The sequence below is a fragment of the Haliotis cracherodii genome, unplaced genomic scaffold (assembly GCF_022045235.1).
Source record: "Haliotis cracherodii isolate W230 unplaced genomic scaffold, xgHalCrac1.p SCAF_35, whole genome shotgun sequence".
NCBI classification, from domain to species: domain Eukaryota; kingdom Metazoa; phylum Mollusca; class Gastropoda; order Lepetellida; family Haliotidae; genus Haliotis; species Haliotis cracherodii.
Window position 1 is genome coordinate 1,517,097 of NW_027266292.1, and position 118,267 is coordinate 1,635,363.

General features: G+C 41.9%; 9 protein-coding genes across 10 annotated transcripts; 5 read left to right on the forward strand and 4 right to left on the reverse strand.

The window, feature by feature from the left end:
- Window positions 1–2,739: 2,739 nt before the first annotated feature.
- On the reverse strand, window positions 2,740–17,963 carry LOC139477755 (uncharacterized). Its single transcript, XM_071260162.1, has 6 exons — window positions 17,858–17,963; window positions 15,423–15,677; window positions 14,831–14,911; window positions 9,917–10,036; window positions 7,560–7,681; window positions 2,740–5,987 (listed from the first exon to the last, which is right to left on the reverse strand). The coding sequence occupies exons 2-6, from the start codon at window positions 15,675–15,677 to the stop codon at window positions 5,186–5,188; spliced, it is 1,380 nt and encodes a 459-aa protein (XP_071116263.1). The 5' UTR covers window positions 17,858–17,963; the 3' UTR covers window positions 2,740–5,185.
- Window positions 17,964–18,606: 643 nt separating this feature from the next.
- On the reverse strand, window positions 18,607–29,729 carry LOC139477763 (uncharacterized). Its single transcript, XM_071260175.1, has 6 exons — window positions 29,618–29,729; window positions 27,264–27,518; window positions 26,646–26,726; window positions 25,789–25,908; window positions 25,158–25,279; window positions 18,607–23,218 (listed from the first exon to the last, which is right to left on the reverse strand). Exons 2-6 carry the CDS (start codon window positions 27,516–27,518, stop codon window positions 22,420–22,422), a joined length of 1,377 nt encoding a protein of 458 aa, XP_071116276.1. The 5' UTR covers window positions 29,618–29,729; the 3' UTR covers window positions 18,607–22,419.
- Window positions 29,730–34,556: 4,827 nt separating this feature from the next.
- Window positions 34,557–35,201, forward strand: LOC139477720 (uncharacterized). Its single transcript, XM_071260116.1, has one exon. It carries the CDS (start codon window positions 34,557–34,559, stop codon window positions 35,199–35,201), a length of 645 nt encoding a protein of 214 aa, XP_071116217.1.
- A 2,794-nt stretch (window positions 35,202–37,995) lies between these two features.
- On the forward strand, window positions 37,996–40,142 carry LOC139477760 (uncharacterized). Its single transcript, XM_071260169.1, has 3 exons — window positions 37,996–38,053; window positions 39,324–39,410; window positions 39,823–40,142. The coding sequence occupies exons 1-3, from the start codon at window positions 37,996–37,998 to the stop codon at window positions 40,140–40,142; spliced, it is 465 nt and encodes a 154-aa protein (XP_071116270.1).
- A 5,756-nt stretch (window positions 40,143–45,898) lies between these two features.
- Window positions 45,899–51,525, forward strand: LOC139477721 (uncharacterized). Its single transcript, XM_071260117.1, has 3 exons — window positions 45,899–45,992; window positions 46,689–46,808; window positions 51,233–51,525. The coding sequence occupies exons 1-3, from the start codon at window positions 45,899–45,901 to the stop codon at window positions 51,523–51,525; spliced, it is 507 nt and encodes a 168-aa protein (XP_071116218.1).
- Window positions 51,526–57,674: 6,149 nt separating this feature from the next.
- LOC139477744 (troponin C, skeletal muscle-like) lies at window positions 57,675–66,971 on the reverse strand. Its single transcript, XM_071260151.1, has 2 exons — window positions 66,659–66,971; window positions 57,675–58,539 (listed from the first exon to the last, which is right to left on the reverse strand). Exons 1-2 carry the CDS (start codon window positions 66,861–66,863, stop codon window positions 58,481–58,483), a joined length of 264 nt encoding a protein of 87 aa, XP_071116252.1. The 5' UTR covers window positions 66,864–66,971; the 3' UTR covers window positions 57,675–58,480.
- A 6,478-nt stretch (window positions 66,972–73,449) lies between these two features.
- On the forward strand, window positions 73,450–79,588 carry LOC139477749 (uncharacterized). Its single transcript, XM_071260155.1, has 5 exons — window positions 73,450–73,720; window positions 74,346–74,494; window positions 75,631–75,809; window positions 76,459–76,640; window positions 78,141–79,588. Exons 1-5 carry the CDS (start codon window positions 73,450–73,452, stop codon window positions 79,586–79,588), a joined length of 2,229 nt encoding a protein of 742 aa, XP_071116256.1.
- Window positions 79,589–83,877: 4,289 nt separating this feature from the next.
- On the reverse strand, window positions 83,878–102,650 carry LOC139477737 (ATPase family AAA domain-containing protein 3-like). Its single transcript, XM_071260137.1, has 15 exons — window positions 102,424–102,650; window positions 101,329–101,405; window positions 100,726–100,887; window positions 100,290–100,359; window positions 99,536–99,701; window positions 97,554–97,623; window positions 96,595–96,750; window positions 95,560–95,616; window positions 93,639–93,764; window positions 91,290–91,414; window positions 90,167–90,218; window positions 89,708–89,778; window positions 88,702–88,869; window positions 87,874–87,982; window positions 83,878–86,422 (listed from the first exon to the last, which is right to left on the reverse strand). Exons 1-15 carry the CDS (start codon window positions 102,632–102,634, stop codon window positions 86,231–86,233), a joined length of 1,812 nt encoding a protein of 603 aa, XP_071116238.1. The 5' UTR covers window positions 102,635–102,650; the 3' UTR covers window positions 83,878–86,230.
- A 2,205-nt stretch (window positions 102,651–104,855) lies between these two features.
- Window positions 104,856–117,882, forward strand: LOC139477761 (uncharacterized). 2 transcript variants are annotated; one of them, XM_071260170.1, is made up of 10 exons: window positions 104,856–104,946; window positions 106,780–106,986; window positions 108,631–108,802; window positions 109,268–109,361; window positions 109,770–109,905; window positions 111,199–111,355; window positions 113,342–113,512; window positions 114,752–114,880; window positions 115,530–115,643; window positions 117,243–117,882. In XM_071260170.1, exons 2-10 carry the CDS (start codon window positions 106,930–106,932, stop codon window positions 117,545–117,547), a joined length of 1,335 nt encoding a protein of 444 aa, XP_071116271.1. In that variant the 5' UTR covers window positions 104,856–104,946; window positions 106,780–106,929; the 3' UTR covers window positions 117,548–117,882. The 2 variants fall into 2 exon arrangements, with proteins under 2 accessions (XP_071116271.1, XP_071116272.1); XM_071260171.1 differs by having other exon boundaries at window positions 104,869–104,946; window positions 106,783–106,986.
- The last annotated feature ends 385 nt before the right edge of the window (window positions 117,883–118,267 follow it).

Genomic DNA, 118,267 nt, shown 5'->3' on the forward strand with positions numbered 1-118,267 from the left:
CAGTGATTAATATCATGAGCATCGATCCACGCAATTGAGATCAATGACATGCATCAACCAAGTCAGCGAGCCTGATCATCCGATCCCGTTAGTCGCCTTTTACGACAAGCATAGTCAACTTTTACGGCAGGCAGGGGTTGCTGAAGACCTATTCTACCCCGGAATCTTCACGGGTCGAACTTTAGATGAGTGGGATCTAACTATGAAGTCAGCAGCTCGCTAACAATGAGAAAACAAGCGCGAGGGACCGTGTAAAAAAAGAATTTATGACCCATAGGGTTAGAAATAACCGAGTTATAAAAATCGAAGGTGCACAAGAACAATATTGTCACGCGCACCAGTGCATCGTTTACGTCATCCGGACAGCATTGTTGACGTCATTCGAATCTCATTGATGACATACGGTCGGAATAACGCACTAGAAACGTCGCCAGAGCTGAAGATTGTTGACGTCATTCGACAATTGTGGTTTTCTCAGACGGCCGTCGTGATAAGTGTATTTTACTAAAGGGGAGTGAGTGAGTGAGTTGGGTTTAACGCCGCTTTTAACAATATTCCAGTCATATCGCGGCGTGTCAGCTTAATGTGGGAGGAAAGCCCGAAGTGATGCAGGTCTCAGACGTTTACCACTTCGGTGAAACCCACGAGCACGGGTATGGTGCTGACAAACCTAGAAACATAATCGGGGTGAACCGGGATTCGAACCCACAATCATAGGTTTCTGACGTGTCCAAGGGACGCAACTCCGCACAGCGAATCGCGGCGCCTTAGACGACTGGGCCACCCGTGCCCCCTACTAAAGGGGAGCTCAAAAGGATTAACAAAGAATGGGTGATAAAGAAATAATTACACTCGCGTGTGTGCCATACTCATTTTACGAAACCCATGTAAGAATTCACGAATTCACGTATTACCCTTTTATTGCTATCGGTTGGGAAATAAAAGAACTCTGACACTTCAACTTCAAGTCACAATCTGGGAAAGAATCGGCAGTCAGGTGCCTGTGAGCGGTTTTATTTGGCAGTGAACTTGGGTAAATACGACATATGCATACATACCGATATACGGTATCTTTAGTTCAGTTCGTGCTACATTTTACCGCTTAGTCACCTCACTGTCGATCCTCAGAGGGTATATGGTCTCTGCCGTGATCAAGCCTCAATGGTGTTTATCGCTAGCAAAATATTTCTTGCAAAGACCACTTTGCAATTTCTGTCATCACTGTGAGTAATACTGCTTATCGCCCGAATGCCCTGATTTCACTTGATAAGTATTAGTACACATGCAGCTGTCTTAGTTAATTAATCATCTCGTGGTTCCATGTCAATTTGCGATGGCAAAAACTCAAACGTTCATGTCACTCTCAAAACGAGGTCGATCGATTGTCGTGCGTGTTATACGAGATTTATATTGAAAAAAGTTGGTACTTTTGTTGTTCATTGCAGTTTATACTTCACCATGTTAGTAACAGCAGATAAAGTTTGAAATCAGAGGGATTTTCGAAAACAGTCAGACATGTCTTACTTTTGTGTTGATAACCACCTGTAAACAAGGAAAGGGTTATAGTCCAAAGGGCCACACGTCAAAACGGTCACAAACACATTGGTCAAAATTTTGTTTTATCCTTCTGTCTTCATAAAGTTTATTAACAAATGTGTTCAACGGTAGGCAGACATCACTATCAGAGTTCTTAATCTGGTGTCTTCCTCCATGCCCCGTCACGCCGAAGGCCCGGGTTCGATCCCCCACAGGGGTACAATGTGTGAAGCCCATTTTCTGGTAGCCACGGCCGTGATATTGCTGGAATATTGCTGAGGGCGGCGTAAAACCATATTCACTGAATCATTCACCCACTCCATGTCCAACACAAAGGTACAAATTCACCCGAGCACGGGTATGGTGCTGACAAACCTAGAAATATAATCGGGGTGAACCGGGATTCGAACCCACAATCATTGGTTTCTGGCGCGTCCAATGGACCCGTGCCCCCGTACATCCTATTGGATTTATTAAATAAATAGAGCAAACAAATAGAAACTAACACTTTATATGTCCTATTTTTATACTTTTTCATGTGTCCCTTCTGACTTTTTGGCGTGGCCCCTTTGACTTGGGTGTGTGTGACTTGGGTCTACGTGTGACCCCTTGTTCACTTATGAAAGCACCGTTAATATTCCATACATTATATGCGTATTATTTCTCTCTCAGATCGTGATCCAAATCAATTGATTCGCAGGATGCAGTACACACAGTGTTATGTTTTTAATTTGTATATACATGGGTGTCTGGGTGTTATGAAGATCCGGGTTAGAATTAGGTCTCCAGCAACCCATGTTTGTCGTAAGAGGCGACAAACGGGATCGGGTGGTCAGACTCGCTGACTTGGCTGATGCATGCCTTCATATCCCAACTGCGCGGGTCGATGCTCATGATGTCAGTCACTGGATTGTCTGATCCAGACTCGATTATTATAGACCGAAGCCCCGTTAGTCTCCCTGATCCCAACGAAGTGGCCTAGCTTTGGTTGCTGGAGGTCTACAGTTCCAGTTTTAAACAGTTGAAAATAATATTATTATGATAACATATGTTATGTTATTCTACACATAACTTTGTATTCATGACTCAATTGTAAATATGTCAACTTGTTCTCGTTACTATATTGCTGAAATAATGCCGATGCGACTTTAAATTTTAACTCACTATTTACATAAGATAAGAATACAGTTTATTATTGCCACACAACATACCATAATCGATTACATACAGAAATAAATACATGTATGCTTGATTCATTTGAGCAAAGAAGGCGAGTGGTCTAATCTCATTAACATCAGATCTTAGTTTTCGCTACCGCTAAACAAAGATCTGAGGACATCCCATTACGGGTCACGTCAGAACGACCCTTCGCGAATTTTGACCGACCAATGAAATGACTGACAAGAAATCGACATTAGCCAATCAGAAGGCAGCTTTCTCGAGCTTTACGACACTAGTTTCAAACTGGCGACTACGCTTCGAAACATATTTTGACGTATTCTCGATTAAAAAAATTAAAACTGATAAGAACAACACTCTGGAATGGCTTACAGATGGCCTAGATTGTATGGGTATAATCATAAAACCCGCAACTGTCGTTCGGAATACCCTCTGTCAAATATTTCGTGGTTGCATGGTTAGACAAACATTCCGACTGTCACTTTCATGATCTGGTAAGCGACGCTCTGATTGGTTTGATGAAACGTCGTTCTGACGTGACCCTAAATGGGATGTCCTCAGATCTTTGTTTAGCGATAGCGAGAACAAAGATCTGATTTTAATGAGATTTGCGAGTGGTCCGGCCAAAATTGCCCATGAGACACATAAAAGCAAGTAAATACAAAAATATATAAAAATACATTTAATACATTAAAAGCACTAGACGTGTTACAAAAGGAAACAAATGCTTATAGAGCAATGGCTGTGTTGATATTTGACAAAAGAGGTGTGCAGTTATAAGTTGCCTAGTACCAATGTCACGACAATAGGATATGACCTCCACAATAGGGCATGGTTAAGTATTCGTGACACATTATTCCGACGTTTATGCATGTAGGATACAATGGCGGCAAGAGATGGGAAGAGCTTCAACCAAGTCAGTGACCACCCGATCCCGTTAGTCGCCTCTTACGTCAAGTATTTTACGGCAAGCATGGGTTGCTGAAGACCTATTCTTCCCCCGATCTTCACGGGTCAGTTTTAATCAAGGATAACTAAGGACAGTGCCCGATATAATACGCATAAAAAGCAACCTTAGATGATAATTATGGCTGCCGGGAAGAGAAACACAAAAGCCACGTGTAATGTTTTCAAACTGCTGTGAGACGTTAACATGTGTTTGATTGCTCACAAAGCGACCATTGGGCCTGTTCTATTCAATGCAAGTAAACCGGAAAGACGAGTTGTACATCAATCTGAGCTACAAATCATCATCAAAGTTGCATTATTGATTCTGAAGTATTTAATTTGACAATCGAAAATTAAATTTTCTTGATGCATGTCCGAATACAGTAAACTACGGTTATAACGAACTCAAAGGGATTACTAATTTTAGTTCGTTATAACCGTAGTTCGTTATATGTACATAAACAGCATGACTACAGCAAGTAGTCGGGACTAAAAAGTAAGTTCGTTATATCCGTCAGTTCGTTATAAGCGTGTTCGTTATAACCGTAGTTTACTGTACATGTTTACAACAAACACTCAATGTCACGCACCCTGCAGGTTTCACAAAACATACTTTTTCCATCAACAGCCACAAAAGAAATTCATCACCCCATTTTTCTGAAACGTTTATTTTCTACAGTTCGTGTCATACTTACTTTGTTTCTACAACATATCCTTAGCTGAGATTTTAGGCGTGATACCTTCCACGTACGCCACTTGTTGATTTGAGATCGTTCTGCAATGCCAAAAACCCAACAGAAAGGAGCTTGCGTTTTGACTGGTTACATCGACAGGTAGACGTAGTGATTGCGGTAGCTATAGAAATTAATGTGCAAGGTGAACTACGATGAGGAACTGTTTGTACATAACAGGTCTTCAGCAACCCATGTTTGCCGTAAAAGGTGACTATGCTTGTATTAAAAGGCGACTAACGGGATCGGGTGGTCAGGCTCGCTGATTTTATTGATGCATGGCATCGATCCCAATTGCGTGGATCGATGCTCATGATGTCAATCACTGGATTGTCTGGTCTAGACTTGATTATTTACAGAAAGCCGTCTTAGCGCTGGAATATTGCTGAGTGCGGCGTTAAACAACCAACCAATCAACCAACATATTTGTCACGAAAAACATTTTTAAAACTGCAGCTTTTTGTACAATAAACGGTACTAAATGTACTGCAGGCCTATAGGACCGATACAAACTACTGTCGGACCCCTCATCAGACCTTCCTTCCACGGGCCGTAGGCACAATTGTTCAATTAAAAGCTTTGAGCCCCGAAATATACAGAGCAATTCTTTACACTAATACTTTAATACTTTACAAATATTCTTCTAGGTTATTTCTCAATGTAATACTTCTAAAGAAATCCAATTTTGAAACTAGAATGTGTTTTTACTCATAAAAAACAAATGTCTCCCGCATCTATTTCTTGATACATTAGTTCAAGTTGAAACTGTAAATAATTAGAGGCCTTTGTAATCAGAACCTATAATGTCTTTTCCTGTGTCTGGAAATGACTCCCGCATCCTCTAACAGACTCAGGAACCCTTTCGCCTTTGCCTTCAGCTTTTGTGGAATTTCAGGAGCGCTGATGTAGTATTTAAACAATCGGTGATCAGCATCCCTAAGACTGAAACTACTTCCTTCACATCGGAACTTCTGCCACAGAGTCTCGATTTCCTCCACATCGCTGTCAATGCTGACGTTGTAAAGATGGCGGAGGACGGGGTTGACCAATGAGCTGGTGCCGGTAGAAGAAGGTAGCCTTCTCATGAATCTCTTCTCATCATCCGAGATGTATTTACCTGGAGTTGTCTCATTGTATTTGACAATTAGGTCCGTCTTGAGCACCTCATCAAGCCTGTTATTCAGCCTGCGTGCTGCCATGCTTACTTCACCATCAGTGCTGCTCTTTCCGGATCCCAACATTCTGAAGTGTGTTCCCATTGGAACGAAAGAGTCTGCCTTTTCTGTTAAGTCTTGTTCTAGTTCATCCATTTCCTTTTTCAGAATTTGGTTTTTCAGTTTCCTGACAATATCAGGAAACTGTCCTGTGTCTTGGATTCGAATCTGTTTCAAAGCATGAAGGTCATCCTCGCTTGTGATGTCATCCAACTTGACATTACTGGTATATTTCGAGGAAAACTGGCGAAGTATGGTTTTAATGATCGTCATGGTCTCTTCATTTTTGTTGCTTTTTACATTCTCATTCCATCGAAAGTTCAGCTCAAATTCTACTCTTTCTTTAAACTCGTTCCATAACGCCTTCTCGTCAAGAGCCCTGCAAAGCAAAGCACACATGAAAAGTATTACCAGGGCATGTATATGTGCATTAACAACCTCTCGCCTCTTGATCTAAAAGGCAATCCAAAACTTGTCACATTCATGCATTTAACACACGTGCCATTGATTTTCTATCAAAAGTTCGACTAGTTTTGCAATTAGTGTAAGCTAATGGAGTTCCATATCGATACCTGTATTCCAGATGGTGAGATTGAACTGAAATACTGTCAAAGTGGCATTAAATCACCCCATACGGTCGGGTCGCCTAATGGTTAAAGCGTTTGCTCGTCACGCCGAAGACCACGGTTCGATTCCTGACATGGGTACAAGTTTGAAGCCCATTTCTGGTGTCCCCCGCCGTGATATTGTTGGAATATTGCTAAAAGTAGCGTAAAACCATACTCAATGTATGTATGTAGCAAACTAGGAAGTGAGTGACTGAAGGGTGGAATTAATTCTGTATGTTTGAATGTCCGTTTCATCCCGACGTTACAATGTTGGCGGAAGGCCCAACGTGACACAGGTCCCATATGTTTGAAAAGTTTGGTGAAACCCTAGAGAAAAGGCATAGTTTTAAAGTGGTTCCAGTTTTTACAAGAATACCCAGTCTCGATTATCTGCGGAAACAGATTCCATGGGGCATAACAGGAAAAAAAAGGGTGAATATTATTTGAGTGAAATCAGTGATGACACCAGGTGTTCGCGAAACATATACCCTCTGCTGTTTTAATAGCCTAAGCCAAACCTCAGACGAAATCGACCGCCTCCGTGGTCTAGTGGTAGAGCGTCCGCCCGGAGAGCGGAAGGTCCGGGGTTCGATCCCCGGCCGCGTCATACCAAAAGACGTTAAAAGATGGTACTTGTTGTTACCCTGTCTGGCGCTCGGCATTAAGGGGCTAAAACAAGGACTGGTCGGCTCGGAGTCAGTATACTGTGTCTGAGTGGGATATTCATGTTAAACTGCGGCATGGTATCTCAGTGAGCTAGCACTATAAATCGGCATCAGTCCGGACTAATACAAGCAGCCACACAAACACACACACACACGTACATGCACGTCGCTATATAAGTGCAATAATCTTGGACGTGATGTTAAACCCCATTTCACCTCACCTCAGACGAAATCCCTAAAGAAAAGACCTTTAACCATCATGACAACAATGTTATTTGGACCAAACACAATTATGTCAACAGGAAGGCTTTACATATCAACTGAAAGGTGCTGGATTTGCTGTGCAGAGTTGCGTCCTTTAGGCGTGCACATCCGATGACGATGGGTTTTAAATCAAATATTCGCCTTGTTTTACAATTTTTGATGTTCCAGAACCATGCCCGTCCACATCAGTGAGTGTGGTATTGTTTTACGACGCTTTTAGCAATATTCCAGCAGGATCACATGGATCACATGGGGAATCGAACCCGAAACTTCGACGTTACCAGCCAACACTTCAACCACTAGGCTACCCCATCGCCCTGCATATATTTCCTCCTACACGAATGGATAAAACTGCAAAACTGTTCCAAAGGGCTTGAAACCAAACCCACTCACAAAACAAACCATAATACCTACTGCTTCAGCTTGTCATAAACTTCTGGTATCAGAATCCGGACATCTGCACATGCGTAGTCTACCATTTCCGGTGACAATTCTGTTTTTGCCCAATATGCGCCATCTGTCTTGTACCATTTCGCCTGTGTGTTACAAGAATGTAAGATGTAACTGAAACGTTACCAGAATGTTACATTTTGGATATGCATCAACCATAATATATACAATATTACATAAGAAATATTTGTTGTAATATTTACTGTCTCAAAACTAAATTTAATATTAATAACATGAAAGCCATTATGTTTTTTTGCACAACATGCATAAGATTACCATCCATATTTTTAGTACTATCGATATAGTACCTGTAGCTCCTGCTAATGCTGATTTAAGGTTAAAAATACATGTCCGTACTTGAGATACTGCAGAATTTATTTGATTGCATTTATAGGGGGGGGGGGGGGGGGGGGGGGGGGGGGAGACTAAAAACCGATGTGATTTCTCATAAATAAATAACTCAACAATAAGAGTGAGTGAGTTGGGTTTAACGCTGCTTTCAACAGTATTACAGTTATATCACGGCGTGTCAGCTTAATGTGGGAGGAAAGCCCGAAGTGATGCAGGTCTCAGACGTATACCACTTCGGCGAAAGCCACAAATACGGGTATGGTGCTGACAAACCTAGAAACATAATCGGGGCGAACCGAGATTCGAACCCACAATTATAGGTTTCTGACGTGCCCAAGGGCCGCAACTCTGCGCCTTGGACGAGTGGGCCACTCGTGACCCCTCGACAATAAGAACACCCCAGACTCCATATCTAATCATTAACACAAATACTGAAGACATCAACACAACAGTGACGTCGTTCAGCCCAATAACTCAACACAACAGTGGTCAGCTTGTGGACGTAGCCTGATATTTGTTTCTTTTTATGGAATATAAATACATACAAAATGCTCGGTTAGCCAATCAAATACCACCGAATCACCTGCAGTATGAACACATTAGAAAAGGACACTGTGCATCACGTGACACAGTTCAAAAGGCGCAAAAACGATCACTCACAACGTATAACATACCGTATTTCCTCTATTAGACGCCCGGGCTTCTATTTATTTCGGACAAGTCTTTGACCCGGTGTCAATTAGAGGCCCGGCGTCTACTGGAGGCCCGGCTTCTATTAATACCCCCATTTCACAATGACCACGAATGTCCCGGATCATTAATTGTATCAACTGATCGACCCTGCGACTATTAGAGGCCCGGCTTCTATTTTTTGCACTGAACAATTGACCCGGCTTCTATTTGAGGCCGGCGTCTATTAGCGGCTCTAATAGAGGAAATACGGTAATAATATAATTTATTGGGGTATCGAAGTGAGACTGTCAAGTTTACATAACCTTGTAACAATGTATATATTTGCTGAGACTACATGTACCTCAGTAAGTATAAATTTGGATTTGTCCAATCACTAAATACCACGTAATTTTAGACAGATTACCACACGAGTTTGTGCTATTTTCTTAATGATAATTGAGTCTGAAACTCTGTCAAATACAAACGATACCCTTACAGAAATAACAGGATATTCATTATGTATCCAAACCATACACTAGTAATTATTAAAGCGTTCGCTCGTCACGCCGAAGACCCGGGTTCGATTCCCGACATGGGTACAATGTGTGAAGGCCATTTCTGGTGTCCCCCGCCGTGATATTGCTGGAATATTGCTAAAAGCGGCGTAAAACCATACTCACTCACTCACTCACTAGTAATTAGCTGCAGTGCAGAATACAGATACAAACGTTATATTTATAGTAGGACTGGGACGAGTCCAAATTTACTACCCGGGTACCCGCACCCCTATTACCCGACCCTACCCGGGTACCCTCTCTATGTCTCAGGAGATGTCTCAAAATATCCGATTGGGAACTTTTTTAGCATAGCCCTGGCAAAACGTATTTAGATACATATATTAAACAATCTGGTCATGCATACACTGAAGTTGAATTAACTTAAGTTACATCTTTCTTCAAACTCATGACAAATCAGAAGGAATGGGTGCATAGTCAGAAATAAAAGCGAACATTAATGACTTGTATTGTAACCATAGAGTTGCAGATAATTTTAGTCATTAGACAATATATCACGTGACTAACCACGGGTCCGGGTAATCCTGTGGGTACCTGGGTCCTACTCAGTACCCACCCGACCCAGGTACCCGAGTTACCCGCCCAAGCCCTAATTTATAGGCAGCCGTGTTCATATGACGTCAGCAATGACAACCGGTGACAAAAAACTCTGGGCACTTTACGTGAGTGAATAAGTAATCTGTTTCTTATATGATACATATGACATTAACTCATATGACCTACTTGAACTTCGTCTTTCCCCTCTAGCAGTGTGACATCAGTGTACCGACCGCACAGATCCATCAACTTCCGGTAAGATGGGAGTTGTCTCCCTTCAGCTTTTTCAATGATATACTGGGCAGCCTGAAGGGGAACAGACACATACATGAACACCTGAATGGCATAAAAAAACCCGGCAAATACGCCGATCAAAACAGCACTCAAGTGCACACGCCGAAGCTGACCTTATTTTGTGTCACGTGACTATTTAAGCTGGGTAAGGTGTAAGCCCAGCAAACAATTCTACGTTGTGACAACGTTGTGACAACGTTGACTTTTCGTTGCTATAACGTTGTGATGTTACGTTGTCACAACGTAATTCTGTAGACTCCCAGATTGGTTGCTACAACGTTGTGCGTAAACCAAAATACAACCAAATCAAGACGTTGTCACAACGTCCATTTTTTACGTTGCTATAACGTTTAACCAAAACGTCGCGACAACGTAGGTATCGCATACTGTTTACATATGGCGACACTACAGCCATTGCAGCACGTTGTTGCAATGTCCATGTAGATTAACGCCTGTTTTATTCCTCAATAACTCCCAGGCAGCCTGAAAAGTTTGTACCAATCTAGTTAAGACGTCAGGTACCAAGAAATACATTCTGCAAACTGAATTCACTTTAACCCTATCCATGAAACAGCAAGTCAATGAAATGCACTCTCTTTTGGCAGAGTTTGAAATACGGCCAAGATAAAAATCTAAATGTTTTAAATTACATGTACAATTTAGTTATATAATAATTATTTTCCCAAACAATTTTCAAAGCTATGTGCAAATTGTTCACAAATGTTTCAACACAATTAAAAGATATTTGATTTTCCCACGAATTTTCAAATTAAAAACCATCAAACAATAAGCCCTGCACAAATTGAAACATTTAAATTTTCCTGGCCTTACCTCATACATTCAGCATTGAGAGCAACACTTTGACAAACAGAATAGTCTATGCATCTGATGTCCTAAGATCCATTTCCCAGTAAACGAAATGACAATAGAATTCTGGTTGAGGTGACATTTATTTATTTGTTAAATGACAAGTCAGAACTTGGGCTGAGTGGCTGAGGAGCCTTTTCAGTCCTCAAATGAAAAGTCACAGAGATGATCTTCAACTGTATCCTCAGTCTCTCCTTATGCCTTGGTAACTGAATAAAAAATGACACAAATGTTATAAAATGGCAAGGCAAGGGACATATTTCTGACATAACAAAATAATGATTGCATTCCCCAAAATAATGTTTTGATGTCTGATGTCAGTCTTTAAACTGGTAAAAACTGCTGAAAGTGCGAAGGCGCTGACAGTAATACCATGATGCTCTTGGATCTGAATAGGCAGAAAAGCTTTTAGCACTGAATCATTGGTGTAACTTTATACCCCCGCTCTTTTAGGTTATGGGTATAATTAAATAAGAATCATCTAAATTTTAATTCTTGAAGATGTTTGTATATATTATTGCATCAGACATACCTTTCTGTCAGTGATGTACTTTAAACAAATATGCTCCCAAAATACTGTTTTCTCCACCTGATAGAAAAACAGAAACCATAAAGTATCACATTCTTAAATAAACCAGTACTGTATAGATTTACTTAGACTAATAGATTATGATGTAACTGGTGGTAATATTGGCAAATAGTTTTATCAGTCAACAGATCAACTGTAGTTGTTCAAAAGCAGTAACTTTACCTTTCTGCTGTACATCACAAACTAGTGATTCAAGTGAATATCATGGCCAAGTTTCTAAAACCTTATTTGAAAAATATGAAAAATATATATTGCCAAACAAAATAAATAGTTCCCATATTTGAAGCAAGAATGTTGAATATGAATTATGAATTGGCCCACCAATAAGTGATAGAAGTGTTAAAACTTTGGGGTATTTATCCTAATTAAAACTGTGATTATTTTTTTTTATACTTAGATCTACCTTAATATTTTCCATATTAATATGCCAGGATAGTTATGTATGTTCTAACATTTACAAAGATTAGAAACATGGGGAAATTAACAAAATGCAATAGCTTATACAATACCAGACGAAGTTGAAACAGCTCTAAATATTTATTGAAATTTATTTGTAACTACGTTTATCAACATAGATCTAATACAGTTAAATATCTTTAAATATAATTCTGTAGTATGGTAGCCTACGTGGCAACATATGGAGATCGAAAACCGAACGAATATGGTTGCTATCAATTCCATTGTATTTTTCATTGGTGCACATTGGCTACACCCATCTCACCTTAATAATCAACAAACGATGACCAACTCACTGACAATATATGGTGATATTTAACTTTTGACTATCGACTAGCTTATCATCACCAGCGAGAACATTACCGCAAACACCCCGTTATAGCGCGCGACGAGAGACTCGTTTTACTTTTGCTCGTTTTCATTAGAAGTGAGTCGGACATAGATCTAATTATCGGAAAATGATGAATTGATTCTTTTTTGGAAATAATAAAAATACACATGATAAGCGCCTTGCTATTATAAACTTTATCCTGATGATCCACATTTTGGCCTTTTTCAGTCAGTGCTAATTAGGCCTTTTCGGAAACAACAAGTATGTTTCTGTCTCTTCCCGAAAATACCATTTTTTTTCATAACATCATTGAGCGCTTTAGACTAGGGCTATAACTAGCAGCCTACAGAGAGTCGATCTGAAAATACTTCCATTGTTTTGATTCCCTCTCTTCGCTGTATAAGAGAAATCTACTCAACCTTTCCCATGGCCTGAATGAGCCACATTGTTTCACAAAAATCAAAGTCAGAAGATTAGTACATGTAAACTTTAAATAGTAATGATTTCAGAAATAACACGGAAGAAATGGCGATAACTGTCAGTAGGCGATGCATAAGTTAGGCCTATTTACAGACCTACACGCTTACGATCGAAACCCGAACATAATATGAGGGCCACAAAACGCCGCCAAGACTGAATTCTGGTCAAACACATACTGCTTGCCCTTGGTAATTACCCTTGGTATCCATAAAATAATAATATGGAAAAAAGTCTTCACCTCTATCATCATGTTCTGTGTATCACTATCAGAGAAAGTGACCGGCAAACTGCATTCTAAACCCTGCCACTTCTGAATAATACGATACATTTAAATCATTTGACGATCTGCATGTACAGAAACATATCAACAAGCGGAGACTACTTTTGAAAAATTAACTTACCTCGTCCGAATTCACAGATCATCTGTCCAGTTCCAGTTGCTGCACAATCACTTGGTTGTATTATATTATGTCCAGAGTGAGTTCGAGCTAAGATGGCTGGTGACAACAAATCTTCCGCGACAATGTGACGTCATTCTGACGTCACTTCACGAGGGAACAGGCTAAACTTTTCTGCAGTCGCTCTCACGCCGCAAAAAATACGCGCCAATTGTTTTTAACTGTAATATTGCTTGTGACAACATTTAGTAAACAGATTACTTCGTTGATAGATATTTATGTTTAAAAAAAATAACACTAAGAGATGGTAGATCTACAAGTGGTTTACTAAACATCACTTACAAAAAGTGATGTAATGTCCAAAGCACAACGTTATCACAACGTTAATTTGCAACGTTGTTGTAACGTTGTGGACTAACGTTGTCATAGATATACGCAATTACGTTCTGGAAATGTTAGTATTAAGAGATGAAAATTCAAATGCCGAATATATAGAAAGATAATGCATTACTACCTTGGTATTCTGACAAATTCACGTTGATTTTGATAAAGCAGTTCTATTCCTTTATGACTTACGAGAAGCAAACTCAATAACGTTTCACCGACGTTTCAGAAACGTAGTTACAAAACGTTGTGTGATGTCCAATGCACAACGTTTTCACAACGTGGATGTTCAACGTTGTTATAACGTTATGATATAACGTTGCAGGTCGACGTTAAAATAACGTTGTGACAACGTTATATCACGACGTTACCAATCCACAACCTTTCAACAACGTTGTAACAACGTCGTGTGTTAGCTGGGAGATCGCCGGGTCTTTTATCCATACGTCGATCTTAGTGACGGTCTACGAATCAAGAGTAGCCGTGTTAAATGTCTCTCTCTCATGGTTGCAGAAAAAGAATGACATTCCACTAACAGGCTCAGTGCTGGTCCTTATGCAGAGGGACCTTGGGATGGCTTATCTTGAAGACATAAAACGGAGATCATATTACCAAGCCAAAAACACTGTGTAACAAAGTAAATACTTGAATTTAAAAGACACATGCACTGCTTTAGATAACCGCGGGATTCCTCAGCAGAATACACGTCGGTAGGTCATCAGCGCCGTGTGCTTATAAATGGTGGCATTTTGAACCCGAAAGTCAATAGACGGACGAGGTTATGTCTCGCGGATTCCTGTGCTACCTGTGGTATGATCAACCTGTGTTTACAAAAGCAGATACTGACCTGTAGACCCGTAGAGACCGGGGTAGAATAGGTCTTCAGCAACCCATGCTTGCCGTAAACGGCGACTATGCTTGTCGTAGGAGGCGACTAACGGGATCGGGTGGTCAGGCTCGCTGACTTCCTTGATGCATGTAATCGTAATCAAATCGCGGGGATCGATACTCATGATGTCAATCACTGGATTGTCTGGTCCAGAAATAATGCTGAGTGCGGCATAAAACAACAACCAAACCAAACCGTAAAAGGCGACCATGCTTGTCGTAAAAGGCGACTAACGGGATCGGGTGGTGAGGCTCGCTGACTTGGTTGATGCATGTCATCGTATGCCAATTGCGTGGATCGATACTCATGATGTCAATCACTGGATTGTCTGGTCTAGACTCGATTATTTACAAACCGCCGACATATAACTGGAATATTGCTGAGTGCGGCGTTAAACAACAAAAGAACTGACCTGTACATCAAACACATTGACGAGCATGACGTCGTACTGAGTCTTGAGGGCAGCGCTGTCGTTGCTACAGGCATGAAACACCTTAATCAAAAGTTAAACAATTCCAAGATTAAAGTTCAAGTCAAACATCAGCCCAGATCATGTCAAACATCATTCAATGATAATGTCAAATAGCATTCCAGATCATGTCTAACATCGATATTAGATTCGGGGTAGAATAGGTCTTCAGCAACCCATACTTGCCGTAAAAGGCGACTATGCTTGTCGTAAGGGGCGACTAACGGGATCGGGTGGCCAGGATCACTGACTTGGTTGATGCATGTCATCGATCCCAATTGCGTGGATTGATGCTGATATCAATCACTGGATTGTCTGGTCCAGACTCGATTATTTACAGACCGCCGTCATATAGCTGGAATATTGCTGAGTGTGGCATTGAACAAAAAAAACAAAAACAACAACAACAACAAAATAACAACATTGCGGTTCATGTGCAACATCGGCATCAATCATGTCAAACATCTACATTGTTTTTATCTAAGAGTTACATTGTTCATGACACCCCGCGGTGATATTAGTTAACCACTCATACCTTGATGATGTCTTGATTTTCCAAAAAAGACTTCAGTCGGCCCTCAGTGAAGACCTTTGGCTCGGCGAACACATTGAACAGGTAGACGAAGCCGTCGAGTTTGGCAACCTGGAGGAGGGTGAGAGGGCCCTTCTTCCCAAGGTGGATTCCCTCACAGTCCATAGCAACGACAGATTCCTGTAGGAGGTCATCGACGGCCTTGACGCAGTCATCGACGTTATCAATAACCTTGTGACGGACGCCTTGTTCTGCCATCTGGAAATAAAGAAATGGGTATGCTGTGATAGCTTAGGTTGCTTCTTGTTATCAATGATTTAATTAGCATATACAGTATTGCCTTAAAGGGGCTCTGTGACCTACGGTCTGGTGTCCATGTTCTGTTCAGTTCTTAACGTTGTAATTAGGACGTTTTCCCTGTATGATTAAGGAAGGTATTTAGGGGGGCGGTCGGGTAGCCTAGTGGTTAAAGCGTTCGCTCGTCACGCCGAAGACCCGGGTTCGATTCCCCACATGGGTACAATGTGTGAAGCCCATTTCTGGTGTCCCCCGCCGTGATATTGCTGGAATATTGCTTAAAGCGGCGTACAACCATTCTCACTCACTCACTCATTAGACTCCGGAAGAACATGGATGGTCCTGTGGTAAAAGGACCTACACGTTGCTAATGAGTTGCCTTCCACAGCCGTGCCAGGATCCGCTTGTCATCGACCTATAGTCGAAAACGCGCCTTGCATAATAATTGGGATAATTGATTTGTCAACCGGTGGTCGTGTTCCAATGGTTTCAGCTCTATCACTATGGAGTGAGTGAGTGAGTATGGTTTACGCCGCTTTTAGCAATATGCCAGCAATATCACGGCGGGGGACACCTTAAATGGGCTTCACACATTGTACCCATGTCGGGAATCGAACCCGAGTCTTCTGTGTGACAAGCGAACGCTTTCGCCACTTGGTTACCCGACCGCCCCAATCAGTGGATAAATAACATTGAACACTGTTAATAACTTACGCTGAAAGCTTTCCACGACAATCGTAAATACATCACTGTATATTTTGAACCTGAGCCGTTACTTCATGATTTTCTTTATTTAATAATCGTTCCCTCTCAAAATGCTTGAGTCAAATTTGAACATTTGATCAAGCGCATTCCACTGCAAAAGGTCATAGCACAAAGTCATGGGTCAAATGGTTTTAAACGTGTACGATAGTGTTACAAATACCATACTTACTCATATTTACTGAAACACATGTACGGTAGTGTCACAATGACCAGATATACTGATATTTACCGTAACGTGTCCGGTAGTTCACAAATACCAGACATACTCATATTTACCATAACGTGTACGGTAGTGATACAAATACCATACTTGCTGGTATTTACCATAACAAGTCCGGTAGTGCTGCAATGACCAGACATACTGATATTTACCGTAATGTGTCCGGTAGTGCTACAATGACCAGAAATACTGATATTTACCATAACGTGTACGGTAGTGATACAAATACCATACTTGCTGGTATTTACCATAACAAGTCCGGTAGTGCTACAATGACCAGAAATACTGATATTTACCATAACGTGTACGGTAGTGATACAAATACCATACTTGCTGGTATTTACCATAACAAGTGCGGTAGTGCTACAATGACCAGACATACTGATATTTACCGTAACGTGTCCGGTAGTGCTACAATGACCAGAAATACTGATATTTACCATAACGTGTACGGTAGTGCTGCAAACACCAGTCTTACAAATATTCGCCATAACATGTCCGGTCGTGCTACAAATACCAGACATACTGCTATTCACCACAACGGCTGTGCTGCAAATACCAAACGTACTGATATTTACCATAACGTGTACGGTAATGCAACAAATATTATACAGACATTTTTAATAACGTGTACAGTACTGTAACAAATTTTATACATACATAGATTTACTATGACGTGTGATGTTATGTAATCCATATTATAAATATAGATGTTTACCATAACATTGGATGCAATGTAACAAAATATTATACACACATATATTTTCCATAACGTTTACGGTAATGTGCCAATATCCATCTCACTGATATTTACCATAACGTATACGGTAATATAACCACTATAATGCATATAGATATTTACCACAACGTGAACCTCAATGCACAAATATTATAATACAGGCTCCTTACTATAACGCGTGCGGTAGTGATATGTTAGTGTGACCTAACAGACACGAATCTGAGGGCGATGAAACGTTAACTACGATATGTTGTTGACGAACTGCATTATACATCCTGGTCCTCAAAACTCACCGATGTAAATGGGATTTGCGACTGTGTTCATGGTGACAGAATGGTGACTGTCACAGTGACAAGCTATGGGTGATTTGCTGGTCGTTTGTCAGGAGTGTGTTATGTTATTGTTTAAAGCACGTACCTCACTGTGTTATGTTGCAGGGTCAAGATATCAGCTTAAATACTACCACCGCTCTAGATCGACCGGGTTTGTGTGAGGAATGCAAACCGAAACTACGTTCCAGGAAAATTATGTTTTACAAAGGGGGGTAACTCTAAACAATCATTGATTGACTCGTGACTGGTTCTTGGCGATCTTGGGTTACTAACAGCCACATGTTTCCGTACAGTGAGAGTGATGGTGAGGTTAAATGGAATTTCACGTCGCGTTCTAGAATGTTGCATTTATATGGCGACGAGTATGCACGTGTGTGTGGCTGCTTGTTCTAGTCAGGGCTAATGCCGATTTTACTGAGATACCATGCTGCTTAATGCCGAGCGCTAGGCAGGGTAACAACATGGGCAGTTTTGAAGTTAGATATACAATTCCTTATTCACAATGTATTGGTAAAAAACAAGCAATAAGTTTGTCAGACACTTAAATAATTTATTATACTGACCAATAATGTACAACTACATCTATATTGAAATAAATAGCCAAATGTGGCAAGAGTCACAGCCCCAATTCTGTGTACAGTTCTTCACTAAATACCACTGGCATGTGTGAGTTTGGTTTAACTCCGATTTGAGCAATATTTTGTTATATCGTGGCATGCTTACCACATCAATGAAAACCACGAACACATACACGGGTATAAAATGGGTCTAACAAACCTAGAAACACTTTCGGGGCGAACCAGGATTCGAACGCACGATCACGGGTTTCTGGCATATCCAGGAGCACGGGTGTCCCAGTCGTCTAAGGCGCCGCGATTCGCTGTACAGAGTTGCGTCCCTTGGGCACGCCAGAAACCTATGATTGTGGGTTCGAATCTCGGTTTGCCTCGATTATGTTTCTAGGTTTGTCAGCACCATACCCGTGCTCGTGGGTTTCACCGTAGTGTAAACGTCTAAGACCTGCATCACTCTGGGCTTTCCTCCCACATTAAGCTGACACGCCCCGCGATATAACTGGAATATTGTTAAAAGCGGCGTTAAACCCAACTCACTCACTCACTCTGGCATATCCATGGGACGCAACTCGGTGAATTGCGGCTCCTTAGATGACTGGGCCACCGGTGCCCTGCTTGAAATGATCCGTGAACATCCTCCTGAAAGTGACGGTTGTAAACTGGACGGTTATGACGACAATAATAATATTACCTTCCTAATATTTGGCAAAGCAGGCATATTTCTTTTTAACTTATCTGTATTACACAAATACGTACTCAAACTCCACATACACAATTGATTGGCGTATTACTGTTTAAAATTGGACGTGAAAGTTGTTTTTGATTTGTTTAAATTTAATATGACTGCACTGGGAAATTAATGTTTCACATAAAAGAAGTTTTCATGAGTAAAGAACTTGTGTATAGTAGATTGGTTGGTTGGTTGGTTGGTTTGTTGTTTAACGCCGCACTCAGCAATATTCCAGCTATAAGACGGCGGTCTGTAAATAATCGAGTCTGGACCAGACAGTCCGCTGATTAATATCATGAGAACAGATCCACGCAATTGGGATTGATGTCATGCATCAACCAAGTCAGCGAGCCTGACCACCCGATCCCGTTATAGTCGCCTCTAACGACAAGCATAGTCGCCTTTTACAGCAAGCATGGCCGTATAGTAGATAAGTTGTCTTTCATGAAAAATCTATATTTGTTGGAAAACCTTTTAAGATGCATAAAATATAAACTGTATGATTTTGGAACAAAGTATTGTACGCACTGCATAGAATAGAAAGAATACATAGCATACAAAGGAAAAAGTATAAACTTGCTGAATGGACTGAAACAAATACAGGGGCATCAGTGCTTCGGATTGATGATGGTTTAGTGATGGTTTAGTAGTAGATGCCACTTGAACCACCACCACAGTCTGTTAGTAACGTACATCAGTAGTAGATGCCACATGGACCACCATCAAAGTCTGTTAGTAACGTACTTTAGTAGTAGATGCCACATGGACCACCACCAGTCTGTTAGTAACGTACATCATTAGTAGATACCACTTGAACCACCACCAGTCTGTTAGTAACGTACATCAGTAGTAGATGCCACATAGACCACCACCAGTCTGTTAGTAACGTACATCAGTAGTAGATGCCACATGGACCACCACCAAAGTTTGTTAGTAACGTACATCAGTAGATGCCACATGAACCACCACCAGTCTGTTAGTAACGTACATCAGTAGATGCCACATGAACCACCACCAGTCTGTTAGTAACGTACATCAGTAGATGCCACATGAACCACCCCCAGTCTGTTAGTAACGTACATCAGTAGATGCCACATGAACCACCACCAGTCTGTTAGTAACGTACATCAGTAGATGCAACATGGACCACCCCCAGTCTGTTAGTAACGTACATCAGTAGATGCCACGTGAACCACCATCAGTCTGTTAGTAACGTACATCAGTAGATGCCACATGGACCACCATCAAAGTCTGTTAGTAACGTACATCATTAGTAGATACCACTTGAACCACCACCAGTCTGTTAGTCACGTACATCAGTAGTAGATGCCACATGGACCACCACCAGTCTGTTAGTAACGTACATCAGTAGTAGATGCCACATGAACCACCACCAAAGTCTGTTAGTAACGTACATCAGTAGTAGATGCCACATGAACCACCACCAAAGTCTGTTAGTAACGTACATCAGTAGATGCCACATGAACCACCACCAAAGTCTGTTAGTAACGTACATCAGTAGATGCCACATGAACCACCACCAGTCTGTTAGTAACGTACATCAGTAGTAGATGCCACATGAACCACCACCAGTCTGTTAGTAACGTACATCAGTAGTAGATGCAACATGGACCACCACCAGTCTGTTAGTAACATACATCAGTAGATGCCACATGAACCACCATCAGTCTGTTAGTAACGTACATCAGTAGATGCCACATGAACCACCACCAGTCTGTTAGTAACGTACATCAGTAGATGCCACATGGACCACCACCAGTCTGTTAGTAACGTACATCAGTAGTAGATGCCACATGAACCACGACCAGTCTGTTAGTAACGTACATCAGTAGTAGATGCCACATGGACCACCACCAAAGTTTGTTAGTAACGTACATCAGTAGATGCCACATGAACCACCATCAGTCTGTTAGTAACGTACATCAGTAGATGCCACATGAACCACCACCAGTCTGTTAGTAACGTACATCAGTAGATGCCACATGAACCACCACCAGTCTGTTAGTAACGTACATCAGTAGATGCCACATAGACCACCACCAGTCTGTTAGTAACGTACATCAGTAGATGCCACATGAACCACCACCAGTCTGTTAGTAACGTACATCAGTAGATGCCACATAGACCACCACCAGCCTGTTAGTAACGTACATCAGTAGATGCCACATAGACCACCACCAGTCTGTTAGTAACGTACAAACAAAATCATCATCAATATGGACATCTACCAATATAGCGGCAATACAGTAAACTACGGTTACAACGAACACGCTTATAACGAACTAACGTTTTAGTCCCGACTATTTGTTGTAGTTATACTGTATATATGCTTATAACGAATTAAAATTAGTAGTCCTTTTGAGTTCGTTATAACAGTAGTTTACTGATTTTATCAGTATGATGCATCTGTAACAAAAAGCAATCAGTATTGAAACATTTGAAAATAAAGTTTCACATACATGTCGAACTGACTTTACAATAAACCTCAGGGACAGACACATTATAATACCTGCTGTGGCAACTAAATTCATTCTTCACATTAGGGCTGCCCGCGACGGGCACAATGCATCGTCGTTAGGAAGCAGCATTAGTGTATCTTGTTTGTTTGTTTGTTTGTTTGTTGTTTAACGCCGCACTCAGCAATATTCAAACTATATGACGGCGGTCTCTAAATAATCGAGTCTGGACCAGGCAACCCAGTGATTGACATCATGAGCATCGATCCACGCAATTGGGATCGATGACATGCATCAACCAAGTCAGCGAGCCTGACCACCCGATCCCGTTAGTCACCTCTAACGAAAAGCATATTCGCCTTTTATGACAAGCATGGGTTGCTGAAGACCTATTCTACCCCGATTCTTTGGTGTATCTAATGGTATACACAGGACACAAAAAACAATATTCAACGTCAGTTGTTATAGGTAACTGTATACCAATTGGCTTTTCAGAGCAATTCATTTACAGGAGAAATCATCAGGAGAAAAAACAAATAACAGCTGAGATGATAAAAAGTAAATGGAAGCTAAAACATATTTACAGTAAAATAATTTAAAAGAAATGAAAGGGGGCAATCATTTATCATATTTATAGACTGAGCATTTCCGATATAATATCTAACGAGAGGCAAACTACAACATACCAAGATTTTCTGTTAATTAATTACATATACAATAATAAATGTTATTGACCTCGCCAAGAACACAGTGCATTGTGAAAAATGGTCAATACAACTGGAATCGCATTAAATCTTTTCATTAATGCTTGACTTGATATGCATATATTGAATATATACTTTGGTAATAAATTAAAGCCTAATAATTAAAATCGAACAAGCCGCTGCCTCCTTTGGGGCGCTGCCACCAGCCGAGCCTCCTGTAACTCGGTCAGAAAAAGCTTGGCCTTAGTTTTAAGCCTTTTTGGAACTCCAGGAGCGCTGATGTAGTATTTATATAGTCGGAGGTCTGCATCCTTAAGTCTGAAACGACTCCCTTCACGCAAGAACTTTTGCCGCAGAGTCTCGATATCCTCCACATCACTGTCAATGCTGACGTTGTAAAGATGGCGGAGGACGGGGTTGACCACTGGGCTGGTTCCGGTTGAGACAGGAAGGTCGCGTAAAAACCTCCTCTCTTCGTCTTTGAGATGGTCGCTTGGGGTTCGCTCCGTGTATTTGACGGTGAGATCGTTTTTGAGTATATTATTTACTCTCTCCTGCAATCTCCGAGCCGAGTTCTTCAGTTCAACGTTATTGCTTTTCTTTGCGGCATACAACATATGAAGTCCCGTCGCAACAAATGAGTCCCCATTTGAACTCAGTTCTTGTTCTATCGTTTTTAGCTTATGCTTGAGAAATTCGTGTTTCAACTTAATGACAACACCAGGAAACTCGCCAATTTCTGTGATTCGGACTTGTTTGAGAGCTTGAAGGTCATCTTCATCCGAAATATCATCAAACGTGGCATCGCCTGCGTACTTCGATGGAAATTTGCGCAGAACGTTCTTCACGACTGACATGACCTCATCGCTGTCCCCCTTTACTGCTTCGTTCCATCGAAAGTTGAGCTCGTAATGAACCTTTTCCCTAAAACCTCTCCAGAGATCCTTCTCGTCAAGTACACTGCAAACAAGAAGGAAATATTGTACATATAGCAGTCACTGTGACTGGGAATTACGATCACCGTAGCGCGAAGATGGCTTTGTGTAACGCGGCCCAGGTCTGACAGCCCCATACATTCAGTTGCCTCGTACGATACGATAGGGGGACCAAGTCAAGCCCAAGGTGGACCGACTGAGACTCGCGATCTGATAGGACCAAAGTCACATATAAGTGAAATCATAAATGATGTTCACAGTTGCGACCCTAACTTGAAATTCCGTATCAGAAACATACCATTTCTTGTGGGTTTCGGGGCGGTCGGGTAGCCTTGTGGTTAAAGCGTTCGATCGTCACGCCGAAGGCCCGGGTTCGATTCTCGACATGGGTACAATGTGTGAAGGCCATTTCTGGTGTCCCCCGCCTCGATATTGCTGGAATATTGCTAAAAGCGGCTTAAAATCAAACTCACCCACTCACTGTGGAGGTGGATAAAATAGGGTCGAACGTTGCGTTCAAGATTCCGTGTTTATGTGGGTCTGATTGTAATCGCCCTGGTGGCTACATAGTGATTGCCCATTGAGATACCATGCCGCAATTCAACATGGACACCCCACTCAGACACAGAATACCGACTCCGAGCTTACGAGTCCTTGTTTTATGTCCTTTCTGCTTTTCTTCCTTTCGACAGGCAGGGTAACAACAAACCCCATCTACCAACGTGTTTTGATATGACGTAGCCAGGGATCGAATATCAAAGTATTTTAAACTCGGGGAAAAAACAGTAAGCAAAGCTGACCTACTAAGTTTGTAGTGAAACGATTAATCTATATCGAACATTATAGGTACACTGCAACTGTCAATGTGTCAAACGAAAAACATCAATGGAAAGTTCAGCTTTGATAGTTTGGATCGACGTGATACAATAAAACAAACTGACGCACTGATAAATGTTTTTGAATATATGATGCCAACGTCTAGAGACCCGTGAAGATCCGGGGTAGAATAGGTCTTTAACAGCAACCCATGCTTGCCGTAAAAAGCAACTCTGCTTGTCGTAAGAGGCGACTAACGGGATCGGGTGGTCAGGCTCGCTGACTTGGTTGATGCATGTCATTGATCCCAATTGCGTGGATCGATGCTCATGATATTAATCACTTGACCGTCTGGTCCAGACTCGATTATTTACAGACAGCCGTCATATAGCTGGAATATTGCTGGGTGTAGCGTTATACAACAAACCAAGCCAACGTCTAGAATAACCAAAAGCGTAAAAGGCAAGATAGCGGTGAAACATCTAAACAAAACAGACAAACGAGTGATGAAGTTGCGTGCGAAAGGATTCACAGCAAAACACTTTATTTCGCTCTGAATTCAGAGTTACTTTTCAACAACAAATCTACCGTCCCTGAGACATGGCTGCCATTCAAGGACACGTTTGCCCTCGTATCGAATCACTGCAACGCACAGGAATTCGATGATAGCTTGTATAACATAATATATTCGTAAAGAAAAATCAGAAAACCAATGAGAAACGTTTGCCGTGTTCAAGCCCCTGTAACGCCGTAACTTCCGTCCACCTTTTTCTTGTTTACCTCAGAGGCGCAGCATAGAGCTGATATTTGATGGTTGTTTTAAAATAAATACGAGGTAAGGTGACCACAGATGAACACGATTGTGCAGCCTATGGTTTGTTTAGCAAGTTCCAATAGGTTGAAATAAGTGACATTCATATTTCATGCGATATCGAGCTGTGATTCGAACTGAGTGCGAAATCTTGAATAAGAACCAAGATGGCGGGTGTCACTCGTTGTCTACATGAATATAGAGGGGTGTGATTGTTTTCTCTATACGATTATATTATGTTATACACGCTATCCTGTGCTGGAACGGTATGATCGTGGCAGTGTCTTGTAATATTTAAATATCCCTGACAGTTACAACTTTGTCATGTTTGACCTACCTTTTCAGCTTGTCATACACCTCTGGGATCAGAACCTGTACATCTGCACATGCGTAGTCTATCATTTCCGGTGTGAAATCTCTTGTGGCCCAATAGGCAGCATCGTTTTTGTACCATTTTGCCTGAATCAGACAAAGGAAGTTGTCAGCAAGCTTCTTACCCGTGTGGCATTGAGTTGGTACCAAGTAATGTTTGCTTCATTTCTTAAACAAAACACCATGTCCCAGCTTTATGGACTGGACAATCCAGTGATTACCATCATGAACATCGATCAACGCAAATGGATCCCGTTAGTCGCCTCTTCCGACAAGCATGGGTTGCTTATGATCAATTCAAGCCCAGATCTTCACAGGGGGTAGAAAACATGTGAAGAATGGTGAGCGAACTTTGTTTTTATGCCAAAGTCAGCAACATTCCAGTGATATCCGCCAACCAGTGACTAAAATCATGGGCAACGAACCATGGGATAGTCATCGGACATCGGGGTAGTTTGTAAATATCTCTTTGATTATCCCAACATCCCCCCCCCCCCCCCCCCATCCCCCCCCCCCCCCCCCCCCCCCCAGTACAGTATCTAGTGAAGTCAAATGTACACATTAAAGTCTCCTCTCCGCAGTTACGCATGACTTACTATAACATCATCTTTTCCCTCAAGGGAAGTGACGTCAGTGTACCGGCTGCAAACATCCATCAACTTCCGGGGAGTTGGGAGTTGTCTCCCTTCAGATTTTTCAATGATGAAAAGAGCCGTCTGTGGGACATAAGCCATGATGTCATCACGTCATATAACAAACCAATGGACGTTTACCACACCCAGGTACAGCATATAGGAGGACGTTAGATACTCCCTGATAAAACATAAAAAGGGACATTAATTTACCACAGTATATAGATGGTGTGTTTATACAAAGCAGACATATTAGTTGAGTGTTTGTACAAGGTAGACATATTCGTTGAGTGAGTGAGTGAGTATGGTTTTACGCCGCTTTTAGCAATATTCCAACAATATCACGGCGGGGGACACCAGAAATGGGCTTCACACATTGTACCCATGTCGGGAATCGAACCCGGGTCTTCGGCGTGACGAGCGAACACTTTAACCACTAGGCTACCCGACCGCCCCATATTCGTTGAGTGTTTGTACAGTGTATACATATTGGTGGGGTGTAATTATATTGTAGACCTTCGGATTGGGTATGTATATACAGTAGACACATGAATGGGATGTTTGAACACAGTAGCAATACAGGTGGGCTGTCGACACGTGTGTAAGACACATGGTTGACACATGAGTAAACATACAATAGACTAATGGGTAAGATGTTTGTTTACAGCAGTATATGGCTGGGATGTCTGCATGCAGAAGGCATATGGATGGGGTGTTTAAGGACTTTATTCGATAGTTTAAGTCAAAACAGTGAAATGGATAAGATCAAATATGTGCAGTATTTGTAAAGGAGAGAATGTGGGCCTATCATTTCACCTTACCTGCACGTCAAAGACATTGGTCAGCATGACATCAAACTGACACTTCAGGGCAGCGCTGTCATTATTACAGGCGTGAAATACCTGAAAATCACAGAAAAGATTATGATCGACTTCGTGGTGTGATGTGGGTTCACACATTATTTATTTCACGGCGTATCAGTTGAATTTGTGGTGGGGGTAGTTCAATGTTAAACAGGCCGAATACAATGTCTATGTATATATTTACATGTATATATGCATGTATTTACATACGTATATACGTACGTATGAACTCATACATGTCCAGATGACTTGATGTGCGTCCGACTAGAGAATGTACGCGTAAATTACTTAAAAAACCTGCACTAGGCTAACTGAAAAAGATAGTTTTGATGATGGACTGAATGCCTAATCATTGTCACCATTTTATCTCGTCATACATAAAGTGTTTTCCTTTTTAATCATTTGTTGATTTTTCCATCAATAACATATATCTGAAAAGGTATATCAAAAGTCAAATAGAATTCAAATTTGTGAGGCTGAAACTGCAGCCACCCAACGACAGTCTTTGAGGTCATGTTTGAGTGTGTGTGTGTCCATTCAGAGACGTTGATTGCATTAATAACTTGACAAACATACCTTGACGATGTTTCCATTTTCCAAAAACGACTTCAGTCGGCCCTCAGTGAAGACCTTTGGCTCGGCGAACACATTGAACAGGTAGACAAAACCGTCGAGTTTGGCAACCTGGAGGAGGGTGAGAGGGCCCTTCTTTCCGAGATTGATTCCCTCACAGTCAATAGCAACGACAGATTCCCGAAGGAGGTCATCGACGGCCTTGACGCAGTCATCGACGTTTTCCACAACCTTGTGACGGACGCCTTGTTCTGCCATCTGAAATATATGTCATGTGGACAAGGCGTCCGACCTCGGATCAGAAGAGGTGCGTGTGTGTGCGTGCGTGCGTGCGTGCGTGCGTGCGTGTGTGAATTTGGTTAACACCGCGTTGAAGTATTTCGGCATATCACGGCGTATCAGTATGTGGGAGGAAAGCCCGAAGTGATGCAGGTCTTTTTATAACCTTGCTGGAACCACATTCATTGGTTTCTGTCAGACCTAAGGGACGTAACTCTGTAAGGCTAAGTGTGGCTTCGAATTCTTATTCCAGTGTGCTGAATACCCCTCACAACTAACTGCACTATCGACCGATGTGTGATCAAATGAACAGCACCGGGGGCAAATCGTTACATTCAGACCCGAATCATTGAGAATGCGATGCTCTTTTACGACTCCATGATAGTTGATATATATACCTACGGTGTAGGCGCGGTGGGGTAGGCTTGTGGTTAAAGCGTTCGCTCGTCACGCCGAAGGCCCGGGTTCGATTCCCCACATGGGTATAAATAATGTGTAAAGCCAAATACTGGTGTCCCTCGCTGTGATACTTCTATTGCTAAAAATGTCGTTAAACCATTCCCACTCACTTGCAGTGTACCCGCCGTGGCGATCAATGCAAACGGGCAATCCGCCAAATACGCGACACTGAACAGTAAACAGCTTTGTCCACCAGAACACAAACCGAAAGTTGAAACACAAAGAAGAGTGTGTTTGGGTTACACCATGACGACTCGGTTATAACAATCGATAACATTTGTTTGACAACTTACCTCTATGATGCGCCAAGTACAATTGTCGCATGACAGCTGACGTATTCATCTCGTGATATGTGAACCATTGAATCACTGTGTGATCATTACACGCTAGACTGATGATTCAGCGCGACGGAAAATTATAGTGAATAGAACCTCGTTAACCTACAATTATTATTTTTTTAAACTTGGGGTGGTAGTGGGGGTGTGAGAGGCAACCGTTTAATGCGCCGCAATTCGTTGTGCAAAGTTGAATATCTGAGGCGTGTCAGAATCCTCATGGTGGGGTTCGAATTCCAAATTTGCCCAAATTAATTTAAAAGGTTTGTCAGCACCATATCCGTGCTCGTGGGTTTCACTTAAGTGGAAATATGGCCTGAAAGTGTAATTGTTTTGTACTTATATCTAGACATGTAATAAGGGCATTCGATTGAACAACGTTAAAGTAATTTAAATGCAGATATCGTCTAAATACTGGACGACAAATGGCGTTTGTCTTTAAGATAAAATAAAACATTTTTTTTTTAAATTAATCCCCATGTTTTATTTAATTAGTACGTCCGATTTACTATGAGATTTACTAAAGGGGGCTTTTGGGGATAATGACCCCAAAACAAAAAAGGAATAATACTATGACAGTTTTTTCCTTAACACTTTCCTTTCACGTGAAATCCCTTGAGTAAATTTAAACACACGCTGAATGTATTGTATTCAGCAACGTCGACACTGTAGTTCTTTCATGGCAACCCGCCCATGACGACGAGTGACTGAATGCGTGTTGCTACAGACAGGATTACAGACAGTAATAGATCTGGTGATCAACAAACGACCCAGCCGTTGGAGCACCGTGACCTACAACCACCCGAACCTCTGTCGGCTTACAGGACAAGAAAGGTCCCAAGGGACCAGGGCTGGGACGGGTAACTCGGATACCCGGGTCGGGTGGGGACTGAGTAGGACCTGGACCCGTGGTTAGTCACGTCATATATTGTTTTATGACAAAAAATATCTAGAACTCTATCGTAACACTACAAGCCACTAATATTCGCATTTCTTTCTGACTATGCACCAATTCCTCTTGATTTTTCATATGGTTGAATAAATAAACTTAATTTAACTTCATTGTATGAAAGACCAGATTGTTCAATACATCTAAATACGTTTTGCCAGGGCAATGCTAAAAATGTTCCCAATCGGACATTTGGAGATACGCCTGAGACATAGAGAGGGTACCCGGGTAGGGTCGGGTAATAGGGAGGTGGGTACCCGGGTAGTTAATTGTCCCAGCCCTACAAGTGACCCTCCCCACATGTTCAAGGTCTTTCTGTATAAATTAAAACTTACCGGAATCCAGAGCCAACAAACGATGCACGTATATGATCGAGCTTTGTCCAGAGTGAGTACAGCCCTTATCGATCGACATAAACAGTATCTAAATACTGCGAACACTATTCATGCCATATTGTTGAATCAAAACAGAAACTAAATACTCAGAAACTCATTTCCAAGAAGTGTGACCTAGACTAACGCTTTATCTCTGAAAATATATAATTCTTTATAGAAACATATAACTCCATTTCAATTGAAAAGGATCCCCAGTGAGATGGGAGATTCAGAACCTTTGGAAAATCTAGACTTGCTTCATTTTGGACTTTTGCATTACAGTAAGGCTTAGCGAAAGGGAAAATGAAAAGGTTCGGGGACTGTGAGACAGGCTATTGTGTAATCTCACGCTGGTATCTGCGCACGACACACACCCTTCATACACTGAAGAGGGCGACCTAGCTCGCTATCCTAACTTTGTATGTCAACATTTTCCAGGTTGCTATCTAAGTTTATCTATCTGTTGAGTAATCGCCAACAAAACCAAGCGTGTGATCAAGAGACAGACGATCTTGCATGGAGGAAAATGTGCTTACGCCTAGTGTGTGACTTGAAAATACTTCTTTAACATTAATTACTGTTGAGTGAGTGAGTGAGTGAGTTGGGTTTAACGCCGCTTTTAACAGTATTCCAGTTATATCGCGGCGTGTCAGCTGAATATTGAAGGAAAGCCCGAAGTGATGCAGGTCTCAGACGTTTACCACTTCGGTGAAACCCACGAGCACGGGTATGGTGCTGACAAACCTGGAAACATATTCGGGGCGAACCTGGATTCGAACCCACAATCATAGGTTTCTGGCGTGCCAAAGGGACGCAACTCTGCACAGCGATAATTACTGTTGAGGGGGCGGTCATTCGTTATAGAGTGGGTCAGAGAGAATCAGGGGAGGGTCACCCAAAAATATGGAGTGAGTGAGTGAGTATGTTTTTACGCCGCTTTTGGCACTATTATTCCAGCAATATGACGGCGGGGGACACCAGAAATGAGCTTCACACATTGTACCCGTGTCAGGAATCGAACCCGGGTCTTCGGCGTGACGAGCGAACGCTTCATCCACCAGGCTACCTGACCGCCCCCAGTCTCTTGGAGAGTTTCATGAAAAATAACACTTATATAAGGAAAGATTAAGTCTCGTGAAAAAATGAAGAAGGACATAAAAGAATGACAAGTCTTGGTGGAAGGGGTGGGTTGGTATTTTCAGTACATAAGTACCTCAGAAACCTCTGAGACAACCCCACCCCCATCCCACCCCCAAAGCGGTCCCTAATTCTGTTTATATTTGTGTTGTTGTTTTTTTATTTCCCGTTGGTCAAGAATTAAGTCCCGTCTAAATATAATAAATAACTGTTTTCATATCTCCATCCAGTCACTATTCTGACTGTAGCATTCCGCTCTGGAGAAATCAGAATAAATAAAAGCGACAAAATTCATTCCATAATCACAAAAAGAGTCCATTTACGATTCTGACTCTTTCATGAGCATGTGTTTATTAATCACTATCAAACAGTGAGGACACGAGGTGTTCGCGAAAAGGTGAGCGTATCCTGTCCCACCTGTCACAAACACATGCAAACACACGGGAACATTTGGGACATTTTGGATGTCAATATCGGACATCAGTTTCGTTACTGATGCATCACTGAACAAAAAATTAAAATCGTCGCTGTATTTTATCGGCAGGATATTAGAAGAGGAGAGGATACTGCCTCTAGTTTTGTTTATACTGCTTTGTAAGAGCTCAGTTTGTCCACCCTGATAAGGTTTTCAGCAACCAATGCTTGTCGTAGGAGGCGACTAACGGGATCGGATGGTCAGGCTCGCTGACTTGATTGATGCATGTCATCGGTCACAATCACTGGATTGACTGGTCCAGACTCGATTATTTACAGACAGCCGTTACATAGCTGGAATATTGCTGAGCGCGACGTTAAACAACAAACCAACCAACCACCCTTATTAAACACTCAGCACCGACTCAGCAGCCGTTTCGCTGCAAAAACGATACGATATCCGGGCTACAATTGATCCTCAGCAACCCATCTTTTCATAAGGGATGGCAAACGGGATCGGGTGGTCAGGCTTATTAACTTGACTGATGCATGTCATCGTATCCCATAAGCCTAGATCGATGTTCATTATGTTAATCACTGGTTTATCTGGTCCATACTGTATTATTTACAGACCGCCGTCAAATAGCTGAGAGTGATGTTTAAAAGAAAGTGACCTTTAAGAAAAAACAAACAGAGACTGTTTCTTGTCAATTGAAATACATACATTGTGTATAATACCAGGCTATTTCATAACAATATACCCTAATGCCTCAATATCTGCACCATCACAAATTAGTATGTACAGTCCCACTATCACTATACATCATCCCAAGATCAGGATGTAACTCCATCTCACTATGAGTATATACCATATTACTTTCAGTGTATGCAATCTCATTGTTAGTATATGCCACCTCATTGTGAGTACATATCATCTCACTATCAATATATACCGTCTCACTATGAGCATATAACACCACACTTGGGGGCACCGGTGGCCCAGTCGTCTAAGGCGCCGCGATTCGCTGTGCAGAGTTGCGTCCATTTGGCACGCCAGAAACCTATGATTGTGGGTTCGAATCCAGGTTCGCCCCGATTGTGTTTCTAGGTTTGTCAGCACCATACCCGTGCTCGTGGGTTTCACCGAAGTGGTAAACGTCTGAGACCTGCATCACTTCGGGCTTTCCTCCCACATTAAGCTGACACGCAGCGATGTAACTGGAATACTGTTAAAAGCGGCGTTAAACCCAACTCACTCACTCACTAACACCACACTTTGGGTATATACCACCTCACTATGAATATATACTTACTCACTGTCAGTATATACCATATATACCATTACTTCCAGTATATACCATCTAACTTTCAGTATATATCATCTCTCTCTCAGTGTATACCACCTCACTTTCAGTATATACCATCTCATTATAAGTATATATCACCTCACTATCGGTATATACTACCATCTCACTATCAGTATGCACTATCGCACTATCTGTTTATACTATTTCACTATTAGCATATACTACCTTACTATCAGTTGATACCATCTAACTATCAGTATATACTATCTCACTATCAGTAGATACTATCTCACTGTTAGTATATCCTATCTCACTATCACTCTATACTATCTCACTATCAGTATATACTATCCTAGTATCAGCATATACAACCTCACTATCGGTATATACTATCTCACTATAAGTATATACCATCTCACTATCAGTATATAGCACCTCAATATCAGTATCCACCACCTCAATATCAGTTTATACCACCTCAATATCAGTAGATTATATCTCACTATCAGCATATACTATCTCACTATCAGTATATACCATCTTACTATCAGTTTATACAACCTCAATATCAGTAGATTATATCTCACTATCAGTATATACTATCTCACTATCAGTATATACCATCTTACTATGAGTATATACCACCTCAATATCAGTAGACACTATCTCACCATCAGTATACCACCTCAATATCGGTAGACACTATCTCACTATCAGTTTATACCACCTCAATATCAGTAGATTATATCTCACTATCAGTATATACTATCTCACTATCAGTATATTCCATCTTACTATCAGTATATACCACCTCAATATCAGTAGATACTATCTCTCTGTTAGTATATACAACCTCAATATCAGTAGATACTACCTCACCATCATTAAGTACTATCCCTCACCATCAGTATATACTACCTCACTATCAGTTAATTCTACCATCTCCCTAACAGTATACACCCCTTCACTATCAGTATGTACCATCTCCCTATCACTATATACCGCCTCACTATCAGTTTACACTACCTCACTATCAGTTAATACCGCCATCTCACCATCAGTTAATTCTACCATCTCCCTATCAGTATACACCCCTTCACTATCAGTATGTACCACCTCCCTATCACTAGATACCGCCTCACTATCAGTTTATACTACCTCCCTATCAGTATATACCGCTTCACCATCAGTTTATACTACCTCACTATCAGTTTATATAGTTTATTATCTCAATAACGTTGAAGACGATGAAACTGCGACAAACTACGCAACAGAACATCGCTCTCAGGATATCCCGACATATAATGGGACGTTTACAATAAGAGTCTAAAAAAGAAAACAATTTAACGCTTGGAATAAAGTACCAATGCCATGATGATAAACGCAGTGATCATATGCAATTTGTGCATACGATGGAAATATCGTGTACGATATTCTGTGTTGAAAATACCACAAAGAAAAGATTTACAAAGTCCCATGTATAAATGTACAGAAAAATAATTAACACTTGGAATAAAGTACCAATGCCATGATGATAAACGCAGTGATCATATGCGATTTGTGCATACGATGGAAATATCGTGTACGATATTCTGTGTTGAAAATACCACAAAGGAAAGATTTACAAAGTCCCATGTATAAATGTACAGAAAAATAATTAACGCTTGGAATAAAGTACCAATGCCATGATGATAAACGCAGGGCACACATTCAGCGTAACTCAGAAAAGAAAATTGGGTACTGCAAACCCATACGAAACACACGTAAAGTATTAATTGAAGTCGGTAAAAATACGGAAAGCTTTAAGGGCCATATGTTTTTTGTGTTTTTTTTCTTGAAATTTCAAGATACATACAAAGTTGAAATTTCAAGATAATAACTTGAAATTTCAACTGAGTATCTTGAAGTTTCAACTTAGTGTCTTGAAATTTCAACTTAGTATCTTGAAATTTCAAGATAGAATCGAAAAAATATATAAACAAATGCCCCTAAAAGGCTTCCGTATAAAAAAGCACTGTCAGCATGAAAAACGTCATGGCAGAATGGACAAGTATGTGGCAAGGCGGCAGAATGAACAAGTATGTGGGAAGGTGGCAGAATGGACAAGTATGTGTGAAGGTGGCAGAATGAACAAGTATGTGGCAAGGCGGCAGAATGGACAAGTATGTGGGAAGGCGGCAGAATGGACAAGTATGTGGGAAGGTGGCAGATTGGACAAGTATGTGGGAAGGGTGGTAGAATGGACAAGTATGTGGGAAGGTGGCAGAATGGACAAGTATGTGGGAAGGTGGCAGATTGGACAAGTATGTGGGAAGGGTGGTAGAATGGACAAGTATGTGGGAAGGGTGGCAGAATGGACAAGTATGTGGGAAGGGTGGCAGAATGGACAAGTATGTGGGAAGGGTGGCAGAATGGACAAGTATGTGGGAAGGCGGCAGAATGGACAAGTATGTGGGAAGGGTGGCAGAATGGACAAGTATGTGGGAAGGGTGGCAGAATGGACAAGTATGTGGGAAGGGTGGCAGAATGGACAAGTATGTGGGAAGGCGGCAGAATGGACAAGTATGTGGGAAGGGTGGCAGAATGGACAAGTATGTGGGAAGGGTGGCAGAATGGACAAGTATAGGGGAAGGTGGCAGAATGGACAAGTATGTGGGAAGGGTGGCAGAATGGACAAGTATGTGTGAAGGTTGCAGAATGGACAAGTATGTGGGAAGGGTGGCAAAATGGAGAAGTATGTGTGAAGGGTGGCAGAATGGACAAGTATGTGGGAAGGGTGGCAGAATGGACAAGTATAGGGGAAGGTGGCAGAATGGACAAGTATGTGGGAAGGGTGGCAGAATGGACAAGTATGTGTGAAGGTTGCAGAATGGACAAGTATGTGGGAAGGGTGGCAAAATGGAGAAGTATGTGTGAAGGGTGGCAGAATGGACAAGTATGTGGGAAGGCGGCAGAATGGACAAGTATGTGGGAAGGTGGCAGAATGGACAAGTATGTGGGAAGGTAGCAGAATGGACAAGAATGTGGGAAGGGTGGCAGAAGGGACAAGTATGTGGGAAGGTGGCAGAATGGACAAGTATGTAGGAAGGTGGCAGAATGGAGAAGTATGTGGGAAGGTGGCAGAATGGACAAGTATGAAGGAAGGTGGCAGAATGGACAAGTATGTAGGAAGGTGGCAGAATGGACAAGTATAGGGGAAGGGTGGCAAAATGGACAAGTATGTGGGAAGGGTGGCAAAATGGACAAGTATAGGGGAAGGTGGCAGAATGGACAAGTATGTGGGAAGGCGTTTGAATGGACAAGTATGTGGGAAGGTGGCAGAATGGACAAGTATGTGGGAAGGTGGCAGAAGGGACAAGTATGTGGGAAGGTGGCAGAATGGACAAGTATGTGGGAAGGTGGCAGAATGGACAGGTATGTGGGAAGGTGGCAGAATGGACAAGTATGTGGGAAGGTGGCAGAATGGACAAGTATGTGGGAAGGGTGGCAGAATGGACAAGTATGTGGGAAGGGTGGAAGACTGGAAAAAACAACATTTCCGAAAATTGTTTTCGAATAAATATTTTGCTAACAAAATCAAATTCCCGGATCAAACTATCGAAGGAATACTGATGCAGTCGATGTATACACATAATGGAATGTTGTTTGAACTGCATATGACCTTGTCGATTGCATGTTATGCACAATGAGGTGTGCATGGCATGTGCTTTCGCATAACGACAGAACTGAATGAATAACCGTGTGAAAGATTGCAAAAGAATGAGCAGGAAAATGCGAACAATAGAAGAAGGGTGAACAGGGGAGAGTAGCAGCAGAAACCACAAGAGTATCGGAAGACATTTGGGAAGGTTGAAAGAAGAATGGGCAATATATACTATTCAAAAGATGTTAAGAAATCCCGATTCTTTCATATTACAATAGTTAAAATAACATGCCATGTTCGCGAAAAGGTAAGCATTTCCTGCCCCACATGTGCCATGTGCTGTGCACCCCCTAAATAAACACATGGTTCAAGTCAAAATATGGAATTACATCGGACATCATTTTTGTCATTGATGCGTGAACCCGTGAAGATCCGGGATAGAATAGGTCTTCATCAACCCATGCTTGCCGTAAATGGCGACTATGCGTGTCGTAACAAACAACAAACAAACAAACAAACACTGATGCGGGAAATTTGGAAACGCCCTTGACATGTACCATACACCTTTTTCAAAGCAAAGCACGGGCATAGGAGGTAATAAACAGTTGGGTTGGTCGAGGATAAAGTTTCCGATTGGGAAAACATGGCATGCAGTTTCTCATAACGCAAAAGCATAAGATATATATGTTTGTGTGCACAAATGATTAAAGACTTCAGACAGATCGAAACCATGATAAGTCCTCGTGAGAAAGACGCATGTCCTGAAAGTGCTATTTGATTTAAAGGCGCCTGTATGAGTCTACAAAAATATGTTTGGCTTTAATTTTTTAAAGAAAAAGTAGACCCCGCGTTTAGAGGGACCGTCCCAAAAGCTGGTTCACGTAATAGTAAAGATATTGATATCATGGTGAGGCATATACTACTGTTTAAATTCTTGTGAGTAGTATTTGTACGTCGAAGGTTCGAATCCCAGGATGTTTATCCCCCACCCCACCCCAATAGTTTGAGTAGCAATACTAATTTATTTAATTACATGAAACACCCACACTAGACTTTCTTAAAGGGAATGAATTAATAAATGAATCCAACTCAAGTCTAGAATGTTTTGGCAAGTCTAGTTTACATCATCTCTAGGAAATGAAACACTGCTCTATTTGGGTTTGATTTTATATTTTGTAGATACATATTTTTAAATAAGATAACTTTATTTCTGGGACTGATCGACTAATCAAAAAACAGGTTTGAAGAATGTTTGACCAAAACAGCCAATCAAATCGCTGTTCACTTGCGCCGCCAGGTCACCACAGTTCAAGTTTCTGGCCAGGCGATAAGAAATTGCCTGTATGCAGCCCATCTGGGGCGTCCCCACGAACGTCATGCGACGTCATGCGACGTCATGCATGTTGCTATATAAGTGCAATAATCTTGGACGCGACGTAAACCCCATTTCACCTCGCCTGTCCCATCACACGACACCTCTTTGTATTTCTGTGATCTTCTGATGTATTCGAATATCCCCTAACTTGTTTTCAGAGCATATTGTTCAAAGAGGAAGCTCTTAATTATTCCCAACAAGGTCATATTTAAATCAAATTATAAAACAAAATTAAAAATAACTTTAAAAAAAACAATTTAAAAAATAATGAAGGTATCAGTGAATGAAACGTATAGGAACAATGAAACAAACATGAAATTACACAATAGTCAGAATACTTTTGAAATGCTCTTGTTCGTTGCCATATAATTTCAATCTCAAGTAAATCACGTGATATCTGCGTTGTATCACATATAAAGTCCACATACGACACCAGCCTTTCAGACACGCGTCAGTTTTCAACATGGATTGCCGTCTCTGTTTGTTGCTGCTCTTTGTTTGTGCGGTGGTCTACACCCAAGGTATGTCTTGTAGAGAATGACTCGATGACCTTCAGAAATTTGTCTGAGTGAGTGGGTGAGTTTAATGCTGCTTTAAACAGTATTCCAGTTATATCACGGCTTGTCAGCATAAAGGCCCGACGTGATGCAGGTCAGACGTTTACCACTTTTGTGAAACCCACAAGACTGAGTAAGTATGGCTTTACGCCGCTTTTAGCAATATTCTAGCAATATCACGGCAGGGGACACCAGAAATGGGCTTCACACAATGTACCCATGTCGAGAATCGAACCCGGGTCTTCATCGTGACGAGAGAACGCTTTAACCTCTAGGCTACCCGACCGCCCCGAAACCCACAATAGCTGATACATCAGGGTGAAGCGGAATTTCAAGTTAGGGTCGCAACTGTGGACATCATTTATGATTTCACTTATATGTGACTTTGGTCCTATCAGATCGCGAGTCTCAGTCGGTCCACCTTGGGCTTGACTTGGTCCCCCTATCGTATCGTACGAGGCAACTGAATGGGTGGGGCTGTCATGCCTGAGCCGCGTTACGCAAAGCCATCTTCGCGCTACGGTGATCGTAGTTCCCAACCTTTAACACTGACTTATGATAGTCGTAGCGCTAAGATCGCTTTGTGGAACGGCGCCCTGATGCCTCAGATGAATCATAATGAGTTTATTTTCAAGTTTTTTAACAGCAATTGGTCAGCAATATACGCACCTAAGAATACAACTTTTTACTTATTTTCATGCCGTTCAAGGAAACGTTCAAACTCATTGAAATCAGATTTGTAAATCCGATACGATGTCACACTGCGTGAAGAACGTGTCTGGCGAACCCAGAGCCAAGTTTGACCGGCAAATCAATAGGAAGTGACGGTTCATGGGCGAATCAGATGTCAGTTTTTTAAATCTCGATTCGGAAATTTTGATTTTAACATTACATCTAGATAATGCGAACTGAACACAAATATTCCTTAGATGGTATACAACGAGGAAATGACGCGGATTCTGTATCTACATTCGGAACTGTTCGTTTACGAGATACAGAAATCAGATTTCCTGTTCTGAATGGTTCGCCAACTCGAACAGGGAAGATAAATGAATCGACGCTGATGGACAGTTCACCTGACGCGACCTTCTTTGGAGGTGTCTCCAGATCTGCAGGCAGAACGGTATCGTATCGGAGAGAAAGGGCTGATGTTAATGATATTGAAGCAGCGTTGACAATTCCAAACTGAAATTCCATCATTGATTCAGTCTGACATTAACTCCTGTTTACCTAGGTTCTCAAGGTATTACGCGCCAGCACCAACTGTTGATGACGCAGCTTCAGAAGATGGATGAGAAGTTGGACACTCTTGTTGACACGGGTATTCATCGTCGATATCTTTACACAGAGAGAAAGAGAGAGAGAGCGAGAGAGAGAGAGTGTGTGTGTGTGTGTGTGTGGAGAGAGAGAGAGAGAGAGAGAGAGAGAGAGAGAGAGAGAGAGAGAAGGACGTTTGCAAATTGAGCCGTGAAATTGGAAGGTACGTTAGACAAGAAATACGTATCATTTTATGTACATTGTGTTACCGAAAGGGCAGACCACATCTACCCTTTTGGCAAACACCTGGTGTCAGTACAAAATTTGAACGCCCAATGGAATCTGTTTCGGCGGATAATCCAGATAATGCTTATTCTCTGGCGTTTTATGTTAAGGCAAACCGTGAACTAGACTTGTGTGAATCAATTTATGGAAAATTAACAAAGACATTATTATAATTGCGAATGAATTTTCAGTGAAGGATTTCAAGTCTGACTTGAAACAAAATGGCAAAGGGAACACACAAAACCAAACGGAGAAATCTGACAAAGAAGTGACTGATGAGGGGGAATATGATGAAGAGGATTATGACGAAGAAGATGAGTCTGATGAAGAAAAGCCAGACATTCCGACAGAATCTAATGAATGGGGAACGACTAATGCGGGCGCCATTGCAATTGCTGAGGAAAAAAAAAAGCAAGAACTACAAAAAAAGAAAACTCAAGAGTTCCTGAAAAGGTTCTTGGGTGGATCCCCCGGGAATGATGGAGGCAACAGGGGTCTGCTCTTCGGGTAGCCGAACGGTCATCAGAATAAAGCCTGACCTAGTCAGGTAATGATGGTGATATTCTTCTTCTCGGTGGGGGCACGGATGTAGTATAGTCTCGAGCAAAGGCAAGCTAAGTGCTGTTCGTCACTTCGGCGGTCCAGAAAGCTCTAGCCGTGGGCTCGAATGCCGCTTCGACCTGATTGTGTTTTTAGGTTTGTCAACACCTTGTCGATGTTCGTGGGTCTCACTAAAGTGGTAAACGTCCGAGACCTGCATCACTTCGGGCTTTCCTCCCACAATAAGCTGACACGCCGTGATAAAACTGAAATATTGTTCAAATCGGCGCAAATCCCATCGCACTCATGTTAAAAAATAGACGGTTTGATTGTACCCTGGGTCGGTATTAAATCAATATTATCTACACATTTTTCCTGTGTTTTTCACACTGACCTTATCTATACCTACTTTCAGAAAACACCAAAAGGACGTCTCCAGAGAAACACTGTCTGTACCGATAAGTCAATAAACAAATGATGCAATGTGTTGTCTGATTAAAAAAAGTGATGTTATTTAGGTGAGGTGAGGTGAAATGGGGTTTAACGTCGCGTCCAAGATTATTGCACTTATATAGCGACGCGCATGTATGTGTGTGTGTGTGGCTGCTTGTACTAGTCCGGACTGATGCCGATTTATAGTGCTAGCCCACTGAGATACCATGCCGCAGTTTAACATGAATACCCCACACATTCACAGTATACTGACTCCGAGCCGACCAGTCCTTGTTTTAGCCCCTTAATGCCGAGCGCCAGACAGGGTAACAACAAGTACCATCTTTTGACGTCATTTGGTATGACGCGGTCGGAGATCGAACCCCGGACCTTCTGCTCTTCGGGCGGACGCTCTACCACTAGACCACGGAGGCGGTCTTGATGTTATAAAGACTCCGGCTATCACGAACCCCAATGGACTTTAAAATGAACACGAATCATTTAGTCAACAAACGCTGCCCGTGCATTATAATTGTGTACTCAACGAATATTTGTACAGGGATGTTCTACGAACAGTTCCTTTACCATTATCACCCATGGATGAAGCGAACTCTAAAGTATGTGAAACAGATTGTTAATCTCAAAAATCGCTTTTTGCTCGCAGTTACGTGTGTAGCCTCTGTACGATGGGTTGGGTTGGTTATAACTTGCATGTCGCTGTATCGAACTTCGTTATAAGCGGAGTCCGCGGAATAACAAGTCTTATATACACAATTAACAATTATGTGAAAGCAGAGTCGATGAGGTGAGTATGTTGGGTTGAACGCTGCTTTTAACAGTATTCAAGTTAAATCGCGGCGTGTCAGCTTAATGTGGGAGGATAGCCCGAAGTGATGCAGGTCTCAGACGTTTACCACTTCGGAGAAACCAACGAGCAAGGGTATGGTGCTGACAAACCTAGAAACATAATCGGGGCGAGCGGGGATTCAAACTCACAATCATAGGTATCTGGTGTGCCCAAGGGACGCAACTCTGCACAACCAACGAATTGTGGCTATTTTGACAGCCGGGCAACCCTTGCGCCCGATAAGTTAGGGAGTTGAAGAGATATGGGAATTGCCATCTTTTCAATATCAACATGGGGTAACGTCTGCATGCGCAATCAAATCTAAACGTGAAACCACCTGTGTACCCTGTAGATACACATTATACTGATTCTGAACAGGCTGGTCATCGTTTTGTTCCCTTTCACCAGCAGGGTAACCATCTTTTAACATCCTTTGGTAATATGGGGCCAGGGGATCGAACCACCGACCTTCCTCTCTCTGGGCAGACGCTCCATCTACTAAACCACGGAGGCAGGTTCGCTTCCATACCTGTGACACGTGATCATCTCCCTTGAGTGAGTGAGTGAGTGAGTGAGTGAGTCAAAAGTGACTAGGTCCTCTACGGGGAAAATATACCAGGTCAAAACAAGGTTCATGATCAGGCAAAATTGGATTTCAACAAATTGGTAAACGTCTAAGACCTGCATCGATAGACTTTCCTCCCACATCAAGCTGACCCGCGGTGGCATTCCTTAAACACTGTTCAAAGCGGCATAAAACCCAACACACTCACTAACGCAAGATCTAGTCAAATGGATTCTTGCCCACAAGATGTACGTAAATCTACAGAAACGGGTTCAAATTTATCGTTAGACTATTTGGAACTAAGAAGTAGAAAACGTGTGACCATGTATATTGAATGCCACACAATCATAAATCAGTGAAACTTCTCAGGAATATGTGAGTGAGTGAGTTGGGTTTAACGCCGCTTTTAACAGTATTCCAGTTATATCACGGCGTGTCAGGTTAATGTGGGAGGAAAGCCCCAAGTGATTAAGGTCTCAGACGTTTACCACTTCGGTGAAACCCACGAGCACGGGTATGGTGCTGACAAACCTAGGAACATAATCGAGGCGAACCGGGATTCGAACCCACAAACATAGGTTTCTGGCGTGCCCAAGGGACGCAACTCTGCACAGCGAATCGCGACGCCTTAAATGACTCAGGAATATGTTGAAGCATTCGGGACGACGAATTGACGAAAGACAATTGAGGCCGTTGTAACAGTGGCGGTCAAAGTCAAACCAACTTTAATAGGTATCTCCAGTAAACTACGGTTATAACGAACTCAAAGGGACCACTTATTCTAGTTCGTAATAACCGTAGTTCGTTATAGGCACATATACAGCATATATACAACAAATGGCAGGGACTAAAAAATAAGTTCGTTATATCGGTCAGTTCGTTATAAGCGTGTTCGTTATAAACGTAGTTTACGGTACTTTATACAACAACACACAACCAAAGGGCTAAGGATATCCTAATTTGAGAGAGTTCCTTGTAAAATATTGAACAAATTAAATATATTTTAAAGTATGCTCAATGCATCAGAAAAGTCAAGAAAGTTCAAACTTCGATCGTTGTTTTGTATTGAAAATTGCTTACCCAGTGATGTTTTTTGTTTTATATAAAATAAGAAAGAATAAAATTCAACAACAAAAAGAAACACAGATAGTTGGTAGTTTTGGTATAATTGTGTTTCTCGAATACTTAATTTTTTAGTACACAAACACAAACCGAGGACGCCGTTGTTGACGAAGTTCCACCTGTAACTCATTGTGCCCATGTCTTCGGGCCTTGCTCCCACATTACGCTGGAATACTGTTAAAAGCGGCGTTAAACCCAACTCACTCACTTGTCCCTCCATATCTTGGTGACCTGGCAAATTATACTTTATCAACGATAGGGGCTATAATCCGTTTTAGCCATTTCAGAGAATGTCACAACGGGGACATAAAAAATACGTATAACATCCATGGTGGAAATCGAACCCCTCATGTATGGAATAAATCCCACCTCCGTGTCGGAATAGGATATCCATGCTTAACTGGACAGGTTAACAACACGTACCATCTTTTAACGTCTTTTGGTATGACGCGGCCGGGGATCGAGCCCCGGACTTTCAGCTCTCCAGGCGGACGCCCTACCACTAGACCACGGAGGCGGTCAAGACGTAATAGATGTTTTTAATATGTTATTAAGTATTCGAAGTAGAAATACAGTTGTCACGGAGCTGTGCTCCAAAGACAAGAGTGTAAAAACAAGAATCAAGTCACAATGAAAGCGTGGTTATAGGTTCATAGGTTTATTACCATCAACTAATTGTATCCATAGGCGATAAAATAAAGGATCAAAAACCCTATCTGCACTGACAATGATCACTGATTAATTAAGTCAGAGCAAATACACAATCTGATTAGCTTAGCAACTAAATAACAGTAACAAAATGAGAGTAGCGGAAAAAACACTTAGACAAGATATTGGCAACACGCATAGACAGTCAAGTAAGTGGTCTGCGACCAATTTACACCGGAGTTTATTAATTCAACACTCTAATGATTGAATAACCTAGACTGGGTTAAATAGCGGGATTAAACACAGACGGCCTATCCCTAAAATACGTCTCTTGGAAATAGAATAGGCGAAAGACGCATCTCATATAAAGGAAATTCTAAGCTTCCCAAGTGTAAAGGTACTTTACCTAAGGAGTATCTAGACTCACTAAAAATGAAAAAGGTACTTAAACAATAAGAGTAACTTGACTCCCGAAAGTACAAAACTTAACTTGACAATCGCGGGAAGGCTGGTTATTCACGGATTACTAGAGTATGAAAAACCCTAGCAAATAAGCTTATCTCAGTACATCTAGAGTAAGTTGAGGCCTTATGTCGCCTGGAGATGAAGACACCCGACTTTGACAAGGGTTTTCATACGTGTGCGCGGACGTCGGAGAGGCCAACCTTTCCCGGTCAGCGGTGGGAATGCAAAAGCATGGAGCTTTTCGCCAAGTGGGTTTCTTAACATGGGGAAAACCCGAATAGATGTTAGTACCAGCATAAAGCGCTGAATATAAGCTATCAAACGTACCACTAAAGATTTACAACCAGATCTGTATTGATGTGGCAAATATGACCATAAATACATGAGACATATCTACAAGAACTTGATAATCCGGCTAATGTATGAAAATCATATTCACAAAAAAACATTTTCAACATATGAATAAGCAAAGATATGTAAAATATCAAATATTTAATATCAATACATGAAAAAAGTGTATCATTAGATCGCTTGAGAATAAAATATAACCGTCACTTATCTCTAATAATGAAATGCAAAGGCACTGAACAACGATGACCGCCGGACTTTGCCGAATGATGACGGAAGCCGGACTGTTGAAGGAGTGGGGAGCGGTGTGGTCACTAGACGGTGACTAGGCTGGTTTTACGACCCGGTGACAGCTGTCTAGTACTATGCATATGACAGAGAGCGTCAACATGTTTGCCTTTTGGTGTACAGTACTAGACAGGTGTTATTTTATATTCTATTGTATGGCAGTATATACTTGTATAATGGGCCGGTGACCTCATTACTGAATAAATAAAACAAACAAATTGTGTATCATTGTTCCCCCATAATGTGGGTCGATACTAATGCTTTTTGTCTCTGGATTACCTGGGCCCACTTGCACAAAGCGATCTTAGCGCTGAGATCACAATAACGCCCATACTTTAACATAGGCTTACAATAGACCTAACATTAAGATGGCTTTGTGCAGGTGGGCCCTGGTCCTGGATATTTACAAAAGCCATGATGTACCTGGAATATTGTTGATTGCGACTTTCAGTACAATATTCACTCACTCACCTATCATCATATGCAGCCTCGTCTCAGATACGACAAAGGTAGACATAAACATCTAACTATCTGCATCGCTAGACAATATTGATGCAACACCAAAACTGCTTTCTTGAAAGTCAAGAGTTCTTTCGTATTCGCTTCTTCCACCATCATGAAATACAAACAGAACTTTGTTCCGTTTTCAAAAAACCCAGATGACCCACTTGTCGCCCGTATACTTTCTAATCAAGTCGGGGCCGTGTTGAACTGTCACTAGACATGCAAGATGTGTTTGTGTGTTTTATGTCGTTATTATTAATTTCGGATTGTCACATAAAAACCTTGACCAAAAACCTTATAATCACATGAATCACGAAATTATTTTGTTTCATCTATTCGGCGAAAAAGTGAGTTTTCCAGTGGTTGATAAACAATAGCTATTGACACGAAAGCTCTCTGGGGCTCAGTATATAAGGGAGTGGCACAAAGGAGTGAGATTACCTTGCTCAGTTCTGGGTATATTCATAAGGTCGTGACATACCAACAGCCCTACTCAGACAGCGTGACTATGAATACCATGAGGTTCCTGGCAGCAGTTGCTCTTGTACTGGCCTTGTCCAACATGGCGGAATCCATGTTCAGTCGCAGTCGGAGTTCCCGGGGTGAGTTCAATTAGAGTTTTAGGATATTTGAGCAAAAATGAAGCAAACTTTCATTTATATTTAAGAAGTGTTATATACTTGCGTTAGGGTCCCATAAACCATGAGGCTAATATCTACACGGATCACACGGGGCAACAAGCTTGATGTACTAGGGATCCACTCTGGCAGGGATCACACGGGGCAACAAGACCTGATGTACTGGGGATTCACTCTGGCTGGGATCACACGGGGCAACAAGCTTGATGTACTGGGGATCCACTCTGGCTGGGATCACACGGGGCAACAAGCTTGATGTACTAGGGGTCCACTCTGGCTGGGATCACACAGGGCAACAAGACCTGATGTACTGGGGATTCACTCTGGCTGGGATCACACGGGGCAACAAGCTTGATGTACTGGGGATCCACTCTGGCTGGGATCACACGGGACAACAAGCTCGATGTACAAGACTTCCACTCTTTTTATCTTTTTATTTGTTCCAAACCAAATGGAACTGAAAAACAAATTGTCCTCTGGTTTTACCCAAAGAATTATTTGTTTCGGCTCCTCAGTTTATCATAAATAACACATATTTGGAAACAGACAAAAAATGCATCCTGTCTCAAATAAAAATGCTAGGCCATCCGTAGAATATTTAATGGTGTGTCCTCTATCATCGAAACAAGCTTCTATAATCAATCAGTTATCACCTTTCAGATCCACGGTCACATTCAAGGTCACAGTACTCATCTCGACAATCACGTCCCTCGTCTAAGATTACAAAATCCGGAATTGAAAGAATGCTACGGCAGTTACAGGGCAACATGAACAAAGGAAGTAAGCACACACAGTTAATCCATATTGGGTTATTTCTTAATTTAGATGATTCAGTTTGATGTGCTGTACTTTACGACATCTTATGATGATTCTATTATAAACATTTATAGAGGATATTTTATCATATAATGGATAGGTATCTCGGCAGGATAAAGCCAACGGATAAAAACGATATCCGTTGGGGTCATATGCGGATAGAGATGCAAATATCAAAGGTCAAGTAGGACTACTTTCACTGTTTATAAACCAACATGGCGTCGCCCTCGTCATTCGGCGATCGAGTCAGAATTAACCATCGGGAATCTGGATAAACTACAGGGATAATTGCTATCATTATCAAAAGAACAGTCTAATATACTGAAAATCAGTGTCCAACTGTAACGTTGCTAAGGCATTTTATAAGTTTGGGCAACTTTGGAGATATAAATTTCGACACAATTTTGCGAGCGCACGAGGCCTACAGGCCAAGCGGGATCAGTAGCCAATCTGGGCTTGTAGACCTCTGCGGCTTGAAACCTTCTCCACAAATAAAAATAGTTGGATTTGGCCGAAATATGTCTGAATCGTTACCTTTCTTTCGTTTTGTCGCTGTGTGTACATCTGACTACACTTTTTAACGTTATGACAGGACAGATCGACTGTCAACAACGTCTGACCGTGGCCGTGACGTTTCATAGACTAGTGTTAGAGTAGCTTCCCTTTGGCAAAGGGCAGTTACTCTACTGGACAGACTGATGGATTGCCGCGAAAGACAATTAAAAACAACTGTTGTTTTGCGTATATGTTTCTTCGCCACTGTATAAGAAACAGATTTCAGTTGGAACTATATTGGCTACTGTCACTGTCACATCACTTACCCTGTGACGTAATAAATATTAATGCGCGCATTCCAGGAAAACTCGCAATATTTCGGTAATGTTTGTGAGAGAGGGAAAGCGATTTTAAAGCACAGAATTAAAGAATGACATCATATGATAAAGAGGTTATCACGCTTATGTCTTTGGGGATGGTAAATATCCTGTATTAGGCATAAACACTATGTATTTAGCTCGCCAAGGCTCGCTAAATACAATGTTTATTCCTAATACAGGATATTTACCATCCCCAAACACACTCGCGTGATAACCTCTATTTATGTGTCGAGTAAAATATCATGATTCTCTCATCGAGTGACGGGGGGGGGGGGGGGGGGGGGGGGGATATTTGCACGAGTGGCGTAGCCACGTATGAAGAAATCTCCTTTTCCCATGTCACGAGATGAGAGATAAGAAATATCGGAAAATTAATTATTTCATTAAAAAGGTAAAACCTTGAAACGTAAAATTAATTCTCTCTACCTAACAAGTAGTTTCGTGTTTACAAAGTCTTAAACAATATCAAACAAAAGTTTAAAAAAATATTTAGGGTCACGAAAATTCTTTATCATACATTTAGATATGATTATATACAAATCAAATAAAATTTCTTTAAAACGAGGAGACAGCTGTAGCTATTGGAACGAAAGAATACACGCTGGGCAGGTAACAAAAATGGCGCTTTGCGAAACAAGTAGTCTCGATAGACACTTGCGATAAAGGGAGACGTCAAAGTGTTATGTTCACTGCAGTTAAATATCAAGTGTTATGTTCCCTCAACGTCAGAACGTCAGAACACTAAGTCTTTCACACTGAAGTATATAATAAAAGACAGCAACACGATAAATCGCAAAGAACAATGAAGAACGAAGCATGGTTTATTTCAGGATGAAACGTTGTTCTATCATGACGTCATTTCTGGTGATTTGAACATAATGACGAACATCCTTAAAGAGGTTGTACATAATGTTGATGTCTGATATAAGAAATATAAGACAGCTAGCTACGGGATAAATCGCAAAGAACAATGAAGAACGAAGCGTGGCTTATTTCAGGATGAAACATTGTACTGTCATGAGGTCATTTCTGGAGATTCGAATTTGCGCTCGGAACATGATGACGTCATATATTGGACGACGTTATTTTTTTATAGGGAAGTGTCTTGTGACGTAGGCTATGCAGATAATCGCGGTGGCCGAACGACCACATCCAAAAGAGAGAGAGAGAGAGAGAGAGAGAGAGAGAGAGAGAGAGAGATGACAATCGGTATTGTATTGCGGAAAAGGTGCAGAAAATGGACGTGAGAAAATTGGGGAACTACCAAATTAACTTAACCCACCTGTTCATAAAATGGACTTGTCCGACATTGCCGGATTCTATTCGGGGAAAAGAAGGGTAAATATGTTTAAAGCTTGCATATTTTATCAACATGCTTAAAGGGCAAGTTCACACGGAAATGAACCTTTTTTTCTTGTACTTTTTCCACATTAAAAGTGTTAACATAGAAGTGTCATAGACAAAAATATAAAAACATCATATTTAATTAACATATTTTTTGCACTAAAACGATTTATATTTTTCACATTTACCAAGTGTTCTATTTCCATAACAAAAACACCATGGCTTATGTCCCTTGCAATATGACGTCATTGGTGCCAATTGATAAACATTATGACGTCATCATGCTTTGTTAGAGCCGCTTCACGTGGTGTAGGTACAGTTTTGTGATTCTAGCATCTCAGATGCCAGCCAGAATTGTGTTATGCTGAGTCACCACTGCGCCGGAGTGTGTCGTAGACCATGTTGTTTTACCGCAAACTGGTCCTTGATATCTTTTGCGTTGAGAATAGACAGGGACCCAGTTGAATTGGCACCAATTACGTCATAATCTAAGGGGGATAACTCAGGCCTATTTCGCTCGTAAAACGAAGGCCTCATAACGGCATATCACTTTCACACTATTGTGAGCTTCCTACTTTCACTGTGAAAAAAAATGAGTGAATATTTTCAAACACAGATACTAACTAATTCTAAAATTGCGTTTTGTTTAGAAAAAGAAAGAAAGTGATTTTTGCGTGTACACTTCCCCTTTAAGAGATGTACATTTGGAGATTCTCACCCAAGTGTCTTTTGATATCAGATATATATACTTTTAAACTTTTATCGACTTGTATTGATATACTTGATATCAAAAGACACAAGGGTTAGATTCTATATATCATCCTACATCATTCTCCCAACTGTATCAGTTTGTAGACAGTAATAAGTAAGCAGTGTCTTAAAGTACTGCAAACAGCTTCAGATGCAGAGCCATCAGTGATGTCATTTGATTGTGACGTCATGGTAACAATGACGTCACAATGGTCTGCAAAGCATTGTGATGCAATTTCATTGCAGCGATATGGCAATGCTAATATCACTCTTGCGCCGGACATGCTTCGCCAGACATTAGGCACAACTGGCGACAGCGAGACGTGCCGCCGAGGCGAAAAGAGCCCGCTTGAATTTTCCGAGAATTGAAATTTCCTAATTTAATTCATGACAGCAAGCAACAATGTTTCAGTTAAAATTTTCGGGGTTCTATAAATGTGTTTATGTCAACTTTCGTACTTATCTGTGAGAAAATTTGATCAAATTTGGCGGATTTTGTAAGCCTGGAGAGCGCTCAGCTGATCGTTCGACATGGTCAAAGTACTAACTGTTTATGTATTCCTACGCCAATAAAATAATCGCTGTTTGAAAATGATTTCCGTTTTCATTTTAAACAGGAATGTTTAATTATGACAAACAAAAATGAGCACGGAACTTAATACTCGATTTGAAATAATATATTTCGCATAACATATATTAACAGGGCTAGTTTTATTCACGAACTATATTCTTTTCGCAACCCCCCGTTATACGGCGGTGGTAAAGGGGCGACAGGGAAAACTTAGTAATTTATCAGACACTGTTTTCGAAAAAATATATAAATTGCAAGTAATAAAAATAAAACATATATAATAAATAGAAAATTCAACGTGTTTTCTCAAGAACCACTTTTATCTCATCGAGTGAAGTGGGGAGAGTCTAATATTTTCACGAGTGACACATTAAATATCCTCTATATATGCTACACAAGAAAACTGTTTCTTTTCGCACTAATTACAATTTCGGCTATCAGTCTGAAAACAACGGTAATATATTATTGTTATCATAATTATGATATCTGACTTCGCTGATGCATGACATCGTATCCCTATTGCGTGGATCGATGCTCATAAGATCAATCCCTGGATTGTCTGGTCCAGACTCGATTCATTACAGACCGCCTCCGTTTTGGTGGAATATTGCTGAGTGCGGCGTCAAATGACAAAAAAAACAGAAAACATCAATGTAAACCATGTACGATTATGTAAGCAGTGAATTTAGAAAATAACGGAGCATCCTCCTCAATTATCCAGTGTATAAAACGCTGGATATTCGAAGATGTGAGTTAACGAGTAAATACGCTTTTGAAAGCTTTCAGCTTGAGGTCAAGATTCAACATTTGTGGCGTTAAACAACAAACAACATATTTTGTTGATTCAGTGGATGCTCTGAGAACTATACTCGTTCCGGGGACGCCGACATCAGACACGAACTATGGTGATGGGTCACAGTCTCACCATAGTAACAATCGGCAACCTGCCAGGCAGCGACAACGGCAGCAGCGACAACCACAGCAAGAAGAACCTTCAGAAGCGAATGGGTGGCTGTTTGGCAGTCAGGAAGGAGGTGAAACTAAAAACGCTCCCCCGCCTGTGCAACAACCAAAACAGCAAAATACCTATTCGAGTTCACCAATGTCCGGTTCGCTCATGTCCATATTTGGCCTGAAATAGTTCACGGGGAGACTCCACGTCCAAATACACTGGAAGGAGTCTAAAGAACGTTGTATTCTTTCTTGCTTGTACACTGCGGCTGGCATTGTAATTTATTGATTGGTTGCAAACAGTTAGTTCCTAATGCACGTATGGTGGATTTAGGCAGTGGTCTTAAAACAGGAAGAAACGGAGATTAAAATGATGGACATTCTTATTTAGCTTATTTAGCAGGCACCAAAAATGGGAAACGCGAATACATGTTTGAAATACTTGTGACGGGTAAAAACTCTTTAATCCTGGAAAATGCAGCCAGTGTATTGACGACAGGTCTCAACATATGATTGCAACACTTACTTTGTTATCGCTTTCCAAGGTCAAGGTCAAGGTCATGACTGTGACAGAAATAAAATATGCAATTGACTTAAATATTGTTGTTGTTTTTATCAATGTTTACAATACAGCTGTGTTTGAAAAGCGTATATATGAAGTGCTGAAAACAGTATGGTTCCACAAAGTGATCTTAGCGTTAAGACTGTCGTAAATCTATGTTAACGTATGGGAGTTACAAACGTCTTACAGACCGGTTTACAGATCGCCTCGTATCGCCATACCAAGTGCCCATTGCTTGTGTAAGTGTTGACTGATGGAGGCAGTGTGTGACACACCCCGACGGCGTTGATCGTTTTTCATGTGTGTTTGTTGTTTAACGCTGCACTCAGCAATATTCTAGCTATATGACGGCGGTCTATAAATAATCGAGTCTGGACCAGACAATCCAGTGATTTACATCATGAGCATCGATCTACGCATTTGGGATACGATGACATGCATCAACCAAGTCAGCGAGCCTGAACACCCGATCCCTTTAGTCGCCTCTTTCGACAAGCGTAGTCGTCTTTTACGACAAGCATGGGTTGCTGAAGACCTATTCTATCCCGGATCTTCCCGGGTCGTGTTGTTCATGATATCAATCACTGGTTTGCTAGGCCCAGACTCGCCGCCGTTGTAATCAAGCTGGGATAGTGTTGTCAGCGGCGTAAAATGATATCTACTCTGTGTGTGTGCCGGGGTACACTTAGTGCAGTTTATGTGATGTGTTTAAAATTAAAATTTGGACATGTCTCGGGAAGCAAGCGAATTTGGTTCAACGCCAATGTGTGAGAGAAGCGCGAAGCAATCAAAGGAGAGGTATCTTCATAATATTCTTACATACAATAGATCGCTTTGAGGAACAGGAACCTATGGATTTATTGAGTCGGGGGTGGGTGGGTATGGGGTGGGGTGGTTCAACTCTTTGAATTCACGACTAGCTCTCGTGTTCCTTCTTCCTGAGTTTGTGCACTGTACATTTGTCCAAAAGAAGGTCAAATCTCATAAAATCTATGTTCAACTTAGGTTTAGCTGACTTTCGATTGGACTAAAACAGTTAAGATTTGGTTTGGTTGGTTTGTTGTTTTACGCCGCACTCAGCAATATTCCAGCCATATGACGGCGGTCTGTAAATAATCGAGTCTTGACCAGACAATCCAGTGATTAATATCATGAGCATCGATCCACGCAATTGGGATCGATGACACGTTTCAACCAAGTCAGCGAGCCTGACCACCCGATCCCGCTAGTCGCCTTTTACCACAAGCATAGTCACCTTTTACGGCAAGCATGGGTTGCTGAAGACCTATTCTACCCCGGCGTCTTCACGGGTCCAGTGGCAAGTGTTCACGAACACACTGGTTGTTTCCATGCTGTTGTGAAGTATTGGTTAACTTGCTCTGGCAACATGACATGCACTGGCCATTCAGCACGGAATGGGATTCCACGTTATGTAAAGGATTATTGCACTAAAATAACGACGTGTGTGTGTGTGCGTAATTTTGTTGTTTTTCTGAGTGGTTGTTGTCAGCACGATGCTAAACAATGCATATGGAATCCCGTTAACGCACATGTTTTTATACCCATTCTTGGGTTGTGAAATGCATGGGGCTTGCATAAAAGTCAACTTTTGCATGGAATGCATGCTTTTCTGTAGCAGTTGCGTTTTTGTGACTTGATTCCATACATGTACTACAATATTGAAAACCAAACTTTACTTGTTTGAAATATTGGTGTCACAGGAACTTTTGTTGTTGAGCATATATCCGATAGATCGCCACCAGTAGTGGTGTGAATAAACGTTGTAAACTGAAGAGGGTAATAGATTCATGAAAACCCTTTCAAACAGGTGTTGACCTTTCACCCAATCCTTGAACGGTAGCATGTTGTGCAAAGCTCGTACAATGGATCAGTCATACAATCTGTGGTGTGACCGAATTAACACTTTCGTAGGTGACTTTCGTTCATTGTGCAGTCAGTGTCTTGCATCTTCTTCTCTTTCACCTTGCTGGGAGGGCTGACATTCAGAGATACAGACATGCCGAGGCGGTACAGGCAGTAACTGAGGTAACAGCGAGAAATGGCAGCTATAATCTCAGGTAATCGGAAATATGGCATAGATTACTATTGGTGCTGAAAGTCTGTTTAGACAATGCAAGCAGTATATCTGATCGACACGCGCTTCCTTCAATCTGTTTTGACCACCATCATCGGCTCAAGAAGAACTCATTTAAAGTTCAACCCCGTTAAACCGGGCGGTACTGTTCCTAGTAAAATGGATAGGTTAACAAATTTGAGGACTTTTTGAATTCGTTTTTTGTTCCATAAAGAAAATCTAAAGGAAAAAGATGGTTTTGTCTCAGGTTTATCAAAAACAATAATTGTTAACTGGACGTGCACCCAGACACAAAATACAGACCAAACTTTCGTACCCATGATTCGATAATCCCCAAATGGGTTAATCCGGGGTTTAAGAACAGACACAGTTATGTAAGTATGTTCATGATAGTGTTTGTTTAGTTTAATGGGTGAGCCTTGCGTCATCCCAAAGTCTTGGCCTGCGAGGATCCGAATCCAAGATTCCACCCAATAATGAACCCTGGTCAGTCAGCGTGCGGCTTTCACCAAAATGGTACTCGTCCACGACCTGCGGCACTTCGTCTTCCTCCCACGTTTAGCTGACCATGCTCTATATCTCCCGTGCTCGCATTTCGGTAAAACTGCAACTTTGTTCAGCGGTAGCGAGAACTAAGATCTGATTTTAATGAGATTGTGTTCAGCGGTAGCGAGAACCAAGATCTGATTTTAATGAGATTGAGCTACGTTGTTCTCGCGATCTCAAATTACCCGCCCTTGATTTTCATTAACATTTTACCAACCAATCAAAAGTCGAGATGAGGAAAACGGAAATGGGTAAGAGAAGACTTGACACTGCCAGTGTGGGATGGACATGAAGACGCCCTTGCCATCAAAATGGATATTACGACGTGCATGCACGTGTGTGCGTGGCTGCTTGTACTGCGTGACTGATGCCGATTTATAGTGCTAGCCCAATGAGATACCATGCCGCAGTTTAACATGAATACCCCACTCAGACGCTGTATAGTGTAATAGTCTTTTAACTTCTTTTGGTATAACGCGGCCGGCGATCGAACCCCGGGCGGACGCTCTACCAGTAGATCACAGAGGCGGTCGCGTTACAGTTAGTGCAGGTTTATCGAAATGCGAGCCCTGGAGATGTAGAGGTGTAGCCGTTATAGAACCGAAATGATGTTTAAGACGGTACTAAACCATACTCACTCATCACACAGATTGAATGCCTCTTATCTAAAGTTCTATTGTATGGATGTATTAAAACTGGGGCCGCCTCCGTGGTCTTGTGGATAGCGTGTCTGCCCTTTGAATCGATCCCTGGTCGCTTGCTACCTAAAGGCCTTAAAAGATGTTACTTGATGTTACCCTGCCTGGTGCTCAGCATGAAGGCGACAAAACAGGAACTGGTCGTATCGCAGTCTGTATACTGTGTCTGGGTGGGGTATATTAGTAGTTATGGTGTCTTTAGTTGCCGATTACGGTGTCATATATTTCTGCTAACCTAATATGAAACCGCATACGGCAACTTCAGTACCATAACGCATTTATTATTCCGATAAAGATTACAATATGTGGTATACATATCGCACATGTCCTGCCAAAATAAAAACTTTCAACCGTTGACGTCAAGGGTCAAAGGGAGACTACTCTTCACACCTTAGAGGCCAAATCTTGTTGATAATTTTAACTTTTATCTTTATCCATAAAATCACGAACGTGATCTAAGAAAATATTATGTCCTAGCTCATCAAAAATAATTATATTAAAACACAAAACAGTGTCGAATAACGAATTTCTGGACCAGAGGTTTCATGTGAAATATGTGAGGTGGGCGTTGGAAAATCCAAAATGGCTGTTATTGACAGAAAACTCTCTCATATTAGGTCAATAACAACCATCTGTATACGGGCTCATATGGGGTCAGTAGTTCTGCTCTCTGATTGATCAATGTCACTTTGAGGCATAATAAATGTTAAACTGGTATAGAACAATAAAACCGGCATTAGACCGGGCTAGTAACATCACTCACACGCACGCACGCACGCACGCACACACACACACACGCACACACATACACACACGCACACTGCATGCGCACGGCTATATACGAGTAATAATCATGGCCGCGACGTTTTCCTTTACCTTTTTGAAAGTTCTCGTTCGTTTGTTGTTTTTTAATATGTGCTTGTGTTAGTTTGTTGATGTAATTTGTACGAGTGACTTTCCCAAAGGCGAGCGTAACTTCCACACTTCATCATTGGAAACCATGACAGTCGCCAATCTCATCAGTTCAGCGGTAGCAACAACTAGGATTGGTCGTAGCGCTGAAATCGCTATGTCGTCGGAGATCGCCTTGTTCGCTTCTTGAGCACGCATCGCCACAGGTACCGTTTTTCCTCTATTAGACGCCGGCCTCTTATAGAAGCCGGGTCAATTGTTCAGTGCAAAAAATAGAAGCCGTGTCTCTAACAGACGCCGGGTCGATCAAATGATACAATTAATTATCCCTTTTTGGGACCTAAATTCGTGGTCATAGTGACATGCGGGTATTGATAGAAGCCGGGCCTCCAATAGAAGCCGGGCCTCTAATTGACGCCGGGTCAAAGGCTTGTCCGAAATAAATAAAAAACCCGGGCGTCTAATTGAGGAAATACGGTATAATGTGTGTCACAATATCATGAGATCTCTGTGCGAGTAAGTGTGCGTATGCGGAAATGCGTGAGTGTGTAGTTCCATGGACCACATGATTAGTCCACTGTTAGTAAAGGTTAGTTGTTTTAGACATACGTAACGGTACATTCTACATTCGTAAACGACGAAATAACGGAACCCTGTTAGTAAAATCACCAGAAGAACAGGATAGCATTTTTCAAAATTTCTGCACGATGTTTCTCTTTGGGAGGTTCGGGTACAATTTCGAACCTTGGCTCGCATCATACTGGATCTGTGATCTCAAATGCATCTTCAGAAATACGTTAAACAAATCATTATATCAATCTAAAAAATGCCTCTTGACACTATATATGAAGACGACAGAATTAGTTTGTGTATGATTACGTGATTAAGGTGACATCTTTATCAGGTGTTTACATGACAAATAAAAACAAATTATTGAAAATAACTCATAATTAATGACAAAGTGTATCAAAGTCATTTGTATTGTGGGGGCGGTCGGGTAGCATAGTGGTTAAAGGGTTCGCTCGTCACGCCGAGGACCCGGGTTCGATTCCCGACATGGTGGTGTCCCCCGCCGTGATATTGCTAGAATATTGCTAAAAGCAGCGTAAACCCATACTCACTCACTCACTCATTAGTATTGTGAAGAGCTTTTTCACAAGGTGATTGTCAATCTTTACATAATGGTTTGTATTTGAGAGTATTTATCACTTGATATATACCACTAAAAAAGTGACGGGCCATCCGATTATTTCATGTGACTTAAGTTAATCTGTCGTGTCTTCGAATCGGGTGGTCCTGTACTTTTTGGGGTAGTATAAATCTTTATTGCGGTCACAGTCACGGGGCAATGGTGACGACAGATTGTAAAACCATTTGATCTTGCTCTCCTTTTCTACAAGCCATAACCGTTTAATTCTGTTAAATTTAAAAAATAAACGATTGGGGACAGCGAATGGAGGGTTTAATGCCAATTTATGTGTACGATATTTTCGTTCCATACTACATTACTGTTAGAAAACAAACGATTTTATTATAAATTAACACATTTATTGTTATTCTACAGGTCAAATAAATTAAAATGACACTACTCAAAAACAAAGTATTAATGAGATATATACTCTCTTATGAGAATGAATTATGTCCTCAAAAATTTGGAGTCAAGTGAGTAACGGGCAGTTCGAGAAAGCGTAGCGAAGACATAGTTCATTCTCACATCAACAGCTGATATGTCAATTTGGTTTTCGATATATACTTATGTTTTGAACACCATGCAAAAATCAGTCAACAAATCTCAAAGGTCATGACGCATGTAAAATGACATGGAAAGGTCACGGAACACCTGAACAGAATTTGGGGTATAAAAAGACGTTTGGTCTGCTGAAGGCGACGAAAATCGACCGTTCCAGATGCTGGAATTTCCTTGAAGGGGAATAATAGTCGGTAACCATGGGTTCACAGGAACATGAGCCATTTTGTTGGGGGAAAACGAAAGTGCTTTGGTAGCTTTGACTGTGGTGAACACTTTGTTATTTACAACAGTTATGGCTGTTAATAACATTCAAAGAAAATATGTTAATATGTTATTGTTATTGCACGATCCCGCTGATATCACCACAGAGGCTCGACTCAAGATGCTGGTTAGGATCCGTCGAAAGAGTGTTAATAGAGTCCACCCGAAGCACAGTGACATTAGTATGGCAATATATGGCAGTGTTAGGGTTAATCATGACACAAGTGATGGGGGTTAATGTCCTACGGTTAGGAACCACAAACTCAGATCACGTGACGTGATCGGAGGAAGAAAATCCACATCCATATTTCCGCTGTGACGTTATGTAGCTTCCTCGGGCTTTTCCTCTTCGTCTTCTGTTGTCATGAATTTCAGAAATTCTGAAATGGAAAAACATATATTTGGTTAAGACGGTGTTATTGTTGATCTTGTAAAACAACCGTAGAAACCATATATACTACTCAAAAGAAGTAAAGGATCACCCGATTCTTCCATAATAGTAAAGTAAATATGTCATGACATGAGAGATTAACTATAGTAATATGAAAGAATCAGGTGATCCTTAACTTCTTTTGAGTAGTATATAAACGTTAAGGGGAAGGTTCTCTATGCTAACGTAGCGGCAGTAGTAGGTGAGTTGGGGTTTAACGCCGCGTCCAAGATTATTGCACTGATATGTGACGTGCATGCATGCATGTGTGTGTGTGTGTGTGTGGCTGCTTGTACTAGTCCGGACAAATGCCGATGTATGGTGCTAGCTCACGGAGATACCATGCCGCAGTTTAACATGAATACCCCACTCAGACACAGCATGCTAACTTGTTTTAGCCTCTTGTTTTAGCGCCAGGCAGGGTAACAACAAGTACCATCTTTATACGTCTTTTGGTGTGACGCGGCCGGGATCGAACTCCGGACCTCCCGCTCTCCGGGCGGACTTTCTACCATAAGACCACGAAGGCGGTCAGTAGTAGTAGTAGTAATAGTAGTAGTAGTAGTAGTAGTAGTAGTAGTGGCAGTAGTAGCAGCAGTGGTAGTTGTAGTAGTAGTAGTGGCAGTAGTAGTAGTAATAGCAATAGTCGTAGAAGTAGCAGTAGTAATGTAGCTGGAGTGGAAAAAGTTGTTGCAGCAGTAGCTGACGACAGCAGATGCTGCAGCATCTTCATTATTTTCATAATTATCATCAGTACACAAATCCACGGAAACCACAAACACATCTACGGGAATTCCACAACGTGTGTGTGCCACGTGGCCCGCATTTGTTTTCTCGGGTCTTGTAATGAAGTCACCTGATATCTGGGTCAACAAGATTGCTCTCCTCTGCGATAAACACCGGTCTTCTTTTACAGGTATGCTAACATGATGAAACACTGGCAGACCACTGGAGCTCGCACACAGGGATCACTCTGATGAACGCCCATTCGCTGGGTCCGTGTGCTTATACTGGACAAGTGTCGGAGAGATAAGAGGATCTTTGTTTGATATCAATGTATTCTCTTGCTGCTAGAGTCTAGTGTCTTTGGTCATGATAGGAGATGCGAGGTGAAATGGGGTTTAACGTCGCGTTCAAGATTATCGCACTTATAAAGCGAAGTTCAAGCACGTGTGTGCGCGTGCGCGTGCGTGTGCGTGTGCGTGGCGGCTTGTACTACTCCGAACTAATCCATCACAACCTCAAATCTTTGCCAGCCTAAATCCATGGGCCCGAATTGGATTTAATGTGGGCTGCGAAATGGGTTCTAAATGGGTAGCCCTTCCGCACCCCTTTCTGTTTTGTCCAAGCGTTCCAAGTTCGGTAGGGGCATGAATTTCATAGCCTACATGAGACACGACGTTACATGAATACTCGGCCGCCTCCTTGGTCTTGTGGTAGAGTGTCCGCCCGGAGAGCGGTAGGTCCAGTGTTCGATCTCCGACCGCGTCATACCAAATGACGTCAAAAGATGGTACTTGTTGTTACCCTGTCTGGCGCTCGGCATTAAGGGGCTAAAACAAGGACTGGTCGGCTCGGAGTCAGTATACTGTGTCTGAGAGGGGTATTCATGTTAAACTGCGGCATGGTATCTCAGTGAGCTAGCACTATAAATCGGCATCAGTCCGGACTAGTACAAGCAGCCACACAAACACACACACATACATGCACGTCGCTATATAAGTGCAATAATCTTGGACGCGACGTTAAACCCCATTTCACCTCACCACCTCACATGAATACTCGCATCGTTTAAACGTCTTCAAATATATTGGAGGATAGATATTGAATTTAAACTCATAAACAACCCCAATCCTAGACTGAAACACACTAGTCGACTGACATATAGTCTACCGAAAACCTTGAAAACACTCTCATTTGAAACAGGTTTTGTTCTAATGCTGATTTAATAGAGCTAACAAGACTTGGTTTATTTATAATCTAGACTGGTTTGGGTTTCATGAAATACATACACTCCACGGTCATGGAGCAGGACTAACATATTCCCTGCTGCAGTAAACTACGTTCATAACGAACACGCTTATAACGAACTGACGGATATAACGAACTTACTTTTTTGGTCCCGACTATTTCCTAAGCAACATGATACCTGTGTGGGGAATCGAAACAAGGTCTTTGGCGTGCCAAGCGACCGCTTCAACCACAAGGCTACCCTACCACCAACATAAGGAACAATCTGCCAAATCAACTGTTGGTTTCAATATGTTTAAATATGTAAGTATGACTTGCGTGACCACTTACGCAGATCGAAGATGTTTAGCACTTGGATGAAACCCACGATAGTGAGTTGGGTTTAACGCCGTTTTGAACAGTAATCTAGTTACATCACGACGTGTCTGCTTTATGTGGGAGGAAAGCCCGAAGTGATGCAGGTCTCAGACGTTTACCACTTTGGTGAAACGGTCACGGTGCTGACACACCAAGGGTTATAATCGGGACTAATATGAGATTCGAACCAACGATCAGATCCTGGCACAACAATGGGGCGTAACTCTGTGATAAAAAGGCACACGTACAGGAGGTAACCCAACACCCTCACGAACCCACACCAACACACAAACACAGAGAAAATGTTTGGTAAAATAACATCCATGCACGTGTTAGATGTTGGTTTTGTCTTCATTCATTCTAAGGAGCATGTTGCCCGTTAGGATTTGTTCGAGGGTAAAACATGGAGCTTGGTTAATTTATCGACATGTGTATCGAGTGTGATATTGATAAAAGTAGCAGATAGTCAACATGTGGTCCACATCAATTTGTTGACCAAGCCCTCCAAGCAATTACGATTCGCATTCCAGTTTTGCAGGCACATTCCGGTTTTACACATGTGAATTGGGATCCAAGATTTTTACACGCGCATGCGTGTGTGTGTATGGCTGCTTGTATACTTGACTGGACTAACGCCGGTTTTGTAACGCACGTCGTCTGAAATACCATGCCTCAATTTTAACATGGATACCCCACTCAGACACAGTATACTGACAGTCCTTGTTTTATGCCGTTAATGTCGAGCGTCAGTCAGGGCAACAAGCACCATCATATAAAGTTTTTTGGTATGAGGCGAACGGATCTCACCACCGACATTCCGCTCTTGGGGAGACGCTCCATCCACTGGACCACGTAGGCGGCACGTCGGGGTACGGGAGAATAAATCGACCAGGGTGCTGTTGTACAAAGCGATCTTAGCGCTGTGGTGATCGTAACCCAATGCCTTAACATAGACTTACGACAGTCGTAGTGCTAAAGTTGTTTTGATCGAAGGCACCCAGGTCCACATTGTGACCATCCGATTCACATTTCAGTCGGCTCTTACGACAAGCATAGGGTGATGGGGACTCCTGAAGGTGAAGTTTCTTAATAATGTCTTCAATGCCCTCGGTTTTACAAGCTTAAAATTTGAACCAATGGCCGTTTTAAAACAATGGCGGTGTTATTTAAGAGTTGTAGGGTATCTGCTTAATACGCCTTTTAATACATAAATGGTAAGCTTGGTGTGATTCTCATATCAGATTATATATACACACCAGACTAAGTACAATATTAATTTAAAAGAACATACAACCTCTCACCTCGACATGATTTCGTTTAAAGAAAATATTTTTTTATTAATTTATTTTAATTCCTTCATATTTCGTCTTAATCTGAATGGGAAGGGTTTTTTTTAAGGAAAACGCTCTTTTGGTGAACTTTAAAGAATTTAGCCAAGGTGAGCCGGTGTGCACCGATGTAGATTTCACCAAAGAAGCTGTATGTTGAAATAAACCCTACCACGTGAAACTCTCAAGGGAATATTCAGAAACACAAAAGCTATTATATATGATACTGTAGTCGTCAATATTTCTTGAATGTTAAATGAAGCTCAGAAAAAAGTAACGAAATGTCAGTTTTCTCGTTTTCGCATTTGACTGGTTTCCATTACACGCACGTGCCAATTTCATTGATCGCGTGAGATCATCAAGCATAGTGAAATAAACACCACCACGTGCATAAACATCGATCGTGTGAGGTGTGTGGTGTTTATTGTTCTCACAAGAGCAGTTGGAAAGAATGTATTCTCTGTTTCATCATCTTTTTTCCACTTATGTTAAGTGTTATTTACAGAATTTGTAAACTTCACAACAAGAAAATATGACATCGACAAGGTTTTCTAACAGTGTTGTACTCTGTCAACAAAATAATTACGCACAAACCAAGTTGTCAAATCATTAATAATTATTATAATATTAGGTTGTGAGATTTGTAAGCTTTCAGATTATCAGTTGAAAAGAGAGAAACATTGTTAACAGAATTCGTATAATTTTGTAACGTGCTAATTTCGTTACTTGTGCACAAGGGCTGGGACGGGTTCCTCGGGTACTCGGGTCGGGTGGGTCCTGAGTAAGACCCGGGTACCCACAGGACTACCCGGACCCGTGGTTAGTCACGTGATATATTGTTTAAATGACACAAACTCACTATAGCTCAGTGGTTAAACTAGAAGTTGCTTAAGTTCGCATTTCTTTCTGACGATGCACACATTCCTTTTGACTTGTATATGTTTGAGTAAAGATAAAGCTTCAGTCAACTTCAGTAGTGAACGCATGATCTGATTGTTTGATACATGTATTTGAAAAGTTTTATCCAGGGCTGCAGTAAAACAATTACCAATCAGACATTTTGTTCCCAAGTCCTGAGAGTTGCAAGTGGGTACCCAGATAGGCTCGGATACCCGGGAAGTAAATTTGGACTCGTCCTAGCCCTTATTGTGCACAAGGTAAACAAACATATATCTTATGAGGAACCTGACAGTCCACAGGTATCAAACTGAAAATAATCGTATCAAGAAAAATGTTTAAAAGTTCTCCCTTTATAAAGATTTTTTTCAAAGTTTAAAATCATTTAAAGTAATAACTGAAAAAAGCTACCCATCAACAACCACTTATTAATATGAAATGAATTAATACAACTGGTTTGCCTCCATGAAACCCGATGTAACACAACTCAATGAAAAATACCTGACATGTTTACCAGGGACGATTGCCTTTTCTAGTCAGGCGAATACAGATCTCCCTCTGCGATAATATGACATTTGTAACAATAAACACTCCCCCATCACTACCTACGCCCCACTCCTCGCTTCCCCTCGCCGACTGGAATCCCCAGTAGTCCTCTGACCTTTCAAAAGTAAGCCATCTTGGCAAACTAGACGGTATTCGTCAGCACAGAGAATATGCGGACACGCTGCACTGACTGAGACTGGGCGATTATCTAAGACCTTCGTTATCTATACTTATTAATTTATTGAGGGTTCCGGATTGATATTGGATATAGTTGGAATGCAAGGAATGCTTGGAAGATGTATTTTTGTACTTTTTGATGATTATAGAACAAGCGTTATCGTCATACAATGCTGGTTCACATACACCTTAGATAAGAGTTGCTTTCGGTTTCGCGTGGGCACTTGAAACCCAAGGTGTAGACTGTTACTTGCATATCCATGGTAGCTGTAGAATGCTGTAGAATGTTGTTTAACGCCGCACTCAGCAATATTCCAGCTATATGACGGCGGTCTGTAAATAATCGAGTCTGGACCAGACAATCCAGTGATTAATATCATGAGCATCGATCCACGCAATTGGGACCGATGACATGTATCAACCAAGTCAGCGAGCCTGACCACCCGATCCCGTTAGTCGCCTTTAACGACATGCATAGTCATCTTTTACGGCAAGCATGGGTTGCTGAAGACCTATTCTACCCCGGAATCTTCACGGGTCGCATATCCATGGTAGTTGAATGATTGTATATAATCTTTGGGTCCCAAAATTAATTAAATGGTTCGTTTAAATATACACTACGCCAAATGGCAAAGTATACTTCTTAAGAGAAGTTAAAAAAACACCCGATGCAATCACATGAGTACTATACACTGATGAAAAAATCCATGTTGTAAACTGATACGACCAAACTAGTGACATATTTCCCACAATATCAAATTGGGAAACGACACACACTAACAGCTGCTTGGAATTGATCGTTCATGTTGGTAACTAGAAACTACCACATACAACTTCTACCTGCCTGACCTCTGCGTGTCATCGTACTCCGACGGCATGGATAAACGCCAGCAATCGTAGAAGGGTTGTATGTGTAGGTCCACAATTATCTTTTTTTTAAAAACACATCTTGAACAGACTATATTCTGTGGACACTCAAATATAGTTTGCCAGAAAAGGCCTATTTTTGTTCCTACAATGCGGGGATATGATTATTATTTTAGGGTAAAACGTGATAACAACTCCAAGTGTATGGTTCGTGTCAACCGAATCTGTTTACCCAGACATGAACTACATATCCTCTTTTAACGGTGGAAGTAACGTAAGCAAAATTAACCGAAAGAAGTTAACAAATTAACCGTAAGAGGTTAACAAATTAACTGTAAGAAGTTAACAAATTAACTTCAGAAATACCAGAGGTTTTTATCGAACCCTCTGACCGAGGAGCCCCTCCTTAACCCAGGGTACTATCTTCTTAAAAGTGCAAGAGGAAACTGATGTTTCGTCAGAAAACAGAGATACGGATGTATGCAAGCCACCTGGTGCAGCGAGATGCATGCCGCGCCCGTGCAGCTCATTCGGCACGTGCAGTGTAACGGGGTGACGTCAAAGACGGCTAGCCAAAACAAGCTTTGCGTGTAGTTTGAACAAATCAGTTCTCACGATCTGAGTGAGAATGGTTGTACGCGACTGTTATCAATATTCCTGCAAAATCACAGCGGGGGCACCAGAAATTGGTTTCACATTTTTAAACGCACACCGATTCTAAATCAATCACTTATTCCCTTGCATATTTCAAATCCATTCACTCTGTTCGAACATGATTGCTTATGTGTAAATGGTTTTTTAACCATTTCAAACCATTATAATGTATTTGAATATGTCTCCTGCTTGTATTACATAGCATACCATTTCATTGTAATAGTTGGATTATGTATAGTAATATCAGCTATTAAACAACATCCATTCTATTATGTACGATGCGCATAGAGATATACATGCACCCTGTCTGATTCCACTGGTAAGGCGCCGCCTCCGGGGATAGAGCATCTTCCCTGAACGCGGAAGGTCAGGATTCCATCCCCGATCGCGTAATACCAAAATACTTTAAAAGATGGCCCTTTTTACAAACAGGCACGTGCATGCACATCGCTATACGTGAGCAATAATCATAAAAGGGACGCCCATTTCACCTCATCACCAACACCGTCCATATGAAGTCTCCTTGCACCAATGTACATGTACATATATGTGTGTTCTTGTGGGGTGTATATTTGCCTCATCCACGATAACCTTGTCAGATTTCAATGATACAACATCTCCCCTGTTTCGCGTGGCTCACCCATGAAGGCTCAGTTGAGGTTTGAACCTCACTTCATTCTCTTTAAAATGTCACGTGACACGGAAGTGACCTCTTGACCTAGTGAGGGGTGAAGGGCAGATGTCGGTTGCATCATGGCGAACTGCACACCGCATTTTGGTGATGATTTTTGGGTTCTTATAATGATTCCTGTGATGTTGACTGGGTTTGATAAAGCCAAAGTCAGAAAGGGCATCTTAATTATAGCAGTTGTTTATCGAGCTGATTACTCCGTGAAATTAACCTTCACAATTCAGACAAAAACCGTTTACATAAACGTACTTTTAATTGAAAACATTTCCTGATCTGTTCATGTGTATATGTTTCTTCTTAACCCACGTGCAAATGACACAGAAATAATTGATACCGTCGTTTCATGACTCTATGCACGTGTAATCAACCAAGGTCATATGTAACAATTCCACCAATTTGGTTTACTTTAGTTTCAGGGGTCAAATTAGTATTTTCATTTCGTTACATACTTATATATCACACAGAGAGGGCAAACTTCAAATAAAAACAAACTTTATTGTTTTCATAACGATATTTTTTGGAATTCTGATTTCACTAGTCACACAGCGATTGACCGTTGTCGATATCACATGTATCCTTACCGTTGAATGTTATCCTCTGATCCTTATTCTTGTCGATTTCTTCAAAGATCATTTCTTTAATCTCCTCCTCCTTCAGACCCACCTCGTTCTTCATGGGGGATAACACCCCTTGGAGCGCTTCACAGGAAATGTAACCGATAATTCGTGTGTCCAAGATCCTGAACATTTCTTTGAATTTCCTCTCTTCCTCAGCAGCGCCCGCCATCGTTGGTTCTTTCGCTACAAGTTCCCCCTTCAATGTCCCCCTTCGAACTGGCTAGGAGCGAAAGCCGGGAATATTTGCTGGGCGAGAGCTTCTCTCCAAAAATGGCTCCCTTGGAATGATGCGGTGTTATACCGTCCAACCGATTTCGATTGACGGAGGAATATGCCTGGCAGAAGGTAGTGCCACACCTTGCTGAGAGGTGAAGCTGTGGTCCAAGGCGATACTCAGACTCAGATATCAGAATAGCGCCACCTGATGACAAAAACCTGCCCCCGAATTTTTATAGATGGTTTCTGCTAATGTTGTTGTAATATACAAGGGATTTGTGTCTTATATGTATACTTCATATATTCAGTTTGATTAAATATTCAATTAATATTCATTAATATACTCTTGGGAAATGTTTCAATGCCACACCTACCCTTTTCTCTCATTTCAATTTGTCGTACATACATAATGGGCAATAGAATTATTATTACTACTATTATTTGCTAATTGCTAATCATGTATGTGTTTTAATTATTATATCCTTTTAAAGAGTTATATGTGTTTTAATTATTAATAATTTTCAAGAGAGTTGGGTTTTACGCAACTTTTAGCAATATTTGGGGGCACGGGTGGCCCAGTCGTCTAAGGCGCCGCGATTCGCTGTGCAGAGTTGCGTCCCTGGACACGCCAGAAACCTATGATTGTGGGTTCGAATCCCGGTTCGCCCCGATTATGTTTCTAGGTTTGTCAGCACCATACCCGTGCTCGTGGGTTTCACCGAAGTGGTAAACGTCTGAGACCTGCATCACTTTGGGCTTTCCTCCCACATTAAGCTGACACGCCTTGATATAACTGGAATAATGTTAAAAGCGGCGTTAAACCCAACTCACTCATTCACTCACTCACTTTAGCAATATTCCATCATTATCAAGGCGGAGAACACTAGAAATGGGATTCACGAATTGTTTTCGCTGTTTATTTGCTGTTTAACGATTACATGCATCAACCATGTCAGCGAGCCTGACCACCCGATGCCGTTAGTCGCTCTTTCGACAAGCATAGTCGCCTCTTACAACCAGCATGGGTTGCTGAAGACCAATTCTTCCCCGGGTCTTCACGCGTCTGACACATGGTTTTGTTTTGTTTGTTTGTTGTTTAACGCCGCACTCAGCAATATTCCAGCTATATGACGACGGTCTGTAAATAATCGAGTCTGGACCAGACAGTCCAGTGATTGATATCATGAGCATCGATCTACGCAATAGGGATGCGATGACATGTATCAACCAAGTCAGCGAGCCTGACCACCCGATCCCATCAGTCGCCTCTTACGACAAGCATAGTCGCCTTTTAGAGCAAGCATGGGTTGTTGAAGACCTTTTCTACCCCGGAATCTTCACGGGTCTCTGACACATGGTACCCATGTGCGGATAGAAACCGGGGCAATCTCATTAAATCAGATCTTAGTTCTCGCTACCGCTAATCAAAGATCTGAAGACATCCCATTCTGAGTCACGTCAGAACGAGCTTTCATCCGACCAATCAATGCGTCGCTTACCAGATTATGAAAGTGACAGTCGGAATGTGATTTCTAATCATGCAATCTCGAAAACTTTAACATGGGGTATTCCGAACGATAGTTACGGGTCTAACGACTGAATCCTTACAATCTAGACCGTCTATTAGTAATTCCAGAATGTTGTTTTGTTCAGTTTTCAAATTTATAATCGAGAATTTGTCAAAATATGCTTCGAAGCGTAGTCGCCAATTTGAAATTTGTGCCGTAAAGCACGAGAAAGCTGCCTTCTAATTGGTCATTCCATTGATCGGTCAAAGTTCGCTTAAGGTCGGTCTGACGTGACCCGTAGTGGGATGTCCTCAGATCTTTGTTTAGCGGTAGCGAGAACTGAGATCTGATTTTAATGAGATTGGAAACCGGGGCTTCGGCGTCATAAGCGAACGATGTAACCACTAGGCTACCCGACCGCCCCTAAACCCTTTTGGAAAGTGTGATAGCCATGTTCAGGTAACCTTTTATCTTCAAAGAACAAGAGAGGGATGTTGTTTCTGAAAAGCTCAGTACGTTAAAACTCCCACTTACTCATTACACATACAATTTTTTTACAAATCTTTGACAGAAGTTTAATTTAAGATAAAGCTTGACACGTGACATATACATTTTCGTCTTAATGAGCGTTTATCTTGAAACAGACCATAGCGCAGTTGCGTGAAATCGTGTAAGGTCAAATGAAACAAAAGCTGTTCGCGGACCTTGCGAGCTGATCGTGCGTTGTAGGTCGTCGAGAAGACAATAGCCTCCAGGTGTTGCACATGTACTTGTATACCTGTTGTGTGGAGAACATGGATATTACAGAATGTGTACAATATACAGAAGTGTAAGATCTATGGAAAGTGACTCCTCTTATCCGGACTTCATATGCCCAGAATATATGTTACAAAATCTTAGCCTGGATAAATGAGTGAGTTGGGTTTAACGCCGCATTTGACAATATTCCAGTTATATCGCGGCCTGTCAGCTTAATGTGGGAGGAAAGCCCGAAGTGATGCAGGTCTCAGACGTTTACCACTTCGGTGAAACCCACGAGCACGGGTATGGTGCTGACAAACCTGGAAACATAATCGGGGCGAACCGGGATTCGAACTCACAATCATAGGTTTCTGGCGTGCCCAACGGACGCAACTCTTAGACGACTGGGCCACCCGTGCCTTAGCCTGGATAAACTTCAAATCAAATGTAATTGTCAGATCATTAGAAGTTGCACATATTTTAGGTATTTGATCAATATATCAAACGATATCTATCTCAACTCATACACGCACAGAAGTCTTAAATCAAATAAACACGTGATGTTTATATCAGGACAAAGCCCAAATTTGGCCTGCGTGAATTTTGTGTCAACCTCACAGTAACCTTGTTTTGAAGAAGTGTGGAACCCTACTGTTATCTTGTATCGAAGCAATGTGGAACCCCACTGTTATCTTGTATTGAAGTAATGTGGAACCTCACTGTTACCTTGTATCGAAGGAATGTGGAACCCCACTGTTATCTTGTATCGAAGCAATGTGGAACCCCACTGTTATCTTGTATTGAAGCAATGTGGAACCCCACTGTAACCTTGTATTGAAGTAATGTGAAACCTCACTGTTACCTTGTATTGAAGCAATGTGGAACCCCACTGTTACCTTGTATTGAAGCAATGTGGAACCCCACTGTTACCATGTATTGAAGCAATGTGGAACCCCACTGTAACCTTGTATTGAAGCAATGTGGAACCCCACTGTTACCATGTATTGAAGCAATGTGGAACCCCACTGTTACCATGTATTGAAGCAATGTGGAACCCCACTGTAACCTTGTATTGAAGCAATGTGGAACCCCACTGTTACCTTGTATTAAAGCAATGTGGAACCTCATTGTTACCTTGTATTGAAGCAATGTGGAACCCCACTGTTACCTTGTATTGAAGCAATGTGGAACCCCACTGTTACCATGTATTGAAGCAATGTGGAACCCCACTGTAACCTTGTATTGAAGCAATGTGGAACCCCACTGTTACCTTGTATTGAAGCAATGTGGAACCTCATTGTTACCTTGTATTGAAGCAATGTGGAACCCCACTGTTATCTTGTATTGAAGCAATGTGGAACCCCACTGTAACCTTGTATTGAAGTAATGTGAAACCTCACTGTTACCTAGTATTGAAGCAATGTGGAACCCCACTGTTACCTTGTATTGACGCAATGTGGAACCCCACTGTTACCTTGTATTGAAGCAGTGACGAACACCACTGTTATCTTGTATTGAAGCAATGTGGAACCCCACTGTGACCATGTATTGAAGCAATGTGGAACCTCATTGTTACCATGTACTGAAGCAATGTGGAACCCCACTGTTACCATGTATTGAAGCAATGTGGAACCCCACTGTTATCTTGTATCGAAGCAATGTGGAACCCCACTGTTATCTTGTATCGAAGCAGTGTGGAACCCCACTGTTATCTTGTATCGAAGCAGTGTGGAACCCCACTGTTATCTTGTATCGAAGCAGTGTGGAAACCCCACTGTTACCTTCTATTGAAGCAATGTCGAGGACAGATGTCATTGGCCTGGGCGCTTGTTTGTTTCCCTCTCGTTTTCATCAGGCCGTGTTGTGATTGGTTGGAAACATGTCAAAGCGGCCGTTTCCTTGGTGTTCACGCCACACTCAGCAATGTTCCCGCGTTGTGACGTCGGTCTGTGAATAATCCAGACTGGACCCGACAATCCAGTAATTGCCATCATGAGTATGGATCTAAGCAAATGTGGTACGATGACATTCATCAACCAGCGAACCTGACCACCCGATACTGTTTGTCGCCTCTCACGACAAGTATGGGTTGCTGAAGACAAACTCTAACCCGGATCTTCACGGGGATCTAAGCTGCCCGAATGCATTAACGGGTAATGGAGGGATGTGTTGAGTATACAAAGTCTGAAGCATTGACATGCTTTTATGTCGATTTCTATAGGAGACGCATGTTGGTGGTGCAGATTTACCTAATGTACAGCGAATGGCGAGTGACCTCTGAATTGCCGTTTCTGTAAATGCGGTTTGCAGCTGAGCAGGTAATAATCATAATAAGTGCATTTATAATGCGCCAGATTCCATTCACCAAGTGGAGCGCTACACTATTATTACCCCGGTCAATGGATCCGTGAGCACTCGATTTTTATTCTCAGCTCCAAGGGGAGTATACAACTTGGAATGATGACGTGAAATTCAGTTTAACGTCGCGTCCAAGATTATTGCACTTATATAGCAACGGGCATGCACGTGTGTGTGTGTGTGTGTGTGTGTGTGTGTGTGTGTGTGTGGCTGCTTGTACTAGTCCGGACTGATGCCGATTTATAGAACTAGCCCACTGAGATACCATGCCACAGTTTAACATAATATATACTAACAGTATACTGACTCCGAGCCGACCAGTTCTTGTTTTAGCCCCTTAATGTCGAGCGCCAGACAGGCTAACAAAAAGTATTAATTTTAAGTACCATAAAAACAATATTTCTTTCGGTAACAAACGGCCGTCATGTTGTTCAACATTATGCGGGAGTATCGGCCACTTTGCCGTTTACTGTGAAATCATGCACAGCCACTACTCCATTGCCGCCAAAGATGTAGACTGGTTGCCATTCGTTCCGGGAAGGGGGGCACGGGTGGCCCAGTCGTCTAAGGCGCCGCGATTCGCTGTTCAGAGTTGTGTCCCTTGGGCACGCCAGAAACCTATGATTGTGGGTTCGAATCCCGGTTCGCCCCGATTATGTTTCTAGGTTTGTCAGCACCATACCCGTGCTCGTGGGTTTCACCGAAGTGGTAAACGTCTGAGACCTGCATCACTTCGGGCTTTCCTCCCACATTAAGCCGACACGCCGCGATATAACTGGAATAATGTTAAAAGCGGCGTTAAACAAAACTCACTCACTCGTTCCTGGAAGGCAGACACACTCCTGCGCAGTGGTGACGCACCACTGTCACAGACTAATTTGCATATCACGTAAACGGACTTTTCTCTTCTTTGTAAACGAACGCGCTGATTCTGAAATCAGGACAGATTAACCCAATGCAAGTATTTGGGGGCGCTTTACACATTGTTTTGCTGAATCAAATCGATATGCTACTACAACTGCGACGGTGTGGTGCATGAAAATATATCTTTACACCACACTCCGGCGCAGAGGTGACTCAGCATAACACCACTGCCACAGGCCTATTTGCATATCATTTGATCTGACTTTCCTCTTGTTTGTAAACAAACGCGCTTTTTCAGAAATCAGTATAGAACGGACTAATGCAAGTATTTGGGGGCGCTTTACATATTGTTTTGCATTATTATATGGGTATGCTACTACAACTGCCGACCGCAAGGAACTCTGGGTAGGAGAGTGATCTTTATACATCAAAGTGACCAGGGCCATTTTGCACAAAGCGATCTTAGCGTATCTAAGACTATCGTAAGCCTATGTTAAAGTACGGGAGTTATCATCTTAGCGCTAAGATCGCTTTGTGCAAGTGGGCCCGTATCGCTAGCTCTCCGAAAGGGCTTCGATGACAACACGTGGAGCCGTACAACCAATGTAAACATAGGATAACTGCGCAAATGGAAAAACGTTTTACGATATTTCCTCAATGAAAGTTACCCATTCTATTACATATGTTTATCTAGATGTGTAGACTTGTCAAAAATGAAACTGATCAAAAACATATGCAATATCTTATGGCGCTGGTCTGTGGCAGAGGTACTGTGCTGGCCGGAAGGAACTCTGGGTAGGAGAGTTGAAGTCAGAGTAAGAGCAGCGACACCAAGCGGAGGATCCGTGAACCAGTCTATCCAAGATGGTATGAAGGTAACGGAATATACCGAGTGAAACAGAATGCCGATTGAAGCGATCGCGCTCAATTATGACGTCATAAAATGGGCGTCGTTCTACATAATGGTTCATGACGTCACCATGTTATGACGACATTCACTTTGTGATGAATATTGCTATGGTGACGTCAACACATGCTCCGTAGTCGTAATAACGGCAAGGCGTATTTATGCTGTCTGAACACAGTGACATTGCACAAGGAATTGTCCCTGCGTTTCAACATAGTAGGATATTTCGTCGCTACATCAATCTTCTCAAATTTCAAATTCATCGCCTAAAGAATCAAAAGCCTCGGAAATCACCAGGTCAGAGGAGAAACATTTTTCCAAGAACGAATGTTCAGTTGGTGTTCATTGCATCTGGTATTTTGGAGATTGCAGGTACATTGACCATCATTATGGAAGGTTTAGATGAGGCTCAGAAAGCGTCCCTGCTGAACGGTGAGTATTATACCGGATACCTGTCAGCCATATTTGTTTTATGCTTGTAAAGAAGCGACGCCTGACTGCGTGGCTGAAACATAACATTGGCCTCATAACATTATGTACAAAAATAGGAAATACCAGCTCAAAATAATCAGGGGAAATAATCCTGCTTGCTTGTATGGTTTTATACGATTAAACCTCGAAATTGGATATCAAAGCAATTCATAAACATCGAAAATCACACATCAACATCGTAAATCTACTGGAAAATTGTCAATATTACATCATATTGCAGATAGAACACATGTCCGAATTTTCCAAATTACCTTAGTGGGACGTTACAACATGTTATGGGTTGTTATTTTGTTGTTTAAAACCGCAATCTGCAATATTCCAGCTATATATATGACGGCGATATGTAAACAATCGACCAGACAATCCAGTGATTAACACCATGAGCATCGATCCACGCAATTGGGATACGATGACATGTATTAACTAAGTCAGAGAGCCTGACCACCCGATCCCGTTAGTCGCCTCTTACGGCAAACATGGGTTGCTGAAGACATTTTCTATTCTATTTTCTTGGGGTCCATTCCCCTATGTCGCCTATCACCTCATGAAACAGTCGATTTTGCAGAGATTGAAGTGAAGCTGGGCAAGATCTCGGACAACCTTCAACAACATGAACACATCGCAATGCTCCCAAATCTCGACCGCAAGGTGGCGATGCTGAACGCTGAACAGAAGGAGTTCCTCGACATGCTGTCTGCATTCCCAATGAACCTGGTGAGACGGCAAAATATGAATTACTCGCAGTTGTATTGCTTGTAAATTATTGTATTATTAGTGTTATTGGTCTCTGTGTTTTTTGTTGTTTTACAAATAGGTATGCCTGAGTTTTTGGTGTTCTGTTCGATATCCTTATATACGAGGGTTAAATGATAAGGTCTGGGTACAAATAGCAGGAATCGCGTGATTGTGAAATCTTTTTGTGTGGATAATATATGATGTCATGGAGGTATATCCATAAAAAAATACTTGAGTCAACTAAGCTAGGTGGGTTTTTTTAAATAATAATGTTCAACTTCAAGATAAGTTTTGCTACTGAAAGAAAGAGACATGTCAACATGGCTAGATACGGAAGGATGGTTCATTTTGTCAGAATTAACATTTTTATACGTATTCCTCTACGTAATATTTCAACGAAAAGAGGTGATAAAATCTCGTGGTATTCTTTCTTATTTTCACTTAAATGTAAAACGAGTTGAGTTGGTCCCCGAAATGGTAAAAAGTTTTCTTTTTTTCTTTCTTCTCATTTCAGGTAATTTATGTCAATGGGTCTCGCAAATGAACAAAAATTATAGAAGGCCCACTGTTGGTTATTTACAGGCCGCCGTAAAACGCCGTATCGCTTGACAGCTGGGTAGACTAGTGGTTAAGTGTTAGGTTTGTCATGTTGGTGTTGGTGATTCTTCTCACCACACGGTAGAATGTGTCGGGTTGTCATCAGTATAAGCAATGTCACATGATCAGACACGTGATGTCTTTCGTCATTTATGTCCCGCCCACATACACGAAGTCGACACCACGAGAGTACGGCTTTACTTTCTATCGTAAAACTCTCGTCCCCCTTAGGGGCGGAGTAATAGACCATACTTTTCACGTCCTGCTCATTTTTGGGGTCCTTTTTGCACAAAAATGCCTCCTAACGGATTTCGGCACGCTAGCGCGTGCGCGCTTATATATAAGCGAAGCTCCCGAAGGCAGCGGTTTTCTTACGGAAACACCCCAAGTGGGTACCCAAATACTGCAGTTGACCCGAATGTGTCAATCCAATTATTAGTGGCCCCTGAAGAGTTCAAGAAACAGGCGTGTTACTCACGCATTACATCAGAACTAACACTGTTTCCACGTATTGACAGGAAACCCAGGCGACTGTCGTAGCTTTAAGACAGAAAATGGACGATATTATAAGCACAAGCCGAGAGAGTGGGAGTATTCAAGGGGAGTTAACCCTCGTCAGCCAGATGAAAGAGTTGCTGGCCTTGCTACAGATGATAACTGTTAATCTGTCGGAGGCGTACGTGAATAGCAGTGAGCGGTAAGTGAGTGAGTGAGTGAGTGGTGTAAAGCCTCTTCGAAAAGAAGATCACGGTTTGTCAACTTTATTTGGGAGAAAAGTTATGCAGATTTTATGGCATCTCGTCATTGCTGGGGTCGTCTGGCCGAGATAATTACATATTCATGATCGTGGATTCGAATAACAGATTATCTGATTATGATTCTTGGTTTTTCGTGCTCTTGGGTTTCACAAGTATGGTTATTCGAATCCACGATCATGAATATGTAAATATCTCGGTCAGCACCTTGGTCGGGAAACCCGTTATTGATTCATATCATGAGCAACGATCCAACGTCCCCCCGTTCCAAAAAGATGTCGAAGTGCTACGACTGTCGTAAGTCTATGACAAAATTTGTGAGTTGCGGTCACCTTATGGCTACGATCGTTTTGTGAGACGGGGCCCGTGCCGTCGGAGTACGAGGACACATGCTCACGTGTCAGTAAAAAATATCCACTCGATCCCAATGCGTGATAAAAACATGAGGTACCAGGGTCAGAGTGTTTAAGCATTCGTAATCGTCCGACTTTATATATCGTTTTGTATTTTTGTCTCCACATTGTGATAGTCGTATCACCGGGCACACAGCATCGCGATTTACAGCGTGAGAAAAAAACTTAATACTTGTAGCCTCCCCCTTCTTGCCGAGGGCGATGACGCACTGTGGCGACGTCTCGTGGCGATACCAGACGACCCCAGCAATGAGGAGATGTCTCTGCAGCAGATTCACGAGGAGTTGATGGTTGGAGTCACAGGATCAAGAAGCGGCCTCGTTACGTCCAGCGAAGCTAGTGAAGATATTAACACAGAAGGTACGATAGTTGTCAGTCATCAGTTCACTTCGGACCTGTGTATTGGTAGAGTCAATAGACAGGTGGTCACATGGGCGGATACAGCTTTTTTGAAAAGAGGGGGTGCACAATTAAGATCTATTTATTGTCTTTGGTGGTAATTTATATAGAAATAAAGATTTTTTTCGAAATAAAAGGGGGGGGGGGGGGGGGGGGGGGCACCCCCGCACCCCCCATTCAGTATCTGCCCATGGGCCATGTCAGTCAAAGATAAAGATCCGGTTTATCTTTTTTTCATCTACTCTGCTCCATGTAGACCCCAATAAGCAATACTGCAGCCGTATCTTGGCGGTTTTGAAACAATCAATTCGGGGCCAGAAAAATCAATGGCCGGTGGCTTGAGCAACGAACACGCAGTCGCGGTATGATGACACATTATCTGCCAGTTTACACATTGTGACCAACGAATCTCAATTTTAGTCTTACAATACCCGATCAACGTTTAGTCGGCTCTGACGACGAGCATAGAAAGCACGAAAGTACTTGTTATTTGTGAGTGAGTGAGTGAGTTCGGTTTAACGCCGCTTTTAACAGTAATCCAGTTGTATGTGGGAGGAGAGCCCGAAGTGATGCAGGTCTCAGACGTTTACCACTTCGGTGAACCCACGAGCACGGGTATGGTGCTGAGTCAATAGCTGAAAAAACTTGAAACATAATCGGGGCGAACCGGGATTCGAACCCACAATCATAGGTTTCTGGCGTGCCCATGGGACGCAACTCTGCACAGCGAATCGCGGCGCCTTAGACGACTGGGCCACCCGTGCCCCCCTGTAATTTGTGAGATACCCACCATTCCATATTCAGTCACTGGTTCAAAACACGCAATATTTTTTTCTGTGCAAGGTGAGGCCGGAAAAAAATCTCATCAATTAAGCTTGTCAAGCGGACAAACCTTTTTCAAAAATATACCAGGTCCACACAACCTCAAAAGATAAAAATGGTCGCTTCGTCAGAGGGGACTAAATAGGGTGGTTAGTGTTGGACAGCGTATCATTGTTCCCCCGAAAACGTTGCTCAGTCTTTGTCACTGGTTTGGCTGGTCCAGGCTCGGTTATGTTCTGGCCACCGTGATATGCCTGGAATAATGCTGTGGCGTTGAACGACATTCAGCCACTCATACATTAACTTTTAAAACTGCCGAGATGTAACCAACGACCAACGACCAACGACCTTGGGTAGTATAGGTCTTCAGCAACCCATGCTTGTCGTAACGTGCGACTTTGCTTGTCGAAAGAGGCGACTAACGGGTTCGGGTGGTCAGGCTCGTTGACTTGGTTGATGCATGTCATCGATCCCAATTGCGTGGATCGATGCTCATGATATCAATCACTGGATTGTCTGGTCCAGACTCGATTATTTACAGACCGCCGTCATATAGCTGGAATATTGCTGAGTGCGGCGTTAAACAACAAACAAACAAACAACGATGTAAGCAACACCGAATAATTTCTGTGTTTCCAGATGTGAAAATCGGACGGAATCGATCTCGAAACCGCCAGAAGAGAAAGGGCAGGAGGAATGTGTCTAGTGTGGACATCCCAGCAACGGCCCCCACTGACCGGGGATCTGACCATGACTCCACCCAGCCACTCGACCTGTCTGTAGCCAATGGCAGGAGCAGGTCCTGTGAGGAGGACTCGGAGTTGACGCCAGTTCCTCATTATCAGTTCCCCAAGAGGCCTCGATCTGACTCGCCCATGCCACGCGGAGGATCTTTCGGGTCAGGACTGGACCATGGCTACTCGTACGCAGTTGCCTACTCGCCTACAAAAGACGTAAGTTCTACGTCTGCGTCATGTTCAGCGTGTGATGTACCCAAGATGGGAGATGGGATGACAAGCGACATGAAGCTCCAGAGCTGTGTAAGTGAAAATGGCACAGAGTATTCCGAATCGCTCTCGTCAATGAGGAGCTGTGCTGGTATTGACTCACCCGTTGGAAGCCAAATCCGAGTCACCTCATCAACTGACACCGAAGGCTATGCGCATCAGTCCTTCCAAACCGAGGAGTCAGAGCTTGGCACTGATATCTCCCCACTCCAATGTTTGTTCCCGGCATATGCCAAGCCTTTCGTAAACTCTAACGTGGACCCTGGGGTTAATGCGTCGCAAGAAGTTGACTCTGCAATAGTTCCTGACATCAGCCAGTCGATTATCAGCAATATTTCAGTTCAAACGAGTCACTACGCCTCTCCCGCAGACAGCTTTGAATATGCTTCCCCCGACTCCGTGAATGACCGCAGCTTCTCGAATGTTTTTGAGGGCATCCACATCACACCATCTGACAAGTCCGTCCACAGCTTCACCTCCACCTTCTCCGACAACTACTCCCACCTCGACAGAAACACCATACGGGTTTATAAAGGAGTGTACAGAGGCATCGGCCTGGGGCGCAATGTCCAGAACACCTCCGACCAGATCGTGACCGGGGACCTCGATGAACAATCTTTCCTGACCAGGTCGTTCATGCTGGATGACATACCAAACCCGCAACCAGAGCAATCTTTCTTGAGCTTTGCCTCCTCTGAAGACACAAGCAGATGTTTTGAAGATCTTGAAAGAGTGTGTGCAGAAGATATGTCGTGTGAAGACACTAAACGATCTGAATCTCTAGGAGGGGGTGTCGAAACTGTTGGGATTCTAGGATTTTCTGACAAGCAGGTGCCGCCAGTGGAAGGACGTGAACCCTTGACAGATTCAATGACTGGGGTTGTCGAATTGGATGTTATTGCAGCGCCCGAGCTATCCATGACGAATATCTTGATCCTGTTATTCGTGTTAGTTTTGGTGGTAGGGGTCGGCATTTACTTGAAAGGAACCGGGCTGACTGCACTGCTCCAGTATTACACATGGTTGGAGATCCTCTACAAGAATATTGATGTGACTAAAATGGGCGAGACCTTATTCTGAAGGAGGATAGCCACAAAATGTACCCGATCGTTGTACCATGAACTGCATAATCACGTATCTGAACAAATGGGCTTCTTCCAACGATGCGATCTTAGTAATCCGCCTTTTGAAATTCCATGACAAGAGTGAAAACTGAGGAAGGTCTTTGCGCCAAGGGCCACGTTCCACAAAGCGATCGTAGCATGTTGAAGTTACGATCAGCTCAGCGCTACGATCGCTTTGTGGAATGGGGCCCTGGTCCTTATGGCAGCGGCGCTCGATATAGCTTCGTTTTATATCAGTATCGTACGCATTCATTTCTGCTTCATGTAGAACCAAAATCACTCTGATGGTGACCTTCCACATATTGCTTTGTGAAGATTGAGACTTAAATAAAATGAGAACTCAATTCATATTTACGATGTAACGTAACGTAATCACGCCTGGGGAAATTTAACATCATATCTTGAATTGAGCCTTTAGTCTCTTGATTCCAAGGTAGAGTCAGGGTATGACAAGAGCCGGCTAATGAATAATGTCAACTGTTATACACAAGACCAGGAACATTCGTATGGTGGGTCGTTGGTCCATTATGCTATCAATCCCTAGTTTGCCTGGTCGAAATTCGATTATTTCAATTTTATAAAGCGGTAAAATAGTTGGAATGGTTCTGAATAAACATTCATTCAATGCAAGACTCACTGGATTGCCTGGTCCAAACACGATGGGAGTATTGCTGGATGCGGCGTTAGGCAACAAACACTTACTTGTTGTAATCAAATTGAGTGGCGGTTGCTTCCTGTGGAGAAGGACATGCTTGCCCTTTTCGCGCACTCTTTGTGTCATTTCATAATATTCCTGTCCTTTTCATCAAAATTATGTCTTTCACGCCCAAGGGAAAGTTTGGGTAGATAATCAGTTAAACTCTTGCGTTGACGTTTTGAATTTAACCACTAGGCTACCCGGCCGCCCTTTTTGGGATGAAACGGACCGACGTTTACGACAGGACCAGAACCAGCCAATAACGCTAGTTCAGTTGCGCCAATCATCTGGTGTTCAATGTGCCACTGCTGCTTCGCCTTTTTCGGAGGAAATGGGGATCACATCCGATATTGACATTTTGTTTGTTACACCACCTTTGTCTTAGGGCGTGTCTCCTGTTTGGGTTTTGTCAAAGAATTTCTTATGATAAAACATTGATCAGACGAATGACCAAATATCATGTTATTTTCAGTAACAACATTTATACTACTTTTTATGAAGCAGTTACTTTTTATCCGCTAATATACATTATTAATCAATATACGATAGCTACGCGAGATAAATTGCCAAAAAACAATGAAGAACGAGGCGAGGTTTATTTAACGATAAAACATTGTTCTATCATTTCTAGAGATTCGAACGTAAACCTCGATGTCGTCAATTGGACGACCTATTTTGAGAGGGTAGCCAGTCGAGACGTTCCACTTAGATGTTGCTAGGCAACATAGATAAACCCTATGGCCATCGTTCACAATCTGCAATCTTAGAAACGGTACAGACAATGGCCCGTTCATAAACAGATCTGTTCCAGATTCAGGGAGTCATCATTATCTTAATACTGGTAAATATATTTACCGAGGCTGATAATAATGTTGGTATCTTATACATGAAATAAATTGTTCGTTTGTTTATTGCCGCACTCAGCAGTATTCCAGCTGTAAATACCATTCCAGTGATTGATATAATGAACAGCAGTTTACACAATTGGGAGACAATGATATGCATCAACCAAGTCAGTGAGCCTGATAACCTGACCCCGTTAGTTGCCTCTTATATGTATGGGTTGCTTAAGCTACGAATTACGATTATCTTGTACTACTCCAAACCAATGGCGGTTTATAACGCTAGTCCACTGAGATATCATGACGCAGTTTAACAATGATCCCACTCGAACATAGTATACTCACGACCAGTCCTTCTTTAATCACCTAAATGCCCAGCCAGGTAACAAGTACCATGTTTAGCCTTCTTTTGGTATGAGTGAGTGAGTTAGTTTTAACGCCGCTTCTAACAGTAGTCCAGTTATATCGCAGCGTGTCAGCTTAATGTGGGAGGAAAGCCCGAAGTGATGCAGGTCTCAGACGTTTACAACTTCGGTGAAACCCACGAGCACGGGTATGGTGCTGACAAACCTAGAAACATAATCGGGGCGAACCATGATTCGAACCCACAATCATAGGTTTCTGGCGTGCCCAAGGGATGCAACTCTGCACAGTGAATTACGGCGCCTGACAACTGGGCCCCATCCTTTGGTATGTGACAACGGGTATGAGTTCACACCACCAACTATGCTCTATCCATTGGACCATGCAGGCATTCTGTTATGATGACGTCATGTAATCAATTTGTGATGTCATGAACAATGGATGGCATCATAATATATTCTGAACAATCATATAAAGTAAAGAATTGACAGCAAACAAAAGTCTGCTTGTTCTGGCTGAATGTCATCCTGGCTGGAATAGTAAAAGTTCTCAGAAATACCAGCCCTAGTAAGTACGGGACGTGATATCTCCATCAATAACTTTGCACATAATTTTTCTCTCAGGAGTTTAATATGATTGGACATCTTTTTTTAGTGAACTCAAGCATCACAGGATAGAATGCATACACAGATATGGATGCAACCTACGAGACAGAGGCTGTTGAAAAGCTGACGAGAAAGGACCTTAACTCTGTAAAAAAAAAAAAAATTACGACACCAATTTTCGATCTCTAAATATTGTGACCAGTAACATCAGTGAGTAAAATTTTAAGCATTAAGCTTTGAGGAATTTGGTAATTATTTGGAAGCAGAAAGACAGATGGACAGACAAATGGATGGTTGACGTTCCTGTACCCATGATCCTTTGTGGCAGGAAATACAAGTAACAAGTATTTGTCACAAAGTGACGAAATGTCCCCCGCCTGTATATACACCATAGTACCAAATATGAAGACAATCCTGCGATTAGTTCTTGAGATATCGCGGCAACACCTTTTTCCAACTCCAAAAGCAGATTTGCCTGCTGTGACCTTGAAAATGGGGTCAAGGTCACCAAAACCGACTGGTGTCTGCATATACACCATAGTTCCAAATATGAAGACAATCCTGCGATTAGTTCTTGAGATATCGCGACAACACCGTTTTCCAACTCCTAAAGCAGATTTGCCTGCTGTGACCTTGAAAATGGGGTCAAGGTCACCAAAACCGACTGGTGTCTGCGGAGTCTGTATATACATCATAGTTCCAAATATGAAAAACAATCCAGTGTTTAGTTCTTGAGATATCGCGACAACACCGTTTTCCAACTCCTAAAGCAGATTTGCCTGCTGTGACCTTGAAAATTGGGTCAAGGTCACCAAAACCGACTGGTGTCTGCGGAGTCTGTATATACATCATAGTTCCAAATATGAAAAACAATCCAGTGTTTAGTTCTCGAGATATCGCGGCAACACCGTTTTCCAACTCCAAAAGCAGATTTGCCTGCTGTGACCTTGAAAATGGGGTCAAGGTCACCAAAACAGACTGGTGTCTGCGGAGTCTGTATATACACCATAGTTCCAAATATGAAGACAATCCAGTGTTTAGTTCTTGAGATATCGCGGCAACAAACAGGTGGGATGTACAGACGGACGTACAGACGTACGTACGGACAGTCGTGAATACTATGTCCCCCGCTTCGCGCTTTCGCGTCGCGGGGGACAATAATCACATCCATGTCAATATTGAACCTATCTCACATAAAACAAAACACAAGTCAGATGTCATGTATGTTTTTATCATCAGGACATGATACTATGGTATATACTAGATGCAACCCATTAACATATATAGTACATCTCACACACGCTCACAGCTCACTGTAGTCACACTATCTAACCACACAATACACAGGACTTTTTCTAATGAACCTCACACATAGCTTAATCCTTGTTATAATCAAACAGTTATCCTACAAATACTTTTTCACTGTTTAATTAAAATTCAGAACTTTACACTAGCATCATACCTCTCTGCATAAAGACCTCCAAAGGTCACCTTGGGTGAACATTGACAATGTAGAATCTTCGTTTTTCTAAACAATTTTGTTTCATGTTGATACCACCTCGATTTGCAAATTTCAATATTAACAAAAGAAAACCGACACAGATCACAAATATTCCAAGGAAAGTACTCCCTTTTGGGTGTAGATGACATGACACTGAGAAAATGATTTGGCCTTTATTTTTTACATTCAGAACTGGTGGCTTAGTTTTGTTTTTTGGATATGCAAGTTGCAGGCTTTCCTGATGCAGAGGGATATCGTATTAGAGAAAATTATCTGATTATAATGTGATTGCTCACAAAAAGGTTTCAGCCACGATTCCCCGGTGTACAGGGCCACCCAAACACACCTGGTGGAAGTGTTAGTTTTTGTGAAGCAGTTGTCCACTTGAACTGAGATTCTAATCAGACACTATTTCTCGGCTAACTCAACAATTCAAAGGGACTGACCATTTAACATTCACAATGAGTGAGTGAGTGAGTCTGGTTTAACGCTGCTTTTAACAGTATTCCAGTCATATCACGGTGTCAGCTTAATGTGGGAGGAAAGCACGAAGTGATACAGGTCTCAGACGTTTACCACTTAGGTGAAACCCACGAGCACGGGTATGGTGCTGACAAACCTAGAAACATAATCGTGGCGAACCGGGATTCAAACCCACAATCATAGGTTTCAGGCGTGCCTAAGGGACGCAACTCTGCACAGCACCTTAGATGACTGGGCCACCCGTGCCCCCACATTCACAATAACAATCAAATAATGTTTGGTGAAAACTATTCACAACCCAGGGCAAAATATTCATGATTCTTTTTTCCCAGTAGCTTCTTCAACAAACTAAATAATTTATGTTCTTTACAAATGCAGGCTTCCCCACCTTTCCAAAAATACTTAATACATAATCCCCTTTATGGCACAAACTATATTTTCACACATTGATACCCATTAATATCTATCACAAAATTATTTGTTTTCTTTGTGAATGCCTCTATCCAATGTATTTATTCAGTTAGTAACTCATGTTTGGACATCTTCACAGTTAAATCTCTCTCCATTAGAGCTCTGTATGGCACATTTTTACATGTACATATATATGACCAGATGACACGCATGCCACTTTTGAGAAGTCTTGCGTTCCCCGACATGGCAAGACACAAGACTTTTTAACAGCTGGCCTTGTGCTCAATATCTCAACTGACTGAAATGAGTGAGTGAGTTAGGTTTAACCCTGCTTTGAGTGAGTGAGTGAGTATGGTTTTACGCCGCTTTTAGCAATATTCCAGCAATATCACAGCGGGGGACACCAGCAATGGGCTTCACACATTGTACCCATGTCGGGAATCGAACCCGGGTCTTCGGCGTGACGAGCGAACGCTTTAACCACTAGGCTACCCGACCGCCCCAACCCTGCTTTGAACAATATCCAGATATATGACCTTGTGTCAGCTTAATGTGGAGTGAAAATGATGAAGGTCTAAATTGTTTACCACTTCGGTGAAACCCACAAGCACGGGTATGGTCCTGACAAACCTAGAAACATAATAGCGATGAACTGGGATTTGAACCCTCTTTCATAGGTCTCTAGCATACCTGAGTGACGCAATTGTTTGTTTGTTGTTTAACGCCGCACTCAGCAATATTCCAGCTGTATGACGGCGGTCTGTAAATAATCAAGCCTGGACCAGACAATCCAGTGATTGACATCATGAGCATAGATCCACACAATTGGGATACGATGACATGCTTCAACAAAGTCAGCGAGCCTGACCCCCCAATCCCGTTAGTTGCCTTTTACAACAAGCATAGTCGCTTTTTAAGGCAAGCATGGGTTGCTGAAAACCTATTCTACCCGGATCTTCACAGGTAAGACCCAACTGACTTAAATGAAGACATCCCAGGGGGATAAAGGCTAATCTATAACTTCATCTCAACAATGAAGAAAATTCCGAACTGGGAAAATCTTTGTTTGAAGATTGTCAAGAATTCTCATAAAAATGAACATGCTCTCTTGAATCGTTATCAACCTATGACTATCCATACACACTTGTTAATATGTCACCGTGTCGTGAGGGGACGTATTTCTGAGATACATTTGCAAGTGTTCAACATGGTTTTACACTGATTTTACTTTTTAGCAATATTCCAGCAAGATCACAGTGGGAAGACACCAGAAATGAGCTTCTCACATTCTGAGAAAGTGGGACATCAAACCCAGGTCTTCTGAGTACAAGCAAACACTCTTTCACCACCACTTGGCCACCTGTGTTCTTAATCAGGTGCAAAAGCTTCGCAAACACTGATCTAACTTTATCCACACATACATCTGATCTCAACAATACCAAAGGTCCCGTTTTCGTCTTCTCTTCTCGCAAACATACCAACACTCTGTGAATGGTATCAATCAATCTGGCAACAAGTCTGGCAACAAGTCGTGTAGGAAACATCAGTTCTGATTATATTCTGGTTTTCATAATGAGAAACCAAATTGCTTATTGTATTTACACTGCATCATAGAATGCCTCGCTCATTCTACATGCACTCCTCATGTACTCCTACACAAGTCTATGTAATTGCTGAACCTAACAAGCCACAGTTATCAAGAGGGCTTTGGCGTGGGCGCGTTAAACGATGCAGCATCTTTTGCCGACTTGAAAGCAGTGGGTTGGGACATCTTTTCCTGTTCCTGCCTCCAGAATATCTTCTTCTGGTGCTGCTTCACTGCATCCTGCACGATGGAGTCGATCATCTTCTGGGTCAACATCCCATCCTCCGAGGAGTACGCTTGGGCCTAGAGAACAAGGTGACATATATCAACACTTTTTGAAGTTCACCAAACTCAACAGGAAACCACAGAAATTCAGACCTTATTATCAGGAGTGTTGCTTAAAGTTACGGCACTACTTGGGTTGTATACTCCCCAGGGAGATGAGAATGCAAATCGAGTGCTCACTGATCCATTGACCGGGGTAATAATAGTGTAGTGATTTGAGCATCCACTTAGTGAATGGAATCTGGCGCAATATAAATATAATTATTATCATTATTGTTACTACTCCAGCTGTATAATGGCAACCTGCAATAATCTGGACAAGCATGAAGTTAGAAGCAAGTTCCCATGTTTCATTCTCAGCACCCTGAGGAGTATACAACCCAAGCTGCCTGAAGAAGGTTAACAGATTCATTACCATCTCATCCTACGAGGTACCCATTCACTTCTGAGTGAACAGGGGCAAGTTTTGAACAGGGCCATTTGCTTGAGAAGGTTAACAGATTCATTACCATCTCATCCTACGAGGTACCCATTCACTTCTGAGTGAACAGGGGCAAGTTTTGAACAGGGCCATTTGCTTGAGAAGGTTAACAGATTCATTACCATCTCATCCTACGAGGTACCCATTCACTTCTGAGTGAACAGGGGCATGTTTTGAACAAGGCCATTTGCTTGAGAAGGTTAACAGATTCATTACCATCTCATCCTACGAGGTACCCATTCACTTCTGAGTGAACAGGGGCAAGTTTTGAACAGGGCCATTTGCTTGAGAAGGTTAACAGATTCATTACCATCTCATCCTACGAGGTACCCATTCACTTCTGAGTGAACAGGGGCAAGTTTTGAACAGGGCCATTTGCTTGAGAAGGTTAACAGATTCATTACCATCTCATCCTACGAGGTACCCATTCACTTCTGAGTGAACAGGGGCATGTTTTGAACAAGGCCATTTGCTTGAGAAGGTTAACAGATTCATTACCATCTCATCCTACGAGGTACCCATTCACTTCTGAGTGAACAGGGGCATGTTTTGAACAGGGCCATTTGCTTGAGAAGACACCACATGTGCTTCAGTGGTGCAGGACCGAAGCCCAAGAAACTCTCTGGAGCCAAGCTGCCAAACACGGTCTCTCATCCAAGTACTCTTCATGACCAACCTTGCTTAAACTTCACCTGATGTGACCTGTGCACTGCACACAGGACCACATGCCACCACACATTCACTGACATCACAAACCTGACCACTAGATAACCCCTTACCACAAAGACAGGGGTCCTCGTTCCTTATTCTAACCCAGGTCATCCATAGAGTTCAATAACAAAAGTAGTGTGTTGAAGCATCTTCGGGCATTATCTTGTAGTACTTTAGTAGCATCATGGCCTATCAGCATATTCTTGGAAAAAAGCCTAAATCAAACTCCGTGGAGAAAGGAATGGACCCCAAGCATTGTGGCAGAACCAGAACTCACCTGCCACGCTACTCCCAGCTTGGCGATTTCACGGCCAGACAGACCCTCTGTCATGGCGGCAATCTCAGTACACTTGACTCCATAGTCGAACTGGTCCACCTTCATACGCCTGAGTGAGTGCAAAACAAGTTCAGTTAGCTTTCACTCACAACATGATTCACAGTAAAGTCACAAGATGAAAAAGTATACTATAGCAGAAATATAATAGAAAAATAATTTGCCCCTAGAACTTCCAGATTCATGAAAATCAAGTCCTCCAAAGAACAGATAATTTTTTTCTTAATTCCCCTTTTCATGGAACCTAATACAATTCTAGTCATTGCCCTGGACCCCCTTCCACAAAATGATTGTAGTGCCAGGACTGTCATAAATAATAAGTCTATAATAAAATTTGGGAGCTACGATCCCTTAATGGCACAGACCCCTGGCCTGTGCAAAACCTGATAAGTCATCCTCAGGCCAAATTGCAGAACAAGCAAAACTTGATTCCAGCCATTCAAAACTCGCTTCATTTGTCTGCTAAGTCTAATGTAACTATACACATCAACAGTAAGGATTGTCTTAATTATAAACAGAGATATTACAACAGAGCTTTATATGACTATGCCACCCCTGCTCCCTGCTCTAAACAACACAGGGGCGGTCGGGTAGCCTAGTGGTTAAAGCATTCGCTCGTCACGTTCGATTCCCGACATGGGTACAATGTGTGATGCCCATTTCTGGTGTTTCCCGCCGTGATATTGCTGGAATATTGCTAAAACGGCGTAAAACCAAACTCACTCACTCACTCTAAACAACACTAACGAAGCTGCTGATAGACTAACAGACCTTTTCTTCTCAGCTGCGGGCTGCAGGACGTACAGACCAAAGTAGTGTCTGACCATCCTCTCTCTCTCCTCCAGACTCGGGACGTCGAACTCCACCATCTCATCCAGTCGATCGTTGATGGCCCAGTCAAACTGCTCGGGCTGGTTACTAGCCAACACCAGCATGAATCTGACAACAGAAAAAGACGGTGAGCAATCTGGGTTATCACGACGTGGAGCAGTTCGTAGAACAAGATTCTGTATGACAATGGAACATATTCCTGTTTTTGAGCACTCTTTTAATAATGGCTAGTAATATCCACACGAATAATAGCTACAGTGATGATGTCAATCCTGCTGGGGTAGCTGTTAGTGAGGTTGGTTTGTTGTTTAACGCTGCACTCAGCAATATTCCAGCTATATGACGGCGGTCTGTAAATAATCAAGTCTGGACCAGGCAATCCAGTGATTAATATCATAAACATCGATCCACGCAATTGGGACCGATGACATGCATCAACCAAGTTAGCGAATCTGACCACCAGATCCCATTAGTCGACTTTTACGACAAGCATAGTCGCCTTTTACAGCAAGTATGGGTTGCTGAAGACCTATTCTACCCCGGAATCTTCACGGGTCCGTTAGTGAGGAAAGACACTGTATTATTTCTTTGTTGAAAAGTGATGCAGGTCTCAGTTGTTTGCCACTTTGGTGAAACCCACAAGCACAGGTATGGTTCGGACAAACCGAGAATCATAATCAGGGGGAATTGGGACTTTCATAGGTTTCTGGCTTACCAAAGTGACGCAACTGTTTGTTTGTTTGTTGTTTACGCCACACTCAGCTATATTCCAGCTTTTTTACAGTGGTCTGTAAATCATCAAATCTGGACTGGACAATCAAGTGATTGACATTAGCCTCGATCCATGCAATTGGGATACGGTGACATGCAGTCGACCATGTCAGCGAGTCTGACCACCCAATCCTGTTTTCATTACGTTGAACATCAACTGCCCCAGTTCACTCACTTCTTTGATTGTTCTCCAGTTCTGTAGAGAAACGCGTTCAACGTCGCTCTCATGTCTTCACTGATCATCTCCTGAAGAGAGGAAAGGAGGAAAAGTAAAAAACAGTTAATGAATTGTTGTTTTTGCTTATATTGCAACACAATGCTGGGTAGCAAATCCCAGTTCTCTTTCAATGACAAACACCTTAGCCTCAGAGACTGAATTGAAAGTACAAGTCTTATGTCCCTTACCTTCCAGTAATGAGTTAAGGATTCACAGCAAATCATGCAATCTTCCAAAACATAATCAATACTTTCTTTTAACATTGAAGACAAAAACAACAGCTTTCTTTAATACTTTCAATGTTTCACAAAACTTACTGTGTCAAATTCATGCTGTATGTTTGTTGAGAATATGTTTCTCAGATAATTTCAACAGCTATTATTAAAGTCATTAGTGTCAGATTTGACCATTATTTACCGTGCTTCTCTTCCTCAAGAATGCATCTGCTTCATCAACAAACAGCAGCACTCTGGAATACCAATAACAAAGTTCAATGTTTGAAATATGTTTTATATCTGTCCATACTTTCAAACCAAACACCCATGAGTACAACATAAAAATACCCTGATACAAAAGTAATCTTAAAATAATATCTTTAAGCCTAAAATTATTTATCATGTTTATAAGAAATTGATGCTTATTTATAACTTAGATCCAGTCAATTGTCTACTTGATCCACTTTGTTCAAATGAATTGGTCATCTGAAAGAATTTTTAACTTAACAAATGCTCCCTCACTCTCTTGACTTGGGTTTTACAGCACTTGTCGCACTATGTCAGCACTAGCAACACTCGAGACACAAAGAATGACTTTCACACATAGAACTGTAAACTGATGATCTGGGTTGACAAGTTCATTCTGTTAGCCAACACTAGCAATGCCACACTAAATTGACTGATCCCACAATCATTTGCCAGACACACCATTAAAATCAAAATATTCTCATTTCTGCTATCCTTCAACAGACAGGACAACTCTATAAAACAAGAGTCGTCAGAAAGATGACATATGTCCCCGGCAGCTGTCTGTTAAAGTAACCACTAGTAAATGTGCAATTCTGTATGTATTGAGTCAACAGTTGAATGTTCTTTAAGAAGCATACATTGTTTACCCACAAAAGATCCACCATGGTCGCATCCATATGAATGCCAAGTTTCGATCAAATACACTGAATGGTTTTCGAATTCTGCCCCAGAAACGAACCCCATCCTCAATTGAGTCTATGTCCAACTTCATTCCATACAAATTTTAAAAAATAAAAATTAGATAAATCCCAAAATATCAAAAGGCACCACTTCGGTATGTGCCTGATAGCTTTGCCAAGTTTCAATCAAATACACTGAATGGTTTGGGAATTCTGCCCCGGACAGACAGACGGCCGGCCGGACAAACTGGCTGATCGCTATATCCCCCCCGCATTATATGCCGGGGAGATAAAAATGACTGGTCCGATTAATCAATACTGGCATTTGTTGCGTAGACCAGCACTTTTGTCAAACAGTAGTTGTAAGGCCAGCAGTACCATGATGTCTGTACTTACCCTCGCCGACTTGTCTGTGCCCAGTCGAACACCTTGTGCATGGCTGTGACTCCCTCCTTACCCATTGGGGCAACGTCACCTCCCGTCATGATGGCGTAGTCCATCCCAGAGTGCTGGGCTAAACTCTGAAAGTAGCACAAAGTGCCTCATAAGAATCCGACTACAGTTCACAGCAATAGGGGGGCACGGGTGGCCCAGTTGTCTATGGCTCCGCGATTCGCTATGGAGAGTTGTGGCCTTTGGGCATGCCAGAAACCTATGATTGTGGGTTCAAATCCCGGTTCGCCCCGATTATGTTTCTAGGTTTGTCAGCAGCATGCCCGTGCTCGTGGGTTTCACTGAAGTGGTAAACGTCTGAGACCTGCATCACTTTGGGCTTTCCTCCCACATTAAACTGACACACCGTGATATAACTTGAATAATGGTAAAAGCAGTGTTAAACCCAACTCACTCACTCATTCACTCACAGCAGTCTGGGTCAGATTGCAGGTGGTATTCAACTTATTCAAAAAACACTTTGCAACAAAGGTAGGCCAATGACATCCTATGACATCCAATAACTGACTGGCAGTCTGGGATTGGCATTAGAGTGACAGGGTTCACTGCAGGAATTTTCTGACATGGGCCTTTTATGTGAAAATTTCAAATATTCCAGAGGAACACTCACCTGCCACACAACACAAAGTTAAACTGCCCCATTGTATTTAAAAAATTTGGCCTTTTTTCAAACATAGGGGCTAAAAGCACAACGCCCCACCCTAGAATTATCCCTGGAGTGACAAATACAAGGGTTGATATGCTTGTTGCAGCTTTAGGGGCTGACCATTTGATATTCAGGGCGTTCAGGGTTCATAACAGAAATATAATTTGGTCCTATTTTTATGAAATACTCTGTGCCACAATATGAGTATTTAATCAGTAGGTCACTTACTGATACAAACTTTTATTCAATGGTGACATGCAAAATGGTCTTGATGTACAAGAGGTCTCAAGCCACTTGCTTGTTAATTGAAGCCAAATATTTTTATTTCTGCTAGTCTGAACATGGCTCATTAGATTTTAGTTTTAGCATATGGTGAGATTACTAGAAAGAAAAGAACTATACTTGACTCAAGCTTCAGTGAAAAATAACAAAATGAATTATTTGACATGGTTGGTTAATTATTAATATATTATACATTCACATACATACTGCACTTATCCAGGTACTAGTATTTGCTCAAATACGACAATGACCAGTGACCACAATACTATCAAATTAAAATATGATTGTTGTCTTTTAAGAAATGTATGAATGTAATATGCTCTAATGGATATTTTTAGGTACAGGGTATCCAAATGCACATGACTGCATATTTGTAAATATTTGATTCTAGTGACCATGAATAATGAATTCAATTAATTAATGGATATGGTTCGATTCACCGAATACATGAGTGAATCGTAACAGCCCTACTAGTCACAGACTGAATCTACTAAACATGTTTCAGTCAGGCTTCGTCTGACAAGACCCATGATCAGAGGTGGAATAAGTCTTCAGCAACCCATTCTTGCCAAAAAAGGCCACTATGCTTGTCTTAAGAGGCAACTAACGGGATCGGGTGGCCAGACTCGCTGACTAGGTTGAAGCATGTCATCGATCCAAATTGCGTGGATCAATGCTCATGATATCAATCACAAGATTATCTTGTCCAGACTCAATTATTTACAGACCGTCGTCATACAGCTGGAATATTGCAGAGTGTGGCGTAAAACAACAAACCAAACCAAAAAAGTCTGGCGATGGTATTGTTAACCAGTGTCAAGTTTTTATGTTTCGTATCTTTTATTCTGGGAAAAAGTGAGGTGAGGTGAAATTAGGTTTAACGTTGCGTCCAAGATTATTGCACTTATTGCACTTATATAGCGACGTGCATGCATGGCTGCTTGAACTAGTCCGGACTGATACCGATTTGTAGCACTAGCTCACTGGGATACAATGCCGCAGTTTAACATGAATACCCCACTCAGACATAGTATACTGACTCCAAGCCGACCAGTCCTTGTTTTAGCCCCCTAATGCCGAGCGCCAGGCAGGGTAACAACAAGTACCATCTTTTAGCGTCTTTTGGTATGATGAGGCCGGGGATCAAACCCCAGACCTTCCGCTCTACGGGCAGACGCTCTACCACTAGACCACGGAGGCAGTCTGAGAAAAAGTGAACATGACAGCTGTTTACATGACAGCTGTTTACATGAGGAAAGGGGAAGAATGTTCCCAGTCAGTATTTACAGTATTCAACATTTAAGACATTCCTGTGGCCAACAAATCCCCATCATGTTGGCCAGCCTATAATCAACTTAACGTACCTTAGCAAACATGGTCTTTCCTGTTCCTGGTGGGCCGTACATGAGAATGTTCCGGTAGTAACCCTTATTCTTCTTGGTGTGGTTGGTGGCAATAGCAACATCTCGTAGTCTCTCCTCCAGGGAGGGCTGTCAGACACAAAAAATCACAATAGTAATTAAACTAGCAACAAGGTATAACTTGCACCAAGACTGAAGGAGTTTGAACAGCATTTCAGTCATTTCTAGCAGTGTGTTCAAGTCTCAAACTAAAGCTGGACAGGTGGGCTAACTGGCCTTAAATTTGACAAGCTTAAATATGTGACAGTGTATTTGTCAGAAGTTTGATTCTGCAAAAGAATCAATAACGTAAATTCAAATTGCAAATCATGCATTAAATGTTATGAAGGGGGATAATTCTGATCTCACAAGCTCTGTTTGATTTTGTAGAATTTTCCTATTCGGAATAGTCTATAAGTAATACGTTACCACTGTTATACCGACTAAGAAACAGTAATAAATATCACCATGGATAGCAGGAGGCTGGTAGAACGCAGAGCAGTCGATATATACGTCTTGCGAAGGCAAGCGAAGAGACAAGAGTGAAGGGTGTCACATGGCAGCTAGGTGGCTACGCACGTGCTGCATGAGGTAATTGAGATCTCTGTGGAAGATTTCGCTATAAGAGCAGTTGTGGGGGACAACAGCCTCAGTATAACAGTGGTAACGTATTACTTAATGTAATTTGTAATTTAGTTAGTCTAAATTGATCCATAACAGGAGAGAACTTTTTTGAATTTTGATCAAAATAAAAAATCTCTGCTAAACTTCAGGAGACAGTTGGGCTTGGCATATTTGTGGACATTTCAGAACATTTAGCCTCACTAAAATTTTGCTCGCTGACAACAGCGGCTATTTGACAGCATGTCATCTTACTGTGGGGGCTCACAGTGAGCTGTAGTACATTCTTTGGTGAGCCCATTTTCACAAGAATGTGGATAACAAATCAAAGAACAAAAATCTGAACAATTTATGGTTTGAGCTGAAGAGCAGCGGATCCTAGCATTGGTTAAAGTAGCGTTCAAAATCATTTCACTGTGTGCATGTGTGGCTGCTTGTACTCATCTGAATTTATGCCAGCCCAGAACAAATAGAATCTTTTAACATCTTTGGGTTTGACGCTACCAGGAACCACAGACCTTCCAGTCTCCAGGTAGATGCTCTACATCACAGAGGCAGTGTGGTTCTGGCATGGCAAAGGGAGGCAACTCTATGCAGCGAAAACCATTTTATACTGAATCTGAATATGTAATGCTTCCTGATCCACTACTCACAACAAAGACCCTTTATCAGGTGGAAGTGAGTGAATGTTTATTACCTCTTGTCCAGATAAACAAAAGGCTGATATCATGAGCAAATCTACACCATCACAACACGATGACACCATTCACAATATCCAATATGCAGATCACTGTGACATCATGACCATGACATCACAATCAAATGACATCACTGATCTCTTGGCCATTGTAGCCAGATAGCTCTAGCATTTTACACTCAAGACAATGGAAGAAGGATTTGGAGTGATAAATAGAATATTTAAAAACCTCAGCAAGCCTGTCTTGACAGATGTGATGCAAAAGGCACTCGGATGAGATTCTCTGTACTTTATGAACAGAAAGGAGTACTGTCCAGCTTCTCTGCTATGGAATTCCTACCAGTATGGCTCCAACACACAGTTCCATGGACACACAAATATAATTATTCCCATGCCTAAAGGCCGAATAAAAACTGCAAGTACTGTAAAGTCAGCAATGAGTGCCAGATATTTTCATGTGGGTTCTTTGTCACTAACAGTGAGTATCACAGGAAGAAAGTTGGGGAACAGCTGGGTAATCGGGACTACATCACTTTCTTAATCAGGAAGGCAAAGTGCTGGACTTACCCTTAGAATGATTCCTTGTAGTGCATCCTGAGGTTTCTTTTGAAGTTTCTGTACAGTCTGCAAAATAAAACATCCAGAATGTCATTGTTATCAACAGAATGCATTGAATGAAAATTTTCTAACATAATTGTCATAATCCTTCCGTCACTCACTTTATGTGTGCTATCTTATTAGACTTCACTCTTACTGGGTGGGTGGTTGCGTGTGTGGCTGCGTCCATGAGTGAGAGTTTTAACTCAGCTTTATTCCAGTTATATCATGGCGTGTCAAGTGGGAGTAAAGCACAATTGGTTGGTTTGTTTGTTCGTTGTTTAACGCCGCACTCAGCAATATTCCAGCTATATGACGGCAGTCTGTAAATAATCCAGTCTGGACCAGACAATCCAGTGATTGACAACATGAGCATCGATCCACACAATTCGGATTCGATGACATGCATCAACACCATCTGCAAGCCTGACCACCCGATCCTGTTAGTCGCCTCTTACGACGAGTATGGGTTGCTGAAGACCTATTCTTCTCCAGATCTTCACGGTCTCAGACGTTAACCACATGGTTGAAACCCATGAGCACAAGTATGGTGCTGACAAATCCAGAAACATTACTGGGGTGAACCAGGATTCGAACCCACCACAATCATTGGTTTCTGCACAGGGAATCGCGGCACCTTAGATGACTGTGCCACCTATGTCTTACTGAGTGTCCCATGCTTCTAAGACTATAGAAAGACATAGGTGGCACAGTGGTCGGGTGGTCAGGCTTGCAGATGGTGTTGATGCATGTCATCGAATCCGAATTGTGTGAATCTCAAACATCAGAGACTAGTTCTATAGACTGACAACTAGTCTCTGAAATGAACGTATCTTACAGTTGTTAAATTATCTTCATAAAAATATTATAAAAAGGAGCCCAGATACTGATATTGCCGTAATCTAGACTCGCCAAACATTGGCATGATTAGAGACTTGCATGGGCTGTATTGGATATATTTGTATCAGGGTCTGCAAGACAGACTACGAGTGCTATTGCTCTTACCTTTACTGGATGTTTGAGAGCCTCGAGCGCTGTGAACCGTGAGGTCTCTCGGACTAGCGACGGCTTCCCTAACCGAGACTCTACATATTTGGCAGCAACACCTGTACCATATTTAGCAGCGTACACGCCGATGGCCACCAATGTCAGGCCGGCAGCCTAGGAATAGAATGAGAGTGACAGTTGTACAAAGGCCGGTCTGTGTGTTGCAGCTTTAGGGGACGATTATTTGATATTCTGGGGTGTGGAGTACTGAGAATTAAAAACAGTTAATGATTTTGGTCCCACTTAAAGAAGAAATAATGTCATGAAATTAAAAAGACATGTTTGGCTCCTCTTTCAAGAGCACTGACTGAAAAACTCTCTGCGACAAAATTCATTAGAATATGCGGAAATGGTCCCATGAGACATGAAGCGTAAGTCCATTGGATATTCACTATCACAATTCTTCTTTTTGTTTTGCTGTTCTTCAATGCCACACAAAATTCCAGCTTTATGATGGCAGCCTGTAAATAAAGGAGTCTGGACCTGATAATCCAGTGATTGATATTGTGAACAATGATCCATGCCATTGGAGTACGATGACACGCAATCAGCCATGTCACTGAGCCAGACCTCCCAATCCATTTGATCGCCTCTTACAACCAGCAAACTGGTGACCAAAACAATTATTCAGCAAAAGCAAATGTGTGTACCATCATTATTTAAGACCTACCTCTCCGTTGTGAATCCGGTGAAAACTTTGGTCCCTAACAAACTGTGCTTCCGTAAGAGGCAAATAAATAGATTAGGTGATCAGGCTCAGTGATTTTGGTGATTGCATGTCCTTGTATCCAAACGGCATGGATTGATGCTCATGATGTCAATCACTGGATTATTTACAGATCATGCCTCCATAGAGCTGGACTGCAGCATGAAACAACGAACTAAAGTCCTACTTGGCTTTCCATGAACAGACTTACTGTGGCAGACACCTTGTCCCAGTCGGATATGAATGCTTGGAACCCAGTCCCCAACACCGATCCTGCGGTTCTGGAAACAGAAGTGTGGCAGTGATGTACTCAAACTCTCTGTGTTCAAAATATCTGTTATTTGTGTGTTTTATTTGTTGTGTAACACCTCTATCAGCAATGTTTCAGCTTTCTGATGGCGGTCTGTAAATAATCGAGTCTGGGCCTGACAATCCAGTGATTGATATAACGAGCATCGATCCACGCAACTGGGGTACGATGACATACAAATCAACACCCTAACATATGCTCGAAGAGCTACATTAATACCATGGTCAATGCGTTAGTATGTGTTCAATTTCAATCTCAGCTCCCTGGGGAGTATACAACCCAAGCTGCCTGTTAGACACTAGGTTACAATCTCATCCTACTACGTCCCCATTCACCACTGAGAGAAATGAGGCATATTTCAAACCGTCACTTGCCATAGGCAACACCACATGTTGGTTGGTTTGTTGTTTAACGCCGCACTCAGCAATATTCTAGCTATATGACGGCGGTCTGTAAATAATCAAGTCTTGACCAGACAATCCAGTGATTAATATCATGAGCATCGATCCACGTAATTGTGATCGATGACATGCATTAACCAAGTCAGCGAGCCTGACCACCCGATCCCATTAGTCGCCTTTTAGGACAAGCATAGTCACCTTTTACAGCAAGCATGGGTTGCTGAAGACCTATTCTAAAACGGAATCTTCACGGGTCCGAAACCACATGTACAACATGCGCTACAGTGTGGGGCAGGACTGAAGCCCTAGAAACTCTCACGAGTTAAGCTGCCAAACATGGTTCTGCAACTAACGCTGCTTTACCGTATTTTCTTGAGTATAATGCGCACTTTTTTTTCCAAAAAACACAGCTGTGTAGAAGGGGGTGCGCATTATACACGAATTATGAGTTTGGATGTTTTTTCCTCCCATGGAAAGACATTACCGTGAGCACGAAACACCGGAAATACCATGTCAACAAATCCATACTGAAGTACGCAAAATAATTATGTAATTACACTGTCTGTCTATAAAAAGTGTTCTTTGTATTTCTGGACTTATGTTTGTAACTTACTTCATTAATTTTATTCAAAATTCCTTATAATATTGTTTTTATTAATTTCGGCGAAATCGTGTGTGAAGCGATCGGAAGATCGCACAACTCACCGTTATTTACAGCAACCACGGTCAGAATACCGCTATTGACGCCTTGAAACGAACTTTAGTTGACAGAGAATGGATACATATATCATAAATGACATACTTTGACCGCTCACGTGCTCACGTGCGCGTGAGCCTTGACGGTGACTGGTCAGACATGTTCCATGTAAAAATAATACCCGGGAATAGCGATCAGCTGCTTCGCTTAGGGTTATTATTATTTTAAATATGTTTAGTAAAGGCTGCATATAAATAAGAAAATAATGGAATATATTATTCCTGATAAATAAAATAGTTTCAGATACAATTGTTGCCGATCTTTGCATTAAAAATCCTATGAAGTTATATCATTGGGTGTGTCTTGACCGAATCACCGGTCGATTCCAAGAAAACGTGTGTACAGCTGATTGCTGTTTCCGGCTTAGTTTACGAGAAAATACACAAGGTAATCTTAATCCCTAGATATAAAACAATGCCTAGCAGAACAATAAATACTTTTTAAACGGTAAATAAACATGTCTGGTGATTTTTTATCTCAAATTTCGAATTTGTACTGACGAAGTTTCTCAGCACCCGTTCGTTTGCCGGACTTCGCTGAAAGGGTACGGTGTAAATTTTTTCTGCGCATAATATTCAAATTTCTTTTTTTCCAAAATATTGAACGCGCTAGAGGGGGGTGCGCATTATACATGGGTGCGCACTATACTCAAGAAAATACGGTACTTCTCCTGACCTCTGACCTGTGACCTGTGACCCGTGTCCACAGGACCAGGTGCTACTCACTTGATTGACTCTAATACTGTCTGTCTTTGCTCTTGGGCCTTCAGCTTGATTTGGTCTCGGATAATATCTTGATTCTCCCGGTCTATCTTTGCCTTTCCGCGAAGCTCAGCTTCTATTCTCTTCATTTCATTCTTGTAGCGCAAATCAGCCTCGTATTCAAGAGTTGCTGGAAAAATATTTTTGGTTTATTGAATGCCACACTCAGACATATCCCAGCTATATGATGTCTGTCCGTAAATAATCAAGTCTGGTTCAGACAATCCTGTGACTGACGTCATGAGCATTGACCAATGCAACCAAGTGTCTTCAAGCCTAACAACCCAATCCATTTAGATGCCGCTTGCAACAAATACAGGTTGCTGGGGGCCTACATTCTTACTCAGTATCTCCACAGGTTCAATGGAAATATATTACTTCTGCAAGAACTTATTTCACTTGAGCACAAAATGGGACTTTAACATGTTAAACTATGAGAGTGGATTTTGGTTGAATTTGATCTTTCTAGTCTGGTATGATGTGTGTTTGTTGTTTAACACATCACTCTGCATTATTTCAGCTATATGATGTTAGCCTGTAAATAATAGAATCTGGACCAGAGAATCAAGTGAACAACAATTCACACCATCAGAGTACGATAACACCGTCAACCAAATCACTAAGCTTAACCACCTTATCCACTAGATCGCCTAACGACCAGCTGAGGACCGATTCAAATTCGGAATGATTATGATGATGATAATGATGATGACCTTACCTTTCCTCATCTCTTCCTGTTTTTGTACAGATTCTTCTTGCCTCCGTAATGTTTCTTCCTGAGTTCTTGCCTAAAAAGCAAATTCAAGTTCTTTAGCATTTTAAATGAACAATACTTAAACACACACTTGTTCTATTATTAGTTGAAAGGACAAACCTAATGATTTGAATAATCAAAATAAATGTGTTTTGTTGCTTAAAGCTGCTCCTTGTAAATTATCAAGTCTGGACCAGACAATACAGTGACTGATATTGTGAGCAACGATCCACACCATCAACCAATTCCCGTAGAATAATGTCGCCTCCTACGAGAAGCACAGTTTCCTGAGGAGCAATTCTAACCTGGAATTAACACGGGGGCAACCCATAAATGATGACGGGGACCTATTCTTCCCCAGAATCCCATATTAAGACAAGGTTAAACAAGCCACATTCACCTGTTGTGCTAGCTGCTCCTCGTAACGTTTTCTGGCCAACTGGTCCTGGTACTGAGCCCTCTGTTGATGTTGTTTTGTCTCCTCAGCCAATGTTTTTCGCTTCTCATCTTGTGCAACTCGTATTTGTTCCAATTTCATCTGTTCAAGTTGGCCTTCATATTCCTACAAAACATAGCAATGTCATTACATAACAGCTTGCATCAAGCTTCACCGAAAAAAAACAAAAATACGAAATTTTAAAGGTCAATACTTCATTCAGTTGGTAACAAAATGGTTTATATGATTCAACATTTATTTCAGAGTAACCATTTACATCATGATTTCAAGACAAATATCAACACAAACATATTCCTCATCTTCAGATAGTTCAAGCATCAAGACAAACAATGAGTTCTTGCATCCTTATGATCTGGACATGACTATCAGGAAATCCTGTCAAGAACAATTCAGTAATTCTTTTCAAATTTCTGGCTCTTTATAAATACTAACCATGCAAATAGTACTAGTAGAGAATGGACGAGTCAAAAATATTCTTACAACGTTAAAATAGCTGGTATACAAAAAAAAATTAATGTACAATAATTGTGCAGAAGAAATAAATACCTTTATTTTCTTTTGATGTTCAAATTGAGTGGTGATTTCTTGTTGTTTTGTGAGTTCCAAAGCTTCTTTGGAAAACTCTGAAAAAAATCATATTTCGGTGATGCAAACTTATTTCATTTAATTATTATGCTTATTGTATCATGTCTCCAGGTATTTTTTGTAACCATTGAGTATTTACTCATGTTATCATTCACATTGTGTATGTTGACCTTGACAGTTTTCTTTGGGTATTCAAAATATTTTTTAGTGAGTGAGTGAGTCTGGTTTTTCGCCCCTTTGAGCAATATTCCAGCAATATCACGGCATGGGACACCAGAAATGGGCTTCACACATTGTGTGTTTTCGGCATGACGAGCGAACACTTTAACCACTAGGCTACCCGACCGCCCAAAAATATTTTATACTCCATTGGACACGTTGCAGAGTCTATTGGGTACATAAAAGCCAAAGAGAATCTCTTTTTCCAAAAAAATAAAATTTACAACCATTTATGTGTTGCCCAAAGTGTGTCACATGTTGCATGCATAATAATACAACAAACACGGAGCTTTTGTGCATCATTCACTGCAGTAGACAGAGGTCACTCACTGCATTCAACAAGTAGATAAAGATCTGTTCTGAAATGTCTTCACTGGGTTATAACAGTGTTGTTATTCTTAGGAATTTTGACAATTTTCCTGCATATTTGTACTCGGGGAACACTAAATTATTTGGTAATGGTGATTTATTTTACCTCAACGACAAAAAACACTGATAATCTGGACAGGTGATCAACATATATGAAATTATAATACAAAATATAAGATGATTTCAAATAACGTTTTCCTTCATCATGGTAATAATAACAAATAATTCTAATGGACACTGCATATACTGGTGTTAACATCCATTCAATGGAACTCAATAAATTCGAATGATGAAACATCTTAAACTGTTGGTAAAGGTCACATAATTTGACTTTCATAAGCATTCAAAGTACATTAATTTACCAAATGGACTCAAAATGTTAAGTGACACAACATTTTTATAAAAAAATGTTATTAATCGGCTGACATTTATTGTGGAGCAAGTATATAAACAAAATGGTATTCGTACTAGATGTTTCGAGATCTTTTGCAGCTTTCGCAGCCCTCTCCAATGCTGCAGAATCAAACCGGTATGCATCCATTTTAGAAAGTCCCTTTCCCCCATCGCCACCCTTGGAACCTGATCCCTTGTCGTCACCTCCCGGGGGTGGGGGCGGAGGGGGTACAGGGTTCTGAGGAGGGTTCCCCTGCCCTGTGTTGATTCCAAACAACCATGACATGCTTGTCTGCTAGATTTTTCACGTGGTTCCGTAATACATGCGCATTGGAGGTCAACGATACATTCGAAAACCTGCATCGGTAATTTAGCGATTTCGGAGTTTGTTCTGGGCAGGATCTATATTATGTTTTTTTCGGTATACTTTATGCCATATTCTTTAGATCATGCAGATTCGTGTAATAATAACTACAAATTATAGAAATTGGCAAAGGCATAAGCAAATGTGATTATTTTCTAATTTATCATATAGATTTTTATGAATAAATATACACAACTCATTTCATTTTCTTGAAAGATTTGGAGTGTATTGCAGGGTGTTTAGGTGGACTGGAGATAATATGTTTTCAATCAGAATTTAAACACATTCTGCGTACATTTTTTGTGTTATTCCCCAAAGTTGTGGAGACATGTATGATTATTTTCACTCCCTATTAAAGCAGTTTGAAAGAAAAATTAATCAGAGGTGCAATAAATATTTTTTTGACCCAATGCATATTAAACAACATCTATTATCTGGTCAGTCTTGACAAATACATGTGATTTCTTGCATACACACGCAGAAATGTGACCACTATGATTGTCCATGTCATAATAATCATCATTAATTTGTAATGATCGACATATGTATCACCCTCGTTTCTCAAGTGTGTGGGTTGTTTTTTTTATCTCATAGTCATAATACCAGATAATTACGCAGAACGATTTTGTGATGTATATGGTAATGATGTTTTCGAGTCTTTCAAAAGAGATAGATTAGTTATTTTGAACAATATCCTGCATGGGTTAGGGCGGTCGGGTAGCCTAGTGGTTAAAGCGTTCGCTCGTCACGCTGAAGACCCGGGTTCGTTTCCCGACATGGTTACAATGTGTGAAACCCATTTATATATATAGCCCAATATTGCTAAAAGCGGTGGAAAACCAAACTCACTCACTCACTCACTGTATGAATCTGACGGGAACAGGTAAAAAAATACCGAAAGTAAAAAAGGTCTCATGATAAAGTCTACATGTGAAGTGTAAATAATGTTAGTTTCTATTAGTTTGCTCTCTTTCATAAATCCAAAGTGTACTTTTTTCATTATAATGTCGCCACTTTTGCTTTGTGGTCATTTTAACGATTTGCTGTGACCCTCTTGACCTTTTGGTGTGGCCCTTTTAACGCGTCATGTGTTTGTGGCCGTTTTGACGCGTGGACTTTAGGCTGTGGTTATTTGATGGTGATGTATTTGATGCAAGTAAATACCACAGTTATGTTTTGTACATGAAGTTTGCAGTGTTTCAGCGACTGTTTCAGTCAAGTAACGTACGTAGTGATAACGTTTGTCATGTTTAGGTCAAACCATTTTTTAAGTGTATACTTTCTTTTAATATTTTGACCATTTTGACTGACAGTGGTCTGCTATCACCCGAAATACGTGGCGATTTCACCAACTCTGTTAATCCGCTCTGGCGCTGTTCTTTTCACACTGATATCTCTGCAGGTTAGAAAACAGTTTTGTTTAAATTGTTGAGCTGAATGAGCGAGGACACAAAATATTTCTTACTTTCAGTGAATACATTCGGTGCATTTGACGAACATTATCATTTACTGCAAGTTATTGAAGAAAAAATAAGACAATTATGAGTTTATGAAATGTAATCAATAATATGGCGATGTGTTTTCTTTACAGTTCTATCCAGGCGTGTAAAAATCGGATCGTAGAAAAAACGGCCATCATCCTCATTGCTCACTAGTTGAAATATGATTATTTTAGTGGTCGATCTCACACCTCTTTGGCCGTTTATTCCCTGAGAATAGGAGAAATTAATTGAAGTAATTTTAGTACACTTATGCATTTTCAGCTTTTTTAACTATTGCACGGCATTGCTTGAGCACATTTTTAAATAATTTCTTCATAAAAAAGAATGTGAGGTGAACACTTATTGGTGATTTTCCCTTGTTTAGGATTCTGCCTGTAAAACAGAAATAGGTCTGTTTCCGTGACAACTGTGTCTACTGGTTAATACAATTAAGAGAAATTACATTTTTTTTTTAACTTGACGGGTCTTTTTCTGAAAAAGTATTAATCTGAATGTGTGTGCGTGCATAATATTCTGTCCCCATGAATGGTAAAATTGATTCAATATTCACCATTACACCCAGACTGACTGATTTGTGCTCAATTACAGAAAACCATTTAATATCCACGCCTACTTTTAGAACTAACCCAAGAGCGATAACTCTAATGTGAATAGGCCTTGTAACTGTCTGTTTCTCTTCAGTGCGGCCAAAAGTACACTAAATGGCCTGGCGAAAAAAAAATTCCCAAAAATGTAAGCACATCAACTCACAAATCAAAATATATTTCATCACTCAACATTCTCACATTCTGCAGTTAGACTGTTTTTGCAGCGATAGAAACTGACTGTTTTCGTCCACTAGCCTAGACCTTGTAATGATAACATACAGCAAAACCCTTACATATGGCACATTTCTACTAGTCCTTATGATACCTTAACTACTAGCAGGGAATCTGGTAAGGACTTTAGGACAAGTGCCAATTTCTAACGCTGGATTACCATATTTTTGAAGAAAAAAATGAATCCTAGAATATGAAACATTTCGTATTTCTATAATTCAAAACACATGAACTTATAAATATATTTATTTTATGGTCTATGCTTTGGCATAACCTTTGTTAAGTGTTAAAATGCAAAATCAAAGGGCTGTTTACTAAAAGCAATCCCACAGATATGTATGGTCACACAAGGACTTGTATGCAACATAAACAATTTGCATCATCAGTTTATGAAAGACAATATTATCTCCGTGTTAACTGTTATAGGTTGTCGGACGTTAAAGAAACATTCGTAACGTCCTTGTTAATCACAAGAACAACTGTAAAACATCTCACTCACATATAAAAGATGACTTTATCTTAAAAACAGGCCATCATCTGAGAATTTTCAATGTCTGTGTGCCACCACAACCCTTAGATGTTATAGAGTGAGTAGTAGCGATAAACATGACTCTCCGAAAACATATTAGAAGATTATTTTCCAAGGCCTGTTTGTATGTTGTCTGTTGTAAAGAACGCCACAGAAACCACAAGTACAATAAAGTTGAAACTTTTCATACAGCTAGACCCGTTAAGGTTCCGAGGTAGAATAGGTCTTCAGCAACCATGCTTGCCGTAAAAGGCGACTTTGCTTGTCGTAAAAGGCGACTAATGGGATCGGATGGTCAGGCTCGCTGACTTGGTTGATGCATGTCATCGATCCCAATTGCGCAGATCGATGCTCATGATATTAATCACTGGACTGTCTGGTCCAGACTCGATTATTTACAGACTGCCCACATATAGCTGGAATATTGCTGAGTGCGGCGTTAAACAACAAACAAACAAACAAACAAAACAAATATTTGTGGGAATAACAGTTTTTATGTGTGGAAAGTTTAAAGTTTGACTTTGCTCTCACACTCTAAAAATGTATATTTGGCTCTGTCAACTTCTCCTCTGAGATTGCTAGACTGTGGGGGCTGAACTATGGCATGCATTTGCTTTGTTCAAATCATTATTGTTTAATATTCATGCTGATGGCAACTTTTGTGAATTGGGTGTCTTTGTTGACATTTTAAGCAATTGATTGCATACCTTGTGTGCTGTGTTTACCTCTTAATGTCACAAATATGCAGATGCTTTCTGCTGATCAGGGTTAAGAAGATGCGGAGACTAGCTTTTTATGTTTGTTGCTCACCTGTAGGATCTCACTGATTTCAAATCACTGGTTCCATGGAGATTCTGGGTTAGAATTGGTCCCCAGCAATCTATACTGGTCGTAAGAGGCAACGGGATGGATAGGATGGTCAGACTCGGTGACTTGGCTGATGAAGTTTCATCCTGCCTAAATGGCGTGGATCATTTGTCTGATGATGACTCGATTATTTACTGGCAGCTGTCACATATCTGGAATATTCCTGAGTGTTGCATTAAACAACAAACACACACACAAATCACTGATTCTGATTATTGGTTTGTGGCATTTGTCTCAGCATTTATCCAGCTCTGTGGTGATTTTACATAATTGATAATTCTTTGAGCTCTCACAGTCACATCTGTTTTATCAAGAGGATCAAATATCTCTTATTGTCATGTATATCTTCAGCAGATGGTCCAGTGTTCACAAAAGAAATTGGATTACATTCATAAAAGATAAAGACAAAGCAAGATGGCTTATTGTACACAGCTGAATCCTGCAGAGATTAATCCTTAATCTTAATCAGTGAAATCCCAGTCCCAGCTCAACGATACCAACATGGACAAGAAGACTCGTTCCTTAGAGAAGCTGTCCATGAGGGAATCTCTAACAATGGTTTGTGTTACTTTATAGATTACATTGTATGTCAGGTCAGTGCACTATTCAAGAGGGGATTGTGTGGTCACAATGGCTGTGGATAGTGAGTGAGTGAGTATGGTTTTATGCTGCTTTTAGCAATATTGTAGCAATATCACGGTGGGGGACACCAGTAATGGGCTTCGCACATTGCACCCAGGTTGGGAATCGAAACCCGGGCCTTCGGAGTGACGAGTGAACGCTTTAACCACTAGGTTACCCGACCGCCCCTGGCTATGGATAGTAGAACGTAGGGCAACCATATTGGGTAAGAAAGAGGGTGAGGCTTGAACATTATGATGGCTTCTTGAAAACTTTGAAACATGCTATGATCCTCTTTTAGATACATTTTAAGTCCAAAACCCTGTAGGGATTCCAGATTACAGTAGGTCCCCAGTACCCTATGCTATTCATACAAGACAACCAAATTCTCAGATTACAGTAGGTCCCCAGTACCCTATGCTATTCATATAAGACAACCAAATTCGGGATAACAGTAGGTCCCCAGTACCCTATGCTATTCATATAAGACAACCAAATTCCAGATTACAGTAGGTCCCCAGTACCCTATGCTATTCATGAGACAACCAAATTCGGGATAACAGTAGGTCCCCAGTACCCTATGCTATTCATATAAGACAACCAAATTCGGGATAACAGTAGGTCCCCAGTACCCTATGCTATTCATATGAGACAACCAAATTCCAGATTACAGTAGGTCCCCAGTACCCTATGCTATTCATACGAGACAACCAAATTCCGAAACTACAGTAGGTCCCGAGTACCCTGTGCTATTCATATGAGACAACCAAATTCGGGATAACAGTAGGTCCCCAGTACCCTGTGCTATTCATATGAGACAACAAAATGGTTTAATGGTTAGGCTCAGTGACTTGAATGCATGTCATCAAACCCCTGTGAGTCATTGCTCACAATATCGATCACTGGATTGTCTGGATTGCCTTGATTATTTACAGACTGTGACATATAGCTGGAATACTGCTGAGGGTGGAGGCAACCAACAAACCAAAACATGCAAATGTTGTAATTGTCATTCTGATGTACAGTCTGAGACCTGCATCACTTCGGGCTTTCCTCCCACATTAAGCTGACATGACGTGATGTAACTGGAATACTGTTAAAAGCGGCGTCAAACCCAACTCACTCACTCACTCACTCTGACTCACATGTCTGATCAATTTCCTTACAATGTGGGTCCACTAGTGGCCATGTCGTACAAAGTTATGTCCCCCGGCATTCTGTAATCCTATGATCATGGGTTTAAATCCAACATTATCTTTGGACTTTCCTTTCAAAATAGTCTGACACACCGTATTAACTGAATGTTGTTTTATTGATCTTCCTGCCTCAGAATATTTGTGAACAAGAAAATAGATTGATCTGCTGAAAGAGCCAGTGAGTTTGATTCATTTTCTTATGTCCTAAAATACATTATTTCAGCTATTATTTGCAAAATTACCTTCAATCCTGATAATTTTTAATTTATATGTATAATTTTCTGCCTGTTGGTATATTGATCAAGAACATTTGAAAAAACAAGAAAATGTATTGGTCTGGTGTAATTATTGAATATATTCTCTTGGGAATGTGTTTCCTCTACAGGATACCGCATCTTCATCACTTCTACCCAAATCTGTCAGTGATGAACGAGTGCTGATGGGCGTGGCACCACGACAGCGCCCCCTGGTGAGGAGCAATGAATCTTCCCAGTTGTCCATGCATAGCATGGTGTTGATGACGGAGGTTGTTCCAGCCAATGGAAGCCTCATCAGTGGTAAGATGAAGTGTTACAACTGATGGATATCTCCCATGAAGAATCAGCCTTCAGCAACCCATGCTTGTTGAAAGAGGCGACTAACGCGATAGGGTGGTCAGACTAGATGACTTGGTTGATACATGTCATTGTTTCCCAATGTCATCGATCCATGAGGCTCGTGAAGAATCCGGGGTAGAATAGGTCTTCAGCAACCCATACTTGCCGTAAAAGGTGACTATGCTTGTCGTCAAAGGTGAATTATGGGATCGGGTGGTCAGGCTCGCTGACTTGGTTGACGCATGTCATCGTACCCCTATTGCGTGGATCGATGCTCATGATATCAATCACTGGATTGTCTGGTCCAGACTCGATTATTTACAGACAGCCGTCATTTAGCTGGACTATTGCTGAGTGTGGCGTTAAACAACAAACAAACAAACAAACACAAACAACGGCCAGTCACTTTCAAATTGATTTGTACAGGTGATGATCTTTCCTGGAGAATCCCGTTGTCAGTTTTTTCCGACAAGAAGGCTGTGAATCAAGACCAGAACACACGACTAACACGGAGAATGAGGTGACCAGATCATTTTATTTGTTTGTTGTTAAACACCATACTCTTCAATATTCCAGCTAAATGACTGCCATCTGTTAATAATCGAGTTTTGCCCTGACAATCCAGTGATTGACATCATGAGCATCGACGTCCACAATTATTAACTACACATGCATCCATATTGCTTTGTAAGTTGAAGGACCTTGAAGCACAGTTAAACCCTTATGGTGTAAAAGCGATTGGCACTGCCATAATCTTACAACAGAGTTATGTCCCTTAGCTGTTTCAAATTATCCGTGGACCGACAATTCAATACTCAATGCCTGAGGCTGGAGTCCCTTTGGGTCCTTCTCCCAATAAGCTGAAATGCTATGATTGAACTGAAGTGACTGACTGACTGACTGACTGACTCCTCTCCTGCTGTTACAGGTCGTATTACAAGGCCCAGGATGAGCTGATCACAGCCTACGAGACACTGCAGCACGGTCAGAACAACTCTGAGGGACCAGAGTATGGTCAGAAAATGGCTTCCATGATGTCCAAAATCTCATTTGCTGCTAATTTTGTAAGTAGCTTTCAAACCAGTCTTATGTTTGTCATGTGTCTTCTTTTCGTAAATAGACCACCTCTGTGGTCTAGTGGTAGAGCGTCTGCCCGGAGAGCCGAAGGTCCGGGTTTGATCCCCTGCCGCGTCATACCAAAAGACGTTAAAAGATGGTACTTGTTGTTGCCCTGTCTGGCGCTCGGCATTAAGGGGATAAAACTAGGACTGGTCGGCTCGGAGTCAGTATACTGTGTCTGAGTTGGGTATTCATGTTAAACTGCGGCATGGTATATCAGTGGGTTAGCACTATAAAAATCGGCATCAGCCCGGACTAGTACAAGCAGCCACACACACACACATGTGCTTGCACGTCGCTATATAAGTGCAATAATCTTGGATGCGACGTTAAACCCCATTTCACCTCACCTCACCTCTTTTCGTGAATGAGGTACCAGTAACAGCCATTGTCAACCCATCAGTGGGTTTGTGTACCAGCTCAATCTCTGTTTGATCTATAGATGATCATGATCAATGTTGCAGGTGCTGCTCGTGGCCAAGATTGTGGCGGCATCTCTGTCCAGCTCAATCTCTGTTTGATCTATAGATGATCATGATCAATGTTGCAGGTGCTGCTCGTGGCCAAGATTGTGGCGGCATCTCTGTCCAGCTCAATCTCTGTTTGATCTATAGATGATCATGATCAATGTTACAGGTTCTGCTCGTGGCCAAGATTGTGGCGGCAGCTTTGTCCAGCTTAATTTCTGTATGATCTATAGATGATCATGATCAATGTTGCAGGTGCTGCTCGTGGCCAAGATTGTGGCGGCAGCTCTGTCCAGCTCAATTTCTGTTTGATCTATAGATGATCATGATCAATGTTGCAGGTGCTGCTCGTGGCCAAGATTGTGGCAGCATCTCTGTCCAACTCAATCTCTGTTTGATCTATATATGATCATGATCAATGTTACAGGTGCTGCTCGTGGCCAAGATTGTGGCGGCAGCTCTGTCCAGCTCAATCTCTGTTTGATCTATAGATGATCATGATCAATGTTGCAGGTGCTGCTCGTGGCCAAGATTGTGGCGGCAACTATGTCCAGCTCAATCTCTGTTTGATCTATAGATGATCATGATCAATGTTGCAGGTGCTGCTCGTGGCCAAGATTGTGGCAGCATCTCTGTCCAACTCAATCTCTGTTTGATCTATATATGATCATGATCAATGTTACAGGTGCTGCTCGTGGCCAAGATTGTGGCGGCAGCTCTGTCCAGCTCAATCTCTGTATGATCTATGTATGATCATGATCAATGTTGCAGGTGCTGCTCGTGGCCAAGATTGTGGCGGCAACTATGTCCAGCTCAATCTCAATCATCTCCAGTTTGGTGGACTCGGTGGTGGACCTGCTGTCCGGGATCATCATCTGGTGGACGTCCAGCACCATGAAGAAGAGGAACCCTCACTTGTACCCAAGTGGTCAGTCAACCTTTCTGTACAGAACAACTGTCATAGAGTACGACCCGTGAAGATTCCGGGGTAGAATAGGTCTTCAGCGACTATGCTTGTCGTAAAAGGCGACTAATGGGATCGGGTGGTCAGGCTCGCTGACTTGGTTGATGCATGTCATCGATCCCAATCGCGAGGATCGATGCTCATGATGTCAATCACTGGATTGTCTGGTCCAGACTCGATTATTTACAGGCTGCCGTCCTATAGCTGGAATATTGCTGAGTGCGGCGTTAAACAACAAACCAACCAAACAACCAACCATAGAGTACAGTTATTTACTGCACTACAAGGTTTCAGGCTTCTGTTACACCGGGGGGGGGGCATTGTGAGGGGGTAGAATATGTGCCAAGTTACTTACTGAACAGGATGGATAAAGGAGGAGAGGAGATGTAAAAAAGTTATGTTACAATATTCTTTTGTGTGCACTTTAACATGTCAATGGCTCATGTTACTGCTGATGCTAACTCAGCATCAGAGCATCAACAGACACTGCTGTATGAGGGATTTGTAAAAATGTATTAGCTTCCAATAACCTGCAGCAGTAGCAGTGTGTGTGTGTGTGTGTGTGTGTGTGTGTGTGTGTCTGGCTGTGTCTGTGTCTGTGTCTGTGGCTGGCTGTGGCTGTGTCTGTGTCTGTGGCTGGCTGTGGCTGTGGCTGTGGCTGTGGCTGTGGCTGTGGCTGGCTGTGGCTGTGGCTGGCTGTGGCTGTGGCTGTGGCTGTGTCTGTGGCTGGCTGTGGCTGTGGCTGTGGCTGTGTCTCTGGCTGTGGCTGTGGCTGTGGCTGGCTGTGGCTGTGGCTGTGGCTGTGTCTGTGGCTGTGTCTGTGGCTGGCTGTGGCTGTGTCTGTGTCTGTGGCTGGCTGTGGCTGTGTCTGTGGCTGTGTCTGTGGCTGGCTGTGGCTGTGGCTGTGGCTGTGTCTGTGCCTGGCTGTGTCTGTGGCTGTGTCTGTGGCTGTGGCTGTGGCTGTGTCTGTGTCTGTGGCTGGCTGTGGCTGTGTCTGTGGCTGTGGCTGGCTGTGGCTGTGGCTGTGGCTGTGTCTGTGGCTGTGGCTGTGGCTGTGTCTGTGTCTGTGGCTGGCTGTGGCTGTGGCTGGCTGTGGCTGTGGCTGTGGCTGTGTCTGTGGCTGGCTGTGGCTGTGTCTGTGGCTGGCTGTGGCTGTGGCTGTGGCTGTGGCTGTGGCTGGCTGTGTCTGTGGCTGTGTCTGTGGCTGTGGCTGTGGCTGTGGCTGGCTGTGTCTGTGTCTGTGGCTGGCTGTGTCTGTGTCTGTGGCTGTGGCTGTGGCTGTGGCTGGCTGTGTCTGTGGCTGTGGCTGTGGCTGTGTCTGTGTCTGTGGCTGGCTGTGGCTGTGTCTGTGGCTGGCTGTGTCTGTGGCTGTGGCTGTGGCTGTGGCTGTGGCTGTGGCTGGCTGTGGCTGTGGCTGGCTGTGGCTGTGGCTGTGGCTGTGGTTGGCTGTGGCTGTGGCTGTGGCTGTGGCTGCTTGTACTAGTCCAGACTGATGCCGATTTATAGTGCTAGCTCACTGAGATACCATGCCGCAGTTTAACATGAATACCCCACTCAGACACAGTATACTGATTCGGAGCCAACCAGTCCTTGTTTTAGCCTCCTAATGCCAAGCGCCAGACAGGGTAACAACAAGTACCATCTTTTAACTTCTTTTGTGATGACGCGGCCGGGGAGAGTAGTAGCAGTAATATCTCTTGTGCTTTGTCCATAGGGTATGGCATGTTGGTATTTTTACTATCATATTGAGTACCCATCACATTCTCACAAAGTCACCTGTTGTTGTAACGAAGTGGGTCAAGGGACTGCTCTTCCTGTCCCTTATCTATGAAGTATTTCCAGTGGGTTCAGCATGGCATGTGAGTTAACCTAAGTATTACCTATAGGTGTAGCGTCAGGTAAGAATAAAAACATTGAATTTAATCAGAAATGCTCATATTTTTATTCCAGGTCGAACAAAGTTAGAACCTGTGGCGATTGTGATATTATCAGTTGTGATGTCGCTAGCATCACTGCAGCTGACCATTGAGTCCATACAGAAGATCATATCTCTGGCCAATCACGATGGAGCTGTCCCCCAGTTTGATGTTTTGACGATAGTTATTGCAGCAAGCACGGTTGGTGAGTGAACCAGCATGTCAGGTGGTCAACTGATATCAGGGGGGCTTTGCAACTACAGCAGAACACGGATATAACGAACTACAAGGGACCAGAGAAATCAGTTCATTATATCCGTTGTTCGTTATACACGTTTTCGCTCGGAAATGTCCGCCATCTTGGATAAGACAAAACACAATACACGTAATTGCAGTGTTACGCGTGAATTCTTCATGGCCTAATGTAACTGCAAGTTCGTCAGCTTTGGTCTTTCTTGGTTTTTATGCCAGCATCAACAGCATTAATAATTCTCAATTTTGTGTCTAAACTGATAGCTCTCCTCTTATTATTGCCCGCCATGGTAGCATATGCAAGTGAACTGACACTTGGACACAATCTCGTAAAATGTATATGTTTAATGTTTGTTTTACAGACAAGATTACATGTACAGGTAATATTAGCACAATGCAAATTTAACAAGGTTGATCCGTTGATCTGATTGTATTGATTCGCTGCCATTGTGTTGATTCGCCACTGATTGCGTACAGCCAATTGTTACAATAGCGCCCCCATGAAGATGTGGGTTGGATTGCTCTTGTAAGTTAGAATTGCTGGTTGGTGTCAGGTGGTCAGACTTGGTGGCCTGGTTGATGCCAGTCACATTGTGTTGATCGATGCTCATGATGTCAATCACTGGATTGGCTGGTCCAGACTGGATTATTTACAGACCATTGTCATGTAGCTAGAATATTGCTGAATGTGACATCAACAACAAACAATACTATCATGATGATAAAAAAGAAGAAGGATATAGTACTGCAATAGTTGTACAACTACAGTATTTGGTTGTAATTCGCATTTCTGATTATTTATTAACCAACTCTGTTCAAGAATAATGTCCGAACACCATAGCGATAGAATTGAGAATGAGGGTGCTGGATATTTCAGGTGATCAGGTTGCTGGAGTCGTGTCGCACAGGATTTTAGTGTTGCGTGAACAATGAACAATGTGATTGGTGATGTAAGGGATGTGTTTGGGTGAGTGGTGTTTTTGAAACTGGAAACTTTATTCTAGGACGTTTCCACACCAAGATCGACGAATAAGAAGAAATGCATGGTGTGAGATGGGATAAGTATATAAATGTACAATTTATTAGAAAATTTACAATTTTGACCAATGCAGAATTCCTGTATCGTGATGTGGTGTCAAGTCTAACATGTTCAACAGTGTCAAGGTTCAGTAGGTCTATGTTGTTGTTTCAGTGATAAAGTTGGCGCTGTTCCTCATGTGCTACTTCTATCGCCGTCACGGTAGTTCTGTGGCGATTCTCATGCAGGATCATCGGAACGACGTCGTCTCTAACACAGTCGCCATCGTCTGTGGATATCTTGGCAAGTTAATTAACTGTTCTGGTCGGCATCATAAATGGGCTGGCAACTTGTAGAATTAATGTGTTGCAATTTTGCAGTTATCTTGGGCAGTTACTGTCAAGCACATCTTACAAGTTTGGTGTTGGGATGTGTGTGTTTTCATGTGTCTCTGTGTATGTCTGCTTCTGCCCAGACATATATAAAAAAAATAATCTCAGAACTAATCAACAGGAATAGTCTGCGAATAGTTCAGATAACTAAAGCACACAGTCTACCCAGAATGCATTGGGGTTTTCTTGCAGAACTGCCTGGCGGTCTGCATTAATGGCATAAAACAAGGAATATTCGGTTCAGAGTCGGTATACTGTGTCTTAAACACCACCTCACCTCACCTCACCTCACCTCACTGTAAGGGGCGGTCGGGTAGCCTAGTGGTTAAAGCGTTCGCTCGTCATGCCGAAGACCCGGGTTCGACTCCCAACACGGGTACAATATGTGAAGCCCATTTCTGGTGTCCCCCGCTGTGATATTGCTGGAATATTGCTAAAAACGGCATAAAACCATACTCGCTCGCTCGCTCACCTCACTGTATGTCTGTCTGTCTGTCTGTCATGTATTTGCCAAGTTTGTACCAAATTGCTGACATAGAACTTATACGTGTCAACTCCAGGATCAGCCCAGTTTGTGGGAATTGTACAGGACAAGAACGTGGTGTTCATCGACCCAATCGGTGCCATCATCATTGGCTTCTTCATCTTCATCAGCTGGTGGAGGACTGGAGCGGGTGAGTTTTACTATGTTTTTTCACCAGTGATGACAACTGAATTGGTTCCATAGATTTGAGGGGCATGGGGGTAGCCTAGTGGTTAAAGCGTTCGCCCATCACGCCAAAGACACGGGTTCGATTCCCCACATGGGTACAATGTGTGAAACACGCTTCTGGTGTCCCCCGTCATGATATTGCTGGAATATTGCTAAAAGCGGCGTAAAACCATACTCACTCACTCACTCTGGTGTCCCCCGCCATGATATTGCTGGAGTATTGCTAAAAGCAGCGTAAAACCAAACTCACTCTCTCACTCAATAGATTTGAATCTGATTTTCAAACAGCCAGTATGATTAAGTAAACTGGACAAATACAGGAGAAATTATGAACATGTGTGACGAACAGAATTTCAAATGACGTGTTTCCTTTTGGTTGATTTTCAATCTCATTAAAATCAGACCTCAGTTCTTGCTACTGCTAAACAAACAGCCTAAGACATCACGTCAGAACGACCTTTCATCCGACCAGTCAGAGCATCGCTTACCAGATTATGAAAGTGACAGTAGGAATGTGATTTCTAATCATTCAACCTCGAAAATTTTTAACTCTGAACGATAGTTACGGGTTTAACGACTGAATCCATACAATCTAGACCATCTATTAGCCATTCCAGAATGTTCTTTTGTTCAGGTTTCAAATTTGTAATCGAGAATTTGTCAAAATATGTTTAGAAGTGTAATCGCCAATTTGAAATTAGTGCCGTAAAGCACAAAAAAGCTGCCTTCTGATTGGTCATTCCATTGGTCGGTCAAAGTTTGTGCAAGGTTGGTCTGACGTGACCCGTAATGGGATGTCCTCAGATCTTTGTTTAGCGGCAGCGAGAACTAAGATCTGATTTTAATGAGATTTTCTTTGTTAAGTACACTTACACTTAGATTCTAAAGGAACACCACTCCATCCTTATCATGTGGCACACTTGAAAAACAATGCATTGTTAGCCATGTCTTTTATGAGATGCTTTCTCCGCACAAGAATCAGATACTCTTCAGTAATGACAAGTGATCCTGGCGTTCCCAGCAAGACAATGTTGCTGTGATGATTTGTATCTCAGACGTAGAGGACTGGAGACCTTTGGGTACTACTGTCCCACTGTCTGTTGGCACTATGCCCATGACATTTGGTTCCTGAAAATGGTACATGGCTTAACCGCTATGATGTAATCATCGTCAAGACAGGTTTCTTTTACACTCCTATCTTCCATCACCCATGAGCTGTGCAGAGTTGCATCCCTTTGGCATGCCAGAAACCTATGATTGTGGGTTCGAATCCTGGTTCACCCTGATGATGTTGCTAGGTTTGTCAGCACCATACCTGTGCTCGTGGGTTTCACCAAAGTGGAAAACGTCTGATACCTGCATCACTTAGGGCTTTCCTCCCACATTAAGTTGACATGCCGCGATAGAACTGGAATAGTGTTAAAAGCGGTGTTAAACCCAACTATCTCGCTCACTCACTCCATCACCCATGAGTACAGCTGGAAAATTGCTGACTGCTGAGTAAAACAATAAACAAAAGCTCCTAGCCTTACATTTGCATCAATGTGTGTTATGTTTCCAGAGCAAATCAAACTGTTGACTGGACACACGGCTAAGCCTGACTTTCTGAGCAAGCTAACCTGGATATCTCTGAACCATCACAAAGAGATCACTCACATCGACACAGTGAGGGCGTTCCACTTCGGCAACAACTACCTGGTGGAAGTGGACATCGTGTTGCCGGAGACAATGACCTTGGGGGAGGCTCACAACATCGGGGAGTCGCTGCAGCAGCGCCTGGAGAACCTGGACCGGGTGGAGCGAGCCTTCGTACACCTCGACTACGAGACCACGCACAGACCCGAGGAAGAACATAAGACTGTATAGAAGAGTTGGTGGTGTAGGAGTTGATGGTTAGAGGAAGAATGTGAGGTGTGGGGTTGATGGCGAGAGGAAGAATGTGGGGTTGATGGTTAGAGGAAGAATGTGAGGTGGTGGAGTTGATGGTTAGAGGAAGAATGTGAGGTGGTGGAGTTGATGGTCAGAGGAAGAATGTGAGGTGGTGGAGTTGATGGTTAGAGGAAGAATGTGAAGTGGTGGAGTTGATGGTTAGAGGAAGAATGTGAGGTGGTGGAGTTGATGGTGAGAGGAAGAATGTGAAGTGGTGGAGATGATGGTTAGAGGAAGAATGTGAGGTGGTGGAGTTGATGGTGAGAGGAAGAATGTGAAGTGGTGGTGTAGTTGATGGTGGTGTTGTTGATGGTGAGAGGAAGAATGTGAGGTGGTGGAGTTGATGGTTAGAGGAAGAATGTGAAGTGGTGGAGTTGATGGTTAGAGGAAGAATGTGAGGTGGTGGAGTTGATGGTTAGAGGAAGAATGTGAGGTGGTGGAGTTGATGGTTAGAGGAAGAATGTGAAGTGGTGGAGTTGATGGTTAGAGGAAGAATGTGAGGTGGTGGAGTTGATGGTGAGAGGAAGAATGTGAAGTGGTGGAGATGATGGTGAGAGGAAGAATGTGAGGTGGTGGAGTTGATGGTGAGAGGAAGAATGTGAGGTGGTGGAGTTGATGGTTAGAGGAAGAATGTGAGGTGGTGGAGTTGATGGTGAG

Excerpts from the sequence above, each read along its gene's own strand:
- LOC139477755 (XM_071260162.1), bottom strand. The coding sequence starts at position 15,677 with ATGGCAGAACAAGGCGTCCGTCACAAGGTTATTGATAACGTCGATGAC. Across the intron at positions 10,037-14,830 it reads TCAATGTGTTTGATGTACAG|GCTGCCCAGTATATCATTGA; the intron begins GTCAGTTCTTTT and ends GTTCCCCTTCAG. Across the intron at positions 7,682-9,916 it reads AGGGGAAAGACGAAGTTCAA|GCGAAATGGTACAAGACAGA; the intron begins GTAGGTCATATG and ends TGTAACACACAG.
- LOC139477749 (XM_071260155.1), top strand. The coding sequence starts at position 73,450 with ATGCTGTCTGAACACAGTGACATTGCACAAGGAATTGTCCCTGCGTTT. Across the intron at positions 74,495-75,630 it reads CTGCATTCCCAATGAACCTG|GAAACCCAGGCGACTGTCGT; the intron begins GTGAGACGGCAA and ends ACGTATTGACAG. Across the intron at positions 76,641-78,140 it reads TGAAGATATTAACACAGAAG|ATGTGAAAATCGGACGGAAT; the intron begins GTACGATAGTTG and ends CTGTGTTTCCAG.
- LOC139477737 (XM_071260137.1), bottom strand. The coding sequence starts at position 102,634 with ATGTCATGGTTGTTTGGAATCAACACAGGGCAGGGGAACCCTCCTCAG. Across the intron at positions 97,624-99,535 it reads ACAGTATTAGAGTCAATCAA|AACCGCAGGATCGGTGTTGG; the intron begins GTGAGTAGCACC and ends TTCTGTTTCCAG. Across the intron at positions 89,779-90,166 it reads TCTTGAGGAAGAGAAGCACG|GAGATGATCAGTGAAGACAT; the intron begins GTAAATAATGGT and ends TCCTCTCTTCAG.
- LOC139477721 (XM_071260117.1), top strand. The coding sequence starts at position 45,899 with ATGAATACCATGAGGTTCCTGGCAGCAGTTGCTCTTGTACTGGCCTTG. Across the intron at positions 45,993-46,688 it reads TCGCAGTCGGAGTTCCCGGG|ATCCACGGTCACATTCAAGG; the intron begins GTGAGTTCAATT and ends ATCACCTTTCAG. Across the intron at positions 46,809-51,232 it reads GGGCAACATGAACAAAGGAA|TGGATGCTCTGAGAACTATA; the intron begins GTAAGCACACAC and ends TTGTTGATTCAG.
- LOC139477744 (XM_071260151.1), bottom strand. The coding sequence starts at position 66,863 with ATGGCGGGCGCTGCTGAGGAAGAGAGGAAATTCAAAGAAATGTTCAGG. Across the intron at positions 58,540-66,658 it reads TCAGAGGATAACATTCAACG|AATTTCTGAAATTCATGACA; the intron begins GTAAGGATACAT and ends TTTCCATTTCAG.
- LOC139477760 (XM_071260169.1), top strand. The coding sequence starts at position 37,996 with ATGGATTGCCGTCTCTGTTTGTTGCTGCTCTTTGTTTGTGCGGTGGTC. Across the intron at positions 38,054-39,323 it reads TGCGGTGGTCTACACCCAAG|GTTCTCAAGGTATTACGCGC; the intron begins GTATGTCTTGTA and ends CTGTTTACCTAG. Across the intron at positions 39,411-39,822 it reads GGACACTCTTGTTGACACGG|TGAAGGATTTCAAGTCTGAC; the intron begins GTATTCATCGTC and ends ATGAATTTTCAG.
- LOC139477761 (XM_071260170.1), top strand. The coding sequence starts at position 106,930 with ATGGACAAGAAGACTCGTTCCTTAGAGAAGCTGTCCATGAGGGAATCT. Across the intron at positions 106,987-108,630 it reads TGAGGGAATCTCTAACAATG|GATACCGCATCTTCATCACT; the intron begins GTTTGTGTTACT and ends TTTCCTCTACAG. Across the intron at positions 114,881-115,529 it reads CATCGTCTGTGGATATCTTG|GATCAGCCCAGTTTGTGGGA; the intron begins GCAAGTTAATTA and ends TGTCAACTCCAG.
- LOC139477763 (XM_071260175.1), bottom strand. The coding sequence starts at position 27,518 with ATGGCAGAACAAGGCGTCCGTCACAAGGTTGTGGAAAACGTCGATGAC. Across the intron at positions 25,909-26,645 it reads CCAATGTCTTTGACGTGCAG|ACGGCTCTTTTCATCATTGA; the intron begins GTAAGGTGAAAT and ends TATGTCCCACAG. Across the intron at positions 25,280-25,788 it reads AGGGAAAAGATGATGTTATA|GCAAAATGGTACAAAAACGA; the intron begins GTAAGTCATGCG and ends TGTCTGATTCAG.
- LOC139477720 (XM_071260116.1), top strand. The coding sequence starts at position 34,557 with ATGGACAAGTATGTGGCAAGGCGGCAGAATGAACAAGTATGTGGGAAG.